This window comes from Schistocerca piceifrons, chromosome 5 (assembly GCF_021461385.2).
Source record: "Schistocerca piceifrons isolate TAMUIC-IGC-003096 chromosome 5, iqSchPice1.1, whole genome shotgun sequence".
Taxonomy (NCBI): domain Eukaryota; kingdom Metazoa; phylum Arthropoda; class Insecta; order Orthoptera; family Acrididae; genus Schistocerca; species Schistocerca piceifrons.
In genome coordinates, this window is record NC_060142.1 from 349,553,650 (window position 1) to 349,697,828 (window position 144,179).

General features: G+C 42.2%; 1 protein-coding gene and 1 non-coding gene across 2 annotated transcripts; both read left to right on the plus strand.

Moving 5' to 3' along the window:
• The first annotated feature begins 1,217 nt into the window (after nt 1-1,217).
• On the plus strand, nt 1,218-100,374 carry LOC124798981 (serine/arginine repetitive matrix protein 1-like). The gene is made up of 3 exons (XM_047262517.1): nt 1,218-1,486; nt 3,284-3,437; nt 100,162-100,374. Exons 1-3 carry the CDS (start codon nt 1,218-1,220, stop codon nt 100,372-100,374), a joined length of 636 nt encoding a protein of 211 aa, XP_047118473.1.
• Trnat-ugu lies at nt 79,701-79,775 on the plus strand. Its single transcript has one exon. It is a non-coding gene; the product is annotated as a tRNA-Thr (tRNA).
• Nucleotides 100,375-144,179: the final 43,805 nt, after the last annotated feature.

Here is a 144,179-nt window from a genome sequence, read left to right on the forward strand (position 1 = left end):
TCGGCAAAATCCCAAGATGGTTGGACGGTCCTGCCCACAACGTTTGAAGCAAATACATACCAGCAGCCGTGACTTTATTTAATAATTTTATTTAGCTACCAGTTTCGGCGCCTGCTTGGCACCATCTTCAGGCCCCTATACACGAAATTATGTAACTCATCTAGTCGTTTGTGCTGTTATAGGGACCTTTCTATCCAAATGGATTTTATAGACTTATAAAAACTTCTCGGTCGACGCGGACCCTTTAAACGTCTAATGAAAACTCACAATAGAGGTGTGAAGGATCCACGTCGTACGATAAGTTTTTATAAGTCTATAGAATCCATTTGGATATAGTGGTCCCCATAACAGCACAAACGACTAGATGAGTTACATAATTCCGTATTCATGGAGCTGAAGATGGTGCCAATGGGGCACCGAATCTGGTGGCTAAATAAAATTATTAAATAAAGACACGGCTGTTTATATCTATTTTCTTCAGGTCTTCAACCAGCCGCAGTCTCATTCCATTTACGCAAGATGGAATAATAGAAAGTGTCTATACTGCGCCAAACTTTCTGAACTGGGGAGAGATCCGGCGACTTTGTTGGGCAAGTTTGGGTTTGGTAAGCACGAAGAAAAGGAATAGAAACTCTCGCCGTGTGCAGGCAGGCATTATCTTGCTAAAATGTAAGCCTGGGATTGCTTGCCATGAAGGGCAACGAAACGACGCGTAGAATATCGTTTACGTACCGCTGTGCCGTGAGTGCGCCGCGGATGGCCTTGCTATGAAAAGAAATAGCACCCCAGACCATCATCATTCCTGGTTGTCGGGCAGCATGGCGGGTGACTGACAGTCACGTTGGTATCACATAACTGTCCGGGGCGTCTCCAGACACACCTACGCTGGTCATCGGGGCTCATTTCGAAACAGGAAGACTGTTCTACTCCAGTCAGTGTGAGTTCAGGCCGAAGACTGAAACTAAAGCCTATATTTCTTTTTAGTAGACATCTTTTAGAGAGGCGATATAAATGCAAGAAATCGACGTGTCGATGAATCGATATAAGAGCATGTCTATGTAGTTATTACTTTTCCCCCTTGTTTTTAAGTATTAAAAGAAAAATGACAACTGAATCGACAGCCATATTGGTAATTCGAACGGCAGAATCCCTCAAAGAGGAACATGTTAACTGTTATTCGAAAAAGCGCGACTAGAGATCGATTGTCGGCGATTTGCATGGCGGTCGGTCCGGAGCGACGCGGGGCAGCGAGTGCGCCGACGCCTGGGGCTGCTGTCGGGTGGTGGGAGGGGCGGCGTGCAACGGGGGCGGCGCGCGCCGACATCGATCGCCGCGGCGGCGACCGGGCGGCGGTGCGCGCCGCGCCGCCAGTCGGACCACGGCGCCGCTCCCCGACGCCACGGCGCCACCGCGCGCCAGGCCCGACGCCCGCTCCGCCGCCGCCGCCGCCGCCGCCGCCGCCGCCGCCGCTGCCGCCGCCGCACAGGTGAGAGACGCTAGCGAGTCTGGCCGGCGGGACGCCGCCGCTCGATGCCCCGCGACAAACTTCCGACATCCGGCCGTCACCTCGGGAGCCCAGCGGGCGTTGTGTGATTACTGGAGCTTCTACATCTGCCGCACACGAATTCTTGGCGAATAGCGAGTTGTAGAGCACATACGATGAGTGGCGCTCGTGTATGGATACCCGTTACTGTAACTGGTCAGTGGGAAGTAACGCCTTGCTTAGTTTGGAGATAGTCGGCAGTTGCCAGTGCGTTGTCGGAATCACGCGTGACGGTCGTTCATCACACGGAAGCCGAATTCTATGTTCTGCACAGGTGCTCCAAGCCTTCTGCTATTTTCTGTGTTTATCAGATGTGCCACCTGCAAGCACACTGCATCAAGCTGGAGCAACCCATCAACGCGGCATTACATTTCTGTTTGACATCACGATTTTTCACACGAGACTGTAATCACTCTGATTTTCAACACTGATAAATCTTACGTATGATATATTGTAATTTCTCATAATTCTCGAATTTAGTATAGCAATAGATGGTTTATATGGGGTTGACGACGGTAAAAGATAAATTGTTCCATGTCAAGTGAAAGAAAGTTGTTGAAATTGACTTCTGTGTAATGGCTACGAGGAGGAACTACACGTCGTTCAGTGAGCACATCGTTACAGATCATCTTCGTGAAAACAGAATTGCGATATCTTCAACGGCTCGGTGACTACATTTCTATACGATCTATACGATCCAGTCGTAGGTACGACATCTCCTGAACATCGCTGCCTGTTATTGACCCATATTACTTAATTATTAATTAATTCCCCTAATAAATCTCACGACCGGAAGTGCTAAAGATCTACAACTGCCTTCAATACTGCATAGCCGATAAATATCTAAAACTGTCTATATAGGAGGACAATAATCAGACTTCGATATTCATTTTCCCAACAAATGTCGATGAAGTGTTCTTTATTGCAGTTTTAACTGGCATTGGCTGTACTGAAAAGGAAAGGTTTCATTATAACACGAGAAATATGCGGTTATTGTTTTCCTTCATGAAAGCTTTCGTAGGTATGAAAACCTGTAGAAGTGTAAATCCATTATGGAGAGCTGAGTTTCTCCTCGTTACAAAGTAAACGTACTAATGGACAGTCATTCCACTAGCTGGCAATTTCAGGGTAGAATATTAAAAATTTCTTGTATTTCCTAGCATTATCAAGACGGCAGAAAACACTAACTGTTGCCTGAGAAAATGAAGTTCCACATACCGACGAGAAGTTTGCCACAGCAGCATTTCAATGTTAGGGGCTGGGGAACAGATTTTCAAGTACTGACGCGAAGAATTTCTCGAAAGCTTATAGTCAGGGGGACATCCGTTACGGTTGTAATTACACTTACGCTACCAATAGCATTTGATATTGGTTGTAAATACACTGTATACTCGTGTGTCACCTATGAAACAAACGACGTTACGTTAAGCGTCCATGAATTGCTTACGATTGCCACTCAAGGTAGCACAAAACCAGTGCGCTATAAGTGTATGGAGGAACAGAAACTAAGCTGGTTGTGACTAACGAATCAGTGCGCGGGCCATTTGTTTTGTCAGCTAACAATCCGAACGTAGTGTAGAAGAGAGATCTCCCGCAGCCGACTCTAAGGAGAGACGGAAAAATCAGCAGGACGACATGTGAGGTTACGTGAGACTCCGCACCAGTGGGAGGCAGTGACAGCGAGAAGAGCGCGCCGGGTCTGGCCGTCAGCGTAGCTAATCTGGCGGCCTCTCCCCTCAGCCAGCGGCGTGTGCGTGCGTGCGTGCGTGGAGCCTTTATCGGGCGCGCGGCCGGCCGCCTGCCGCAGCCAGATAAGGCGCAGTGCGTGCGCGCCACGCGTGGCTGCGTGCCGATCGATGCCCGGCGCTGCTGCTCACCTGACGAGCAGGCCAAGGTCGCCCCGAGCCCCGCAGGCGCCACTTATTACTACATTCGCGCTTCCTCGTCCTGCAAATCCATACTCTTTCGTCTGCACTGTGTACATCCCCCAACTGCTAGATGCGCGACTCAACTCTCACGACCGAGAGCTAAAAGTACTACACGCCAGGGGCAACCGTCAGCTCCCAAACGGCAAGGAGGTGAAACGAAGGACTTCAGTACGTGTACTATGCGTATACTTAGGGCTGGGTAAAGGACTGTTAGGGGGCATTGCCTCACCTGTCTTTTCCTGCAGCGGTAAAGGGAGATTGCGTGGAGAAAACTGCTAAGTAAAAGTTCCACTCCTTATTCAGGAGTGACGATGGAATAAAAGTGTTTTCTCCTGAGATATTCTGGTTCTTGTGTGATTTAATAGTGCTGCATTAATCGTAATAGATTTTTAAAAAAACTAAATTACTGAACAGACGAGCAGCCATCCTTGTACTGTCTGTAGAACCCTTATCAAGTAATCATAACAACAGACATCGAACAACTTCAGAGAGGCACTGCTAAGATCGGTTAGCTCATACGAAAATTTAATATAAACTCTCGGGGAATGTAAGTAGGAATTCTTGGAAGAGAGACGACGTAGTTCTTGTGAAACCCTGTTGGTTGAATTTAAGCAACTTGTATTCGAAGATGACTACAGTCCCTTACGGACAATGAGAGAAAGATAAGAGACATCAGGGTGTATACAGAGGTGTAAAGTCAGTCATTCTTCCTTCGCTCAATATGTGAATCGAATAGGAAAGAAAACTGGTAATTTTAGTACAATGTACCCACCAGCATGCACTGTGCAGTGCATTGTGAAATGATACTGAAGACGTAGATGTAGTTCCGTAACAACCTAATACTTGAGTGACCAGCCAATTTCCTTACGAGGGTCGTCTGAATTGTTCTTTACCAGTTTTTTAGTGCTTACTCTCCTATTCTGTACATTTACGAAAATATTAACTATCCTCCAATTACTATTTGAGCCTTTAGGGTTATTAGATCGTTAATCAGAATTTATTTACTGGTCCTTATGTCTAGTTTATCGTCCATCTCTGTCTTTAATTAAGACTCATTTACTACAAATAATAACTACCCTTATATCCAGGTAAGACACACGTTAGGTGCATGATTCAGCAAAGCGCCCACAGCTGAGTGTCTGTCAAGGATATTGAAGCGGCCGATTTTTGATAGCAACAGAAGTAGCCCTATACGGAGGACTTTAAAAATTGCTTATGAAAACTTGAGATGGTTTTCGTGACTTTAAGCAGAGCAAAATTTCCAAAAATCTAACTGTTCATTTCAAAGAAACTCCGTATAATGATCGTTACTATTTCTCTACATAACCATCGCCAGAGATTGCTCAAGTACATAAGGCATCGAGCCCTTTAATAGCTTCATGTAAATCAGCAACAGAGTTCTCTCCTCTACCACGCTTTGTGGTCTAAATCGCAGCGTAGTATTTTAAGACTTTGAAAAATAAAGAAAAAGAATGGAAGAAAGCAGCATACACAAAGCTAGTTTAATACCTACGGTGTACTGCTGACGAGAGCAATTACTTTATCATTTATAATTTGAGTATCACTTCTTTATTCTCCCGTTTTCTCTTTTCCATTCACGCCCCTTCCATACCTCGTCCCACCGACCCGCCCTTCCGCGCCCCACCCCACTTTCTCTCTCTCTCTCTCTCTCTCTCTCTCTCTCTCTCTCTCTCTCTCTCTCTCATGATATACTGATTAAAGTGGTTCACCTTCGTTTCTCCGAGTACCATTTGCCACAACTAAGTGGCAACATCAGTAGAGGAGAGAGTGTCCTACTAATCTTTCTGCGAGAAGGCTACAACAGACATTCTGACGCTATAGACCAATCGCTCTATCAATGTGAATCTGCCCAACCCCACTCATTTTAAAGAAAAAATCGTATCAGAACTTCGTATTATACTGCTCATATCTTTTCTTTGTTGTTGTAACTAAAGCTGCAAGTACATTACCTACCTGTGTAATCTTATTAACATAAATTACAAAACATGTAGAAAAAAACCCAAAGATTAGCCTACCACTTAAGGACAATGACAAACTTTAGCGGAATTTTGACAAATTCCACCAACGTTATTCCTTAAATAATATGACAGATCTACATAAATAAATGTCCAACATGATTCTAAAAGTATTTACGGGCACTGTCATACTCTAAACTAGCGACTCCCTCACGTGTATATTGAAGGTAAGCTAAATTTACTCAGAAATTCGTAGGTGTAAGACGCCAACAGAAAACGCGATATGGTCTCTCAACGCAGCTGGATGTAATCTTGTTTCAAAGAAAGAGTTAAGATACTGATGCAAAAAACATCATGTGCCGTTTTTTGATGGCACCAACAATCTTCAATATCTTATACTCACGAAAAGTAATATTTTGGCAACCATTTAATTTTTAGAACACCTAACAGACTACTCACTCGAATTTCATCTCTGAAAGTAAGAGGTCCTTTCATTTTTTAATACAACGAAAATGCAAAGGAGAAAATGAGAGTGAAATCGAAGACTGAATGTCATATTTAACTGGAAATAAGTGATCATCCAAAATGAAGGTCTTAGGAGCTTTTCAATTATTTTGTCATATTGTTAAAGAAGGACGCAGTTTCTGATTTTGGTTGCAAAAATTGGACGATATGTAAGGTGCAAAGAGTATTAATGCCACTGAAAACGCAGCATGAAATAGAACAAGTTAATGCAAATGTAAAGCTGTTTATTATTTCGATACAAAATAAACAGAACTGTAACTAAATAGATTTGTTTGTTGCACAATTCTGTCTTAATAGAAATCCTGTCTACCTATAAAGAAGTAGCCAAATTTAAACAATTAATGTATTTACTCGGTAGTAATTGCATACGTGGAAATATTTAAGATTATTCTTTTATAATGGAAAGAAAAAATAATCTAGAGATTGGCATGTTACAAATACCGAATGAAATATAATTTAAATAATGCAGTAAGTACTTTAGTTTCGGTCAATTTAAGCTACCGAGCGAGGACCGAACTTTTATTTGGAATAATCTCGGTTAAAATTGCCGTCCGACCACTCTCATTTAAGATTTTCTTGGTTTCCCATGACCTGTTCAGGCGAATGGCAGGATAATTTCTTAAGGCCATGTCGAAATTCCGTTACCTCCGTTCAGGGTACTGCGACTCTAACAACGTCGATGTTGGCGGAGCAGTAAACTCTGAACTAGCCTCATAGCCTCAACCTTACTTCCTTTCCCAACCAAGCTGTTTACGCTGTGATTTCCATATGTGGACTGTTTGATGAAAGACCTGATTACCTGATGTACGGCAGGCTTCGGCCATGTTACTTTTTCACCTACGCTCCAATGAGCGACACACAGTAGCCACCTGTTTTTGTGATCCTCTGTCCTTGTGGACAATGGAGTTGACGAGCTGCGGAATTTAAGCTCTGTGTAGTACGAGTGCTGCAGGCGCCGTGACCCCGGCTATCAAACACAGTAGCAATGTCTGATAATGATTCACAAGTAGGCTTTCCTTTCTGCTTTCTCTTAATAAACAATTCTCATTCAGAATCCCAACGAACTTCTAATGTTATAAAAAAACAGCCATTGTCCACCAGTGAGCTTCTAGATAACCATAACATGTTCAATGATAGAAATAACCGATTCAAGGGCATGTAAACCGCGAAACCAGCCATGTTGTTATTCAGCGAGATTATGTTTATTGGTGTTGTTGTGTTGTTATGAAATTTTCTGTGCAATTTCTTGCAGTACTTTGCCGAAAGCTTGGCGAGAAATAAGAGAGAGCGATGAAGGCCTTTTAGTATCTTCGGGTTTTTGTCTCAAACCAATTCAGTTAGCCTACTTTCTATACACGTTTACTGTAAATACATCCCAGAAGACTGAAAAAGACCTTGGGCTGCGCTTGGAGGTATCATGTATGGGCTGATATTAAACGCAGAAAAGAATTCTAGAGTCGGTCTACCATAATGCTTCGCATAAGCCGATAATGGTGAAATCATATGAATTTTTGCATTATCTTGAGTAAAAATACGTGCACTTACATAAGTATGTTACAAAATGTCCTTTTAAATCCTGCATGACAAGTTAGTAACATGTTACACACAGACATTCCCGAAAACATATTAAATACATTGCCGCTTCAACTCTGTCGGGCGGTTTGTAGGATATAATTGGACGAGTAAATCACCCATGCTCTGAGGTCGAGATAGAGAGCTTTTTAGTCACAGTAACTATCGATAATTTTAATGTGCATTATTCTTCGTTCAACGTTCACTTCCTTTGTTTAACTTCCTCTATTTGCTCCCACACCTAACTAGCAAGCAAGGATAGACACTTTTTTGTTAGCCCAAAAAATAAATGGCTCTGAGCACTATGGGACTTAACATCTGAGGTCATCAGTCCCCTAGAAATCAGAACTACTTAAACGTATCTTAATATAAGGACATCACACACATCCATGCCCGAGGCAGGATCCGAACCTGCGACCGTAGCGGTGCCGCGGTTTCAGACTGAAGCGTCTAGAACCGCTCGGCCACACCGGCCGGCCTTATTATCAGCTGTTTGTTTAATATATTAGGTGCATGAACTTCTAGTTGACAGGACTCATGTGAATGTCTTGGATATTTTATTTGTTAAAAAGAATTTCGTAGCTCGTATTGTAATACATTACCGTGAATTAAATAAATTCGTGATTTGCGATAGGTGCTATAATCAAAACTAAGTACTGAATTGACCACAGGAACCTACATGTAACTATACTACGTCTTGCTTAAAAAACAATTGAAGTTGTACGGTCAACTACATTTCGCTTTGTAGCACGTGTCCTTCCTTTGCCATGGATGAATATTCTGACACATGATTCAACAGTAGATTGTTATCAGGAAGCTAAGGTCTCCAATCGCCCATTACCGAGCAGTTTGTCGTTAGTGTGTTAGACATGTGAGTGCACTGGTAATTCAAGCTGTTGTAATGAACGTGTACAGAACATGTGACGAATCTCGCAGAACACATAGCGTAAATAAGACAAAACCTTTAGATATAACACGACCTTTTTTGTGAGTACTGTTCAAAATTTATTAAGACAATTTTACTTTTTATGAGCAGAACATGTCGTAGGTATTGTTAAAGGAAACGTTACAGAAACGTATTGTACACGTCTTCATTCGGGCTTCCCAGAAACGAGATTACCATGCGACGAGACAATAGAGAACACGTACACCACCAGTTTCTCCAAGTACGACACAAGAGCTCACGCCCTCTCTGCTTACAAGACTATATATGCGCTTGGTAGCAAATGGCTTCAAATGGCTCTGAGCACTATGGGACTTAACATCTGAGGTCATCAGTCCCCTAGAACTTAGAACTACTTAAACCTAACTAACCTAAGGACATCACACACAATCATGCCCGAGGCAGGATTCGAACCTGCGACCGTAGCAGTCGCGCGGTTCCGGACTGAAGCGCCTAGAACCGCTCGGCCACCGCGGCCGGTGCGCTTGGTAGCCCGCTCACTTGCGACAACTACACTGCTGAGAAATTTCCAAACCTTGGAGCACATATTCTTGGTATTAGTAAAAAGAACCTCGCCTATTGTTATGCTGCATTTGTTTACGCGAATCATCTACATAAATATTGTGCGGTATGGTAGTTAGTGATACGAAATTGAGGGGAAGGACGAATATTAAGGCACTAATGTCAACGATTAAACTACATAACAACTCTTTTCTAATGCAATAAACACACTTAAATAAGAAATGCGCACTGAAGAAAGGACACGCATTCGTTTCAAACGTGTTACAGGTCGCCATAAAGAAAGTGAACGTCCATGTCATCGGCAGCAGATGAGCGAAATACTGTCAGGATACTTTATACAACAATCCAATGATAGAATGAATTTTGGTCTGTGTCTTTCAGGGAGAAGACTCCATGAATAAATGTATCACCAAGTCACTGGATTCATATTGTTGGTAAAGTGTTGTCACACACAGTATTGAAGTAGGGTGACATGCTTGCCTACCACGCAAAGAAGCGCTACACAGCTTGTAAAAGATAACTGTTTACAGTGATGTAGGTCACGTCGAGACGAAAAAATTGATGTATGACACTTGTGTCCAAGGAAGGAAGATAAGGGTTTAACGTCCTATAGACGTCGAGGTCATTAGATACGAAGCACAAGCTCGGATTGATTCAAGGATAGAGAAGGAATCGGTCGTGCCCCTTCAAAGGAACTATCCCAGCATTTGCTTTGGGGAAAACACGGAAACCCTTAATCAGGATGGCCGGACGTGGGTTTGAACCGTCGTCATCTAGTCCAGTAAGCTGACCACTGTGCCACCTCTCTTGGCACTTGTGTTTTATTGAGCCGGAAACATCATGGAATTCGCCTAAAAAAAGGGGGGGGAGGTACAGCGCATTTGCACCGCGCATGATTTTGGCGAAAATAGTCCTTGAATATAAGCAGGCCTATGTTCTACGTACAAAATTTAAGATATTTTGTGTAAATTTTACCTGAAAATATTGTGCATTTTAACAGCGTAGAATCAACAATTAAATCGTTTTGCTTTCTGGCCTTCTTAATACGACAACAAAGGGATAAGTTTAGATCGAATTGTAAACGTAATTAGTTTGTGCATAACGTTCCCAAAATTTTTTTTTCACTATCCTCATGGGAAAATTTAAATTATTAATGTTAACGAAGTAGCCGATTAAACCAGTGGCGTAAGAGAGCGAGAGGATTTTGAAAAACTCGCTTGATGTACATGTGCTGTAGCTTAGAGAATTTCTACAGGCCAGTTTGAGGTTGTTTCCCGGACTGATAGACCGCAAATTTCCTTAATCAAACTATTTGTCTCGAATAGCAAGCAGTTATTGTTTACACCCTGTATAAGAAATATGATACGTTTGTATCAATTGCGCTGTCGTGCACCTCCCTAATTTTGATGTATCTGTCAGCTGTTTGTATCATTTCTGGCAATGGCAAGGATAGCGTTTCTGAAGATCGGAAATTTGTTAACATCGAGTACAGATTTAAATATGAGGAAGTCTTTTCTGAATGTATTTGTATGGCGTGTAGCCATGTATGGAAGTGAAACATGGACGATAAATAGTTTAGCCAGGAAGAGAATAGAAGTTTTCGAAATGTGGTGCTACAGAAAAATGCTAAAGATTAGACGGGTAGATCACGTAGCGAATGAGGAAGTACTGAAAAGAATTGGGGAGAAGAGGAATTTAAGGAATTGACTTGAAGAAGGGATCGGTTGATAAGACATGTTCTGAGGCATTAAGGGATCACCAATTTAGTAGTGGAGGGCAGCGTGGACAGTAAAAATCGTAAAGGGGGATCAAGAGATGAATACACTAAGCAGATTCAAAATGACGTAGAGGGCAATAGTTACTTGGAGATGAAGAAGCTTGCGCAGGATAGAATAGCGTAGATAGCGGCATCAAACCTGTCTCTGGACCGAAGACCACAACAACAACAACATACTGTCATATCTTCATATCCATTGTCAAGTACTTATTATTTTTTAATTGATAATCACAGAAGAGTGTATCTGACTGTACCCACAAGACCCACCGAGACAGCAAGATGATTAAAGTGAGACATTAATTACTAGCAGCACACTCCCGTTTCATTAAAATATTTCATTCAATACATCAGAGAGGAAAATGTATTACATTTGGGGTGCGTATCCAAGTACAGGGTAAAAGAAGGAAGATAATTATTTTTGTTTAGTTTGGTTTTGTATTTGCGCACAGGCATAAAATAGAAGATCTGATATTCTAGAAACTAAATAATATATATTTAAGGAATATATTTCAGTCACTCGTCGGAATTATTTGAATATTTGGTTGCAGGTTTTGCAAATCCCTGTTAACACTGTGGGGGAAAAATGGTCATAAATATTCGTCACAAAATACAGGTGATCAGGTCTTCATTAAAGTAATCTAAATTTTTTCAACACAGTTAAATTTGTTATAGGCGATGAATAGTACCTGATTATCGTAATTAGAAAAATTCTGGTTTTGGAAATGATTATGTTGTCTATTCATGAAGAAGGGAACTAATTATCACCCTTGTAAAGTGCAATCAGGGTACGGAATACGCTGTTATCTTTAGTGGAACTTACTGATTTAACCTGCAGAAAAAGTTCATCATAGCAGTATAAATGAAGAACTCTATATTTTCCTAATTCACAAACATACACATCCACACACACACACACACACACACACACACACACACACACACACACACACACACAACACTGTATTTTGTTCTTCGCTTTAGGTGTTTCTCCTTCGTGAACACGATTTGTGAACGAGTGACCCCTAAGTTTGTGTATCTATTCTTTTGGTCGCGCGCATTTTCTTTTATCTTCGTGCAACTACCTTAACAAGAAATGTAAATGGTTAGTGGATTACAAATTTCAAACTCCCATGAACCATTTGGGGTCAACGCTGGCAGCTGATTCTTAGCTAAATGCATGGCTTCAGTCGTGTCATTTCAAATATTGTTTTGGCATTTACGTGATTCTCTCCGAGGTATCGAACAAACTGGTGATGACGCCACTCTTTATTCGGGCGTCACATCTAGTCAATACCACCTGTTAGAGTTACTTTATAATAAGTGAGCAAATTCTATTTACGCCTAAACTGCCTATAATTAGCATTTGTCCTCTGGAACAATTCTTTCACACAATACCGTAAGCGTGTAGCTAACGCGATAAACTATGCAACAGATGTTAGTGGTAGTTCATTGATGCTACAAGCTAGAGAGACTATGTTTTTACAAACCGGACTGCATGTTTTATAAAAGGCATAACCGTAGAAATTCCTTATTTGTAACCATTGTTGTTAAGTGTTTTTCCTTTGTGAGACTGCTAAATATTCATCGTAACTTCTGATCATCTTTGGAGCACATAGAAGTAGCGTTTCATTAACACGTTATGAACGCCTTCTGATTAATTATTACGTGTCAGATGTGAGTGTCTGGTGTGTGCCTTGTATGTATGTGGTGTGAAGTTTGCTAGGCTGCACCTGCACATTTGTGATCTTGTGCTTTATCAGAAAAGACTTCATGATTCCTTAAATTTAAAATGAAGAGTTGCTCTGACGCTTTGATGGCTCAGCTAGTTAAGCCACCAAAAAGTCAACTACGTCTCATATTACGAGCCAGCGATTTTGGTACCGTTTGATTATTACAGCTAATTGCGAGGACAAAACATTATTCATTCGAGTGAATGCAGCAGTCTTTCTTAAATAAAGACTACAACCAATTAACTCCCCTCTTACTTCGAATCAACATACCCTCTCTAAAGAAGTCTAAAATATAATTTTATCGAATGTGGTAAGCCGAATAGTTATTTCCGTGGAATGAAATGTGCTGCATCAGTTACAAGACTTATTGCCACATCTATGTAAATAGCAGGAAACGACAGTGTTTTGAATGGCATGTAACTGAAAATGCACAAAGAAGGCAAGACTTCTTTAGCCTTCTGGCCTCACATTATGGATCCCTGCAAGGACAGTTATGCCCAGTGACGTCATCGAGATTAAGGGGAGGACGGTCGAGCGCCAAAATGGCTTGTTGACCTTGTCCTAAGTTCACCTCAGAGATCGTATGACACTGTATGTTGTAAGCATGGTCACAGCCCTGGAATATAACTGACGTATGCCAATACGTCTAATGTAGCTAATCTCGAGCTGTTATTACAGGTTTCAAAGTTTCTGTTGTGTGGTGTACAATACAAATACTTATTATCAGCCAATGCAGTTCTGTTCTACGATCAGGAGGTTAATGCCTTTCCGGATACGTTTTCTTTACATTTTCAATTTATTTTAATATATCTTTCAACCATTTGTGCTTGGGTATTCTACATATATATTTGCAGACTGCATCGCTAACTGCTTCCATTAAAAATGATTACATCTAGTCATTTAAAAATAATTAAGAGTAGAAAGAACCTTCGTGAACTCACCTGGCACTTTATGGATAGTTAAAGAGGCAAATGCTCGAGAGTCATTCTGAAAGAAAGGCTCTTGATCTGACGAGCCACGCAATTCTCACCACACCCGCCTCGGCGTCATAGGCCCTCCCATGTCCCACTGTCACGCAAACAGTGAGCAGGGACGGTCGTTTACGATTCATTTGTCGATTTTAAAATGTGTGATAAAATTGACATCCCCGCCTAGTGTGAAGTTTGCAGTTTAACACAGTTGCTGAACGCGAGAAGTTCGCCCTATCGAACTTTATAGAGAGAGAACCGAATTTTAAGGAACTGTGATTGTGATGACTGAAGTTTCAGTTCGAAAATGGTTCATCATGTTTAATGACGGATGAATGAATATTCACGGTGAAGAATGATCAGGTCGACCTTCACTTGTGACTGACGATCTCAAATCAAGGACTGAGTAAAGAATTCAACAGGGCAGAGTTTCACTGTTGATGATCTGGGCTTATGGTTTCCCGAAATTTCACGATTAGTTTATTATAAAATTGTTAATAGTGATTTGGATTATAGAAAAGTTTCTGCCAAGTGGGTTCCTCGATTTTTAACACATGAACATAAGAGACAACACAGAGCTGCACTGACTTTGGTCACTAGGTACAACAAGGATGGCAAGGAGCTTTTTTAACCTCGTTGCTACTGGTAACGAGTCTTGGGTTTCACATAGAAGTCCAGAAGCAAAGGGCCAGACAATGGAATGTCATCATTCACAGTTCCCTACCAAACCAAAAAACGCCAAACAAATTTTGAGCACGGAAGGATTATGGCCACTGTGGTTTGGGATCGAAAGGGCGTCCTACACGTCGCCTAAAGGAGAGACCATACACAAATGCTGCGCCTTACTGCCAGACCCACCGACGACTAAGTCGCGCCTTTGAAAATAAACTGTGTGGATTGTTGCGGAGCGGCGTTGTGCTTCTTCACGGTAACGCTCACCCATGTTTTGTTGCGTTAGCAAAGGATTATATTGGGGGAAGTTTTTGAATATCTGTCATATGGCCCAGTCTTGGCCCCGAGTGATTACCATCTTTATCAAATTGAAGAATTTTTTGGGTGGAAAGCGCTGTGGAAATGACAATAAACTGAGAGACCATGTTAACGACTGGTTCACCAATTTGGCAGCAACTGAGTATGCGAAAGTCGTAGGAAATCTTGTGGAGCGCTACGACAAATGTTTAAATTTGAACGGTGACTATGTATAAAAATAAAACAAAGATAAAATGGCTCTGAGCACTATGGGACTTAACATCTGTGGTCAGCAGTCCCCTAGAACTTAGAACTACTTAAACCTAACTAACCTAAGGACATCCCACACATCCATGCCTGAGGCAGGATTCGAACCTGCGACCGTAGCAGTCGCGCGATTCCGGACTGAGCGCCTAGAACCGCTAGACCACCGCTGCCTAAAACCAAGGTACAAAACTATGTTGTAAAACAAGTTTTCTTTCATTATCTTGCATAAAAATGACTGGATAAACAGGCTTTCTTTAATTTTAAAATGATTCTCGTACTAGATACTGAAGTGCAATGTTTGTCTTTCAATAGTGCTATCGTCCGCCCCGATAGCTGAGTGGTCAGCGTGACGTATTGCTGTCCTACGGGCCCGGGTTCGAATCCCGGCTGGGTCGTGGATTTTCTCCGCTCAGGGACTGGGTGTTGTGTTGTCTTCATCATCATTTCATCCCCATCCGGCGCGCAGGTCGCCCAGTGTGGCGTCGACTGTTAAGACCTGCACCAAGGTGGCCGGACCTGCGGCTTAAGGGGCCTCCCAGCCAATGACGCCAAACGCTCATTCCCATTTCAATAGTGCTATACACACACACACACACACAAACATGACCGATTTTGTGGCATATCAGCGGTATTTGTGTCAATATAACTATTTTCATTACGCACACAGTTACAGCTGCGCGTCATTCGCCTTCTCCCAGAAGACAGTAGTGTTAATGAATAGTCGCTCCAATTGTTTTTTTAAGAAGTTCACACGACCGGAGTCGGCCTGTGTACTATGCCATTATCAAGTGCGTATGAAAGTTATATAATGACGTTGCTTCCCTACAGTATAACTTTGAGATGCACTTCATAACGGCCTGGTATAAAAGCCGAATACACTCCTGTGAACTTAATAAAGTTCTATAAAAAGCAACTGGAATGGCTTTTCATTGATACTGAAATATCTTTAAACAAATGTTATAACAAACACCCTTACGGATAGTAGCGCGTGTTAAAGTGCCGCTTCCGTGACGGGGATGTACTCTGACTCGGATCGAATCCGCCCGGTGGATTAACGTCTAGGGTCGGTACGTCGCACACTCTACATGTAGTTTTAGACGATTCCTCACATTCCACTAGGTGAATACCAGGTTAGTTCCCAAATACCGGGTCAGCTACACGATTCGGACACATTTACGAAACTTTCAGTTACTTTACCATGAATTACACTTTCCGCAGGCAGTTAGGGGTTACATATTTCGTCATGGGAGGTAACGGGGTAGCGACAGGAAGGACATCAAGTCAACCCTTAAATTAACCATGCCAAATCCGTAAATAACGACGCCGATCTTACACCGATACGGGGCAAAGGCCCAAGAAAAAGGAAAACAAATATTTTACATTCTGTCCCCAGAACCTTAGTAAACCGACAACTCCGCGAAGTCGTGTTATAATTTCTTTCTAGTAAAAAAGGGTTTTCTAACAGTTTTAGTCCCAGAACGCCTGTTCTCAAGCATCAGCAGTAGATAAGAGAAACCAATGTATTACAATTCCTCTTACGTTTTATATGATAGCGTAAATAATTTGATTTTGGATAAGAAGACGATGAACTTTTTTCGTAGTTGCATCAGAGAGAATGGAAACACATTCTGTAATACAGTTTGGCAGCTGAAAAATTTGAATTTTGAAACAATATGTGTGCTTGTCATTGAATGATGATCATTTGAAAAGGGAGGCGACGCCGAATGCTTAGTTATTTATCTCCAAGACTTTCCACTAACGCACTCTTTAAACTTTACCAGCCCCAAGTTATAGGGTCAGTGAAGTATATCTATCGTAATGCCAGTACGCTGTTTCGTTGTTAAACGCTAAAGACACCGCGAGGAATTAATCGATCTACTTACTCCCTTCAAACGTGACTAGCGCGCGTTCTCCCGTTGCTCGGTGTAAGGCTTCGTGCCGCCTCTGTGGCCTTGTTGTGATACGAGGTGCCGCATTGCGCCTACATTTACTTACAGATTCGAGAACGTTTTGGCTTATTGCAACCCAGTAACACTATGACTACGTATAAGACGACGTTTAGAGAAGGAATCATGAAATAAAGTGATTGATCGTCTTCAGAGCATAAGGAATGAGCACAAGAAACGAAAGAGAACGCCTCACTAATGATATTACAGAACATTGCTTGGTACCTTGTATGAAATAATAAACTAATGATTTCATGCTATTCATTTGCTGTGTCACTCGGACCTTAAATAAATATTTGGTTTATTTAGGGTATACAAACATCACACAATTTTCTGCACCTCATTTTCTTTTTGCTTGTAAATGTGGCTTTTTGGAAATTTCCCGATTTTAGGTATTTGTTAAGCATTCACTTCAACACACGTCCTTTACCCGACGATAATCATCTAAGTCATAACAAATATGGGCTACATGAATCTTCTACATATGTACAAAGCAAGCCATTAAATTTAGTAGCTGTGGTGAATTTTTCATCGGTTGTCATATTAGGATTCCATCGAATCCTGCTCCATGTTCCTTTGAAATATCGACAAACGTGAGATTTATTTTATTTAAAAAAATAAGCTTTTTGTCCTACTCGATATAACGTCAAGAAAAACATCTATGATGTTTTTAGTTAGATAAATGTCACGTCAGTACTGATTCAAACGGCTTCAGTTGTAAGTAGGCTGTTTATGTTTTCTTATTGGCAACGTTACGTAGCGCTCTGTATGAGAGTCGCTGGCTGTGCTGTGTGCAATCTGTGGCTGGTTGGCATTGTTGTAATACTCGCCATTGTAGCGTTGGGCAGTTGGCTGTTAACAGCGCGTAGCGTTGCGCAGTTGGAGGTGAGCCGCCAGCAGTGGTGGATGTGGGGAGAGAGATGGCGACGTTTTGAAATTTGTAAGACTGGTTGTCATGAACTGCTATATATATTATGACTTTTGAACACTTGTAAGGTAAATACATTGTTTGTTCTCTATCAAAATCTTTCATTTGCTAACTATGCATATCAGTAGTTAGTGCCTTCGGTAGTTTGAATCTTTTATTTAGCTGGCAGTAGTGGCGCTCGCTGTATTGTAGTAGTTCGAGTAACCAAGATTTTTGTGAGGTAAGTGATCTGTGAAACGTATAGGTTAATGTTAGTCAGGGTCATTCTTTTGTAGGGATTTTTGAAAGTCAGATTGCGTTGCGCTAAAAACATTGTGTGTCAGTTTAAGCCCAATCACGTATATAAATTTTCTAAGGGGACGATTCACAGTACGTGATCGAAATCAAGCACAGTTCTGGCATATAAAAGACGGCGCGATAGAAGCCGAGAGAGTATTATTTTCGACAGTTATCTGCTAATTTTGAATTCTTGTATTCACATTAGGTTTGCTGTTCGCATGTAGACTATATGCAGACTATTTACCAGTCTCGTTCACTTTATGCAGTTAAACTAAACTCCTCCCGAACAGGCCATGAAGTCTCAACGGTACTGACCGGCCGTCGTGCCATCCTCAGCTCATAGGCGTCACTGGATGCGGGTATGGAGGGGCATGTGGGTCAGCACACCGCTCTCCCGGCCGTATGTCAGTTTCCGAGACCGGAGCCGCTACTAATCAATCAAGTAGCTCCTCAGTTTGCCTAATAAGGGCTGAGTGCACTCCGCTTGCCAACAGCGCTCGGACTATACGCAGTTACGAGATATATAGTTAAGACACGAACCTTGATTAATATTTATGTGTAAGATTAGAGATGGTTGGGGCCCCCCTTGCATTTTCACACACACCATGTCTCCTCTCGAGGTAATTTCAACTGTTTATCCTTCCCAGAGCATTAAATTATTCCTGAAATCCACCCATACCATCAACTATAACCTATCCGCTGTCTTCCATCGCAAATAAATGCTCCAAACCACGCTTCTGGTGCGTAGCTGCAATCGTGACCTCTGCTTGATCCTTCTCAGTACTTATCCCCCTCCAGTCTCTCACCCAGAAAATGTTAGCTGAATCTCAAATCACCAGCATCCTTATAGGTATTTAAAACCGCACACATTAAGCTCCCATCTTTTTATTCCTGCCCATGCATATTTTGTGTATTTCAGTAGTACTAATTAAAGGCTAAATATCGGCAATATGGCCATTACCAGCTCCCCTCCCCCTCTACTAATGGGTGAAGATAAAGGATGTCCAACAAAAAAGAAATGAATCACTTCTTATATCGCAAATACATCTTCACGCACTGTAGATAAAAGGACACAATATATTAAGCTTTCACTTCGGCAGACGTGGTTTGATACGAACCGTTGGGTTATAGTTCAAATGGCTCTAAGCACTATGGGACTTTACATCTGTGGTCATCAGTCCCCTAGACTTAGAACTACTTAAACCTACCTAACCCAAGGGCATCACACACATCCATGCCCGAGGTAGGATTCGAACCTGCGACTGTAGGAGCAGCGCGGTTCCCGACTAAAGCGCCTAGAACCGCTCGTCCACAGCGGCCGGCCGTTGGGTTATCTTTCACTCTCTTTATCAAGGTCATTTGCATTTCAGTGGAGTGTTTCCAATGACATTGAAAAACCAAGCACAAAAATAAGACAAAATGAACGAGAAATAGTTGTGACGCACACACATAATTTCCTACCTCAGAATTTGAACTGGAGATAGTTGGAATCGGGCTGTAAACATTGCACTTCATGAATCATAATCAGCCGTCAGAAAGCAGGATAAGACGAAAATGTCCATAAACGTCTGACACAACAAGAATAAACGGACACCGAGCAGCATCAAAACAGAAAAAAATGGTTCAAATGGCTCTGAGCACTATGGGACTTAACTGCTGTGGTCATCAGTCCCCTAGAACTTAGAACTACTTAAACCTAACTAACCTAAGGACATCACACACATCCGTGCCCGAGGCAGGATTCGAACCTGTGACTGTAGCAGTCACGCGGTTCCAGACTGTAGCGCCTAGAACCGCACGGCCACTCCGGCCGGCCATCAAAACAGAAGGAAGGAAGTAAAGAAAAGGACATCCGAAGGTGTGTGACTGGAAATGAATGAGGTTCAACATGCCCTAAATTTTGTTGAGAGACGTGAAACAAGTACAGAAAAACATTAATACCTGTCGTGTTTGTGATCTTAGACTCTTGGAAGTAAATTCTCTTCTGCGCTGTGTGATGAAAGCAGTCTTGTAAATTAGCGACTACTTCAGCAAGAGGAACGTCTGTCATGTGATGATATTAGCCGGGAGGGAAGCGGATGGTAAAAGAGTGGGAGGGGGGGGGGGGGGCGGCGGCGGCATCGCTGTCGGCTTGACTGCCTCGCGGCACGGCGCTCGCTCGCAATATTGATCGACGCTCGAAAATACACTGGCACGAGGGGCAGGAGCGCGCGGCTGCGGCATCAGCTCGCCAACAGCTTAGAGTAACAGTGGTGTGCCGTGCTGGGCCTCCTCAGGCAGCCGGGCTAGTTTGCCGTGCGCCTGCCGCCGCCATTCATTACAACAGCGGTACTTTTGTCCTCGCTACATGTACTGGTTGGTTGGTTGGTTGTTTGGGGAAGGAGACCAGACAGCGTGGTCATCGGTCTCATCGAATTAGGGAAGGATGGGGAAGGAAGTCGGCCGTGCCCTTTCAGAGGAACCATCCCGGCATTTGCCTGGAGTGATTTAGGGAAATCACGGAAAACCTAAATCAGGATGGCCGGACGCGGGATTGAACCGTCGTCCTCCCGAATGCGAGTACAGTGTCTAACCTACATGTGCTCTACGAAACAGTCACGAATGCGTACCTCTGAAAATCCAGATGCATGTGTGTAGTTAAGTTTCTGTGTGATGCTGCTAGCTAAACAGGCCTCACTCTATCGACGGCGTCAGTGTAGAGATAGGGATTAGTGACCACGATGTCATCATAGCGATTGTAGTTACCAAAGTTAATAAATCAATCAAGAGGGCTAGGAGCAGATAAGCAAATGTTAGCGTATCACCTGGACAATGAACTGGCATCGTTTAGCTCCAGTATGATGGAAGTAGAGAAATTTTGGGCAAAGTTTAAATAGATGATCTGAGGAAGTATGCGCAGAGTAAGTGGATTAAGAACAGCAAAGAGCAACCGCGGTTTAACAACGAAGTGCGGAAAATGCTGAGAAAGTAAAGGCTGTTGCACTCTCGGTTCAAAAGAGAACGCGCGAACGAAACAGGCAACAGTGAATAGAGATTCACGCGTCTGTAAAAACATCGATGCGCAAAGCATACAGTCACTTGACCATGGCACAGACTCCTGTATGGTGGACGTAGTAATAGGCATCCCTGGAGTAGAGAAGCAACTGAAACAGTAGAAAACAAAGAAGTCCCGTCCCTGGGTCGGGATGGAATCCCAATTCGATTTTACGAAGAGCATTCTACGGCACTGGCCCCTGTCTTAGCTTGCATTTATAGCGAATCTCTCACCCCGCGCCAAGCCCCAAATGACTGGGAAAAAGTACAGGAGACTGCTGTATATAAGAAGGGTAAAGGAATGGACCGGCGAAATTACAGAGCAATGTCCTTCCTTAACATCTGTTTCCTGCACTTTTCTTCCAAATATTCTCAGTTCGTATATAATACGAGAGTCACTCCATAGAAATGTACACTATTTTTGTAAAAATACAGTTTTCATTCTGCATGTGTGAAAATTTTACAGTGTGTAGATACACCCTTCCCGCGTGTTTTCAAACTTAGTCCAACCTGTTCCCGTAAAAGTGGCGCAGTCAAAGCAAGTCTATCAAGATAGCTGCTACACTTGACGTTCGTCAGAAGCAACGTGCTGTCATAGAATTCCTGTGCTGTGAAAACGAGACAGTGGGAAACATCAACAAGAGGTTGAGAAAGGTGTATGGAGATGCTGCTGTCGATCGCAGTACAGTTAGTCGGTGGGAAAGCAGGTTACGTGACGAAAGTGGGCACGGCAATATTGAGGATTGTCCTCGCAGCGTCAGGCCTCGTACTGCACACACATCAGACAATGTGCAGAGTGTTAACGAATTGGTGACAGCTGACAGACGCATCACAGTGAACGAATTGTCACGCTACGTTGGGATAGGGGGAGGGAGTGTTTGTAGAATACTGAAAGTGTTGGCTTTAAAAAAAGGTTTGTGCCAGGTGGGTTCTCAGGATGTTGACAGTGGATCACAAGGAAACAAGAAAAACGGTATGCAGCGAACTTTTGGAACAGTACGAGAATGGTGGAGATGAATTTCTTGGAAGAATTATGACAGATGATGAAACATGGCCCCATCATTTTTCACCAGAGACGAAGAGGCAATCAATGGAATGGCATCATGCAAATTCACCCAATAAAAAAAATCAAAACCACACCTTCTGCTGGAAAAGTTATGGCTACGGTGTTTTTCGATTCCGAAGGACTCTTGCTTGTGGACATCATGTCAAGTGCAACCACCATAAATTCTGATACATATGTGACGACACTGAAGAAACTTCAAGCTCGACTGAGTTGTGTTCGATCACATCGGCAAAAGCAGGATGTTTTGCTGTTGCACGACAATGCACGGGCACATGTCAGTCAAAAAACCATGGAAGCGATCACAAAACTCGGATGAACAACATTGAAACACCCGCCTTACAGTCCTGACCCGGCTCCATGTGAGTATCATCTCTTTGGAAAGCTGAAAGACTCTCTTCGTGGAACAAGGTTTGAAGATGATGACTCCCTTGTGCACGCTGCCAAACACTAGCTCCAACAGGTTGGTCCAGAATTTACCGTGCGGGTATACAGGTGCTGGTTCCAAGATGGCGTAAGGTAGTTGAGAGGGATGGAAACTTTGTGGAGAAATGAAAATATTATTCCTAAAGGATATATCTACACGCTGTAAAACTTTCAAACATGTAGAATAAAAGATGGATTAAAAAAATAGTGTGCATTTCTTTTGGAGTGAATCGAAAATTCCCTTGTAACGAAAAAGCATCTGTTCACGAATCAGAAAGGCTTTAGAACGCATCACTAGTACTAAACTCAGATTTCCCTTTCTCACATGTTATCCTGCGTTCGATGGGTAAGGCAACGAGCAGATTCCGTATGCCTACATTCCCGTAAAGCATTTGACACGGCGCCACACAACCTACTGTTAACGCAGGTACAAGCATACGGACTAGGTTTTCGAATATATGCGTGACTCGAAGACTTCTTAAGTAATAGAAGCCAGTATGTTGTCTTCGACGACGAGTGTTCGTCAGAGGCAACGGTATCGTCAAGAGTGCCTCAGGAAAGTGTGATAGGATAGCTTTAATTTCCTGCATACATCAATAAGCTGGCGGATAGAAGCAGTCAGCAATATGCGGCTGTTTACTGATGATGCCTTGGTGTATGGGAAGGTCTTGTAGTTGAGTGAATGTAGGAGGATACAAGTGACTTAGACAAAATTTCTAATTCGTGCGATGAATGGCAGCTAGCTCTAAATGTAGCAAAATGTAAGTTAACTGGAATAAGTAGGAAAAACCCATAATGTTCGAATACATCATTAGTAGTGCGCTGCTTGACACTGCCATATCGATTAAACACCTAGGCGTAGCGTTGCGAAGCGATATGAAATGGAACGACCACGTATGACTTGTAGCAAGGAAGGCAAATGGTCGACTTCGGTTTACTGGGAGCGTTTAAGGAAAAGTATGGTTCTTTTGTAAAGGAAATTGCATATAGGATATAAGCGGACCCTTTCTTGACTACTGATCGAGTCTTTGAGATCCGCACTAGCTCGGATTGAAGTAAGATATCGAAGTATTTGAGAGGCGGGCTGCTAGATTTGCTTATCGTGAAACTGGCTATCCTTTAAGGCACAGCTGCAGGTAGTGCAATAATATGTTTCATAGGCACGGAAAAAACAAACATTCAGAGGCTGAATTTGCCCAATGGTTGCAGGTGGTATGAATTGCAAATGGTTCAAATCGCTCTGAGCACTATGGGACTTAACATCTGAGGTCATCAGTCCCCTAGAACTTAGAACTACTTAAACCTAACTAACCTAAGGACATCACACACACCCATGCCCGAGGCAGGATTCGAACCTGCGACCGTAGCAGTCACGCGGTTCCGGACTGAAGCGCCTAGAACCGCACGGCCACCGCTATGAATTGCAATGTCACACACTTTTCAGGAGGGATAGATTGCCCTAAGGGAGTGTGACTTTTTATACTCAGACCAGTAATCAAGTAAAAGCAAGTTATTTTCTCCAGCTAATGGCCAAAAGCAGTGCTCACACCATAGTTGTAGTTGTCTTACATCCATTTTCCCTTTCTTACATGCTGTGACGTAAATATTCTCTCTGTCCTTGCAAAATCACGCACACGAGAAAGAATCGTTGGGAACAGAGCGTCTCTAGCTTTTCGCGGCACAATTAATAACTTTCCAGCCAATTTGCTACCCACACTAACAGTCTGGCATAGTTGTTTACGAATGTGTTAAGGCACTGATGTTAGTTGATCTTGATACGACCCTCTTGGTACCACTAATTTCCAGTCTTCCTTTCATACGCATTAAGTCTTCCGATCCCGACTGATCCGAGTTGAAAACAAATTCCTTGCTGGACGATGGGATAATTTTGTTTATCTCATCTACAAATTTTTGGGCCGATTCCGCACTTTGATGTGGATCGTCAAGTTGTCCACCACCGGTAGCTGAGTGATCAGCGTGACAGACTGTCAATCCTAAGGGCTCGGGTCCGATTACCGGCTGGGTCGGAGATTTTCTCCCTTCAGGGACTGAGTGTTGTGTTGTCCTCATCATCACCGTTTCATGCCCATCGACACGCAAGTCGCCGAAGTGGCGTCAAATTGAAAGATTTTCACCCGGCGAATGGTCTAACCGACGGGAGGCCCTAGTCTCACAACATTTACATTTTATCGTCAAATTGACGATTTGTTTGAAATTTCGTTGTCTTACATCTTCCAATTCTGCAGCACTATTTGAAGTTATGGAACCATCCACTGCTTCCCTCAATATCACGGTAATCTACGACGCGAGCAGTTTGATGTGTATAACGTAGTATGTTACTACCATGCACATCCCGTAAATTGTATAGAGCCAGTTTTTGTAACATGTGGGCATTGTCCTCCCTTGAATATCCCTAGTTTTTCTTATGCACTATACGGTCATATTACTGAGGACTTACTCGAAATCTGTTCACTATTCGATTTTTACCATGCTGCGCAGCCATGAACGTAATTATGTTTAGTACCCGCTCGTTGGACTATGATTGTCCTTTACTACGAGTCACCAGAGACAGGATTTGTGGTTTCCTGTCCGACTAGGATGATGAACTATACGGTTCGACACCGTTTCAGTAACACTTCCACTTGTTAAGCATGTACCGTTATCTTGTACTCCTCATGTACATTGTCCGCACAGTCGAGCGTATACTACACCACACATATCACTGACTGCGATAATATTTCATCTGCACTTCTTTCTCACTTTTCAAAGTGTCTTGGACTCGTTTCGGACGAAACGTCGCTTTCGCCAACTGTTGTTGTAGATATAATGCAATGTTTTCTTTGTTCATCGTTGCCATTGCTCTGCTTTGTATCAACATCACAAGGTTGTGAGGAACTCGTCGACTAAGCAGTTCAACAACGCTCCGTAGCCTCATGCTGTGTTCACCATTGGATACCTCCAGCCCCGCGCCCTTTTGCTATTAGCATCCCATGCTGTGGTTGCATGGTAGACAATACCTGAGGTGTCGAATGCTGCAATTATCATTGGCCTTTTGCGACCTCGCACTCATGGAGTTCCTTGTCAGCTTTAGTTCGATGATGAATGGTGTAAAAGTTCTGAACATAGGTCTGAATCTGACTCTGTAAACGGTGACTGACAGATCCAATACGCAAATAGTACCAGTCTGGCTTTGCTGTCAATTTTGTCTCTGTTCATAACGCACAAAGCGACACTCGGCGTATACTGCGACACTGTATGATGACTGCGGCAGCGTGATAGTTGTCCGATGACAACTGTTTAACTGATGGTAACCGCGACAAATGGCCGACTAGAGCTGTGCATCTGCTTTATCTGCGATTGGTGGATGAATATTCGTTTGGGAACTATCTGTCTGACTTCAGGCGGAAACAGGACACAGTACGTGTCTTGAGCGCGCTCTGTGGCGTCAGGGCATAACTGTGGCGGACGGCTAGGACCGTCTATATGACTTCTGGCAGAAGCATAAAATAGTCTCTGTTAGGTATGCCCTCTATCCCCACTAACCGTAATTACGTGGTGGCATTGCTGGATACTGGCCCTGCCATGTGCACACTGAGGTGACAAAAGTTATGGGATATTTCCCAATATCGTGTCGGCCTCCTTTTGCGCGGCTTAGTGCAGCAACACGACGTGGCATGGACTCAACAAGTCGTTGAAAGTGCCCTGCAGAAATATTGGGACATGCTGCCTCAATAGCCGAACATAATTGTTGAAGTGTTGACCGTGCAGGAGTTTTTGTACGAACTGAACTCTCGATTATGTCCCACAAATATTCTATGGGATTCATGTAGGGCGATCATGGTAGCCAAACCATTTGGTCGAATTGTCAGAATGTTCTTCAAACCAATCACGAACAACTGTGGCCTGGTGACATGGCATATTGTCATCCATAAAAATTCCATCATTTTTTGGGGACATGAAGTCCATGAATGGTTGCAAATGGTCCCAAGATAGCCGGACATAACCATTTCCAATTCATGACCGGTTGATTTGGACCAGAGGAGCTAGTTCATTCCATGTAAACATAGCCCACACCGCTACGATGCCACCACCAGCTTTAACAGTGCACTGTTGACAACTTTGGTCCATGGCTTCGTGAGGTCTATGTCACCCACGAGCCCTACCACCAGCTCTTACCAAGTGAAATCAGGGCTCATCTGACTGTGCCACAGTTTTCCAGTCGCCTAGGATCCAATCGATATGGTCATGAGGCCAGGATAGGAACTGCAGGCGATGTCATGCTGTTAGCAAAGGCAACCGCGTCGATCGTCTGCTGCCATAGACCAGTAACCCCACATTTTGCTGCAGTGTCCTAACGGATACGTTAAACGTACGTCCTACATTGATTTCTGCGGTTATTTTTTCGCAGCGTTGCTTGTCCGATAGCTCTGACAACCCTGTGCGAACGGCCTGCTCTCTGTCCTTAAGTGAAGGTCGTCGGTCCGCGGTGAGAGGTAATGCCTGAAATTTGGTATCCACGGCGCACTCTTGACACTGTGCATGTCTGAATGTTAAATCCTTAACGATTTCCGAAATGGGATGTCCTTTGCGTCTAGCTCCAACAACCATTCTGCGTTCAAAATCTCTTAATTCCCGTCGTGGGGCCGTAAACACGTCGGAAGCCTCTTCACGTGAATTACCTAAGTATAAACGACAGCTTCGCCAATGCACTGACTTTTATACCTTGCGTACGCGATTGTACCGCCATCTGTTTATCTGCATATCGCTACCCCCATGGCTTTTGTCGCCTAAGTGTATAGCCGCGTACCATATCTGACGGCGAACACAATAGTACGTGCGCACATGTGGGTACAACCGATCTGCTTACTGCACTGTTCCTGCTGAATACCGCAGGTAATGTCGCAGATACTCTCTTAAGAACAATAACTAATGTAATAAAAATAAATAGAAGAAACAAAAACATCCCTCTTTACGACGACTGTCACAGTGTCGAGGTCGTTATTAACGTGACAGGTGAATCTTTCTTTGAAAATATTTTCAGTAGAAACAACGGGTCTGAAATATAAACGAGACATGATCGAATGCTGCACCACATAACAGCTCCGTTTTCGCGACTTACTTATTTATAGTTTTATTTGCACAACTCGCCACCAGGAATTGACAACCTGATAGTTACTTTCCAGTGTCGGATATATCATTCAATGATGAATTAACGCAGTACAAATTACAGTTATATATATGAATGTAGCCGAGAGCCATGAGTTCACCACAGAACAAGAACTTAAAATGGAAGTAACAAATGAAAGAAAGGAGGAAACAAAAATCCTTAAGCAATTAATAAGCGGAAATAATACGATTATGTTCTTACTGCAGCACCACCGTAAGTCTGTATCTCGGAAGGAACGTCAAATCTAGGACTTCCCAAGATGTCTGCTGTTGTATACTTATTCTGCCTGCTACTGGAATCCCCGTCCGTCCGGTCCAAGGCTCAGACAACACTTGGGCCTGTTCTGTCAAGTCGGCTCCACCTTACTATCCTGCTTGTGCTACGAATTGTATGCTCACTTAATGGTGACTCCTAGCTAGCATCTTCTTTCAGGGAGAAGAAAGATGAATCTGACTGACGATGATGTTATAGGGATCTGACGCTTTTTCGATGATATGGCGAAATACCAGGTGTTGCTTGTGTTTTTGCAAGTGGTTAGTATGCTTGATCACGATAGACAAGGCGTTGGTGTCTTAAGGGAGATTTCAAATAGAAAATTATGTTTTCCATGGGCCATAAAGAGTCTATTACTTGTACAGGCTACAGTTTAACGTGCCCAGGATGATTTCCGAGGCCACCAGTTCGTCATAGCGGGGCCAACGGATGATCTCTTTATAAATGTAACTGTCTGTTCGTAGACAGGTCGTAACAGGAGTCAGGAAGAAAATGTGCCGCAGCCAGCTGGGTGCTGGTGAAGAGAGAGCTTGCGGCATGGCACGACGCTCTTCAGCGGCTATCAGCTGTCTACACGTGATCTTTCCCACGTGTTCTCTATTAGATATATCCAGCGGGTGCATACTTGGACCGATTTGTTGCCAGCAGTTCAGAGGAAACAATAAACTATGCTGAGGCGAGACTATAACTTCTCACATAGGGCACAATAAATTATAATTGATTAATTGAAGATAATATTTCTAAAGAAAAATTCGCGGAAATAAAGTGCCTGGGTGACATGTACGCGGGCGACACGTGTTGGGGGTGAGGGGCTCCATGGTGGTAGGCGATATGCTAATGGTCAGCAGCGCAGTTTTTGAACTGAGACACTGGTAGGAAACAGTAGCAATGCTTCCTTGTATTAAGAAACTCTGTCTCTCAAACTGTACACGATGCAAGCTCTTCAGCATCCACAGGCAGCTAATGCCATCCAAGGTGAACGTTATTACCAAGCTGTCAGGCTGTCGTGGTCTTCACTCTGGAAACCTGTTTGCTGCAGCTCTCCTCGTTAATTTGTTCTGTGCAACTCTCTTTATCTCTGCATAACTACTGTAGACTGCATCAACCTGATCCTGCTACTGCAGTCAAGACTTTGTCCCCCCGGTGCGAAATTAACTTTTCCTTCATGCCTCAGAGTGTGTTCAACAACCTGCCCGTAATTTTAGCCAAGTTGTGCCAAAGAGCTCCTTTCTCCCCTTTTCGATTCTATACACTTTCGTTTGTTATCCGATCTACTTGTTAATCTTCAGCATTCTTCTCTAGCGAAAGCTATACATCATCATGTACTTCATGATCTTTGTAACAATGAAAATATTGATTGATCTGTCAGTAAGATCGGTGGTTAAGTCACTACTGAGGTACTTAATCGTAGAGTGTATATTTTGTCGCCGTAATACGGGGAACTGACACGTTTTGCAACTATTCCACACTAGGTAAAATTGAATAGCTAAACGATTAAGTGTAGAGGTCTTTCCTCTACTGAGCATTTTAACTGATTTTCAATTCTAGCAACACTTTCTGCCATTTTCCTGTCATTGTTCGGTTCGCTACCAGCACGAGCAATGAGCTGCTGGACAGGTGACTATGACATGTTGACTGACAACATAGACCAAAATTTATTAAGATTTATTCATCAGTTCGCTGAATCATATATTTCTATCGATTTCCTCGGATGCTTATCACATGGTTCCCCTTACACTCTTTTAAATTCGATGAGGTCTTATTTGTCAACAAGGATATGGTTCTCTTTAAATCTGTGATGAAGTTTTCTTTATTTTTGTGGCAACTTTTTAACGCGACTATTAAATCACGACGGGTCTGTCTCACCCTTCAGAATCTTGCGAAGCAAATAATTCGCTAAAGCGTGTTGCGGAAAATGATTTTTGCAATTCATCCTCGATATCTTCAGCAACCAAGATGAATTTTTGGCGTTTGCTGCTTTGGTATCTACCATGTGTAATGTGTTGCGCTTTCTTTTAACACCTTTAAACACTGACACATCTACTTGGAGTTTTCTGGTTCTCACAGATGAGTCTGCTGCCCATCTGTTTATAAATTAAGTGACCAATTACAAGAAAATATCAATCACTGATATTATTTTTTACCGGTATCCTTGTTCATACACATTACTTAATTGCTCTGTATCAGAAATTTCGAGTCTGCACCACTATACTGATCTCGTCGTATCTCATTTCATGATTACATTTCAGGCAGTACTCGGAGGCAACCGATTTTCTTGACTGTTCCAGTCACGTGCGTGACTGATGTTCCTTGCAGATCTCTTCGAATGTTGTACTGCTCATGGTACATGGGTATGGAATGTTGTATTCACCCGATTTTTGTAGGCTTAGAACTTCTCCAACATACTAAAGCAGATATTTTATCTTTTTTGATGGGAGTGAGAAACTTGCTATTAATTATTGTTGGCATTTTGCTTTTCTTTCACGGTCCTGGTATCAATCATAGACATTCATAATCCGGGCCGCAAAGCTCGCTCGAATTTCTTTGGGAAGCTGCTTGTAAGTGTCTTTAAGTCTACAGCGATTAACGTCTTATCTGACAGCGTGGGAGCTCTCTGAAACAGCGTGCTCATCACAGAATTTCTTTGAAGGACGGTGCTAGCTCAGGGCATACAAATAGAATACCGTGTGTATGGACTTCCTGCACACACCGTTGTGGGCTGGATGAGAAATGTTACAGAGGATTAGAAATTAAAATAGTACGCAGACCAGAGTGTATTGTAGCTGCAATTAGAGAAGTCTTGTGGAATGTTGTTCTCTTATATCAGTATTAGTACGGATATCAACTGGACTATCTTCGTTTCCCTCTGTTCTGTGACTCGTCCTTAATCAGATGGTACTTTCGTTCATTTTTATGTCGTTCAGCATTCCAGGCCTAATTTCTCTTTTCCTTCTCTTTCCTGTAATATTTCCTTCAATACACTTAGTTGCGGGGAATTCTATTCACAATATAAGTCCCAGTCATCTTTTTCTTTAAATTCCTTGCGTTTCTGCTACTTTGATTTCTTTTCATACTCTTAGCAGTACTACTTCATTCCTCATTCTGTCAGTCTATTCTCCTTTTTCTGCACAACGGCATTTCAGAACTATCGAATCATTTTTTCTTTATTTTTCACTCCCTGTATTGGTTTTCATATAATACTACATTCCAGACAATACACTTGGCCAATTTCTTTGTAGTTCTATTGGAATTCTCCTTGCTGCAAGCAAATCTTTGACCATTACAAAAATGATTTACCTATAGATTACCTACTTTTTACCTTAACATGGTTTCCATTGTCTGTCACCATGTTTCCTAAGGACCTAAAAGATTTTAATTGTTCTAAGGTTCTTTCCTTCCAATGATATCATGACGTAACTTACACATTTGCTGTTTCTTACCGCTTATATCTGATCTACACTGATGGTTTGATACTGATTTCCGTCTTTTTATTAGTTCTTAAACAATAGGATCAAAACAGAAATTACTTATGCAATAACAAATACAGTACTTTATCCATCTTCAGCAACTGAATTTCTATTTGTTGAAAAATTGGTTGCACTAGAGAAATTTTATTTCTTTATCAGGTTCAAGCACCTAGTGTCCTTCTTCAGAAGATTATAACTATCGCATTTTTAGCGATATTAAAAAGTGCCCCATGACGTTTGCCACCTCAGTGTACATTTTCCGTTTTCAGCAAGAATCAGATAAGGAAGAGAGTTCGCTGCCAGGGAACATGTGCATACGAAGTGTGAGAAACTATTTACGATTAGACGTAGATGAAAAAAGTAAGCAGGCGTATGCAGCATATTACTGTAGCCAGAATAACACACACGACTACAGTAATATGGTGCATACATCGGCTAATTTTTTTTTTTTACGCTCGCTAATAATGAGATAATTATAATGTTCTGAAGAAGGGCACTGGGTGCCTGAAACCAACAAAGAAAATTTCTTTTCTGCAACTGATTGGTGATTTTTCAATAGAAACAATGACAAAGTGTAAGGTAGTGGAGTGAAGAGCTCGTAAGAGGAACGCAGACTAGCTGAACGATTGACTCGTGAATTTGAGTGGTAGTGACGAATCAGACAAATATAATTTCGTCAGAGTTGGCTCACAAACGCTGAAAAATGATATAATTTAGAGGGAGATTCTACTTTATTGCCATGCTCGGATACGTATGTTAAAGACGCTACAGCCAAATGCCATTCGTAAAGCACGAGGTAGTGGTACGGGGAGGGCAGGGCCCGAAGTAGTCGCAAATGAGCAGGTTGGCCGCAGGGCAGAGCGGCGGCATTGGGTCAGCTGAGGGCCGTATCGATTGCGGCGCTGAATGAGGGCGGCCGCCGCGGGCCATTGAGCCGCAGACATCGACCGCGGCCGCGGCCGCCGTGCCTGGCACGGCTCTCCTTCCCTGAGGGCCCGCGGCCTGCGCGCCAGACACGCGCCCTGCGACACCGGCCGCGCGGCAGCGGACGCTTCCCGACGCACGCTCCACACTATATACTATTTCACCTTCATCTACGTCTAATCGTAAATAGTTTCTCACACTTCGTATGCACATGTTCCCTGGCAGCGAACCCTCTTCCTTATCTGATTCTTGCTGAAAACGGAAAATGTACACTGAGGTGGCAAACTTCATGGGGCACTTTTTAATATCGTCTCGGACCTCCTTTTGCACGGCGTAGTGCGGCAACACGACGTGGCATGGACTCAACAAGTCGTTGGAAGTCCCCTGCAGAAATATTGAGCCACGCTGCCTCAATCGCCGTCCGTAATTGCGGAAGTGTTGCCAGCGCAGGATTTTGTGCACGAGCTGACCCCTCAATTATGTCCCATAAACGTTCGATAGGATTCATCTCGGGCGATACGGTTTGCCAAACCATTCGTTCAAACTGTCCACTATGTTCTTCAAACCAGTCACGAACACTTTTGGTCTGGTTACATGGCACTTTGTGATCCATAAAAATTCCATCGTGGTTTGGGAACATGACGTCCATGAATGGTTCAAATGGCTCTGAGCACTATGGGACTTAACATCTATGGTCATCAGTCCCCTAGAACTTAGAACAACTTAAACCTAACTAACCTAAGGACATCACACAACACCCAGTCATCACGAGGCAGAGAAAATCCCTACCCCGCCGGGAACCGAACCCGGGAACCCGGGCGTGGGAAGCTACCGCACGTCCATGAATGGTTGCAGATGTTCTCCAAGTAGACGAACATTACCATTTCCAGTCAATGGTCGGTTCAATTGAACCAGACGACGACCTACTCCATTGCATGTAAACATAGTCCACACCATAATGAAGTCACCACCAATTTGCGCAGTGTATTGTCGACAATTTGGGTCCATGGCTTCGTTGGGTCTTCACCACACTCGAACCCTGCTATCAGCTTTTACCAACTGAAATCGGGACTCATCTGATCAGACCACGGTTTTCTAGTCGTCCAATCGATACGGTCATGAGCGCAGGAGAGGCGTTGCAGGCGATGTCGTGCTCTTAGCAAAGGCACTCGCATCGTTCGTCTGCTGCCATAGACCATTTATGCCAAATTTCTTCAGCGTTCACCGCAATGTCCTAAAGGATACTTTCGTCGTACGTCCTACATTGCTTTCTGCGCCTTTATACTTTTACACTGCTGGCCATCAAAATTGCTACACCAAGAAGAAATGCAGACGATAAACGGGTATTCATTGAACAAATATAGTATACTAGAACTGACATGTGATTACATTTTCATGCATTTTGGGTGCATAGATCCTGATAAATCAGTACCCAAAACAACCACCTCTGGCCGTAATAGCGGCCTTGATACGCCTGGGCATTCAGTCAAACACAGCTTGGATGGCGTGTACAGGTACAGCTGTCCATGCAGCTTCAACATGATACCACAGTTCATCAAGAGTAGTGACTGGCGTATTGTGACGAGCCAGTTGCTCAGCCACCATTGACCAGACGTTTTCAGTTGGTGAGAGATCGGGAGAATGTGCTGGCAAGGGCAGCAATCGAACGTTTTCTGTATCCAGAAGGGCCCGTACAGGACCTGCAACATGCGGTCGTGCATTATCCTGCTGAAATGTAGGGTTTCGCAGGGATCGAATGAAGGGTAGAGCCACGGGTCGTAACACATCTGAAATGTAACGTCCACTGTTCAAAGTGCCGTCAATGCGAACAAGAGGTGACCGAGACGTGTAACCAATGGCATCCCATACCATCACGCCGGGTGATTCGCCAGTATGGCGATGACGAATACACGTTTCCAATGTGCGTTCACCGCGATGTCGCTAAACACGGATGCGACCATCATGCTGGTATAAACAGAACTTGGATTCATCCGAAAAAATGACGTTTTGCTATTCGTGGACCCAGGTTCGTCGTTGAGTACACCATCGCAGGCGCTCCTGTCTGTGATGCAGCGTCAAGGGTAACCGCAGCCATGGTCTCCGGGCTGATAGTCCATGCTGCTGCAAACGTCGTCGAACAGTTCGTGCAGATGGTTGTTGTCTTACAAACGACCCCATCTGTTGACTCAGGGATCGAGACGTGGCTGCACGATTCGTTGCAGCCATGCGGATAAGATGCCTGTCATCTCGACTGCTAGTGATACGAGACCGTTGGGATCCAACACGGCGTTCCGTATTACCCTCCTGAACCCACCGATTTCATATTCTGCTAACAGTCATTGAATCTCGACGAACGTGAGCTGTAATGTCACGATACGATAAACCGCAATCGCAATAGGCTACAATCCGACCCTTATCAAAGTCGGAAACGTGATGGTACGCATTCCTCCTCGTTACACGAGGCATCACAACACCCTTTCACCAGGCATGGCCGCTCAACTGCTGTTTGTGAATGAGGAATCGGTTGGAAACTTTCCTCATGTCAGCACGCTTTAGGTGTCGCCACCGGCGCTAACCTTGTGTGAATGCTCTGAAAACTAATCATTTGCATATCACAGCATCTTCTTCCTGTCGGTTAAATGTCGCGCCTGTAGCACGTCATCTTCGTGGTGTAGCAATTTTAATGGCCAGTAGTGTATGTTAGAACTTACAACTCTACCCAAACGCCGCTATTCTAGGTCTTTAAGTGAAGGCCGTCATCCACTGTATTGTCCGATGTGAGAAGTAATGCCTAAAATTTGGTATTCTCGACACACTCATGACATTGTGGATCTCTGAATACCGAATTCCCTAACGATTTTAGAAATTAAATGACCCATTCATCTAGCTCCAACTACCATTCCACGTTCCAAGTCTGTTACTTCCCACAGTGTGGCCATAATCACGTCGGGAAACTTTTCACATAAATAACCTGAGTACAAATCACGGCTCCGCCAATGCACTGTCTTTTTATACCTTGTGTACGCGATACTACCGCCTTCTGTATACTTGCATATCGCTATCCCATGACTTTTGTCACCTCAGTGTATACAATTCCCACTTACGTCCCCATTTCTATCGTGAGAAAAATCAAGAATACAGTGTCCTCACAGAATACACTGCGTCTCTCACTACACCTATGGTCTCCCGTTATCTGTTTAGACTAGTTTGTCAGCTCTGGATTACTACAACGCTGCCTTATTTTCATTACATCGGACGCAATTATACACGCATACCTTATGACACTAGTATTCACTCCGTTTATTCTCTATTAGTTAGTCTGACATTGTGGGGCAACAACGCTAGGGGCAATATCAATATTAAAGCTGAACATAAATTGACAAGGAGAAGGAATGCTTTCCTCTCATCACATTTAATCAAGTTGGTTCCATCGAACATCCAAATAAGTCAAGAATGATGACAGAAGTGTTGTAACTTCATGATCATACCCATTTATATTGGAATGGAGAATTGCCTTAATAATGTAAATTAATGTTTTACAGACCCCCAGAATGAATCTTCACTCTGAAGTGGAGTGTGCGCTGATCAAAAACTTGCTGGCAGATTAAAACTGTACTGGACTTGAACTCCAACCTGGAATCTTTGCTTTTCGCAGTGTTCTGCCGACCAAGCTATCCAAACATGGCTCCCGACCCGCTTCTCATTTCTGTGAAGTATGGAAGGTACGACATGAGGTACTCGCGGAAGTACAGCGGTGAGGCTGAGTCGTGAGTCGTGCTTGCATAGTTCAGTCGATAGAACACTTGCCCACAAAAAGCAAAAATCCCAGTTTCGAGTCGCAGTCCAGCACACAGTTTCGAAGTATCATTTAGAGACCTATTGCCAAAAAGTATAAGAATCTTTAGATGGATGTTGTGCAATTGCGAACCCACACTCTAGCATGTGTTCCAAAACTAAATTGTCGAAATAACATGACACGATTGTTTAACTATCACAACCACTGCCTAAAAGCATGGACAAGAAGTGTGAGAATTCACAAGTGAAACAAACGGACGTCATAGTTCACCAATTAGCATGTCATCACTTCTACATCTTCTTCCAAGTGGATTTTATCGAAATTGCTGCTATCATTTTTTTCCAATAAACTTGATATCGGTCACTATAAATTTATGTTTATGTTGACAATGATTTAAGTATATTATCTATCTGACGAAATTAAATAGATCTGGAAACTTTCTGTGGCATTAAAAACACTTAATAAATGTTTCGAAAAGAGTTGTTGCTTCATTTAGAAGATTTGTTTTGCACTTCACACAACCACTTGTTGAGAACAAAATAATGATTGATTTTCTAATTTACTACAGTCCAGAATAATAACAAAAAGAGAGAAAAACATCCAAGATACTCACCAAAAGGAAGAAAAAGACGGAAGATAACTGAACAGTAGCTTCTGCATTGAGTAAAGAGAAGACACTACCATTGGTCGTTATACTGTCTTTCCTTAGAAAAGTAGATGACAATAGATAGCAAGTTTATCTATTGACTATTACCTGGCATGTATGTTCCTAAGAGTATGACTCTACTAGAAAACTAGCTCTGTTGCTAGTTCGTTTGTAGATTATGTTAGGTATTCATAGACAATTAAATCCCCGGGTGTGTGAAACTTCTCTCCCCCACTCTCATAACATACAACTATACTGTAGAAGTTAGATTCGAGAACCACGCTGTCGATAATGATGAAGAAATATAGATTTTTTGTCCTCCGTATGAAACGAATCCCCCCCATGAACCATGGACCTTGCCGTTGGTGGGGAGGCTTGCGTGCCTCAGCGATACAGATAGCCGTACCGTAGGTGCAACCACAACGGAGGGGTATCTGTTGAGAGGCCAGACAAACGTGTGGTTCCTGAAGAGGGGCAGCAGCCTTTTCAGTAGTTGCAAGGGCAACAGTCTGGATGATTGACTGATCTGGCCTTGTAACAATAAACAAAACGGCCTTGCTGTGCTGGTACTGCGAACGGCTGAAAGCAAGGGGAAACTACAGCCGTAATTTTTCCCGAGGGCATGCAGCTTTACTGTATGATTACATGATGATGGCGTCCTCTTGGGTAAAATATTCCGGAGGTAAAATAGTCCCCCATTCGGATCTCCGGGCGGGGACTACTCAAGAGGATGTCGTTATCAGGAGAAAGAAAACTGGCGTTCTACGGATCGGAGCGTGGAATGTCAGATCCCTTAATCGGGCAGGTAGGTTAGAAAATTTAAAAAGGGAAATGGATAGGTTGAAGTTAGATATAGTGGGAATTAGTGAAGTTCGGTGGCAGGAGGAACAAGACTTCTGGTCAGGTGACTACAGGGTTATAAACACAAAATCAAATAGGGGTAATGCAGGAGTAGGTTTAATAATGAATAGGAAAATAGGAATGCGGGTAAGCTACTACAAACAGCATAGTGAACGCATTATTGTGGCCAAGATAGATACGAAGCCCACACCTACTACAGTAGTACAAGTTTATATGCCAACTAGCTCTGCAGATGACGAAGAAATTGAGGAAATGTATGATGAAATAAAAGAAATTATTCAGATTGTGAAGGGAGACGAAAATTTAATAGTCATGGGTGACTGGAATTCGAGTGTAGGAAAAGGGAGACAAGGAAACATAGTAGGTGAATATGGACTGGGGCTAAGAAATGAAAGAGGAAGCCGCCTGGTAGAATTTTGCACAGAGCCACAACATAATCATAACTAACACTTGGTTTAAGAATCATGAAAGAAGGTTGTATACATGGAAGAACCCTGGAGATACTAAAAGGTATCAGATAGATTATATAATGGTAAGACAGAGATTTAGGAACCAGGTTTTAAATTGTAAGACATTTCCAGGGGCAGATGTGGACTCTGACCACAATCTATTGGTTATGACCTGTAGATTAAAACTGAAGAAACGGCAAAAAGGTGGGAATTTAAGGAGATGGGACCTGGATAAACTAAAAGAACCAGAGGTTGTACAGAGATTCAGGGAGAGCATAACGGAGCAATTGACAGGAATGGGGGAAATAAATACAGTAGAAGAAGAATGGGTAGCTTTGAGGGATGAAGTAGTGAAGGCAGCAGAGGATCAAGTAGGTAAAAAGACGAGGGCTAGTAGAAATCGTTGGGTAACAGAAGAAATACTGAATTTAATTGATGAAAGGAGAAAATATAAAAATGCAGTAAGTGAAACAGGCAAAAAGGAATACAAACGTCTAAAAAATGAGATCGACAGGAAGTGCAAAATGGCTAAGCAGGGGTGGCTTGAGGACAAATGTAAGGATGTAGAGGCCTATCTCACTATGGGTAAGATCGATACCACCTACAGGAAAATTAAAGAGACCTTTGGAGATAAGAGAACGACTTGTATGAATATCAAGAGCTCAGATGGAAACCCAGTTCTAAGCAAAGAAGGGAAAGCAGAAAGGTGGAAGGAGTATATAGAGGGTCTATACAAGGGCGATGTACTTGAGGACAATATTATGGAAATGGAAGAGGATGTAGATGAAGATGAAATGGGAGATATGATACTGCGTGAAGAGTTTGACAGAGCACTGAAAGACCTGAGTCGAAACAAGGCCCCGGGAGTAGACAATATTCCATTGGAACTACTGACGGCCGTGGGAGAGCCAGTCCTGACAAAACTCTACCATCTGGTGAGCAAGATGTATGAAACAGGCGAAATACCCTCAGACTTCAAGAAGAATATAATAATTCCAATCCCAAAGAAAGCAGGTGTTGACAGATGTGAAAATTACCGAACTATCAGCTTAATAAGTCACAGCTGCAAAATACTAACACGAATTCTTTACAGACGACTGGAAAAACTAGTAGAAGCCAACCTCGGGGAAGATCAGTTTGGATTCCGTAGAAACATTGGAACACGCGAGGCAATACTGACCTTACGACTTATCTTAGAAGAAAGATTAAGGAAAGGCAAACCTACGTTTCTAGCAGTTGTAGACTTAGAGAAAGCTTTTGACAATGTTGACTGGAATACTCTCTTTCAAATTCTAAAGATGGCAGGGGTAAAATACAGGGAGCGAAAGGCTATTTACAATTTGTACAGAAACCAGACGAATGGAAAAACTAGTAGAAGCCAACCTCGGGGAAGATCAGTTTGGATTCCGTAGAAACACTGGAACACGTGAGGCAATACTGACCTTACGACTTATCTTAGAAGAAAGATTAAGGAAAGGCAAACCTACGTTTCTAGCATTTGTAGACTTAGAGAAAGCTTTTGACAATGCTGACTGGAATACTCTCTTTCAAATTCTAAAGGTGGCAGGGGTAAAATACAGGGAGCGAAAGGCTATTTACAATTTGTACAGAAACCAGATGGCAGTTATGAGTCGAGGGACATGAAAGGGAAGCAGTGGTTGGGAAGGGAGTAAGACAGGGTTGTAGCCTCTCCCCGGTGTTGTTCAATCTGTATATTGAGCAAGCAGTAAAGGAAACAAAAGAAAAATTAGGAGTAGGTATTAAAATTCATGGAGAAGAAATAAAAACTTTGAGGTTCGCCGATGACATTGTAATTCTGTCAGAGACAGCAAAGGACTTGGAAGAGCAGTTGAATGGAATGGACAGTGTCTTGAAAGAAGGATATAAGATGAACATCAACAAAAGCAAAACAAGGATAATGGAATGTAGTCTAATTAAGTCGGGTGATGCTGAGGGAATTAGATTAGGAAATGAGGCACTTAAAGTAGTAAAGGAGTTTTGCTATTTGGGGAGCAAAATAACTGATGATGGTCGAAGTAGAGAGGATATAAAATGTAGACTGGCAATGGCAAGGAAAGCGTTTCTGAAGAAGAGAAATTTGTTAACATCCAGTATTGATTTAAGTGTCAGGAAGTCGTTTCTGAAAGTATTCGTATGGAGTGTAGCCATGTATGGAAGTGAAACATGGACGATAAATAGTTTGGACAAGAAGGGAATAGAAGCTTTCGAAATGTGGTGCTACAGAAGAATGCTGAAGATTAGATGGGTAGATCACATAACTAATGACGAAGTATTGAATAGGATTGGGGAGAAGAGAAGTTTGTGGCACAACTTGACCAGAAGAAGGGATCGGTTGGTAGGACATGTTCTGAGGCATCAAGGGATCACCAATTTAGTATTGGAGGGCAGCGTGGAGGGTAAAAATCGTAGAGGGAGACCAAGAGATGAATACACTAAGCAGATTCAGAAGGATGTAGGTTGCAGTAGGTACTGGGAGATGAAGAGGCTTGCACAGGATAGAGTAGCATGGAGAGCTGCATCAAACCAGTCTCAGGACTGAAGACCACAACAACAAACAATGAAACGAATAGGAAAGAATTTTGAGAGTGATTCACACACACATACACACACACACACACACACACACACACACACACACACACACACACACACACACAACGATATAAGATTTTCTTATTTTATATGAGCGCACAACACTATTGTCAAATTATTCAAATTACGCTAATCATCCTGGATGTAAAAACCGCGAGAATTATGATTTCGTGGGTACATAGTTTTGATGTAAGCTTTTTCAATACGAAAATGCTGCTCACCTGCCGACTAAATACTGAATGAATACTGCGTCTTTAAAATGGAGGCTGACAAATACATATATCACTTATAAGGATCTTTACTGCTCTGTATAGTTCATCAAGCCTTTACTACTCTATATGGTTCAATAAGCAACTAAAGCAACCACCTGGCTTCATGTTGACATAACATCAATTTATCCTCCTTATGCAAAAGTCAGATATGTTGTGGTGGATACCAGATCGATGTAGTGGGACATACAGCCTTCGAGGCATTATTTCCTCTACAGCCCAACCGAGATTGGTCTTTCACACGAGTCAAGACTGAGACGATCTCTACTTCTCCCCTGTTACTGATGTTGTGAACACATTAATTACGATCTATGAGTGAAGATAAAACGAAAATCGGTTAATGTTACTCCCAGGTTCGCTAGTGAGTAAATGGTTTTGTCCGGTAACATACCATTAAGTTGACAGCATTAACCTGAAAATTTAAACAGTGATTAAAGAATGCTCGATGATTGTGAACATTGCGTTTAGCAGACAAAGCTAAATGATGGTGAAAAAACAATTGCATATAAGAAGAGCTACAAATGTACAGAAATATTCTATGATGCTAATATTCACAAAATAGAAAAGATTTCCTTTCAGGAACAATTCTAGATTCTGAAGTTACAGCTGGCCGGTGTGGTCGAGCGGTTCTAGGCGCTATAGTCTGGAACCGCGCGACCGCTACGATCGCAGGTTCGAATCCTGCCTCCGGAATGGATGTGTGTGATGTCGTTAGGTTAGTAAGGTTTAAGTAGTTCTAAGTTCTAGGGGACTGATGACTTCTGATGTTACCTCCCATATTGCTCAGAGCCATTTGAACCATTTTGAAGTGACACTGCCCGTTGTATGCCTAGTGAAACTCATTCACATTATATACTTATATGCATATGGCGTCTGTTGTTTCGGACATGTCCGAAAGAACAAACACCATATTCATATAAGTATATAGTTCTGGCAGTGACCTCCTCCTTCTGTGCAGATGCACAAATATTCCCCGAACTCTTACGGGACTTGGTAAGAATGTCTTCCACGAGTAATGAGTGTGTTGGGGTGGGACACTACGAATGTAGTGGGTGGACATACAAGGTGAGAATGTGGGTTTCGCGGGAGGCGTGCACGAGATAGTCCCTGCAGTCGCACTATCCTCCATGCCCTCGATGGCTCAGAGGGATTGCCGGCACGGTAGCTCAGCGTGTTCGGTCAGAGAGCCGGTTGGCTTCTGTAATAAAAAACTGAGTGGAAGAAACAACCACCGAACTTGAACAGGATGTCTTGCGACGTCCGCAACGACCAAACACAACGATCAATAACGAACAAAATGTTAATATATATCAACGCCCGTTAGCAGCTGACGTTACTTATAGAATTATAATTTCATTCACATTATTGTCGGCGAGCCGTTAGGAAGTTAGGAGACACTCGAACAGTGTTGCTGGCTGTTTGGAACTAAGAGTCAGTCAGTAAGGAATAAGTAGGAAAATTATTGTCTACAAATGGCAATAGTGAATTTTTTGCTTTTTACTGGTTTTCGGCACAGAAAAACGAATGTTGTACGGTACTGCTGTCTCGCATATTTCTCAGGAGGAAAAGTTTTCTTCATTCGCACCCATTGTACACAATTTTCATGCGAATATGGTGCCGTAACATTACCCATTTGTTTCGAATAGTACGAAGGAGAACTTCGAACGTCCGTTCTTATCTGACGGACGGATTGCATCAGTCTCACGACAGGAGACACCGCAGGGAGGTTTGAAATTTAATCCCGCGCAAGAGGTAAGTATAGTGACCAGGAGTCGTATAGGATCCTAGCTGGCAAAATACATACTGGTGATGCAAATTCGTTCCATCAGCAGGGTTCGAAACGGCAACAGTCGATCGTCACTGACAAGGGAGCGTTAGCTACTTCTGGTATGGAGGCGCGGTGAGTACTCTATTACAGGGCAGACGCCTCATTACATGTGCACATTATTTATGTTGTTCTTTCAAACATATGTAGTTTCTCACTACTCTAAAGTGGATGAAGCTAATTTTAGACAAAACTAAACAGTTTTGTTTTGATAAAATATATTCTGAAGGATTATTAAATTTTACCGCAGAAATTTTTTTTCACAAAAGAGAAACGCAGCAGAAGTGAAGGCTATGTCATCACGGCGCTTTACAGTGTATGGAACAGCTTAATGAATCGTAGCATATGCGTGGGTAGAATTAAATGTCATTCACGAGTGGGTTGCGTTGGTGCAATAGTTCGGCCACTTACATGTGGACTGCGTCCTTTCACCCGAGAAAGGGCCCTTGTCACCGCGCAGCCACCATCGATCGCCGCGTCTGTCGCAAGGCTTCCAGCAGCGCAGCCGCTAGACTAGCATACGCCGCGGGCCACAGGTACAACAAGTGAAAACACGCCAGCCTCTTGGCACCAAAGACCGCCTGGAGAACGGCGCCGGGCGTGCTCACGAGTACTCTGCACTAACAACACCGGAGTGCGTAAAAAATGTTCAAATGTGTGTGAAATCTTATGGAACTTGAGTGCAAAGGTCATCAGTCCCTAAGCTTACACACTACTTAACCTGAATTATCCTAAGGACAAACACACACACCCATGCCCGACGGAGGACTCGAACTTCCGCCGGGACCAGCCACATAGTCCAGGACTGCAGCGCCTGAGACCGCTCGGCTATCACGGCGGCGAAGTGTGTAAATGAACCACAGGAACCAACTAGAAATTCACCTTTATAATTGTATCATTGAATACAGTTGTCTTGAGTGGCAGTTATTACTACGACTATTGTCGAATGAACTGATAACTGCAATAATATTTTTAAAATCTGCACAATAATCTGTACTTCACGCGTAACAGTGCGGAAGGTGCGGCAGAAGTAATCTCACATTCTGGTATTCAATAATGATCAAATGGTGCAGAAACACGTACGTTGCAGTTATCTTACCCAAACAGTTATGGAAAAAGCACCGCTAACAGTGTTTTTTAGCAAGGAGGCGCAATTTACTTATATATCTCCTAAAAGGGAAGAGACTTCGGTTATGGAACTTTATATCGTTGTCTGCCTGCTGCGTTGTCGCTGATTACAGTTAGAAGATGATGCGAGGATTCAAGAGAGTTTAGTCGATAATTCTGAATTTTGAAAGAAATGTCGGTTGTCTGTCTTCAGTATAACGTCCTGATTTGTCTCCACAGGAATTCAACGAGTAATTGTGGGAGATATAACAACAATGAAATCTATGCACAACGATCTGTAATTAACAAACAGTAGAAGGGGGCAGTACGAGTTCAAGTAGCTACCACTGCGACCACTGTGACCTCAAATGTTACGAACAGATATCGTGAACTACTTTAACAAAATTTCGTTATTGCTTAAAGCCTCCTGACATATTAAGACCTTGAGACGGACCAGTACTTCACCGCAGAACTTTTGGCTGCCGCAGGTTATGGCCTTAACCGACTGAGCAGTCCGGGAACGAATCACTACCTTCAGAAACCTTAAGTCCCCCAATATTTCTCTCCTACATTCCTAAGTTCACAGAAGCTATCCTAATTATATGAAAGAACGAACATCACGGAGAAATAGGTTAGCCCCAACATAGTGGTGTTCTATCTCCAGAATTCATTCCATTTCCGCATTCGTTCTGAAACCAACAGTATTACCAGTTACTTGAATGAAGTTTCCTTGAGAATGTACTTGTTACGCTTCATTGAAGTTGCATTAAACGTGGATTTTTTACTCTTTATTTCTTATGATTTTATTCGTGTATTGTAATTCAAATTATCTGAGTTACTTCCGCCGCCGCATACATTATCAGTAATTCTATAGATCAAGTGTTGGTGGTTGGGGGAACTGGAAACAGCCTGGCTAGAACCGAAATCTTTAGTATTAAGGGCGACCTGGACGAAATAGGAGCAGTTACAGTGTACACAGGTGTGGGTTTTGTGAAGGTTCTGTGGCACCATGATCAGTCTTGGGTTATCTCTGCTGTAAAGCCATTAAACATGGAGCTGAGTGGGCTCCTTTAGATGGTTGCTGAATCTCATATTGGTGCTGTTCCAGTAGTTACTACATGAAGATGGGGATATACTGCACTTAAATAGGAGACATAACACCACGTTAGCAAATTTATCAGCAGGAAAAGGCAAATCCTTGAGGCTATAGGAGTCAACTGAGATACCGACACAGAATTCGAACAGGCAGCATTAAAGGAAATTACACCGACAGACACTCCCAGTTCATCTTATAACTGTAACGGGAAAAATGAATTCAACTTGGTTCGTCAGAATATTAGGGAGATAAAAAATAAAGTGAATAAGTTTGCTAATTTGTTTGCAGTGGCTTAGTATTTGGCAAGAAATTTATGGTGTCTGTCTGTCTGAACACCATCTAACCCCAAAGACACAAAATGTTAGCGTAAGTGGTTGTAAGTTAGCTGCATATTCATGCAGAAATTGTATAAATAAAAGAGGAGTCGACCCATACATAATAAACGGATATAAATACAAAAATGTGAAAATAAGTAAATTCTGTATAGATATGCATATAAAAGCATATGCTTATCAGTTGGCATTTGGACGTGTGCTACAGTATACAGATCTCCACTGGGTAACTGGAAATTATCACGAAATATTTTGATTAATTAATGTGGTCTGCGCTAGACACAAGGGAGGAATTAATAATCCGTGGTAACTTTAATGTAAATTTCTTGAAGGAGTCTGACAGTAAAAATGATTTAGAGCTGCTTTTAGCGACTTATAACTTGATATTAGACACAAATTTCCTACCAGAGTTGCTCGGAATAGTAATATCCTAAAAGATAATTTATCCACTCAGCAAGCAGAGACACATGGCTATCAAGTGGTAAACAGATTATCAGATCACAGTACACAGTTAGTCATAACACATAACTTAGCTCCATGTAGAGTTCGGTAATGCTCACAGAAAACAGAGAGGCTGATTAATGACAAAACTGCTGCAGATTTTAAAGAAAGCTTAAAACATGTTGACAGGTGTGAAGTACACAATAAGTCTCATGCTAATTTTAAATTGACCGTATTTTCATTGCGTTTGTATCCATTTTTGATAGTTGTTGTTGTTGTGGTCTTCAGTCCTGAGACTGGTTTGATGCAGCTCTCCATGCTACTCTATCCTGTGCAAGCTTCTTCATCTCCCAGTACCTACTGCAACCTACATCCTTCTGAATCTGCTTAGTGTATTCATCTCTTGGTCTCCCTCTACGATTTTTACCCTCCACGCTGCCCTCCAATGCTAAATTTGTGATCCCTTGATGCCTCAAAACATGTCCTACCAACCGATCCCTTCTTCTAGTCAAGTTGTGCCACAAACTTCTCTTCTCCCCAATCCTATTCAATACCTCCTCATTAGTTACGTGATCTACCCACCTTATCTTCAGCATTCTTCTGTAGCACCACATTTCGAAAGCTTCTATTCTCTTCTTGTCCAAACTGGTTATCGTCCATGTTTCACTTCCATACATGGCTACACTCCATACAAATACTTTCAGAAACGACTTCCTGACAATTAAATCTATACTCGATGTTAACAAATTTCTCTTCTTCAGAAACGATTTCCTTGCCATTGCTAGTCTACATTTTATATCCTCTCTACATCGACCATCATCAGTTATTTTACTCCCTAAATAGCAAAACTCCTTTACTACTTTAAGTGTCTCATTACCTAATCTAATCCCCTCAGCATCACCCGATTTAATTTGACTACATTCCATTATCCTCGTTTTGCTTTTGTTGATGTTCATCTTATATCCTCCTTTCAAGACACTGTCCATTCCATTCAACTGCTCTTCCAAGTCCTTTGCTGTCTCTGACAGAATTACAATGTCAATTTTTGATAGTAGTTTTCCTAAAAAGATAATTAAAACTTATTACAAACAGTAGTGTGACATATTGAGAAAAGCCGCAAAAATATTCCAGGAGTATGCACATCTTGTCTGAAATTGGCAGATCAGATAAGAAAATAAAGTCAGTAGGGAATTTTGTTAGAAGAGAGACAGAAAATTCATACAAGCTGACACTGTTTTTGTTAAAAAGAACGGGAGAGTTATAAGAGATATTTCATGTAAATCAGGTATTTTTAATAATTGCTTTTTTTAAAAATAGGATAGAAAACTAGTGCAAATAGTTCAGAAGAGAAAGTAAAACAGTACATTGAAGACGCAATACTAAGGACGTTTAAAGAAATAAATATTGATCTCACATCCCTATTCGAAATAAGGAAAGTTATCACGTCCCTAAAATGTTAAATTTCATATGAGGTGGACAATATCTTCAACAGGACACTAAGAAGTTGAAGACCTAGAATATGTGGAAAATGGAAATGAGCATTTGGCGTCATTGGCCGGGAGGCCCCTTACGGGGCAGGTCCGGCCGCCTTGGTGGGGGTCGTATTACATTCGACATCATATTGGGCGACCTGCCCGCCGGATGGAGATGAAATGATGATGAAGACAACACAACACCCAGTCCCTGAGCGGAGAAAATCCCCGTCCCAGCCGGGAATCGAACCCGGGCCCGTAGGGCGGCCATCCACCACGCTGACAACTCAGCTATCGGGGCGGACGCCTAGAATATGTAATGTTCTTAGTCACTAATGTAACGCTAATTTAGCGTGTTTTTTCCAGAAATCTAAATATGTCACAGTTAAGCTCTATATAAAAAGGGTAACTCCAAGGGTTTCATTAACTTCTGCCCTATATCATCTAAGATTTTTGAGAAGGTAATGTACTCCAGGGTTATATATCACAGTAACGGGATATTTAGCCAGTTGCAGTTTGAATTTAAAACCAGCAGTCAGCTATTTATACAGTAACGGAGCACATAATAAAATCCCTAAATGGCAAAATAGCAACTATTGGGATCGTTTGTGATTTGTCTTAGACATTCAACTGACACAGTCACAATATTCTATACATCGTCACAATATCCTATATATCGTTCAGCAAATAACTGGTTTAGTTACTATTTAAGAAACAGAATTCAGATAGTTAAGGTATGCTGCTCGAAAAGTACAAAGAGGGATGTCACACATCTGTATGATGAGAAATTAAAATGGCAGCTCCACAGAGTAGGATCTTTGGCCCACAACTATTCTTGCTTTAAGTTAACGATATTCCATTTTATTTAATTGAGGTGGGGGGAGTGGTAGGGGGAAAGAACTAGTCCTGTTGGCAGATGATACAAGTGTTATTGTGAAGCTGAACAAAGAAGTGTCAACAAGTAAAATAGTAAATAATGTTTTGTCAAAGCTATTCAACGGTTTTGCACAAATGGGCTAGCTTTTGGGATTTACAGTGTTCGTCACACTGATCAACAGTTATTTAACATATCGTGTGATATCAGTAGCACCTCTACAATTAATTGACAATTTCTTGGAAAGGCAATTCTGCCATTTGTCACAACAATAGAATAGTCTGACCGAGGCTCCTCAGGAACGCTATTTTGTTAACAACAATCCAATTCTTCGTGGATATGAGCACTCCCCCTCAGATTTTATGTCGCAGCTAACCGTTGATAATAAGAGATGTTGGTAAAAATGAATTTGTCGACATTCTTCGGAGTTTGCGAAGAAAAAGTAGAATATTGGGAAATATTTTAAAACATTTGAAGTAATATCAGTATAAATGCTATTTGATCCCCATTATGTGATTGAAAATAAGATTACAGTACAGAACCACACTTTATTGGATTTTCTTACAGAAATAATTGTCATATTTTATCTATAATATTTGTACAACATTTTTCCCAAGTTAGAGATGAGAACACGCAATAAACACGTTTCTATACGTAGAATCAGGTTAAATAGTGATACAATGTTCCAGATTTCTTATTCAACTTGAATATAGACTTATGGCAGACATTTGATAACCCTATGAGTCGCAGAAATCTGTGATGACAGTAGGTCCCACCTAACACCTGACTAATTTATGACTGTCAGAGATGTATGGTCAGATTGTCAGAGCGGTTGGCTAATAACTCAGTATGTAGTTATGATTACTAGTTACGATTATCGGCACAAAACTACAATAATTTATGAATAACCGTTATCTTTGTTAATTTTCTGCCTGCCACTGCCGTAATAAATCTCGTTCAAAAAAATATTCATCGTACCGAGTGTAGTCCAAACTATCAAGGTAAGTTCGGAAGTTGACTGGCAATGATTTGGATTATGACCTGATAGAGAACCTAGGAAGAAAAAACAATTTGCTTCGACAAGACAGAAGATGCAACGAAAAGTAAAAATCTTTTTCTATTTTTCCAAACATCGCAGAGTCCGAAAAATTTTATGAACAGAAAAATGACATGTGAGCACTTTTTTCTACGTTTACGGTCGGTTCTTGAAAGCTATAAATATGCACGGAATGCAAGAAATATGCACGAAACTAAACAATCGAGACAGACCGTAGGCATCCCCTCTGGATGCCATATTTCTTCTAACGTGTTTTTAATTTCTAAAATTAGGCAGATCTTGTGTATAAAAGAGTCACGAAAAGAAATTTCCATAAAAAGCCTTGATCACTTAAAATTAAAACACCGACTTTTCCGAATTTTTTGGGCATTTCTTTTTAGTTTTTTTGGAAGGAGACTAAAATTAATGCTATTTCTTGAAATCAGTAATTCGAGTTGGAACAACTGCAACTGTGTCCCTTGGGCACTATGAACCGGCAGTACACCCGTGGAAAATGTAAAATCGTTTGCATCTACATTTTAACAATATTTAAACCTCAGTAAGGAAATGTAAAACCGCAAATATCAAATTATTTTCGTCTGACTTTAGATAAGAATGTTAAAGAAAATAATATTACTTATCTGCTCTCACATTGAACAGTATCTTCGTTTCCTTAACAATACAAACTAACATCCAGCACGGTCAACACCTAATTCATTTAGAACTTTATAGTAGACATATTCTTTATCTTCATTCAAGTAGTTATTCCACTCATATGTGTTAATTTTTTGAATATTCATCTTCGGACTTACCTTCCCAATCGCACATCAAATAACCATCACGTATGTTTTCTACTGATGAATGCAGCTATAGCAGAGTCGGCGAAAAGAGATCCCTGGCAACTGCAGTGGGCTTGGCGCGGCTGCTTCGCGCCTATCTCAAACACTCACGCAACGCGATTTGTATACGTCGTTATGGTAACGTCTCAGTGCGGTCTCAACTCTATAGACAACTATTGTTTTCACCTGCTGCCATTTGTGCTTCTCAGTTGAAAGCTGGCAACTACTATGTCTTGTGTTGTAAAGCTTCACAGCAAAGAGAAAAGAATTTACTATCTCTTGCACTGAAAAATTTAATGATAGACTGAGTATTTGTACAGTAGAAAATTTAGTGGGATGGTGTACGTTAAGATTTTACCAGAAATTAATGAAATTGAACCGCAGACAAATCTAATGTTCGCTTCCGTTTTTATCGACCCTTAAAGAAATGTTCATGTTCAGCGAGTGTTACAATTATAGTAAAACTGTCGCATACTCTCGACTGCGTGATCCACGCTAGTTGAAAGAATAAGTAGCTAGCTACATCCAAATGTAAATACTATGCCTATAAACAACGTTCCTACGTTTTCTCTTATTTACTTTTAGAAGGGGGCTCACAGAGCTCATCGGCAATTACAATCTACCACAGGTGAAAAATTACAGTACTTTAAGAACGTCACTCCAGGTCATTCCTTTGTGACGTTAGGAGTACACTACTTGATCAAAGATATCTGGACATTAATATGGGGTCCTTTCACACCTTCGCTTTTATGACGGCTTGAACTCATGGCAATCCGTTCTTCCTCAAGAGCCTGAACCACAGAAGGTAGTGATGACAGATATTGTGCTCTGGAGTGAAGTCCACGCTCTGGAGCATTTCATAGGTGTTCCTTTGAGCTCACGTCGATACACTGGGCAGGTCACTCCATTTCAGGAATACTTTTGTCCACAAACCATTGCCTCGCAAATGCTGCGTTATGGGAGCTTACAGTATCATGCACAAGCAAAACATCATTGTCACGTTTCTTAAGAATATGCAGTACACACTGCTATAAGATGTATTCAGATCCTTCCGTATTTAGCGTTTTTTGAAGCACAATAGGGGGACAACATCCTATCCGCAAAAAACACGCTTCTTCCGTACACTACCTACTCCGTATTTCACTTGTGTTTGTGGCAATATATCTTCTTAATATTTTTATGAGCAATCTGATGGTGCAGTCAGATTTGATCAGAACTAATTTGGACTTCTATTGAACTAAAGTGTCTTTTATTGCTCTAGCGTTAGTAGGTAAGAGAGACATAAGAATCTGAAATACGGAATATTTCGACGGCAGCGCAAAATTAATAATGTCAACTCAAATAACAGAGAATTATCAGATTTATTGACACTGGGGTACTTATTAATCTGACTTCAACTAAAGAGCTGATTTTGGAATTATATATCTACAGGATGGTTATAATAAAACTTTCGCTGCTTGAACCAGTGTAGACGGAAGACTATTTTGCGGATGGCTAACCAACGTTATAACAAAGATGTTCAGACCATGCGTTGCAGGATTTGCGTTCTTAGTAGTGTTGGTGTCATGACTTGCTGTTTGGCGCCGGTATTGGTACTGCAACGTAGAGCTGAAACGCAGCATCAGTGTGCTTTACAGTTGTAGGCAGTCAAGTCGGTTGCGGTCAGTGTGAGCAGGGCATCACTCATAGAGCTGTTTTATCAAAACAGCAGCAATAGTGATGCTGCTCTTCGCGAGTTCGACGCATTAATAGAATACGGAGAGGTCCTCTTTACGCCCCGGAGTTGAAAAAAATGATTCGGAACTACTAATTAACTAGCGATTTGGATATTGCTCCTGGGAGAGGCTCATTGTCAATTGTAGAATTGTCACGGCAGCTGAACATTCCATGGCCGACCATTCGAAAAGTGCTGCGAGCAAGCCGGTCGGTGTGGCCGTGCGGTTCTAGGCGCTTCAGTCTGGAACAGCGTGACCGCTACGGTCGCAGGTTCGAATCCTACCTCGGGCATGGATGTGTGTGATGTCCTTAGGTTAGTTAGGTTTAATTAGTTCTAAGTTCTAGGCGACTGATGACCTCAGAAGTTAAGTTGCATAGTGCTCAGAGCCATTTGAACCATTTTTTTCAAACAGGATAACGCTCTCCCACACACCACTGTTGCAACCGAAAATGCTCTACAGAGTGTCGACATATTGCCTTGGCCTGATCGGCCACCATATCTGTCTCAAATCGAGCACATAATTACGGGACATCATCGGACGACAATTCCAGCGTCATCCACAACCAGCATTAGCCGCCCCTGTATTGATCGACCAAGTGCAACAGACATGGAACTCCATCCCACAAACTGACATCCGGTACCATTTGAACCACTGTTTTGCTGCGAGCAATTGCGAAATGGGATCTCCAGTGTGGTTCCAGGCTGTTTTGGGTGTAGATGGTCGTCATATTAACCCTCAGTTGGTAACATCCATCTCTTAGGCGGATATAAAAGCTCTCAATGTATTGTTGACAGAAGTGCATTGTTATTTGGATCTGATATTTCAGCTATCTTCATTCGTGAGTTGAACTTGCTACTGTGTGGACGTCATTGTCTCATTTCCACGATAGTACTGTCTTACTGGGACACAAACGTCAGTCACACCGTCTCTCAGTGGTAAGATTTTTACTCTGTCTGACATACTGATATTTCTCTAACCGAGTAAGTTTTTTTTCTGTTGTACCCTTTACTTTTCAAATATCTCATTACTTGTAGATGGCTACTAGTGGAGGGAAGCAAAAGAATGGTGCATTTCGCTTTAGAGCTGTTTGAAGAAAGCGATGATGATTATCATTCAGACGATTCTTATGTTCCTGAGGAAGATCACGTATCAGATTCAAACCATGACAGTGATTCTGAAATAGATGTGAATGATATTCTCTGCACGTCCGAGAATGAACAAGATTGTGTTGGCTCTCTTCAGAGTAGGAAAAATGATGACACCGAAACTGACACAATTTGTCATGGCAAGATGAACTATTTCTTTGCATGTATATCAAGATATTTGAGAAAACACACGTCAGGTTTAGAAACTATTTCATTTGAAACAGAAATATTAAATTTTGTGAGTTTTGCAAAAGAATAACATCCTTTATAAACTATTTTATGTAAAAACTAGTACTTAATTTTATAATTTTTTCGTATTGTATTGCAAAATGTGATAGAAAGACAATAAAATATTATTATTAGCTTTTCGTCAAACCTTTAAATTGTCATTTATTTTCGCTATTCACTACAGTGGAAATTTTTTGCAAAATTTGGTCATCTTAGTCTCCCAGACGGATGTTACCCTAAACGCCATTTTTTCACATGTTACCAACTAAGGGTTAAGCAACTTTTGTAACCTGGAACGAAAACATGGTGCGGAATTAAGAAATGCTACCCTCTCATGGGGAAATTACAGTGTATTTCTTTCAACGATTTATTTGTTTTTTCCTTTCTGTATGTCCTTACAAACGTTTCAATGAAGTTTCATTGTCCTACGATCAATCGTTTTTCATTAAGGCCCGCTGTCAAGTACTGAAAGTTTAATTATAACCACTCTGTCGTTGTGTTGCGAAGTTTGAACTATAACGCTTACAATTTGCAAGATGTCAGTAATGGTATGATTCTCCTACGCAGGGTCGATTCGAGAACGTCTTTCCAGACGGGTGACGAATCACATATCTTTTGGCAATGCCTCTCCCATTCCATTCTCAAATAGTAATATATCCGAATCTAGTGATCGTTAAAATGTTTTTCTTTCCTTGTAAAGCAAGTATTTTACAGAGAAATTCTCTGTTACAGAAATAAATTTCTCAATCTTATTCCAGTGCCAGATATTAAAATAAGAAAGAGATCATTACGAACTTTTAGAACTTTTACTGAAAATATAAACAGCTAGATTTACTGGACTGTTCTAGCTTAAATAGAGATATGCTATCTATTAAACTGAGTGCAAAGAAAGAAAAGAAATAATTTCTGTTTTTTTTTTCAGCTTAATAGTGGAACGTTGTAATTATATAAGCTACAAATTATTTCACTTTCCATCTGAAAAAGAGAGACAGTAACATGAAAAGTATCGTTTAATTTTATACTGACATGTTAAACATAAGTTACCTTAAAGTGTGGGACAGAAACATATCATTTAATTTTATACTGACATGTTAAACATAAGACTCCTTTTATCTGCGTAAGTGATATATTACATGTGAAAACAATACACCTGCAAGTATTTAAATTTCAGAAAATTTGCCGAGAAAGTAGTTGAAAATAGATAAACCCTGTCAAAATTTTTATGTTTTCAATTGAAAAGGTAAACACAAAATTATGTGTGATACGTAAGAGAAAATAGTTCTGTTAAGAAAATCATGTGACGACGGCGTGTGCAACACAATCTGTAAAACGTATTGTGCTGAAGTAGTAATTTATTTCTTTTTAAGCGTGAAATTTGAGCCCAATTAGATGGGAACTTAACCTAAAAATTTACATTTCGAATAATTTGTAATAACTAACTCAATATTTGGTACTGAAATCAGCGACTGCTCGTAGCGTCACATTTGCGATTATTTCGAAAACGGATTGTTTGCGGACCCACGATTACAGTAACGTTGTCGTATATTTTCAACCATGTCAGTTTTCGCTACTAATTATAACTATAACTTTTATAAAAAAATTTACACGTGGAAGCCTCCTTGCACCCCTCTCAGCTTCTCGCTCCAAGCGGCCTCTTGTATAGCTTGCGTCTTGGACCGGCCCTGCTCCTATGTGACTCTATAGTTCTCACAGGAATGGTACAGAATGAATAAACCGTTTCCGAGATTTTGAGCTAATGAGTGCCATAAACATTTCTGTTACAGATAACCTTTTGATTGAGGAAACTGTTTGCACTCAACAACAAGACGATGAGAATGTGCTGCATCGACCGTCCTCGTAAAATAGACTCAGTAAGAGAGAAAAAAATTAAGACTGAAAGTCTTATTAATCCAGAACTAAAGTAACTCACCTACGATGCATCCAATTGCTCTTACTAGTGGAAACACAACTTCTTCTCCATCGACTCACTGTTCGGGCGCGGTATCTGCCTCTTGACAATCGAATCTTGCGAGAGTCAATCTTTGTCATCCTGAGCAAAGACCTATTAAAAGTGACCTGCCATTCCCTTCTACACACTCCTAATGAAGCAAAGAATATACTAGTCGGTAAAATACAATTTTACTAATATGTGTGGGTCAAGTGCAAAGATCTGAGTGTGTTCGTATGGAAAATGCAATATCACTATATATTTGGAGTCATTCACCTCGAAATATTCGCAAATGGAATTCTTACAATAATCGCTCCTGTAAGTGAGCGCTAGTGTTTTATGTATTGTCTTCAACACTCGATAATGGGCTAGTTGACGGTCGGCAGTGAAAATTCGTGCAAGGAATCAGGCTTGGGGAGTGGTACATGTGGAAACTAGAGGATACTTAGGGCACGAAATATCAATTTTATTGTGTTGAGGGAGTGTTTAAGAGACGTAATAAAGCAGTCAGTTTGATACACGAAACAATGTTGTTGAGAGGAAAGTACGAGGATATAAAAAGTGCATAAAGAAAGAAAAGTGATGATGGCTAATATAAAGAAGTTAGGAAATTATACGGAACTCACAAAACAACAAAATTCTAATCTCAATTAATTTTTGACTTATCCCGTCATGAAATTTGTTTTGTGATGATAAATGATGCGAATGTGAACTAAGTAGCAACAGTGCCGTGAAAATGAGATGATACCAATGTACCCATCAATAATGTCTCTGCCCTCTAGTTAACAGAATTTTGTCTCAGACGTACGCTCTGAACGAAAGGAAACTGGATGAGGAGGTAGCGACTTCACCCTTTTAAATTATGCTTCGTCACTGGTTGTGCTATTTTTTATACCGACTTGCAATTTTCAAAGCTTCATCTTGATGTATAAAGTTTGTCGAGCTCACTTTTAAGTGAGGGTGATCTTCTCTGGGTTTCGTTTATCATTGTCGTCCAATAACTCGCTTAAATTTTTACATACACCAAAGCGCACATTTTGTGAACAGAACTGGTAACTGCGAACGAATAGCTGAAGGTGGATTGAGGGCTGACAGTAAATGAGGTGGAATCATCAGAACAGATTTTTGAACCCACTGGGCTCAGAAAATATGTAATGGTACTTCTAGTGTGAGTAATGCTAAATGGATCTCCTGTTAAATCTGTTCAATAAGTAACCATGAAGGAGTGTGAGAGTAGGTACCGAAGATTATTTCTGTTTCTTGCACAATCTGCGTTCCATGATCTGTCTCTTACACTAGTTCCTGGTCTGAGTCTTTTCCCATACACTTTGACACACGCAGCATTGTCATATTTTTCGAACGTGGCACATACTCAGAAAAATATTAATACAATTGTATACAATATTATAAACAAAAAATCACTAATTTCATGTGTAGTAAGTTCTTAGTTACGCAAATAATGATCATAAACATAGTGGAAATACGACAGTATTCACCAACAACCAGTGACGGACAAACTGTCGACTGAATCAGGAGAGCAGAGTACGAGATACGGTCTAACCGAGTTCTCAAGCTGCGGAGTATGCTCTGACATTTCAAAATTTGAAAAATCTATACTTTTGCCAGATTTCCGTTAAAGCTGGCATCTCTGTTATTGTTTCATCCACCGGATGAAGACAATCATTCTGATAAACTTGCTGCAGTTCTCCAGGAGTGCTCCGTCCCAGCAACAAATCACATCTTTATCATTCGCTAAGGCACTGGACTTGCATCTGATCGTCCAACTTTACGATTTTCGAAGATTTACCGAATCGCTTAAAGCGGATGCTACGATGTTCGTTTCAAAAGGATGCCACAAATTTCCTGCCCTATCATAGCACAGTCCAAGCCTGTGCTTGCTCGTGGTCCACGAGATTGACGAGATGTTAAACCATAATCATTCTCTTCATTTTCACCGTCCTTTCACACACATTTTATTCACAACGACGGTAACATAGCACAATTTTAAAATGGACTAATAACAGCTACGTACAATTTCTTAAACGCCTGTCACTTCACACAGTAGTATGAGGAATACAAGAAAGAGCACCAGCACATGGACTAAACTCAGAATTCAGTATGATATTCGGGCGTTTGCTCCGTAACGATAACAGAATTAATATGGTATCATAGACAACGTTGATCGTCATGGAAATGCTAAAAGTTCTATAATAGAACATAATTGCGTGAAGGAACTGAGGTCTTCGCTAAAGCACTAACATGAGTTGAGACAACTCTGAAAAGTCTACTGTTTGTGGCTCGCACGACGTAATTCCGATTCGTAACAACAGGTTTAACGCTCCGAAACCGTATTGTTACTGTATGGCTTCACAAGACCCGCCATCTAACACTCAGGGTAGTGACTTTGCGAGAACAATGATGAATGTCAAAAATCGTATATGTTTCGAATTTTGATGATGTGACATCCTGTTAGGCGATGCAAGTCTTTTCTTACTAATTCTCAACAACGCGTTGGAAGGGTTAGAGACAATTTTGACATACGTGGGAGAAAGAACTGCCGGTTTTGCTCAATGAAAAGAATCCCTGAACCATTATGCTATCGAATCATAGATGTCACGCACCTCCCACTGTGGAATTTGGAATATAGAGTTTTTATTTATATACTGAGTGGATAATCATCAATTCTTTGGGATACTTGTTGTTTCACCTATAAAAATTAGTTCCTACGCATGGCTTGTCTCGAAACTGAACAATTCATTTATACCAAAAATAACAAATTTCGAGCGCAAATATATCGCAGCAGCGTCTGACTTCCCACATAGTTACAAATCGGTGATAGGAATCTATTAAATTAAGCACTCCAAGTGATGAGAAAGAATCGACGATTTCTGTTCACTTAACTTTTAGTACGTGGTCGAACGTAATGATTGAAAAGAAAAACGCACTTTTGCCACTGTTTAATTGTATTATTTCCCTTAATTATTCCATTTTCTTGGAAGAATGAATTGAAATTGGTGAAAGTGAAGACGGTGGAATTCCTATTTTACATTGAATTCAATGCGGAGTCAAACTCTTTCCTAGTTTATTTTTTATCGAGAACCTTACGCACAACAGAAGTTCTCCAAGTACTGAAAAGAACCCAGCTCACACTCATTTATAAAAATGTTAAGAGAACGAATGCTTAGATTTACAGACGAATATCCCTAATGATCGTCTATTACAGTATCTTAGGGGATATCCTGTGCTCCGACATTATGACATTCCTGACGGAAAAGAAGCTTCTCATGTGGAATCATTACGAATTCATGAAAGACCAACTGTATTACAAACACCTTGATTTCTTAACAAAGAATATCTTGGAAATAGTAGACATACGTGAACAAGAATGTGTTGCCCTAGATATCCGTAAGGTGCTTCACGTGGTACCTCATGGCTAACTGATAATAAATATATAATTATTCGCAGTATAAAACTTCCTGGCAGATTAAAACTGTGTGCCGGACCGAGACTCGAACTCGAACTCGACTCGAACTCGGTACGGAACACAGTTTTAATCTGACAGGAAGTTTCATATCAGCGCACACTTCGCTGCAGAGTGAAAATTTCATTCTGGATTCGCAGTATACTTTGCCCAAGGTATGTAATTTGGCTGAAAAATTTTGTCTGATAGAACCTAGTATGCTATATTATATGTAGAATGTTCAATAGATGCGAAAGGAACACAAAATGTGCCCCAAGAAGGCAGAATAGGATTGGTAATGTTCTTAATGTACATAAATTATTTATCAAAGAACCAACAGCGGTTTCCGATTGTTTACCGACGATGCTGTTATCTATAGGAAAATGTACGCACGGAGTTAGCAGTAGGAACGGCGAATTTAAGACATAAAGTGGTTTGGAGGATTTTCATGAACTACGGCCTATATGTTAAGGAACCAGGATACAAGATACTCTTGCTATCTATAAATAGTGCTGCTCAATTGTTAGAATCCTTGTCAAGTAGGCTTAACAGAAGACGTCGAAAGAATTCAGTGTCACATTGTTGTAAAGATACCAACAGATTATTTAAATACGCATCAGGAATTGTGAGACACACTTGTTCCGTTGTGACAGGTCAGAAAACCACGAGAAAATGCAACAGAGGTGCGCGGGGAACTTTAATGGAAATCTCTGGAAGTAAGCCGAGGTGTTCGCGCAAAAACCTGTCGGGTAAATTCAGAGAACTAACATGCGAAGGACATTGTTCAACAGATATTCTTCTTGCATTGTATGTCTTCGGCGGTGGTAACTGAAAATAAGGTAAGAGATATTAGGGTATGTGGAGGCATTTGGATATTTTTCCCTCAATCCATTCAAAATACACTCTGCTGTGTACTACACAGTAGATTGAAAATTATATACGTAAAAATTATATACGAGATATTTAACTCGATTTATGAGGAAATTTTCGGGGTTGGAATTACACCATTATAATATAATCTACATCTACATCTACATTTATACTCCGCAAGCCACCCAACGGTGTGTGGCGGAGGGCACTTTACGTGCCACTGTCATTACCTCCCTTTCCTGTTTCAGTCGCGTATGGTTCGCGGGAAGAACGACTGTCTGAAAGCCTCCATGCGCGCTCTAATCTCTCTAATTTTACATTCGTGATCTCCTCGGGAGGTATAAGTAGGGGGAAGCAATATATTCGATACCTCATCCAGAAACGCACCCTCTCGAAACCTGGCGAGCAAGCTACACCGCGATGCAGAGCGCCTCTCTTGCAGAGTCTGCCACTTGTGTTTATTAAACATCTCCGTAACACTATCACGGTTACCAAACAACCCTGTGACGAAACGCGCCGCTCTTCTTTGGATCTTCTCTATCTCCTCCGTCAGACCGATCTGGTACGGATCCCACACTGATGAGCAATACTCAAGTATAGGTCGAACGAGTGTTTTGTAAGCCACCTCCTTTGTTGATGGACTACATTTTCTAAGCACTCTCCCAATGAATCTCAACCTGGTACCCGCCTTACCAACAATTAATTTTATATGATCATTCCACTTCAAATCGTTCCGCACGCATACTCCCAGATATTTTACAGAAGTAACTGCTACCAGTGTTTGTTCCGCTATCATATAATCATACAATAAAGGATCCTTCTTTCTATGTATTCGCAATACATTACATTTGTCTATGTTAAGGGTCAGTTGCCACTCCCTGCACCAAGTGCCTATCCGCTGCAGATCTTCCTGCATTTCGCTACAATTTTCTAATGCTGCAACTTCTCTGTATACTACAGCATCATCCGCGAAAAGCCGCATGAAACTTCCGACAGTATCTACTAGGTCATTTATATATATTGTGAAAAGCAATGGTCCCATAACACTCCCCTGTGGCACGCCAGAGGTTACTTTAACGTCTGTAGACGTCTCTCCATTGATAACAACATGCTGTGTTCTGTTTGCTAAAAACTCTTCAATCCAGCCACACGGCTGGTCTGATATTCCGTAGGCTCTTACTTTGTTTATCAGGCGACAGTGCGGAACTGTATCGAACGCCTTCCGGAAGTCAAGAAAAATAGCATCTACCTGGGAGCCTGTATCTAATATTTTCTGGGTCTCATGAACAAATAAAGCGAGTTGGGTCTCACACGATCGCTGTTTCCGGAATCCATGTTGATTCCTACATAGTAGATTCTGGGTTTCCAAAAACGACATGATACTCGAGCAAAAAACATGTTCTAAAATTCTACAACAGATCGACGTTAGAGATATAGGTCTATAGTTTTGCGCATCTGCTCGACGACCCTTCTTGAAGACTGGGACTATCCGTGCTCTTTTCCAATCATTTGGAACCCTCCGTTCCTCTAGAGACTTGCGGTACACGGCTGTTAGAAGGGGGGCAAGTTCTTTCGCGTACTCTGTGTAGAATCGAACTGGTATCCCGTCAGGTCCAGTGGACTTTCCTCTATTGAGTGATTCCAGTTGCTTTTCTATTCCTTGGACACTTATTTCGATGTCAGCCATTTTTTCGTTTGTGCGAGGATTTAGAGAAGGAACTGCAGTGCGGTCTTCCTCTGTGAAACAGCTTTGGAAAAAGGTGTTTAGTATTTCAGCTTTACGCGTGTCATCCTCTGTTTCAATGCCATCATCATCCCGTAGTGTCTGGATATGCTGTTTCGAGCCACTTACTGATTTAACGTAAGACCAGAACTTCCTAGGATTTTCTGTCAAGTCGGTACATAGAATTTTACTTTCGAATTCACTGAACGCTTCACGCATAGCCCTCCTTACGCTAAGTTTGACATCGTTTAGCTTCTGTTTGTCTGAGAGGTTTTGGCTGCGTTTAAACTTGGAGTGGAGCTCTCTTTGCTTTCGCAGTAGTTTCCTAACTTTGTTGTTGTACCACGGTGGGTTTTTCCCGTCCCTCACAGTTTTACTCGGCACGTACCTGTCTAAAACGCATTTTACGATTGCCTTGAACTTTCTCCATAAACACTCAACATTGTCAGTGTCGGAACAGAAATTTTCGTTTTGATCTGTTAGGTAGTCTGAAATCTGCCTTCTATTACTCTTGCTAAACAGATAAACCTTCCTCCCTTTTTTTATGTTCCTATTAACTTCCATATTCAGGGATGCTGCAACGGCCTTATGATCACTGATTCCCTGTTCTGTACATACAGAGTCGAAAAGTTCGGGTCTGTTTGTTATCAGTAGGTCCAAGATGTTATCTCCACGAGTCGGTTCTCTGTTTAATTGCTCGAGGTAATTTTCGGATAGTGCACCCAGTATAATGTCACTCGATGCTCTGTCCCTACCACCCGTCCTAAACATCTGAGTGTCCCAGTCTATATCTGGTAAATTGAAATCTCCACCTAAGACTATTACATGCTGAGAAAATTTATGTGAAATGTATTCCAAATTTTCTCTCAGTTGTTCTGCCACTAATGCTGCTGAGTCGGGAGGTCGGTAAAAGGAGCCAATTATTAACCTAGTTCGGTTGTTGAGTGTAACCTCCACCCATAATAATTCACAGGAACTATCCACTTCTACTTCACTACAGGATAAACTACTACTAACAGCGACGAACACTCCACCACCGGTTGCATGCAATCTATCCTTTCTAAACACCGTCTGTACCTTTGTAAAAATTTCAGCAGAATTTATCTCTGGCTTAAGTCAGCTTTCTGTGCCTATAACGATTTCAGCTTCGGTGCTTTCTATCAGCGCTTGAAGTTCTGGTACTTTACCAACGCAGCTTCGACAGTTGACAATTACAATACCGATTGCTGCTTGGTCCCCGCATGTCCTGACTTTGCCCCGCACCCGTTGAGGCTGTTGCCCTTTCTGTACTTGCCCAAGGCCATCTAACATAAAAAACCGCCCAGCCCACGCCACACAACCCCTGCTACCCGTGTAGCCGCTTGTTGCGTGTAGTGGACTCCTGACCTATCTAGCGGAACCCGAAACCCCACCACCCTATGGCGCAAGTCGAGGAATCTGCAGCCCACACGGTCGCAGAACCGTCTCAGCCTCTGATTCAGACCCTCCACTCGGCTCTGTACCAAAGGTCCGCAGTCAGTCCTGTCGACGATGCTGCAGATGGTGAGCTCTGCTTTCATCCCGCTAGCGAGACTGGCAGTTTTCACCAAATCATATAGCCGCCGGAAGCCAGAGAGGATTTCCTCCGATCCATAGCGACACACATCATTGGTGCCGACATGAGCGACCACCTGCAGATGGGTGCACCCTGTACCCTTCATTGCATCCGGAAGGACCCTTTCCACATCTGGAATGACTCCCCCCGGTATGCACACGGAGTGCGCATTGGTTTTCTTCCCCTCTCTTGCTGCCATTTCCCTAAGGGGCCCCATTACGCGCTGACGTTGGAGCTCCCAACTACCAGTAAGCCCACCCTCTGCGACTGCCCGGATCTTGCAGACTGAGGGGTAACCTCTGGAACAGGACAAGCAGCCATGTCAGGCTGAAGATCAGTATCAGCCTGAGACAGAGCCTGAAACCGGTTCGTCAGACAAACTGGAGAGGCTTTCCGTTCAGCCCTCCGGAATGTCTTTCGCCCCTGCCACACCTTGAGACGACCTCCCACTCTACCACAGGTGAGGGATCAGCCTCAATGCGGGCAGTATCCCGGGCAACCACAGTCGTAGTCCGATCAGGGGATGCGTGGGACGAGCTGGCCGTCCCCGACAAACCCCCATCCGGACCCCCACAGTGATGCCCATTGGCAACAGCCTCAAGCTGTGTGACCGAAGCCAACACTGCCTGAAGCTGGGAGCGAAGGGATGCCAACTCAGCCTGCATCCGAACACAGCAGTTGCAGTCCCTATCCATGCTAAAAACTGTTTTGCAAAGAACGTCTGAACTAATCTACAGAGAGCGCAAACAAATCAACAAAATTTAAACGGTTATTAAAATACAAGATTGCCTAGTAAATGCAGTAATGCTGCTACTTGCGCACTGCTGACACTGCTCGGCGGCGGAAGGAAACTACGCGAATTTACACTATTCAGGTACTAAAACGCGATGCTACACTCTCAAATACTATAATACGCCCGAAATTTATGAATTAAACAATGCAAGTACCAAAAACACGAAAAGAAATTAAGAATTAAACTATGTAACAAATGAGTGAGCTAGGAGTATACGACTTGCTGCTCAGCTGCTTATCCAACGGCGGCAGGCAGCACACTGACTGTGACCAACCGACACTGGCCGTTCAAAACAAAAACAGAAGACAAACGACTACGCGAATTTACACTATTCAGGTACTAAAACGCGATGCTACAACTCTCAAATACTATAATACGCCCGAAATTTATGAATTAAACAATGCAAGTACCAAAAACACGCAAAGAAATTAAGAATTAAACTATGTAACAAATGAGTGAGCTAGGAGTATACGACTTGCTGCTCAGCTGCTTATCCAACGGCGGCAGGGAGCACACTGAATGTTGCGAAGAAGTAATTTACAACTAATAATTGTGATTCACATACCTATGAGCAAGGTATATAATAAGAGCACCGACCGAAGTCATGTAAATGAGAGAGAAAGTATTAACACGGCCTTGCACAGCGGGCAAAGAACGTGACATACAGACACCTGTGTCAAGAGTGTTATATATGCACAGGTAAGTCTTTAATAAGCATCTCAGGAGAGAAAAACAATTTTACGATGGAGCTGATATATGTGAAAAGCTCTTTCAGCATCTGCTAGAAATAAGAAAATATAAAACATCGCGGGGTGTTGATCAGTCTGTTCAGCTACTTACCCTCTGTGCCAAAGGAATGAAGGAAGTACGTAACACCGCATAAGTATTATAGACTGGCGTTCCGTGTAAACCTCATACTGCAGAGGACGACGCTTGTAGGAACGCATCATACTGTCGCTGGGCACTACACACAATCTCATTAGGCTAGTGATAGGCGGATGTCCCAAGTTTTTGGGCGGTATCCCATAATTTGAGAGATACACTACTTTGAAAACACTTATTCAAATGGTTCAAATGGCTCTGAGCACTATGGGACTCAACTTCTGAGGTCATTAGTCCCCTAGAACTTAGAACTAGTTGAACTTAACTAACCTAAGGACATCACACACATCCATGCCCGAGGCAGGATTCGAACCTGCGACCGTAGCGGTCGCTCGGCTCCAGACTGTAGCGCCCAGAACCGCACAGCCACTCCGGCCGGCGAAAACACTTATTACAGTTGCCATGTACGTATGTGGCTCTGTAGATGACTTAAATTTTCCCCGCCAAGAGATGTCCAGTTCTTTTATGAGAGTTACAACAAGAGCTGGAACGAAGCTTCCCTGTGCAGCCAAGCACGATGCTGATGCTCCGAAAAACCTGTTAAACATCCATTCAATTCAGTCAGACTGTGAGAAGGCCAGTCCAAAAGAATGGCATTTTTGTAATTTTGATAATCAAAGTGATTATTGCGGTTCTCTTCTTCGAACACAGCTATAAAGTTAACGACTGGACCATCCTTTCTCGTGACACAACAAATAGATCTTCCCAAAAGAAAAAAAAGATATGCTCTTCACTGTAGATACTAAGCAGACGCGTAGAAGCCGTTCGCGAAATGTTCTATAAACTAGGACTCTTCAGTTACCAAGTAGGCTTATATGCCGAGTCATTATTGGTTTTGACGGTCCTGTAATGCTGTTCTATACGTAAAATGAGGCAGCCCCAGTTAAATGTGTGACTTACAGGCAGCCGTTCGACAAGAAAATCAAGTTTACGACTATCCTGCACAAAAGTCGCTATGTTAGAGACAGATATTGAGTGCGTATGCGCTGGTATAAAGATTTGCACATTCAGGATAGTGCCCCGGCAGTTGTCAAAAGCGTTCGGCTCCAGTATCTGTCGATAATAAATTGCGTGTCATACAACAATAGGATGAATGGCAGAATGAAGGGAAGAAATAGAATAACTACGTATATTCTTAAATTAGTTTTTGCATTCTGAAGGGAGCATTGAAACGGTTCTCCAGAAAGTACAAGAAGGCACAATTAAATTTTGATAAACAGCGCGAACCAGAACTCTGCCGACAAACGTTCAGAGGTAATAGTATGGACCAAAACAAGGAAAAAAAGTGTGTAAACATGGGCCCTAAAATGCGTACCTCAATAACTACGAATACTTCTTCAGTAGAAGACATGTGTCTCACATTTACGACGACGAACAAGTGCTCATAGCTCCTGAGGTATGCACTTTAGGACCCTTGTTTGCTCGACATTTTCTTCTTGTTCTGGTTCATACTACCTACCACCTCTGAAAGTTTGTCGCTGCAGTTCTGGTTCACCCTATGGATTTAGATTACTCCATTACTTGTTTCGGGTGTATGCTCATCAAAGGACGAATGTTGCTCGCTACACAAATGAAGCCGATTCGAAACTTGGATATAAATTATATTTCGATTTTCAACATTTGGCCACAAAAGAAGGGAAGAAGAGAGGGTGGTGAACAGTCCTTGAAGGCCAGACTGAGCACCACTGTTTTGGATTAAATCCTAAATCTTTCCGCTGCATTTCACGAAGGGAATGTATATTGTTCACAGTGTTTCCCTGTCCGGCAGGGACCGTACGCTTGTCGGCCCCTTTGCTGCCATTTGAGAAGAGCAAGCACTGTGCCGGCAGACAAGGAGAAACAGTAGTTTGTGGAGATGTCAATGTAGATTTCTTCTGATAACTGATTCATTCCACAGAATTTCGAAAGAAGAATCTCTAAGATGATCTATGAAATATGTAACTCACTAGCTACAAAAGTAAGCTACTTGTGCATAATGGAAATTGACAAATTCAATGAAATGGTACCGAGACTTACTATGACGAAATCCGCAACTCCAATAGCCACCGATATCAAATAACCATGTAAGTATGCTTCTGATTACTCATACAAAAACTGAACTAAAGGATGGCCAGACTTACCTCTATCTTCCTTGGTCGAGTCATGAGATAAAAGAAGATACAAAATAGTTTCAGTATGTTTTAGTACTGAAAGTTCAGAATATCTGATTTTCGTAGAACACTGGTGGTAGGGTAGTATCATAAAGATTAATGAATATTCAAAGTACGAGTATTCTGAGGTAAATTTTCTCCAAAGAAACCAGGTGAAACGCACAGTAAAAATATCGGGAGGGGACATGGCAGTCTCTCTGTGAAACTACACCAGTGTCGTTTGTAACGTAATCTACGAGCAATTGTATCCTTGTGCATGATGGAGATGGGGACTAATGCGCGAGTAATGCATTTGAAGGGCGAGATAGTGCAGTTGAAGGGCGAGATGCAATGGGCTGGAGTCGCTAGCTATCGATCAGCACTGACTCATGCTGGAAGCGGGACGGGGAGCCGTCAGTGGCCAGCCGCTCGTCTCCGCCGCAAAAAAGTAGACCGCCACGGACTCCTCCATCTTTAGCGTGGCAGTAATCCGTAAGACCAAGCAGGCACGAGCCACTTTGCCGTTGACATCCTCCCACTCCACAGTGGGACGTAAACTTTACAATTTAAAAGACTGAAACGATTTCATATATCGCCTCGTTATTGGAGATGGATACAAACAGACATTAAAGTGCGTCAAGCCCGGAGCTGGAACACTATCTGCTCTCTCGAAAATCTAACCTAGCTTCCACATCGGACGAGATCTCAACATCAGTACAATAAACACCCATATGCTACAACACACAGCTCAGAGGTTTGATACGTAACACAGCATACTGGGGGAAGACCTATATGCCACAACGTCTCCCTCGCTTTCCACTCACATTCTTCTACTCAAAGTAGGCTACTTGCCATTGCCTGCACTCGGACTAAAGTCCTACGGTACCATCTACTATCTTTTAGTGCGATTTAACGATTTCTTTTCTGTCGAGTGAAACCGCGAAGCGTATTTCGTAACTGTAAATGATTCTTATAAAAATATGGCGTCAAATTGATATCACTAATTGAATGGAAGTTAAGAATGTGTGGGTCTGAAGCCCGTAGAGTGTTATAGCAACGCATGAGAGGTATAATCGCTAAGCGAATGAATAATAATTCAAAATCGTCGGCGTAAGGTAATTTTCGTTTCAACTTTCGAACTAGTCACATACACTGAACAGCCAAAACATTATGACCATTGCTCAACGCGACGTTGGATGCTGCCTGGTGGCGTTTCGGGCACATGACACTCTAAGGAAAGTATGTAAGCAGAGCAGAAACAGATAGGGTATCACCGTAGCGAAGATATCGGCAGTAAATGAGGAAATCGATTGAGATAAGCGACTCTAACAAAGGGCAGATTATTATCACGCAGAGCCTGTGAACGAGTATCTCGGAAGCACCGAAGCTGGTCGAATGTTTACGGGCTACTGTCGTGAGCATCTTCAGAAAAAGGTAGAAGGACAGTGAAACCACCACCAGGCGTTAAGTGGTTAGACGTCGAAGGACCCTTCACATAACGTGGGGTTCGGAGGCTTGTCTGCTCTATAAAATAGGACAAATAGTGATCTGTGGTATCTCTGCCGAAAGAGCACAATTCTGTGGCAAGCAAAAGTACATTGTTGAACATGGAACTCTGCAGCAGACGACCCCGACGTGTTCACATGTTGTTCTAACGAGATCGACAATTACGACTGCAGTGGGCGTGGAACCATCGAATTCGACCGTGGATCATTGGATACGTGTCGACTCTTCGGATGAATCATGTTTCTTGGTACACTAGGTCAATGGTCGTCTACACATACGCCGTCATAGAGGCAAACGGCGGCTCCAAACATGCACCCCGCCACGGGCGCAGGCTGGTAGGAGCACTGTTAGGCTAAGGAATACATTCTCCTTGCATGGGACCTAAGGCACTAATCGAAGACATCATTTCAGCTGCGGACCACCCACATCCCTTCATGCTTGATGTCTTTCCTGACGTCGAAGTCATTTTTCAGCAGTATAATTGTCCGTGTCTCGAAGACAGAATCGTGCTACAGTGGTTTAAAGAGCATGGGGTGACATCACGTTGATGTCTTGGCCACCAGATTCGCTGATACGAATCCGATGGAACCCATCTGGGTCTCTTCAGGGCGCTATCACCACGTTCACGAATCAACGGCTCATTACTTACAGGAATAACATGACTTTTGTGTACACATCTGATGCTACATACATCCACAAACCCACCAACAAATTGTAGAATCGATGGTACGCAGAATCAGTACTGTTTTGCATTTGAAAGATAGACCAACAAGCTATTAATCAGGTGGTCATAATGTTTTGGCTCGTCAGTGAACAGAGCGAAAAAACAACTAGTACCGCGAACTTCCCAGCGTATTCGTATGTGGTCGCACAATAGTGATACACTGAATTTATCTAAGTGCTGATTCCCAGAATCTGTGAGAACCTAATACATAGCACCATTGTTATTCTGAATGGGTACTGCAGCCTTTTCAGTTCAGTAGCTTCCTCGATGGCGTTTAGTTTTACGTTATCTATGATCGCTGTTTTCCACTTTCTAATAACTGTATTCTCGGATTACAAGAAAATACAACGTAATCTGAAATTCGTATCTGTAAGGAAAGTTACAGAAATTTTAAAGATAAACACGATCTCCTGGAATTCACCTAGTTCATACGCGAAAGTTCAATTTTTCTTGTCTTTGTTATCTTAACCACAATAATTATAATTTTCTTCAGGATGTCTAGAAAACACACATCTTCCACTTGGTTGCATGACCGTCTTTGTAGTTATAATTAACGGGTTGTCGGCGAACCACAGATCGGATCCCGTGTATTCAGTAATTAAAAATAAGGCTATCTATGGAAATTATACTCTCTAAACTTGTGTGGGATGCTAGCCTTTAACTTATCAGCAACGGTCAGAATTTTGTTGTTACGCACATCAAGTGCAGAACTGCTATGTGTTGGATCTTTTCTATAATTAGGACTAAATACAGGAACCTCAGGAGTTTGTCAGTTCATTGTGACACAGGCTTAGAGGATGTTACAGGCAAGTATTAATGAATGACAGAAATTCCGGTGTTGTCTACAATAAAATCTCTTCTTTTCCTTCCACAAAAGTGCAACTTGCATTTCAAAACATTCGTCATAATGTAGGGCATACCGGTAGATAACTTCGAATAAGTTTTCAGGAACACCTTAACTTAAATAATCTCCGATCTCTCTTAACAGCGCACTTACGCGAAGAGGGGTACTGCATCACGAGCCCTCCAGAAAATTTAAAAACACTTTATTAAAAAATAAAAAAGTCACATTTGAATATATTAGAGAAAGTAGAAATGGTTAGATATAAAAAAGAAAATTCGCAGTTCACACTGAATAACCTATTAGATTGGATACATTTGATTATTTATACGATTAGATATGGAAATGAGCGTATGGCATCGTTGGCCGGGAGACCCCATCCGGGGAAGTTAGGCTGCCAAGTGCAAGTTTTATTTCAGTCGACGCCACATTGGGCGACTTGCACGCCGGTGATGAGGATGAACTAATGATGAGGACAACACTACACCCAGTCCCCGAGCGGAGAAAACGTCCAACCCAGTCGTGAATCGAACCCGGGGCTTCTTGCGTGGGAGGAGAGCACTTTTCCATCCAGTTAAGCAGGCGGACCTACGATTAGGTATTAGTTCGTATTAAAATTCTGTATTATTCTCGCTTCTAAAGGTAGCGACCCAACGGTCCTACTCATGAGTATATGACGTAACACTGTCTATATGGATACTTCCCGTTCTGCCAGCTAGCTAGTTATATTAGAGGTTCGTGCAGGCCACTTTTAATTTGCCCAACACCGGGTTGCCCTACCGTCGCACTGGTAAGCCACTACATCCTGATACGTTCCACACGGTAATTTGAGTAGTGCCGTGACTAACGATGGTAGCAGTGACATGTTTTATCGCCAATCCGGCCCTTTTTTATAATATTTTTAGCGTCCTCTCACTACAAAATATTTTTCTTGTTTCCATTTTAGATGCAGGCCTGTTTTAAATCATTACTCAATAACTGCAAGTTTCACTCATTATCAATTCGTCCCAACTGAATGGAGCATGTCCTTGTTACCTCTCGTTCGCCGTAGTATTGACAATATGCATTGAATAGTAAATTTTGACTAGGAGTTATGGTAATGCCTATGAGCTTTTAACGTTGTGAGTGTGTTTTAAATATTTCTTTATTCATTTTAAAATCGCCAAAGTGGTGACACTGAACATTGCTCTTTACCATGTCGGTTGCACCTGATAATGCAGCTTTAGGCCGCGGAACCGATTGTGTTTCTATAAACAACAATTTTACCAGCGTTAGAGAAATTCTTACTAACATCATCTCCCCTCACGATGACTCCATCACAGTAAATATCACTTCTAATCTCAGTCTTAGTACCCCAACAGCTCTTGTCATTCGATATCTTATCTGGTCGCTTCATTTTTATACTGCACCAGAACTCAAATTTTTCAAGGTTTTTAACTTTACGTTTCCTCTCTGTTCAAGTTTCTAAGACGTATTGGTTGTTTTTTTTTTTTTTTGTAATTTAGCATCCTGCAGGCTGCTTCTATTTACCTATCCGTAGCCAGCTCATCATCAGTCTCGCCCCACTGAGGAACGCAGCATTTGTGACGGTAACACCTTGTATAATTTGAATGTTTGTTTGTTATCAGATCCTATAAGTACTGTATGAAAGCACTCGGCATAATTTCACTGGTACTAAATATATAATTTGTCGCCAGGTTCTCTAAGAACTCAAAATGATGAACAGTTTCTGGTGTCTGGTTTTCATTGTGGTTTGAAGAGGTCTTTCATACTTATTTTACTCACTTCTGACCTTTTCCCCGATAGAGCTCCGCATCATAATATTATTGCCTGCTTCAGCCAGGCTGATGATTGTGTTTGCTTCCTCTCCATTAACAGTGCGCCTACAGCACACTTTATAGTTGTATTGAGTCTCTCCCCCCTCCCCCCCCCCCCCTGAAAAATCTGTTGCTCTTTCAAAGCCATCGTCACTCATACTACTCTAGATTCGTAGCCCAGACATATTTCTACTTCTTGTCCTAGAACGTATTGACGATGAGCCTGCGGGCGCTCCCATCAATCCCAGTTTCTTCGATGACGACTGTCAAAACTCCCTTAGAGGTGACAAATATTATTTTTTCCTTTCGTTTCCTTTCCTTCCCTAGCCTCGTTCTAAAACTAATTAATTATTATGAGCAGTCGTCTTTAGGCGTCGAATTTTGCACCAAATTACATCTAACATTAATCAATAGATTATCGCAAGAGATCTATAGATCAATTTAAAATTTCAGTAAACGAATCTAACAGCTTATCAAAATGCAAGAAACATCACAATGTTTTACCCCGGTTTTGTCTATACGTACCTGGTCCTTTCTTTCTGTTACCCTCTTTCAGGTTAGCATAGGACATGCATCTCTTTGCATTTATGGTAATTAGTTTGAAGAAAAAGAGATCAATTAGAAAATAAAAGCACAGAACAGCTTTGTGAGCTCTCTTCTATATACATACGTTTACTTTCTTTTACTAGGACGGAATACATTTAGGGGGGTAGACCAGGGTAAAAAAATTTTTAGTCTCATTTTCATTGGCTTAAAATGTTCCTTAGAGTGTCTCTTTTTAACATTCTTTCTTATAAAGTGTGCCACAAATGTTTAAATATGCTATAACCGAGAATTACTGCATGATGTTCTGGCGCATCTGAGCGCTCGAATGCAACCAATGTAATACTACTATCATACCAGGTGTAGAAGTAAGAAACTGGAATTTCCCTATAGACAGTGATAGCCGTCAGTGTAGGCCCCGTGAGACCGCGTCTGAGATGCCATCTGCTTCCTGTAACGGCTAACGACGAATGTCAACACACAGTAACCGCCGTTCCATACATCGGCATCTGTTCCAAACCCGTAGACATATCAAATTTTGTGCCTACGATCTACGCTTTGCGGACAGCATTGGTTTTCTGTTATCTTTTGAAGAAAGCTGCTGCAGCATCGCATCGAATGCTTGTCGAAGCTTTCGGCTAACATGCTCTTGGAAACACACAATGTTTCGAGTGGTTCAAAAAATTTAAAAGTGGTGATTTTGACGTAAGAAACGACGAGCGTGGCAAATCACGGAAAAAGCTCGAAGACAACGAACTGCAGGCCCCATTGAATGAAGATGATACTCAAACTCAACAGGAACTCGCGGAACAAATGAATGTGATACAGAAAGCCGTTTCTCTTCGGTTGAAAGCTATGGAAAAGGTGCAGAAAATGGGTTCCGCATGAACTGAATGGAAGATAGCAATCGAATAAAAAAAAAATTAAAAAAAATAAAAAAACAGTTGTGAAATGCTGCTCGTCAGACACCAAAGAAAGTCTTTTCTCCATCGATTAGTGATAGGTGATGAAAAATTGATATATTTTGAGGACCCTAAGCGCCGTATATCATGGATGAATCCAGGCAAGCCATCGACATCCACCGTAAGTCCAAATCGCTTTGGAAATGCTCTGTGTTTGGTTGGATCAGAAGGGTGTCATCTATTATGAGCTGCTAAAACCTGGTGAAACCGTTAACACTGATCGCTACCAACAGCAAATGATGGATTTAAATCGAACATTACATGAAAAATGACCGAGATATGAAAAACGCAACACAAAGTCATATTTATCCAGGATAACGTCCCATCACACACAGAAAAACGGGTCAGGGAAACGATCGAGGCTTTCCGTTGGGAATATCATGGCGTGGTATTCATAGCCTGTCGGAGTCGTGGGAAAAATGTATAAATAGGAACGGAGATTATTTTGAATAAAATATTGTTTTCAGTTTCAAACATCAGGCGTGCAATTATTGCAACCAAATTCCGGTTTCATACTTCTACACCTAGTAGTTACCGACGGAACAGGGATCTTATTAGTTTCGGAAAGTATCTCAGAGGGCACTACCATCAACTAAAATACTATGCTCAACAAGATTTTGTTCGTAACATGATTGGTTTATGGTAAACAGTCTGCAAGCGAGTGCGTGCTTCGCATCAGCTTAACTTGTCATTTCGCTTGTTTTTTATAAGAAGTAAAACGTGAGTGCTTGAAAATGACAAAGAAAGGTTCGGAAAGTAATCCTAATCGTGCAAAAAACGATTCGACCGGTAAGCGGAACCCAGTTAATCGATATAATTTCGCCAAAATGAGATTAAAGATTTGTTCAGATTCAATATTCGCAAATTGAAACTTTAAACACTTGTTTTTTCAAAACAACATTTTTCAAATTGGCGAGAGCTATAACTCATGAAACGTACATGCAATTACATTATACTTCTTTATAACTTGTTAATTGGAGTTTTTTATATCGTAGTACGTAGGATTTTTTCCATATATTTTGATCTCGATTTCTTGTGCATGTTTTTAAAAGGACTTTTTTTGTCGGAAAAATTGACTTTTGTTTCAGAGTGACGCCGTTTTGTTAGTAATAATTTTTTTTAATATCTCTATGTGCTATGTTAGACAATGTCATCAGTTTCACAGCAGTTTTCGAAATTTTGTTCTAGGTTGAAAATTGTGGCGTTCAGAGCTCCCACCAACCGACCCACCAACCGACCTCGCACTCAGCAAACGTCTTTCGTCGACGTTGTGTAGTGTCCTCTGCGTCCAAGTTTTTTACTTAAAAATACGTAATACCATCTTAAGAGTGTACAATAAAGGTCTACAGTCAGTTTTGTGATATGTTTGTTGTTTTATTGAAAAAAAATCATGAATAGCGGTTACAAAACTGAGCGTCACCCTTGTCTACGCCATCGAGGATAAATAAACATATTTGTTACAAACGTGGAACGCCTATACTCTGGAGGAAACGTGATTACTCTTATAACTGTAGCATTAATCACAATGTCAAACTAGCATAAAGACCCCTCTCCGGATACAAATCATTAAATGACACACGACAGAATGTAAGAAGCAAATAAACTTGTAATGCACTAGCGAGTAATAGCCTTACTTCAAATTTCTGTCACCAGTCACTCTCTGACAAAGCTGTTTATTTATGCCATGACCGGGTTCCGCTCTTTTGCTCATCGTTATAGGTATACCATGTATATCTGACATCCAGATGAATGATTATGACGTCGTTAGCGAAGGCATCCTTGGATAAAACAAAACAAAGATATAAAAAATGATCATACCATATTTCCAAATTTATAAGCCTGAAAAAGTTAGCGGGAATATCTATCATGGAGTGCCACAATTTTCTCTTTTTGGGTAGTTCAATTAAATTTAAAGTCGCTGAGGAACTAACTACTTAAGAGGAAGGACTCACACTTAACATATTGGTTAACAGTACTATAAGCGGCCTAGTAATACGAGTACTTCAAAAAAGCTAACTACGTTTATATGAGCGACGTAGATAATAACTGCAATGTACTCTAAAACAAAATGAAGTTGTAATTAACGGTCTATATACATAAAGAAAGCAACTATGAATCTTAATGTTGAAATGTGCTCCCAAGGGTAATGGATAAGGGCAGTTGATGAACAAGAACGTCCATAAACTACTGAGTCGAAAGTTACCAACCCAAATGTGTCGGAGAATAAATCTATCAGCAGAAGACGACAACAGAAAACCGTCGTTTCCGTGGTGTAATAAACTGATTTATGATGTACGCAATTGCTAACCCTGTAAGGTAGGAAAACCTGACTAACATGAAGGCAAAGATGGATAATAAATTCCAATAATACACTGGAGGTGGCTTACTGAGCTAATAAGTGTACTGCAACGTTCTTATCACCCCAGATCTGGAGTGGACTTGAGGGCGGGTTAATCTGCTGCCTTTCGGGCTTAGTTCACCACCGCACACTTTGCTTGCGAGAGACACTTCCCACATTATTGAAATATACGACAATTTATATTCTTGATCGTCTCTAGGTACAACATAGACTGTGTAACAACCTCGTGTATATTTTAATAGTTTGTTTTCATCAATAGTAGTGTTTGCTTGGAACCAGAGGAGTAAAAAGGGGTGCCAATTACATCCAAATACGTGTAGTGATATTGAATTTTACCGTGTCCGTGTACCGACCTACGCACTGTTTCCCATGCTTATAGGGATTTTACCGTGTCCGTGTACCGACCTACACACTGTTTCCCATGCTTATAGGGATCTACATTCACGTGGCTGCCTATTCCAATAACGCAATTCGATTTTGTAAACGTCTCGATGGGAAAGTCTCAGTGCTGTCACATCACTGTAGAGAACTATTGTTTTCGCCTGCCTGCAGCAGTTAGCGCTACACAATTGAAAACTGGGGACATACTCCGAGCTGTCAGGAATCTTCTTATGCAGTCTTGACTAACGTGTGTGTGTCTCACGCAGTCTAACAGCACTCATTCTGTCCATCCACAACGAAAAGATGCATCTTGCAAAATTATGCGCAAAAAGATTCAACTGTCTCTTTAGCTCATTCCATAGATAAATATAACTTGTCCCAGTATCCAATAAAGATAATGTTGAAACTCCCAAGTGGAATCAACGGCTGTCTTTTTCGTAATATTTTCTTTTTCACTTACAACTTCCGATACTTCATATGAAAATGCATAAAGTTTCTTCCTTGATTGCATATAGTCTTGCTCTATAATCACTGCACTTCTTTGAATATTTGGCATGCATATATTTCTTCAACAACGTAAGGTTTCTACGACACTGAGGCTCACCCCCACCTTCACCATCGGCCCTTCACCATCGACCACCCGTTCAACAATGTTTGCCACTCTCGCGTCTGCAGAAGCACGCACAGTATAATAGGGTACTCTCCTCCTGTTAATGCGTAACTGTTCCTTCTCGAACCTTAAAAGGCCAGCGTTATAGTATTCACGGAAGTAAGTAGTTGTGATCAATTATCGTATGGACACTGATAATGGCAACCTTACAAGTGCCATGTCTCTTCGTACATGTCGTTGGAAGTCAGCTGCATCATACGTTCACTGAAAGATGGACAGGGAAAAGCGATCATTTTTCGTGGGCAGATCGTTCCTCAGTCTGACCCTATTCGATTTATTTATTTATTTTTTTGTGTGTTCATGCGAGATTGCTCAACAGAAATTAGAAAAGGAATTGCAATGGTAAGAGAAGGATTCAAGAGGAAACAGAAATTACTTTGTGGACCACTAAACAAAGATCCGAGGAAAAGACTTGCCAAATGTTACATCTGGAGCGTTGCACTATATAGTGCGGAGACCTGGACATTGAGGAAGGAAGATGAAAGAAGATTGGATGCACTAGAGATGTGGATATGGAGAAGAATGGAAAAAGTGAAATGGGAAGACCGAGTAAGGAATGGAGAAGTATTAAGAAGAGTTGTAGAAGAAAGAAACATGCTGAAAGTCATCAGAAAGAGGAAACGGAACTGGATTGGACTTTGTTTGAAGAGGGACTGTTTATTGAAGGAAGGAATAGAAGGAATGGTGAAGGGAAAAAGGGGAAGAGGAAAAAGAAGATATCAAATGCTGGACAATATCAAAGGAGACATATGTTCAAAAATGAAAAGACTGGCTATGGACAGAGAAAAGTGGAAGAGGCTTATCCCATGACACGACCTGCCGTAAGGCAGAATACCTTACTACTACTACTTGTGTGAGAAGTCTTGGGCGATACTAATATATGATACATATACAGTACCCGAAGGAGAGCGCTACAACATGTATAGCATAATTAAATATTTAAGACACACACCTAAGGATTAAATACAGACGCCTAAAATGAATACTGAAACAAAACCATAGTGTCTCACGTTTTCCAATATATTACCAGGAAAAATTGGCCAAGGATTTCAGGGACAATCCATGTGTATCAGAGACTCAAAGGTTACGGTATGAGTTAGGAATCTGACATTCGGAGCACGGGATCCTTTCTGGGTAACAGCTTATTTTCTTTTCACACACACTATGTGGTCAAATTTCGTACTGGGGAAGTAACAATAGTATCAAAGAACTCTGTGACCTGCCCATGAAAGAGCTTACTTAAAGGTAGAAAATAGGCAGGCCAATCAATCTTAACGCATAGCATTTATAAATAGTAATTACTGTTGGATGCAACACCAAGCACAATTCAACGAGCCGTCTTACTATTATCACTGGTCTATGGTGACGAGTCTTGCCGTTATATGATTTACATTAACTCATTCTTAGTGGTGACTGGAGATTCTGTTATTGTTGAAGATCAAACGTGACTGTGATAGCAAAAACAAGGCATTGATTCCTGGTATGAACTAACTCGCTCTGGTTGTATGGTTTTTCATGACAGACAGCTTCAACGTTTGATGAGCCTCATCACTGAAATATTCATTTCAGTTCAATATTTCTCTCCAATAGAGACGTTTCACCAAACATTCATTGCCAAATGGATACTGTCGCTTTTGATAGATTTAATATATTGCAAGATGCAGTTGTTTAACTGACAGCTCTTCTACAAATTACTTTCGTTACGAATAAGAGATGTCTACCATTCTCTTTAGTCTAAGCCTGGCCAGCTGCAGAGACGAATACATTACACAGCACATGTCACTACTAACTTCCTCCGGTGCGACTACATACGCAGTCGACAAGGCATTCTTTATCTGTGTGTGCGTAGAGATGTCCATAGAAATACAATAACCCAAGACCTGTGACTCATCCGCGCAGCGGCACCACGCGAGCAGCGCTCGCTGCTCACCACTCGCTGCACACGCGTTGCGGAAGCACACGGCCAGCACCTCTCGCACTCAGTATCACCTGGCGTGCAGTCACTAAATGGCCCTGACACATGGCTAAGGAAACATGGACTCTATAAAGCTTCGTCACAGAGCAGCAGAACTAATGGATCCGGCAAGCGTTGGAATGCATTTCTAATTATAATTTCTTTTTAGCTGTCAATGTCTCATGATTTCTATGCTGAAAATGTACGCTGTATACCAGAGATTCACGAAGTATTACCACAGCGATTGAGCATGATATGTGTAACGAAAATTAAAATGATTATAGAATACTGAATGTTATTAAAGACCATTGATTTAGCTGCGGAACTGTAAATTTGCGTGAAAGAATAGCTGATGTAATAATGCTCCTAAAGTCGCACTGGAATCGAGACGTATTTTGGACAAAACAGATGAAAAAGATTGATATTGAGGAGTGTGACAACAGATTTTAATGTCAAATTTGTTTATAATCAACAAAAAAACTTCAGTCCAGCTAGAATGTGGGCTCTCGTGTGTAAGTCGAGCGAATGAACTAACAGGAAAAATTATGATGATAGTATTAACTGTACTGACCAGAAAGAGGAAGGAACTGAACGATTTAATGGTATGCAGAGATGAGCTTATTCGAATAAATGTCTACCTGGATAATTATTCGAATAAGTGGAGCATCAAACAAATTTATTAGTAACTTAAATAAGGAATAACATAATATGCTACTGTATTTTCTTTGTACCAAATTCCATTACTATAGCCGGCCGGTGTGGCCGAGCGGTTCTAGGCGCTTCAGTCTGGAGCTGCGCGATCGCTACGGTCGCAGGTTCGAATCCTGCCTCGGGCATGTATGTGTGTGATGTCCTTAGGTTAGTTAGGTTTAAGCAGTTCTAAGTTCTAGGGGACTGATGACCTCAGATGTTACGTCCCATAGTGCTCAGAGCCATCTGAACCATTACTATTGTTTGTTTCCTTTGCTCAGAGCAGTTTCTGATTCATAAATAACTTATTAATGGCGTGTTCAGAAACATGCCTCGGTGGCTCATGTTATGTTCCAGACTACAAAGCTGAAGGTTAGGGGTTTAATACCCTGTTGGTCCTCTGATCTTTTTCTGTTACTTATCGCACATTTCGGACACGTCCGAAAGAACAGACACCATATAGATATAATTATATAGTTCTGGCAACACCGGCTATTACCTTCTTCTTCTGTGCGGATGCACACATATTCCCCGAAATCTTACGGGAGGCCGAGCGGTTTTAGGCGCTACAGTCTGGAACTGCACGACCATTACGGTCGCATGTTCGAATCCTGCCTCGGGCAAGGTTGTGTGTGATGTCCTTAGGTTAGTTAGATTTAAGTAGTTCTAAGTTCTAGGGGACTGATGACCTTAGAAGTTAAGTCCCATAGTGCTCAGAGCCATTTGAGCCATCTCACGGGACTTGGTAACAATGTCTTCCTCGAGTAATGAGTGTGTTGGGGTGGGACACCACGAATGTAGTGTGTGGACATACAAGGTGAAAATGTGGGTCTCGCGGGAGGCGTGCGCGAGATAGTCCCTGCATTCGCGCTATCCTCTGTGCCCTTGGTGGCTCAGATGGATAGAGCGTCTGCCATGTAAGCAGGAGATACCGGGTTCGATTCCCGGTCGGGGCACACATTTTCACCTGTCGCCGTTGATACAGATCAACGCCCGGTAGCAGCTGAAGCTATTGATATAATTCTAACAGCTTCACTTCCTTTACAGTGTAACAGACGCAAAATAAAAATAAAAATCATTGGCTGGCAGCCTTAGCAGTAAAACTACCGATGCGACTCAGTGTCCCTGACCTTGCGCCTGGCAGTACTCCACCACACTCTGATAACATATAGAAGTACCCTACGTAAGTAATCAAAGACGAGAATGCAGCTAACAGAAACTAATAATATGCAACACTTTCCGCCATTGTACCAAGATTGCTAACACTATCGGATATAGATGTCTCACTGATATAATTATGCAATTCGTTCATATTTCTTGTGCTAAAATGAGAGAACAAAGTAAGAACTGAGTGGTTGCTAATCAATACACTTTAAATACAAAGTCCCCTAAAAAGGTTTGTGGTTGGCTGCTGGACTTGCAGAGTCATCTGAAAGAGTTCAGAGCTAAGTTTGAGTAAGCTTCCCGTTACAATATAGGACAGTTATTCGATCCGTTATTTGTCAGTGCAGCTACATAGAGTTTTCAGATTGAAAATCTACGGGAGACATTACGTTTGGGTACAAAATAGAATCCTTAATATTGGACCACATTAGTAACCATTTTATTGGGAAAGTGTCAAGAGACGATTGGAAGACTTTCTTCCGCTTTCTACACCAGTTGTAATTATTGCAGCAATGTCTTACAAACGAATTAAAACAAATAGTTCACCTGTAGTGCCGTCCATGAATAAGGGAGGCTTACAACAAATCATAACCTTGTAATAGTCAAAGAAACGTCAAAGAAAACGTAAAAAGAAAATTTATTTTGAAAGTGGTTTGTTAGTTGAAGCTAATGTGGAAACACATCGATGTTATTTGCTAGAGCTATAGCGGAATTGATGATTTCTCAGTTTTTGCCGAAGAAGGTTGTCATTTAAAAATCGTATGTCGTTAACCCTGAAATAAAGACGATTATAGGAGATATAACACGCCGATAATCCTCCTTGAACGCGTAGAACGTACTTTCTTTAGTGTATCACAATGTCAATTCATTGAAAATCAAATAAACGTTCTACAAGATGTTTCATAAAAGAGTTTCTCTGACCACTAATTTAAAAGCAACAAAACGTATATTTATTTAATAAGTGACGAAAAACCGGAGCCAAAAATATCATTGGATTTCAAACTTTATCTATTATTCGTTACGCATTTTATTCACTGAAAAGGAATAAATGTTTTTATTCATGTAAGGGAATAATGTGTCGAACAAACCTTTTTGTTTGTTATTCGCGAATAACGAATAATAATAATTTGTATCTCTATTCGTTATTCATCTTTCAAGTAAATTTTGCCTAACTCTGGTGATAAGTGAAGCGCATCGCGCATGCACACATTGCAAATTCGTAGCTTACGTGCAATTAAGTGCGAGCGCGTGATATTCGCATTGCTGTGTACAAGTACTCACTCGTTCAACTGCAGCATTGGTCAAATTCGGCACTTAGCCGACGTTTGCGAAGTGTATTCGCACTCTGTCACACACGGATGGGCCACACACTTGCAGGGCTCTAGCCTTCACCATTTGTTTTTGGTGCATCTACAGGGTGCTTCAAAAATGACCGGTATATTTGAAACGGCAATAAAAACTAAACGAGCAGCGATAGAAATACACCGTTTGTTGCAATATGCTTGGGACAACAGTACATTTTCAGGCGGACAAACTTTCGAAATTACAGTAGTTACAATTTTCAACAACAGATAGCGCTGCAAGTGATGTGAAAGATATAGAAGACAACGCAGCCTGTGGGTGCGCCATTCTGTACGTCGTCTTTCTGCTGTAAGCGTGTGCTGTTCACAACGTGCAAGTGTGCTGTAGACAACATGGTTTATTCTTTAGAACAGAGGATTTTTCTGGTGCTGGAATTCCACCGCCTAGAACACAGTGTTGTTGCAACAAGACGAAGTTTTCAACGGAGGTTTAATGTAACCAAAGGACCGAAAAGCGATACAATAAAGGATCTGTTTGAAAAATTTCAACGGACTGGGAACGTGACGGATGAACGTGCTGGAAAGGTAGGGCGACCGCGTACGGCAACCACAGAGGGCAACGCGCAGCTAGTGCAGCAGGTGATCCAACAGCGGCCTCGGGTTTCCGTTTGCCGTGTTGCAGCTGCGGTCCAAATACGCCAACGTCCACGTATCGTCTCATGCGCCAGAGTTTACACCTCTATCCATACAAAATTCAAACGCGGCAACCCCTCAGCGCCGCTACCATTGCTGCACGAGAGACATTCGCTAACGATATAGTGCACAGGATTGATGACGGCGATATGCATGTGGGCAGCATTTGGTTTACTGACGAAGCTTATTTTTACCTGGACGGCTTCGTCAATAAACAGAACTGGCGCATATGGGGAACCGAAAAGCCCCATGTTGCAGTCCCATCGTCCCTGCATCCTCAAAAAGTACTGGTCTGGGCCGCCATTTCTTCCAAAGGAATCATTGGCCCATTTTTCAGATCCGAAACGATTACTGCATCACGCTATCTGGACATTCTTCGTGAATTGGTGGTGGTACAAACTGCCTTAGACGACACTGCGAACACCTCGTGGTTTATGCAAGATGGTGCCCGGCCACATCGCACGGCCGACGTCTTTAATTTCCTGAATGAATATTTCGATGATCGTGTGATTGCTTTGGGCTATCCGAAACATACAGGAGGCGGCGTGGATTGGCCTCCCTATTCGCCAGACATGAACCCCTGTGACTTCTTTCTGTGGGGACACTTGAAAGACCAGGTGTACCGCCAGAATCCAGAAACAATTGAACAGCTGAAGCAGTACATCTCATCTGCATGTGAAGCCATTCCGCCAGACACGTTGTCAAAGGTTTCGGGTAATTTCATTCAGAGACTACGCCATATTATTGCTACGCATGGTGGATATGTGGAAAATATCGTACTATAGAGTTTCCCAGACCGCAGCGCCATCTGTTGTTGAAAATTGTAACTACTGTAATTTCGAAAGTTTGTCTGCCTGAAAATGTACTGTTGTCCCAAGCATATTGCAACAAACGGCGTATTTCTATCGCTGCTCGTTTAGTTTTTATTGCCGTTGCAAATATACCGGTCATTTTTGAAACACCCTGTATTAAACAGTTAGCATGAAGACGTACAGCAGTGGAATAAAGAAGGGAAGACAATAGTTCTGGCAGGCAAATCTCTATATACCTCTATCACATGTCCATGTTAATAGGAGCAACTTTAGTCTCGAGGACGCTTACCAGTTGCGTAACTAATCAGAATATCATTCCAATTAAGAAACTATTGGAAAAAACTGGTGGATCTATTTATTCGCACTATCTACTACCACTTTAAAGTTAGGAGGCTTTGTTTTTGTAAGTACAGTAAGTCCAGAAACAAGAGCAGACTGCACGCTGTGCCTGTGATACAAACAAATGCTCAAGATGTTTGAAGGTGACACATCCGGCTACGTGGATAGTGTTATTGCCGCTGAAAACACATGGATTTATCGGCAAAATGTTCCAAGCATGCCAAACGTGAGTTTTCTGAAATTGATGGTTCACTGACACAGTCCGAAATCGCTTCTCTGTCAAAAAGAGAATCTTCCACATTGTAATAACAAAACTGTAAAACAGTTGTGTCTGTGGGGCAACGCATAGGCTTTCTTTCATCAAAATCGAAATACAGAAAAAAAGGTATCGTAATTTAAAGTTTTATCTAAAATCATCTGCTCGGCTTAGTAGTTCGGGTGTTTATCTCAGTGACACGAAAGAATCAATAATGACGCTGTTAGTCTTGTATTGCAGTGCACTAAAGAACCAATAGATGGAGCTGTTAGTTTTTTTAAAGTACTGACATATGTATTTTCGGAAATTGTTATTAGTAATCAAATTAAGCGCCACAGTTTGACATTTAGGCATATAAATTAACAGACAATTTACTTCGCTAATATATAGGGATTTATTGATTTCGCTTTGCGTATTAAAAACAACAACATTACTTCGCTTCTTTCGATACGTTTTATTTATATTTGACTTCTTTCGTAGGTAAACTTTTTACCTCAGTGATTGAAGTATTTTCGTAAATTTACTTCAGTGACAGAATTAAGCGCCACAATCGTATCTTAACGAATGCGTGTCGTGAATCCAAATCAAAACTGATGGAACATACGTGAGAATTAACAATGAGGTTGCCCCACGTTGGGCGCCAAAAGGTAGTAAATCGAAATCAGAACTGCTGTAACATGAACGCAAATTACTAATGAGATCGGCCCACCACGGGAGACAAAAATTTACTAAATCCAACGATCATACAGTGAAACCAAATAGCATAAGCTTATAAGTTCAAGGGATTGCTACGAAAATGAAATTGGAGGGTTAAATATGAAATACCAGCATTTATTACAGTTTCTTTTGTACAGTTACAAATCTCGAGGCCAAATTGACTCGGCATGGACACGACTCAGTTATCAAGGAGCAGGAGCGAGGAAGAAATGAACGAACTTATCTTTCTTCGTAGTCATTGTTGTGATGTGGTGTCGGTGGCAGACGCTGGGTCGTTACGGCACGGCGTTACGGCTGTGCGTCGCGGCAGCGTGTTGGCAGTCCGCATCTGTGTTGCTGCAGCTTTGTATGAGGCCCGTGATGGATTCCGCATTGACTGGCCGTGGAGGGTCGCGTGGCAGAGGCAGCGTTACTGCAATGTTGAGAGGTGGATGTCAGGCAAGGATATTGAAATGTGAAGGTGAATGCTTAATTCCCAAGCATTCGATAGTTCGGGTTCGTTCACTGAACATTCCTTCCGCACTGTCTCATCCACTGTCCTCTCTCCCCTCTCATGGCTTTTTAGCTTCCATACTTCTCGAATTGTTCCTCCTTTAAGCGCTATTATTGACAGACAAAGTTTGCAATACCACCCAATGACTGATCGCCGTTTCGTCACCACGCCTTCCAGAGGAGAGAAGAGATTTCATATGTTGTGTGAGATGGTGTGTGACTCGGAAACTGGCGTTTTTCTCATGTGTTCTCGGTGTAAGCCGTTTCCAGTGTCGACCGCAATCAGCCCGGCATATTGTTCTGATATTTTTCCTTTTTTTTCGCATTCCCTAGACGTCGTGAAAACAGCCACAACATACTTTTTTATAATTGCTCTTTCTGGGTGAGGCCTGGATAGTGTTATGGTTGTGCTTCGTCCAAGAATCTTCTGGTGTTCGTTATTTATAAGCATCCTTGTTACTGTATAGCAAACTTTTCTAGGGAGGTACATTCTTCTTCAGCAGTTCCATAATTTCACCTACCTTCCTGTGCTGTGTGTATTCTTGATGGTTTTGTGTCTACGCTCCGTCTCAGCGCTTGCAGGGATGAATGAATTATCGACACATTTCTCACTTTATAAGGCAAGCCAATTCTTCTGTAGTAAGCCACAAGTTTCTCACGCCCCCCTGTGAGCATTATTGGCGCTTTCGTGTTTAGCCTCCATCTCAGTGACTGTAGGGGCCCATGAATTATTGGCACATTTCCCATTTTTTAGGGGAGGCCGAATTCTTCTGCGTCAACCCAGGCTGCCTATTCTTGAGAATCTCCCGACATCCAATAGCATTCCCCCGTGACGGGTGCAGAACGCCCCGATGTCCGCATCTCCCAGTTCCAGTCACGGCCAGCAGTTCAAGGCGCTCCTCTCGTTCTGTGCCACTGATCCTGGGAGGCGGCGAAAGTGCCTGGCGATGAATGTATTTTAAGCATTTGTTCGGTGGAACGGACTTGGTTAGATATGACTAACGCGACTTTAAGACAAGTCCTTTCTGTAAAAACTAACACGTTTGTATTTGTGTAATGAGAACTCTTCTTTGTCTCGCGATTATTTTGGGTAGTCATGCTAACTGACTGATGATTTGAATCAGTCGATTCAATGGAGGTACCAAATGGAATTCAACTTCAGGGTCAGTAGTCTGTTAAAGGTTTTCAGACAGCAATTATGCAGCAACAACGTTCAGAACTATGGTACAGTAGTGAAAAGTAAAAACTCTGTCTCACGGATTAAAGTGAGGTTAACGACGCTTATTAAAACAGTTATATGTTATAGTGGGGAACTGCATCTTGCGGGATATTTACGTCACATAGCTGAGTTGCATCAAACATGTTCGAGAGCACGAGAAAGAACAGCAGGTAGCTCCCGCTGTCGACCATGTTGTGACAGCAATATTACAAATTTCTGTGAACCAATAGCTTTTGTAGAAATAGTAAAAATGTCGTGTCCAGCTGAAAATTTGTTTTATGAGTGAAACTGAAAGATGTAAAGGAGCACGAGAAATAATTCTGGAATGCTTAAATAAGTAGGACTAAATTGAAAGTGTTTCATACCCTGTATGTTAAAAGTCCCCCATGAACCATTGGCATTGGCGACGAGGGGTGGCTGACGTGCCACAACAATGCAGATAGCTGTACAGTAGGTGCAATCACAACAGAGGCTTGAAGATAGGACAAAATAAACTGTGGTTACTGTACAGTAGTAGCAGCCTTTAGAGTAGTCGCAAGGGCAACAGTCTGAACGACTGATCTGGTATTTTAACATCAGTCAACATGGCCTTGTTTTTCAAGTACTGTGAACGTCTGAAAGCCGTAATTGCTTACATCTCTGCTGTATAGCTTAATTATAATGCCATCGTATTGGGTAAACTATTCCGGAGGTAAAATGATCTCCCATTCGGGTCTCCGGACGGCGACTACACGGGAGACTGCACATCAGAAGAAAACAAGAATGGCAATTTATGGGTCGGAGGATGGAATCATCCATCCATTAATCGGGTACGTATTCTAGGGATTTTAAAAGGGAAATGAATGGACTAAAGTTAGATAGTACTATAATGGAAATTAGTGAAGAAGCGTGGTGGTGAGAAGAACAGGACTCCTGGTCGGATCAGTACAGGGTTGTCAACATAAAATAAAATAGGGATAATACACTTGTGGACCTAATAATGGAGACGAAAAAAGGAAAGCGGGCTAGCCGCTATGAACAGCATAGTGACCACATTATCGTAGCCGAGATAGACGCGAATCCAGTACTCATCACAATAGTACAAGTTTATATGGCTGTTAGCTTCGCAGATGATGAACAGATTGAAAGGATGTATTATTAGATAAAGGAAATTATACAGGTAGTTAAGGAGATGAAAATCTGATAGTGATGGCTGACTGGAATTCGGCTGTTGAAAAAAAAATACCAAAAAAAAACAGAAACAAAAAATTTAAAAAAAAACACGAAAACTTGGACTCGTAGAAATTAATGTAACAGGAGTCGTGAGTCGTCTGGTAAAATTTTGCACGGATCATCGTGGAAGACGATTGTGTACGATCTCAGATCCATAGAATAATGGTAAGACTGAGATTACGAAACCAGGTTTCAAACTTTCAATTTCCAGGAACAGATGTGGACTCTGATCATAATTTATTGGTTGTGAACTGCGGACTGAAACTGAATAAATTGCAAAAATATAGGAAATTAAGCGGAAGGGATGAGGGTAAACCGAAGGAATCAGAGGTTGTTGAACGTTTCCGGGGAAGTTTTAGCCAACATTGGACTGACCCAGAATAGGAACACAATAGAAGACGGACGGGTAGGTTTGAGAGACGAAATAGGGAAGGCAGCAGAGGATCGCATAACTAAAAAGACAAGCCTCGTAGAAATCTCTGGATATATTATTGATACTGATATAGTGTTGAATTTAATTTACAATACGAGAAAATGTAAATATGGAGAAAATGAAGCATGCGAAAAGGAATACAGACGTCTATGGAATGAGACTGACAGAAAGTTCAAAATAGTTAAGCAGGAATAGCTGCAGAATAAATGCAACGCTGTAGAAGCGTTATAGCTAGGGGAAAGATATATGCCACTTATAGGAAAATTAAACAAGCGTTTGGAGAAAAGAAAAGCAACTATATGAATTTCAAGAGCTCACATGGCATCGCAGTAGTAATCAAAGAAAGAAAGCTGAAAGGTTGAGGGAGGCTCTGTAACACCGGAACAAACTTGAGGACAATGTTGCGGAAAAAGAGAAGATAGCAGGTGAAAATTAGAAAGGAGATATGTTAATGCACGAAGGTTTTGATAGCACATTGGAAGATCTAAGTCGAAACAAAGCCCCTGGAGTTGACGACACTCCCTCAGAATTATTGAAATCTTTTACAGAGCCATGACAAAATTATACCACCTGATGTGCTATGTGCTAGATGTATAAGACACGTGAAATACCTACAGACTTAAGGAAAAACATAATAATTCAAATTCCAAAGACAGTAGGTGCTGAGAGGTATTAATAACACCGGACCACCGGTTTAGTAAGTCACAGTAGCAAAATATTTACACGAATTCAAAAAAATGTTCGAATGTGTGTGAATCCTTAAGGGACCAAACTGCTGAGGTCATCGGTCCCTAGACTTACACACTACTTACACTAACTTAAACCAGCTTATACTAAGAACAACATACACACCCATGCCCGAGGGCGGAATCGAACCTCCGTTGGGAGGGGCCGCATAGTCTGTGACATGACGCCTCAAACAGCGCGGCCACTCCGCGCGGCTACACGACTTATTTACAAAGGAATGGAAAAACAAGAACTGGTAAAGCCGACATTGGGGAAGATCAGTTTTGGTTCTGGGGGAATATAGGATCACTTGAGGCAATACTGACCTACGGCTTATTTTAGAATATAGGTTAAACAAAGTCAATCCTACGTTTATAGCATTTGTATACAAGAGCTACTCGGAAAGTAAGGAACGATAGGTCGCGAAATGGAAACCACAGTGAAAATCAAAACTGTTTTATTTGCAACAGTTAGTTACAACTTCCAGCTACTTATCTCCACAGTCGCCGATCCGACTTAGACGTCTGTCGTAGCGTTGTACCAACTTTCCAATACCCTCGTTATAGAAGGGTGCCGCCAGTGCTTTCCGCCAATCCTCTACGCTGGCCTACAACTCGTTGTCTGTGCCAAAACGTTGTCTTGCCCCTGTATAATGCGGCTGAGAATTGTCTTGAAGAAGAAAACGCACGACAGTTATGTAATGTTGGCTGCAAAGCTTCAGGCGAAATTTCTCACCAGACCCTCGTACTTGGCGGAAGAAACTATTGTTCTAGGTATCTTTATGTGCTCCCTGTGTGCTCAGAACTAAAAAGAACGACGTAACGCTATCGACGGGCATACTAGAGACACTGACCCGCACACCTGTGCACAACTTCATCAGATTTTCGCTGTGGTTTCCATTTCACAACCGATCGTTCCTTACTTTCCGAATAACCCTCGTATTTAGAGAAAATTGGTGACAAAATTAACCGGACTGCTCTCTTAGAAATTTTGAAGGTAGCAGAGATAAAATATAGTGACCGAAAGGTTATTTACAAACTTCCAGTGTCTGTGTGCGCTGTAACTGTTCCTGTGCATATTTTTGACGTGGTTTTTGCATCTTCATAAATACAATTTGGACTATATGTTACAATGATTTCAAAATGGGTCCCGAAACTAGTCATCGAGTGAGTAAAAAACATGAAATTTGGAACTTTGGCTGGTTTTATTTACAACTTGTACAGAAACCAGACTACAGTTACAAGAGTCGGACACGAAAGGGAAGTAGTGTCTGAGAATGGCGTGAGCGCTAAATAAGCTGTGAAGGAAACGAAGGAAAAGCTTCGAAAGAGAAATTAAGTTCAGGAAGAATAAATAGAAACTTTGCAGTTTTTCCGATGACATTGCAGCTTTGTCAAGGACTTCTAAGGACTTGGGAGAGGAGTTCAGCGGAATGGATAATGGCTTGTAAATACATAATATAATGAACAACAACAGAAGTAAAACAAAGGTAATGGAATGTAGCTGAATTAAATCAGGTAGGTTAGGAATTACACTGAGAATTTTCTTAGGAAATGACATGTTAAGATTAGTAGCTGAGTTTTGCTATCTGAACAGCCAAATAATTGATGATGGCCAGTAGAGGGAAGGAACAACATGCAGAAAGGCAATAGGAAAAAAGGCATTTCTGAAAAAGGGGAATTTTTAAAAATCTAAAATAAATTTAAGTCTGTTCTGATGGTAGGATCTTTTCGTCTAGAGTGTAGCCTTGTATGGAAATGAAACGCAAGGAAAAGATAATTAACAAAAGTCCAGAATAGAAGCTTTTGAAATGTACGTCTGTTCAAGAATGCTGAAGATTAAATGGGTAGATAGAATGAGAAATGGGTACATACTGAATTGACTAGGCGGAAAAAGAAATTCATGGCACAAGTTGACTAAAAGAAGGTTTGGGTTGATACGACACATCCTAAGGCATCAAGGAGTAGTGAGATTAATGATAAAATGACGAATAAAAGCTGTACAGGTCGACCACGGCTTGAATACCGTAAGCAGGTTAAAACTGAAATAGGCTACGGTAATTATGCAGAGATAAAGAAGCTGGCACAGAATAGACTAGCAAGGGAGCCGCAGCAAAACAGTCTTCGAACTGATGGCAACAACAACAATGCGTTGCTTTGTCCATATGCTGCCATGTCTAAAAAATAAAATTCCACTGCACAAACACTGAGACCACAAGGAATATGCAATCATTTCAGAAATTACGTCGAGGTTCTCACATGATACTTGGGAAAAGGTGCACTTGACGCGCTTGTTGCCCCATAGCGACAAGCAGTGATGGCAAATATCCTTTTCGAAGCGAATGGACTGCCAGTGGCAACATATGTGACAGAAGCAAAATGTATTTTTTTAAAACGTTATCAGCAATCTTATATTAATATGATAATTAAAAACCAGTCTTGATCGCAAATTTCTTTAAACGGAGTGACCAGTTTCAATCCTTAAGAATCATCTTCAGAGTCCAGAACGGCAGGTGGACTTTCATGGAGCAAGCTGCGCCGACCCACGACGCTGGACTGAGTGCTTCAGCGTCGTGGGTCGGCGCAGCTTGCTCCATGGAAGTCCACCTGCCGTTCTGGAGTCTGAAGATGAGCCTTAAGGATTGAAACCGGTCACTTCGGTTAAAGAAATTTGCGATCAAGACTGTTTTTTAATTATCAGAAGCATAATGTTTGATGAATAATTTTCCCTCTTTAGCAAAGCTTTCTCAAATCCCACTAGTTCACTGAGGACACACAACATTTGTCTAGAATGGCTTCATAAAGTTCCTTCACCTTACTGAAAATTCCAAACGTGTACTGACTGGCTAGTTATTTCTGTCAAACAGGTTACCCCACAGATCGCAATTGCTATCTGGTTCGTCTTCGTTGTTCTCTCCCTTCCTCTCTGTCCCTATCAGCAGCACACTTGAACATTTTGTAGCATCTGAAACGTGCTCATCCCTGCACGTGCCCTCTTCTTCTTCTGGAGCATTTAACAGTGCACATAAAAATCTTCTTAAGTAAAAAATATCGAATGTCAGACAACAATCTTCCATTGCACTGCATCCTAAATATTCTGTCTTTTTCTCTTTCGATTTGCTGGTCTACATATCGTCCCATTCTTCGTCATCTTCGTCATGCTCTACATCCGAAGCTAGAGTCACATCTACCGCCAAATCATCTGTTTAAAACTCCTCACAATCTCTTGTTGGTTTTCGGCTAACTTCACCTACAGCTTCTCGCCCTTGATCCCCTAACGCCATTCCCTCTTCTTTTACAGTGACAACCATGCTCACAGAATAACTTCCTTCTACCGACGTTTCAGCACTATCTATGGGTTTTAGTTTGATCCTTTCTTCTTTCGAACTCACCAGTGTAAACATCTCCTTCGAGTGTAGCGCAACATGGCTATATTTCAGAAAATCAAGTACTAATATCTTTCACTGTCAAATTCTTCGCACTGAATAATTCTACACTATATGCATGTGACTGACACTCAAAATCTGCTGTCACTTGCTCCTTAACCTCTGCACAATTTCTGTTCACTAAACCTCGTATTCTTAAACTCTGCGTTTTAAATAACATTCATTTCTCTTTATCACATGTCACATAAACTTCCAACACCGACATTCTGCTTCCAGAATCGAGTATACACTGTACTACATTTTCCCCACATGTGCACACTTATTACTGGATATGTAGTGTCCTCTGTTCTACAGTGAAAGTTTTTGATTCCTGCTGCTAACGTTTCCTTCAGTTTGTCGCATTTTGTAAATAGGGCTCCCGTCAGACTTAACGTTACTAACTGCAATATTGGAGCCTCCACTGCTAGTCAGCTTCTTTCTTTAGGCCTATTCCTCTCTTCGTATCTTGGGTTAGGACCACATACTTCCATTAGTTGGGCTCTTCCTTCTCGCTGATCTTTAAGTCTCCCACTGTTTCTCCTATAATCGTGCTTTTAACGAATATGGTGTGACTGTTAGCAGAAAAGTTAGAATTTGGACGGCAGCAAGTTAGTCGATATTTTGGTCCCATCATCTGTGATCAGTCTGGCTATCCTCTCCATTTCCTTTTCTTCATGGCGGGCGTCTCGTTCTCCAGTTTTGGCTATTCTTTTGCCGGCTTTCAGGAGGGAAATGCGTTTGTATATAGTGCACGCGTTCCCTTTCTGTTGTACTACGAATGTATCGTAACTATTGCAATAAATGTTGGAATCCTAACACATCTTGTAAGTTCCTTCTGGCTACTACAATTTCTCTCTGTATATACTGCAGGAGTATCGCCAAATAAATTCGGATTAGTTCTGCTGGCTCATAGGGCACGTCTAAGATTTGATTTCTGACGACCATCCCCTGCAAATATAGGCTTGGGTGCTGCCATTTCGAATTTGCTTATTGTTCCATCATCACTATACCCAGTTTAACTTGATCCTCTTTTGCTTTTGACCACTATTCATCAATAACAGCGCACTTAAACTCTTCGTATGTCTTACACTTTCTTGCAATCTACCACATTCTTGCTGCTGACTCTTCCCATGAAAAGTGTGTGCAGCAGAGTTAATATTCAAAACATGTGGCCACTATCTAAGTAATGCCTCTTGGAATTGCTCAGTCCATATCTTTAGGTGTAAGCAGTTCGATACACCCAAAAACAATGAATATTTCTGCACTGATACAAACTGGTTTCTGATCTCTTCTTCATCTACATCACACGATGTTTCAACGGTTGTGATGGTAATTACCGGTGAGGTTGAATGTTTCGGTACTCCTCTGATGCGACATAGCCTGTCTGTAAATTATCTAAATTCCTCTCCTTCCATATTTTTCCCTTCTTTGCCTTGGTTCATCAAATTTTCTTTTCCGTTACTGCTTGCGTTTCTGCTGCCCGCCTTTTCTCTCTTTAGTATATCTGATGTTTTCCTATTCCTTTTTTTATGTGAGTCTACATCTCCTTGACCCGTAGAAAGTCCTTAATTTCTTTATGCTCACGTAGACTTACTGATACTGCCCTGTCAGAAGGGGTGTCACTGTGTGTCGATAACTGTTCAGCAGTGGTAATTAACACTTTCACTTGTTCTATTACTCTGCCTAACGTATTCGTCTGTGAGTTCTCATATTCCTCCTACCATGATTTTATTGCTTCATTGTTCTGTGTGTTGGTATCAGTGTTCTGTGGGTTGGCGTCTCTTTAAAATGTCCACAGTCCGTTTTGTATTTTGTGCCAACGTATCTACTTTAGTATTAAAATCTTGTGCCTTTTCATCTATCATCTTATGAGCTGTGTTTATATTTCTGTAATCTGGCCAATAATCTTTTTTTCTAATAATTTAACCCGTGTCTCTCCATTTCTTTACATGATCGTCGAGTTTTTTTATTTATTGGCACAATCTGTTCTTGTATCTTTTTTAGATTTTCACTAGTCTTGAGTCATTCTTCCAGTTTTTCGAAATGTATGTCCCTTTTTTCTTGTATCGTTCATCATTTAATTTTTTGCCTCAGTTAACTTTTCACTACTCTTAAATCGTTCAGTCAGTAAACACTGCAGGTTGAATGCTGGAGGTTGTTGAGGAATGAGCTACATCACTCTGTGCTGATTTCGTGGCCTATTACCTTGAGATTCTCTGTTAGACGCGAAATTTCTCTATCACTGTTATATCGTCAGCTTATGACATTTCCTCGTTAATCTGTGCCTGACTTTATTCGTTCCCTACATTCGTTTCATTTCGCGATCTTTCGCCCTACAACTTACTGAAATTTACATTTGAACATTCTCCTCCTCACATTCCATACAAACACTACACCTCCTAAAGCAAAAGACGCTAAGTACATAAAAAATGTAAAAAGAAATAAAATCCCTTTCAATTCCAGCAATGACCCTAAGGTGGACAACAGTGGACACATACTAACATCCTCTTTTTCTGTAATAAAACACATGAAATGATTATGCAGTTGCAACTTAAAATTAATTTATTTTAGCTAATTTAATGATTAGTGAGATGTCAGCTGGAAATCCTTCTTCAAAAGTAAGTTTTAATTGGGAAAATTTTCGCGGATCTAACTGCAGTGTCACGAGTTCGCAAGTAAACGTATCCAAAGCAGAGTCACTAATTTCTAAGTTTACTATGTCTCACGTGGCAAGTGGGTAGAATACCTTAATTGGAATCTTTGATTAAATATCTGAATTTGATCCAGTATATCTGACATAAGTAGCTCATCACTCAACAAAACAACGATAAAAGAATTCATCTGACTACGAAATCAGATAAAGGTATCAATGAACTCATTTTATTATAATTATTTAGTTCAGTTCATTAGAAATGGTTTGACAATCATTGAAAGTATAAAGCCAATGCCTTTGAAAATCTGGACAGGGGATCTGGAATGTGGTTCAAATAAATGCATATCTCGATGAAGCATTTACATTCTCGTAAGTTGTACCATGATTGCTAAATGTTAGTGCATATAGACAGAAAATACTACAGGAGGATATGTGTGTGCTTCTATTTCTGAATTTGAAAGCATGTTGAACCCATAATTGCAAACGGGTCTTCAGAATGTAGACTGAAATTACTAAACTTCGTTACAAGTCACTCCTCTTTCCCTGTAGTTCGTTTTGCTGTTGTTGCTGGGTCTCATCATACACATAATCTGCAGGTAGCAGCTGACATGTTTGCAAAATTCAATCATTGGATCTGCACCAACAACTCCTCCTTCTGTGAGTTCAACTAAGCTGGAGAGAAGTCATCCAAAAGTGAAATTTGCCATTGGAGAAGCCTGTGAAGACACCAGCCTGAGAAGACGCCTATCGTGGAAGTAACTCTCTGCTGAGCGATTCCGACAAGGGAAACTCTGTGTTTTTCGGCGGCGCGTGATTTGTGATTGGCTGATAACTAACTCTTGTGAGTGCCAACCAGTGAGAAGTTATCTTACAAGAAGCTGGTGTCCCTCTCTTAATCTTGTTTCAGCTGGTTAACCAGTTAAAAAAGTTGTTAGTCTTGGGACTCCAAAATGTGCCCCACTTACTTCCTCTCTCTGCCTATTTTCGTGTGCTGGCCAACACGAAAGCACCTCTGTAAGTACAGTTGCACTCCTTACTCTCACTTCTAAATTACTTGCATGAGCCAACAGTAGTCATTTTTACATTTCTTTGAACGTTTAGTTTGGAGGCACCTCGGCTAGGAGTAAGCATCTCATGATCCTCAAACGAGACCTAAACCTTTCATTTTCGTTCCACTTTCTAAGATATTGTCTTAACAGCCCGTGGTTTTCGGTGAAAGTTGACGGCCAAATAGTAGTTCTTCCAGGTCTCTGCTGTTTAGTGGCACGCATCGTGTGACCAAACAGTTCAGGAACAACAGACTCTGTCGTCCCACACATCCTGTGCATTCTGACAATGGGGATGAGGGACTGACTCCCTGCAGTTTACGGCCCTCATTCTCCGCAGAGCCGAGCCTGTTTTTACAGCGGCTTCTCATTTAGCTATGCATGCAGTTTAACGTAGGAAACCGTAATTTAAGTAGTTGAGCACTGACAGTCACTGGTACAGATTCACATTTCATTTTCCATTGGGGATTCATTTATTCCAATTTGATTTGACTCTACAACAGGTTTTACAAAAGTTAGAGGACAGTTTGGAAAAAACAGTCGCATAACACTATCAACAGGACCTTAAAATGTAGTCATCCTTCCTTCGTTTTCGTGGTTAGAATAACCAGAGATGTAATGACAACTCCGTAGGGCAAGTGGGGGCAGGATTTGGCTGTCGTCTTATTAAAGGAAACAATGTGGCATTTATCTGTATGGTTTTCCGAAAGCACAAGAAATCTAAATAATAACGACCATACGGGGAATAGAATATTATTTATGCCAGTTACGAAGTCACTGTGTTATCTCTCCTGGTCGAAGACATATAGGCCTAAATGAAGAAGTAGATATTCCTGTTTTGCAAACCATTCCCGCAACTCTTATCGATAACTCTTCAGATCGTACGACGCTGCATGGAGTTAGACTTACCCATAAGATCAGGGTTGCAGCTGAGTAGAGCACTTTCCCGCGAAAGGCAAACGTCCCGAGTTCGAGTCTCGGTCCGGCACACAGTTTTAATCTGCCAGGAAGTTTCATTATGTATTTTGACTGTTTAGCGGAATATATGCTGCAATGAACAGGAAAAGAAGCCGAGGCAAACTGAGGTTTTCAGTCGATCTCACACATACGCTCAGATAGTGTGTGTTAAATTCCTGGAGGCACACGTTGCGGACAGGAAACATGTCGAGGGTTCCATTTAACACAAAGTGATGCGTGCGCTTCTTCGAAGCTTTAGAGGAGCCACCAGCGAGCAGTATATCTCATTCATTGATTATAGTTGACAAACAGGTGAAAAGAAACAGGTGGTATTTGCAGCAGCAATAACAAATACCGATAGGCCCTACTCGATCCATCAAGAGACGACAAAATTGATGACGACCGGGAATATATTCAGCTCAGGAAGACGCTGTGACAGAAAAATAGGGGAAAATAAGTTGAAGACCTGTGCAGTAAAGAAAGCCAGGCACCTGTAATTATTGCAAAATTTTGTTCTTGATGTGAAATCATGGAATCATGAAACATATACCAAAGAAATGAAAAACAAAGTTATAAGTGTTACAATGGCTGGCCTTCATAGGGTCTGTCCAAATTAATTTATTGTTAATTACAGAATTAACAAGTCACTGATCATGTGCGTTATTGAAGGTAAGAAGTTCCGGTTGTATATTCTCGAGGATGAAATATAGAATTTCCAATACGATATGCAATCTATAGATATATCTGCTTTTGATAAAATTTAATTGACATTCACAAGACCACTATTTTGTTTACAAAATATTGAAGGAAAATTATTCTTGCCACAAGAACTGCGCATTATTAGCATAGCTGACCTCGGAAAATTATTGCGTTAGAGTCTCGATTCAGTACACAGTTTTAAATTGTTGCTAACTTTCTCTAGTGGATACGGCTTTTTAAGTCGTAGCATGAACGATCGGACGACTTCTCTGAAGTAGCGGTAATAGACGATATACACAAATCTTCTTCATGAATAAGTCTATTAGCAAAAACCATACCAAAATTCCTGCAGAAGTTCCTGAGATTAGCCTTCACATACAGACAGTAAAACCCGGCAGGGGCCTTTAGTTTAGTGATGTGAATAGATCTGACAGGGGTGGCCAGAACATGCTTCACGCGGCTCTTGTCTCAGTCTAGTGCGGCTCTTGCAACTTGCCAGTGCTGTACAGGACCAGCCGTTTTGTCGCCTTTGCACGTTGTACACAGCAGGCATTTTCAGTATACACGGTGTAAGCACGTAATTCTAAAGTAGTCAGCTTATTCCCTCAAATCCAAAACAGGCCATCAGTTCAAATTCTTAACAGAAGTACCTGGTGGTGCAGCTACTCACGGAAGTGTAGGTCGTGGTTATAGTATGGCAGTGAAACTTGGTAGACCGATTTACGCTGAAAAAATATTTGCACTTTTAGCCACTGGGCGCAAATCTGGTTCTGTTCCCCTTATTGCGTCAAGGCACGGCATCCACGCTGTCATTTGACAAACCATAACGTGAGGAAAACATATAGCTATCGCCAAGAGAGACCTTGCGCTGTTCGTGAAACTTTTATGCGAACGGTAGCAGTTACAATGATGCATTGAGAGAGTACTGCCGACTGAAAGGTCTGAGGAGAGATCCAATGACATTAAATTGTTTAAACAAGATGATAATGAAATTCGGAAACAGTGGTGAGTTTTGTATGACACCTGGAAGAGGAAGGCGTCCTATCCCGGTAGAAGTTACTAACAAGGTTGCTGTTGTAACTGACCAAGCAGCAAGCCCCCGGGTACTGCTAGGGCTCATGCAGTGTCACGTGAATTTTCCGTCTCATAGTCTACAGTACGGAAAGTTTTGTGGTCTATCTTACACTAGTAACCGTAGAAGATCCAGATAGTGCAGCAACTGAAATCTCACGATACTCAGCAACGTTCCGAATTCGCTCTTCGGTTCCTGGCGCGCATCGAAGTTGATGACATGTGGCCGGGCAATATTTTACGATGTGACAAGGCACTTTGCCATTACAGAGTGCAGTGAAAACGCAGAACTGCTGAATTTGGGATACTGTTAAGCCGCGTGTTGTGCACGAAGAGCCATTGCACTCGCCATATTTGACTGTGTGGTGTAAATTCACAAAACCATTATTCTCGGTACGTTCTTCTGTGGAGAGAATACACCCGGAGGGCTCGTCAGGTGTACCGTGACGTCCGCATGTTATCGAGACCTCCTTGTACAGCATTTGACTCCTGCTTTGCCAGAGCGCAACTGTATGGAAATGTCGTGTCGCTCGCCCTTTGGAAGGTCTGCTTAATGCAACCTTGCATGACGTCCTATCTCCAGAACTTTTCCAGATGCATCGCCTGCTAGATCATGTGACCTGAATGCATGTGACACGACTCTGGGGATATCTAAAAGAACGCGTTTACCAGGGACACGTTCGGTATCTATCTAATCTGAAGACCAGTGTACAGGAAGACGTTGCTCAGATTCCACCGAAACTGCTGCGAGGAACTGCTGATCACGTAGTTTTACGGATGCAGCATCTCGTCGACCTCTCTGGATAACAATAAAATCAATATTATATCTTTCTCGCATGTCTGACCTTCTCTGCCCACGTCCCATTCTTAAGCCATTACATATGGAAATATTTCTATATGTATTTCTTACATTCTCAGCGACAGATTTTCACCTGGTGGACAAATTTGGAACAAATTATTGTCCAACGTAAATAGACTGCGCATTAACACATTAGTGTATCTACCAAGTTTCGCTGCCATATGATACGAGGGTTGGAACTTAAATAGTGGCAACTATTTATTCGCAACTGATACAAAAGAGTTACACATTTGCACCTGTTACTGTCCTTCAAAATAGTCACCAGCGTTGTGTAGAACCCGTTGCCAGCGATGTGGAAGGCCTAGTATACCGTTATCAGAGCCTGTTCTGTTGATGGTGCGAATGGAGCTGTCTACTGCCTGTCAAATCTCTGGAACAATTCTGAAGCGAATGCCACGAAGTGGTTCCTTCATCTTCGGAATCAAATCAGAGTCACAAGGACTTAAGTCCGGGGAGTATGGTGGAAGGTACAGTACTTCCCAGTCCCATCGAGCGAACAGAGCAATCACAGCTTGCGCTGTATGCGCGCTCGCATTGTCGTGCAAAATGATGGGTGGGTTGCACAGAAAGTGTCGCCGCTTCTTTCGCAAAGCTGGTCGCAGATGATACTCCAAAAACGAACAGTAATACGACTTAAGTTCTTGTGACTTCCATTTGATTCCGAAGATGAAGGAACCACTTCGTGGCATTCGCTTCAGAACTGTTACAGAGATTCGAAAGGCAGTATACCGCTCCATTCGCACCATCAACAGAACAGGCTCTGCTAACGATATACTACTCCTTCCACATCGCTGGCAACGGGTTCTACACAACGCTGGTGGCAACATTGAAGGACAGTAACAGGTGAAAACATGTAACTCTTTTGTACTGGCTGTGAATAAATAGTTGCCAATATTTAAGTTCCAACCCTCGTAATTACAGCCCACACTGGACCTATGCGCGTAGCTGCACTTCAATTACAATCAGCCGTACAATGACGAGTTTCCTGGTGTATCTAGTTATTGATTTAAGATAACTGTCGGTCTGCATTGTCCAGTGCAATAAGTTTGCGGATCCGAAAGGTAAGGTCAAATAACATCGAGGTATCAGAACTTGAGGGCAGGCTGCGCCGCATTGTGTTGGAAACAAGTGTCTTTAAAAAATAATTAAAGATATTTCTATTCCTAATAAATAATGTTTCGTGGCACGAACAAAACGAGCCGTAAAAAGGCCGCAGCTATGTTTCACCTGCGAGTATGTGAGGTGACGGAATGGAGTGGCGCTGCGCAGTGGTTGAGAGCTTCTGGTGCTGTCAGCGCGCGCCGCCTGGGGAGGGGTGCGGGCACGAGGAGGGAGCAGTGCGGCTGCGCCGCCGACGGCGGGGTAGGGCCAAAGGCCTCCCAAGCCGCAGCAGCCAATGGGAGGCTGCGTCTGGACCCGCCCAGCGCCAGCATGGCGCCGGCTCGGCCCATCCCGGGGCCTCTGCAACAGGGGCGGGGTTGACAGCCACCGCCCTCCATCGGAATCCTAGAAACGTCACCCTCATCGACGGGAAGGGGAACGCAGCCAGCCAATCGGCGCACCGGTCTGTAATTGCGACGCTCACCGACGGTTGGAATCCGTCGATGAGCCGTCCTTTTGTGAAGAGTGGCTTCTGGGAACGGTACGAGATGCACAATATTTACAGCTGCTACCAAGTCGTATAGAAGGCAGGGGTCTCTATAGTAGTATAATTGTACACCCACATACCCTGCCCATCGCTCACATCTACAGAGAAGAAACACATCGAAAACACGTTATCAGGTAGCTAATTACGTCTAAATGTTTTACAGAATCTTACTAAACAGACCAGACAAAATCCATACGATGTTCTTTTCTGGCAGGTATGTAAACAGTGTACAGCAAAAGTTTATCGTTTTACTACATTCTATCGTAAGAAAATCCGACATTGTGTAAGTAGTTGAATCACTCATGATTACTGTATTTGTAAATGTATATTTTCTTTTCACAGCAGCACTATCAAGATACTTTGAAATAACTGGAAAATATTTTCAAGAGACTTGTTAACTAGCAGGCTTCTTCAGGAACTTTACTGGGGAGCAATGCAGCTTATTCCTTTCAGAACAACTCATTCAGCAAAACGGGCGACGGAGTACACTGTTCATTTTAGGTTTTTCGCTTTCTCTTGCAAGAATGTTGGCGCACGTCGCCTTTGAAATATATCTCAAATAAAGTACATTTTTCACCAGCACACAAAGAATGAGTAAGTTCACATTTTTCCCATTGTTACATTCTGTCGGCAGGGAAAGTCTTCCCTAGAGATTCCTATAGCTTTACAATAAACATTTTTAAATGGCGTCGTTTTCGCAGCAAGGTAGACTAGCGTACAGAAGAAAGAGCAAGTGACGTCGTACAAATGTCGATGTGTCTCGTATGAACGGCCCCTTCGAGAAGAATGGTATCTCAATACCCTGCCCCGCTTTCCTGATTTTATTCTCTCCGCTTTCCTTAAATAACTTTAAACGGCTGCTAGGATGGTTTCTTCCATGCAGTCAAGACAGATTCTTCTCTCTGTCCTACGACTGAGCAAATGCTCGCAATGACTTCACTTTCCACGAAACGTCCATTATCACTGAAACGTAATGCGAGTATTTTACTGTAACAGGAGCCACCTCATCAGAGACAACTCGCAAACGACTCTGCATGGAAATATCGCTCTTTAGGAGAGTTATATGACCAATAGCCGTGCAGTTACCCATATAGCAGACGCTGAAGAGAGTTATCAGTGGTCTGCCAGTTATAAACGAGCAGTAATTAAATTAGCAGAGCCATCATCGCATGCAGAAAGCTTTACATCCGACAAAAGTGCCCCAATGAAGAATAACAACAGACTCGTAAGGTAAGCTATTGTCCGACACATTTCAGTGGCTGTATACCATTGCCTTAGCGTGTCGTCGTGGAGTTCTTGTAACTGATGCGGATTCGAACCGCAGGGAATGCTATAAAGCTCACAGATGGCAGTGTGCCAACGAGGGTAATGCACTTACAAAGTGAGATACCTCAAGCGCCATCGTTCGTCCCGTAGTCCCAACCAACACTTTTTACATCGACTATTGCATGAATCTTAGGTGGCAAGTGACATATAAAAAGACAAAATAGATTAATAAAAAAATTGGCAAATAGTGATTGATTCAGTGAACATCTGTCTCTCACACGTCAGCCCCTTACACAGCGTTGGTCCACTTCGTTCATTTTAGTTCTCGCGTGATTAGCGTAGACGAAATGCGATGCGTAGATTTTAAGTATTATCTCAACAAATTTTCTGAAATCGCTTCACATTTGACAGATTGTTGATTCCGAAGAAAGGTAATGCAGACTTCTCGTATATTATTGCAGAAATTCGTCCAGAGTCCTTGTCGTTGTTTCTTAAAGAAAAATATACAAAGTTCTAGCTGCATAAAGACGCGTTCTTTAGGGGGCTACGTCGATCCGCCTTTACTGAATTATATTTTTATGGTTCACGAAGTTACAATTACCTGTGGCGTTCAGCCTTGTGGCGCATTGGATAAAACACTAGGTTCGCGTATTGGATGACTGACGCCGCCCGATTTCTCCATGACTTCCCTAAACAGCTTCTGATGATTGCTTTAGTAGTTCCTTCAAAACGACAATGTCTTATTTCTTGGCCTAGCCTAGCATGGATGTATGTGATGTCCTTAGGTTAATTAGGTTTAAGTAGTTCTAAGTTCTAGGGGACTGATGACCTCAGAAGTTAAGTCCCATAGTGCTCAGAGCCATTTGAACCATTTGCATTTGTGGAAAGGCTTTCTGTTTCTTATTCGAGAATACTCCGTGAAGTTGCACGTGCGATTTACAAAGATAACAAATAATGAAGGCGATGGCTGTTGGATCCAATCAGACGAATTTTTAGCTTGTCGCTTGACCGTTGGGCAGCTCCTTCGAAATCAAAAGTATATTTCTGCGAAGTATTAGTGTGAACATACAGTACATAACGCTGTAGGCTATCGTGTTGTCGCTTTATGACCTTAAGGTCAGCATTTAGACCTGGTATAGTAAAAGGTCCAGTGGTGTCAAACGTACACAGCAGGCAATAAAGTTTAGGATTTTTGTATCTTATTACGTGATGCAAACACTATTTGCTTGAGTTGAAGCTACACCATTCGTCATGGAACACGGTCTCTGTATAATTCGTTCCATAGATCAGAACGTGTTCAACAGTGAAGAGTAGTAAAGGGACCCTATTGAGACAGTCGCCTCGTCCATTTATAACACGCGAAACAATTACGAGTATAATCAACGTCAGTTGTCAACAAGTCGATCATCAGAGACCCTGCATTAAACAATCCAACTCCATTTTGAGTTACTGAGAGCATGGTGTACGTATAGTTACAGCTTTGGTGGCATTTCGGTAAAGTCATATTCAAGACCGTATTTGGGATCTGTAGAGACCTAGGCTGAACCTCTGGTGCGACACCTACCAGGCGAGATTTCTTGACAACTAAGCAGCAAAAATTTAATTTCAGAACAATAACAGTAAACCATCACCTCTGATTCTTTAAAGAACCGAAGTCCCATTTATCAATGAGCTTCAAATGTCTGATTACTTCAAAAATAAGTTAATCTATTAAACACTTAAAGTTAAGTATATAAAGAATGGTTAGAAATAGTCTGAAAAGCTTGTAAGGATGTTGCAGGATAGGTTATGCCGAGAAATAATTGTTAATAAATAAAATTGGATACGTTGCACCGTTTCCGAGTTATTTAGTATTGAAGTTAGCAAGTCAGGCCGTTCGCGCAAATTCGAGTGGCCTGCCAGAAACAGTGTCGCCAAACGTTTCCTTCGTTTGGTTTCCTAAAACCGAACTAGAGATCGATACAAATATTGGGCGTGGGACGGTAGTTATCATCGAACCGGAGTCAGGGGCTGAGCAGTCTCGTGCGCTATGATCTATGCTACGAGCAGCCCGCCCGGTTAGCCGTCGGTCTAACGCACTCGTTTCCGGGCGGGAAGTATGCTACGAGCAGCCCGCCCGGTTAGCCGTCGGTCTAACGCACTCGTTTCCGGGCGGGAAGGCGTGCCGGTTCCCGGCACGAATCCGCCCGGCGGATTTGTGTCGAGGTCCGCTGTGCCGGCCAGTCTGTGTATGGTTTTTAAGGAGGTTTTCCATCTGCCTCGGCGAATGCGAGATAGTTCCCCTTCCTCCGCCTCAGTTACACTGCTGCTCAAACACTATTTCCACGTACGCGTACACCATAATTACTCTACCACGCAAACATTGGGGTTACACTCGTGTGGTGTAAGACGTTCCCGGGGGTTCCACTGGGGGTCGAACCGCACTATAAGCCTCGGTTCGGTGTGGGGCGGCGGTGGGGTGAGTGGACTGCTGTAGCCTGAATGAGATTTTCACTCTGCAGCGGAGTGTGCGCTGATATGAAACTTCCTGGCAGATTAAAACTGCGTGCCCGAACGAGACTCGAACTCGGGACCTTTGCCATTCGCGGGCAAGTACTCTACATTCAGAGCTACCGAAGCACGACTCACGCCCGGTACTCACAGCTTTACTTCTGCCAGTATCTCGTCTCCTACCTTCCAAAATTTTTGGAAGGTAGGAGACGAGATACTGGCAGAAGTAAAGCTGTGAGTACCGGGCGTGAGTCGTGCTTCGGTAGCTCTGAATGTAGAGTACTTGCCCGCGAATGGCAAAGGTCCCGAGTTCGAGTCTCGGTCGGGCACGCAGTTTTAATCTGCTGTAGCCTGTTGTGCGGGGACGAAGCCTCTCCGTCGTTTCTAGATCCCCAGTTCCATAACATTCAATACAATACAATACTACGAGCACAGCTGACACTAACTAATCTGGCGGTCTGCTAGGATTTGCGCAGCCTGGTTGGCTAACTTCAATGCTAATCTACTCTGAAAAGGTGCAACCTATCGAAATTTTTGTTAATAATTGTTTCTGAGCACAGTTTACCCTGCTCTCATTCTCAAATATTGGTTGAATATAGTCTGGGTAATTTGGGCGCTGAGAGTTAGGCTGCCTTTACACGTATAGCGCCACACAATTTCCAACTTTAACATTTATATTCTTGTGTTAAACCTTTAACTTAATATTACACCTGTTAATGAACTAATAATAACAAGATTTTAAATTTTTTAGTTCGGTCACTAATTAGACTACAAGGAGTACTGAAAATCAAATTTTTGTTGTCCCTGGAAGAAATTAGATAGCAACTGGCATCGTGCACCATGCACCAGGATAGCCATTTAGTAACATAATTCTAATTAAAAGTGTGTACCATACCATGTAAAGTTTAATATTTTCATCTAACAAGCAAAGTTAAAATTAATGTTTTAAATAATGTTATTGCCTAATTGGTTTGCACACACACTTCATAGTAGCGTAGCTACTTATAATATCTTCATAGCTTAGTTGTCCTAAATATCACTTTCAGTACAGATTGAAACCAAAATGTTGAGTCTGTCGTCTAAGACAGAGGTTCGAAATCTATTTTTGATCAATTTCAGCTTTGTAAGACTACCTTCTTCACTGCTGTTTGTGATCACAAATAAGAGTCACGTTCTTAGACCGAACTCGATAATAGGAAAACACCTTTGAGGTTTCAAGGGCTCTGATTTGGATGAAACGAGGAATGTAGGAAATTACTTTTTCGCGAAATCTGTCTCACTTCAAACTGTCAAAGTTCCGTTAACTGTTCTTATAAAAGTCTTAAAGGTTTTTCCAAATGCAGTTTTACGCGTTTGACCGGATGCCAATGGGAAATTTACGCGAGAGTGGGCGGGGTTTGAGAGGGGAATGTTTATTTAATTCTTATCACCTGTCAATTGAAGAACTCAACCGAATACGCCCATATGATTAACTACCTCTACATCTTTTACGATTGTGAGGGGCCCGAACCACAATATTAAAAGTAAGACGCAATGATATCCATGGCCAGCAGTTTCCTTTCTTTACGGGTAGTTACTAGCAGAACGGACTACGTTTACCACTAAACCATCTGTCTCTGTGAACAGAGGAGTGAGAGAGAAACTGTCCATCTGACTACAGTTAGAATGAGTTCAACTGTGACGTAGTAATGCCTTGTTGTATCCGAACCTAGGTGTGGCTGAAAACGTGCCACTGTACAGAGACATTGAATAGTTACGACAGTTTAGTAGCTAAACGCCTCATTTAGAACACATGTTTGCCGGTAGACAGTGACGGTGTTCGTACTGCAAGAAGAAGCAGGAAGTAACTATTCGTGGTGACTTTCCCAGGAAGTTCAATACTTTAGAAACATTACTGACAAAGAGAAACGTTGAAGCAGCAAGCGTACAGCTTCTAAAGTTACCTTAGAATAATTTCACATAAAACTGGTGCGAAAGGAAGCAGCTGAGCTTTTGATGCCGTAAGACAACACTCTACGAAATTATCCACCCAGGCAATTCACAACTTTTAAGAGTAAGTGAAATGCGCATCATACGAGGGCTATTCGGGAAGAAAGGTCCGATCTGTCGCGGAGTGGAAACCACTGTAAAAATCAAAAACGTTTTATTTGCAACAGTTAGCGACACCTTCCAGCTACTTCACTACCTATTCGCCGCTCCGACTTAGACATTTGTCGTAGCGTTGTACCAACTCTCCAATACCCACGTTATAGAAGGCCGCCGCCTTTCTATGCACCAGTTTTCTACGTTCGTCCACAGTTCATTGCCCGAGCCAAAATGTAGTCTTCATAGCCAGCGGTTCATGTGAGCAGAAATGCCAATTACGGGCTGTATTGTGGTAGATCAAACACTTCCCATCCAAAACGCTGCAAGAGTATCTACATTGCCCCTTGCAGAGTGTGGCCGAGTATTGCCACGGAAAAGCAAACGCATGACACTTACGTTACGTGGGCTGCGCGAAATCAGGCGGAATTTTTCATCAGACACTCATACTAGCCCGGAGACACAATTTTCTTGGCATCTTTGGGCGCTCACTCTGCGCTCATAAGCGAGAGCGACATCACGCGATCGACGGCATACTAAGAGACACTGTCCAACACGTCTGTGCAAAGCTTCATTGGATTGTCACTGTGGATTCCATTTCGCACCCGATCGGACATAACTTTCCGAGTAGCCCTCGTACATGGAGGTGCGGCTGCGCAGTAATAATAATAATAATAATAAGCCAAGTAAATGTAGAACCTACTTGCCCCATATGTGTATCAGTTTCCTTCCCTCGTGCACATTGGCACCTTCCTTTCGCAAAGTTTGTCTTAAGTGTAAATTGCTGTGACGAGTGGATGTAGTGTATCACTAATAACGATGAGAGAACAGAGGAAAAATTTGAAACCTAGTCCTGCTATAGTATGAAGCAGTGTGTCTTATGGGAACGTTACCAATTTTGTTACATACGCTCATGGCTTTAGACAAAGCGGAGACTCTGGAACTTAATCCAGCACATCGGTGCAGCGTTTGATTACGAAGAAGATAGCACTATCACTTCTCTTCTTCCCCTACTATGAAAATATATCAACTTCAAATATTCAAGCTGGTTACCTTAAGGAAATGGCACGAAAGCGCGTAAGCGACGGAAGACATGTATATGGAAATAGTCTGGTAAAACTGCACATTGATATGAGGAGCGATCTTTTCTTTGCAGTTCAGAAACACGGTCACATAGCATCTTTGTTAAGTTCAAGATTTCCTGTGGCTCTTTCTGCTAGAAACGGTTGTTAGGTTTTCTAGACTCCATGTGACCTTTGATATGCCGACGGTGATTTGTTGACATCGGAAATTACATCTCAGTAACATTAAGACACTGATAATGGTGTATAATAAAGAGACTCTCTTTTTGTAAGATGGTACCAGCAATCGCAGCGTGAAATGGCTAGGTAGAAAACGTTTCCAACTATCCTCTCGATTCTCGCACAGAATCACGAGTGACTCACCCCCTGACTCAAGCACAGTCCTGGGGCCACACCCACTTTCCAGAATGTTGAGCTGCGTGGGAGCATCTGTAAGGAGTCACATAGCGGCAGTAATGAAGGTTTGTTACGCAAGATTTTGCAGCTATACTGTGTTGCAACAATATGAGGCACCTAAGTAAATTAAAAAATCTATTCACACTTTACCAGCACAGATTCAGAAAATACCGCCAATGGGATGCACAAAATCTTTATTTACAGGAAGTAATGACTACCATCAACAGGGAATCTCAAGTTGATTCCATATTTCTAGATTTCCAGAAGAGTTTTTACACCGTTCCCTACAAGAAGCTTCTGATTAAGTTACGTCCCTAAAGAGTATCGTCTCAGCTGTGCGATTGGATTCGTGATTTCCTGTCAGGAAGATCACAGTTCGTAGTAACTGACTGGTAGTCATCTGTTGAAACCGAAGTAGCCTCAGGGGCTTCCTTGTTCTTCTTGATCTATATAAACGATTTAGGACACAATCCGAACACCCTCTTAGGTTCAATATGATTCTGTCTTTTACCATCGAATAAAATCATCATAAAATCTAAATAAAAAGTTTTGTCCCCTCCGTTTAATTTCGATTATACGAAAAATCACAAACGTCATCATCATCATCATCAACAACAATAATAATAATAATACCTTAAAACAGTTATTATAATGGCTGTCTGTGCACAATCAAAAACCTTGGAAACACACAAATATTTCTGAAAATGCCAGCACCCAAAGGAATGCCCCGAATGAATTCAAACGTACGGACGTGCAGAACATTGCCTTAGGAGTAGGGTCTAAGTTATTTCAGTTACTTCAACTTTACTCTGCGAAGGACTGTAAAACATTGTGAAAACCTGCAAGCAAGTTCGGGTATGCCTCATCGTCGTCAGTGAGTGCAATTACCAATCAGTATGTTCAGTTAAATAAAATTATTATGAAAGTGGGTCTAATGGTATTTCTATTATTGTCGGTGGATCAACGGTTAATTTGAAATTTTCTCATTTTCGCTTATGACATTCGGATGAACAATTTCCAGATCATTGTTCCTTACTCCATACTGATACATTTGACCTTCTTCATAACTTACAATACTACGTATTGTCTTCAAAGGAACAACTAGTATACGTCTGGGTTCAGAATGCACCGCTGATAATGAGCAATATTCATTTTGATCTCTTATGTGTTTTATCAACAGGTTGGAAGGAAATGGTTTTCTAATACGTGACACAAAAATATACTTATTCGATAGCAGAACTAGAGCTATTCACTTATGTTGACAGTTCACAGATCCTCCGTCGTGAGTAGATGTATACTGACGGAAAAAGTAGCTGTCGCAAGATGGAGCTATGCGACTTAAACAAAAGTTGGTAGGCGTGATTCTGCATCTGAAAGATGATGTCGATTCAAATTTCGCACCAGTCGCATAAGAGTGGCGCTACTATTACCACTATGAAGATGCAAATTCCCTTGGTTTAAGTACACGCTTTAAGGGTCGTGGGCGTTAGTTGCCTTTGAGACCGGACGTGGTGAGTTGATGTTAGTCAAGGCTGATTTTAAGGTGACAAAGGCGCCTTTATCGACACCTCGCTAAGTTTGAACGGGGGCTACGAGAAGCTGGATGTTCCTTCTGTGACACTGCAGAAAGACTTGGCATGAATGTAGCCACTGTACGTGATTGCTGGTAGCGGTGGTCACGAGAATGTGCGGCCGCAAGAAGACCGAGCTCCGGGCGGCCACGTGGCACTACCGAGAGCGAATGCTATCGCGATCTGCATATGACCCATAAATCGTTAATTTTAAGGTTTTCGTTTCTTAATTACTTTTAAGTCTGTAAGTATTCAAAGCTGCAATGTTAGTAATCCTTATAAAAACAAGGAATAACAAATAAGTTTCACATTCTGTACTTGTACAATTTCGTATTGTGCAGGTACGAACTGTCTTAGTGACAAGGTGGCAGGTAATTTGTAAATGGCAGCGTATAAATAAGTAAACTTCAAGGATAGCTCCGAACCGGGCGCTCTGTAGCGTGCATTCCACTAACCCCAGACCACCACCATTTGCGACTTCAGTGGTATCGAGCGACAGCTGATTGGACGGCAGGGTGGAAGTCTGTTGTGTTTTCTGATAAAAGCTGGTTCTGCCTTGGTGCCAGTGACGAACGTGTGCTGGTTAGAAGGAGACCAGTTGAGAGGCTGCAACCAGTTTTCCTGCGTACTGGATACGCTGTACCTACACCTGGAGTTATGGTTTGGAGTGCGATTTCGTATGACAACAGCAGGTACACTCTCGTGGTTATCCCACGCACCCTGACTGCAAATATCTACGTCGATCTGGTGATGCGATCTGTTCTGCTACCATTCATGAACAAGTTTCAGGGGTGTTTTCCAACAGAATAATGCTCGCCCACATACCGCTGTTGTAACCCAACGTGCTCTACCGTGTGTCAACACGTTGCCTTGGCCTGCACGATCACTAGATCTCTCTCCCATCGTGTACATATGAGACATCATCGGACGACAACTCTAGTGTCATCCACAAACAGCGTTAACCGTCCCTGTACTGACCGACCAAGAGGAACATCCTAAAAACTGACATCCGGCACCTGTAAAACATAATGCCTGCACGTCTGCATGCTTGCACTAAACATTCTGGCAGTTATATCGGCTTTTAATGCACCAGCATTCCACAAATCTCGCGCTTACATTAACCTGTGATAGTGCAACGTTAAGTACTTAAATATGTTACCTAGACAAATGTATTCCCCATATTTCATTACTTTACATTAATTATTTTTTGGTGTTGTGATTTTTTTCCGTCAGAGTATGCCACGAAACACATTGCCGAGGTACAACCGCTCTTATGCTAACAATTTACTGCGCTATATACGTATACAATACAGTAAACTAAAAGCTAAATTCAGACATTACGAGGACTCGCAGAATAGACGAACGTAAGAAATGTCAACACCAAGTCCGAACGCTAACCTGGAAATATTTTTTTGCAACTTAGTGTCTGAGAACTGTTGCGATCTTTCAAAAAGTGACTAATGGTTCCGTGGTTTCGTATAGTTACTTCGCCTGCCTTATACACAGCTGTTACTAAGTTCAGATGTTCTGTTGTACCTAGTCTGTATCTTAAGTGTTTATTTTGAAATCTGTAACATATTGTGTAACACCATCGTTCTTCCAAATGTGGAGAGAAGGATGTTATTGAGGTAAAATGCAAGAGTGTTTGTTACTTGTGAGAAACAGCTCAGAAAATCCGGAGTCGCTTGCATTTATGCAAAGGATACCCGTTCTCTTATAGCACAGGAGCCTGCTGACGACTGATGATTCCAAGGATCTACGAGACAAGGGCGCGGCGCACATGTGGCGTTGGCGCTTGTGTCTTGCTCCTCGTGTTCACTGTTGGCCTTGATGTGTCGTGTTGAGGATCATAAGGCACGCGGTGAATGCCAAGAGCGGACTGAAACTCAACGGCTGGCGGACGCTTCGGCGAAGCGTAGGTCTAGTGCCGACGGAGGTGACATCGTACTAACTCCGAACACTGCCACTCTTAGTTCTATGTGTTACAGATCCTGCTGCATCAGATTTGTCGGCAGTTCAACGACCGTGCGGATGGCGATCACCAATAACATCGGTGAGATAACCTGCGTGTTCAATACAAGACGACCATAAAGTTGCGAAAGGCGACAATTGTCGCTACAAATATGGTGAAGTGTTTTCTATTTTAAATTTCCGTCGAGGTATCCCCAACCTCAGAACGTACATTAACAGCAAAGTATTAAAAGTCGATCTAGCCAATCTTCAATAAAAATTTATTATGTTTTCAGAACCATAAACCAAATATTTGAGATAAAAACTTAGGCAGACAGGAAGGAAACGGGACACTATTTCATTTATTGCAATTATTCTTCCGACAGTTTCCGTTAATTGCAATATTTCTCTTATGCCTCGATAGTTTCTACGCTAGTGACGTGATTGTTATATTTATACGTACACTATCTGATCAAAAGTATCCGGACACCCAATGTGAAATGGAATATGCCACGAACCAGTAACAGCAGAATGGGTCTGTCAGGAAAGCTCAGTGACTTAGAACGTGAACGCTCGCTGGATTCCACCTGAGTGATACACCCACACATGACCTTTCAGCCCTTCTAAATCTGCCCGGTTATTGGAGATGTGATTGTGACGTGGAATAGCGAACGAACAACCATAGCGAAAACAATGTCTGGGATACCTCAGGTACTGACGGACAGGAGCCATCGACTATTGCTGAAGGTGGTTGTAAAAAAAAAAGCCCATGAAATCAGCAGAATGAGTTCCAAAGTGCCACCAGCAGTCCATGGAGCACAACGACTGAGAGCAGGAGTTAAAAAGAACGGGATACAATGGTCGAGAAGCTCCTCATAAGCCATAAATTTCTGTAGTCAACGCTAAGCGACGTCTGAAGTGGCGTAAAGAAAAACGCCTTTGGATAGTGGGGACTGGAAACGAGTGATTTCGGGTGATGAATCACGCTACACCCTATGGCAATGCGACGGAAGGGTTTGGGATTGCCGAATGACTGGAGAATGTTACATGCCATCAAGTGTAGTGCCAACAGTTAAGTACCGAGCAGATGGTATTGCGGTATGGGGTTTTTTTTACGTTAGGGGTGTGGTCCCCTTATTGCGCTTAAGAAAACGTTAACTGTGGAAGAATATGAACAAATTTTACAGCATTGTGTGCTGCATGCAGTAGACGGACAGCTTCAAGACGACGACTGTTTCAGTCAGCGTGAAATTGCAGCCGGTCATGAGGCAACATCTGTGAGTCAAGGGTTTGTGTTTAGTAGCATTCATGAAATGTACTGACCTGTCCAGAGCCCCGACAATTCAGTACCTTTGGGATGAGTTAGATCGTCGATTTCGCTCCAGATTCCAGCGTGCAACATCACTATCTTCTCTGGATGCAGCTGTTGAGGAAGAATGGGCTGCCATTCTTCCACAGGCATTCAAACACCTCATTGAAAGAATTCAAGCCGCCATAAAACGGGAAAGGTGGACACATCCCACACTGATGTCAACTAACTGGTGTCGAGATGCTTTTGATCAGACAGTGTATAAAGTCAGATAAGAAATCTAGGTACTGAACTGTTCCTATAACAATTTCTCTAATGAAGTCGAATGTTTCAGGGATTTGAGATGACGAAAATTGGCAGGTAGCTCACTATAAAGTACATTCTTCATCTACAGTTAAATTTCGCTACTTACCAAACTTGACGGGAGGTAAGTAATGTAGCCTACCACTAGACAAGAGCTTTAATTCTTTTTCAAGCGTTACCATCCGAAATGTCATACGCTGAGCATGTGCTGAACGACAATAAGGGACGATTCAAACTGATGTACTTAACTTGAAACATTTATACTCCCTATCAGAATGATGCAGTCTCATCCAACCTTGTTGGCAGTCGTAGAAGTGACACACAATTGGGGGCTATTACGAGCCTCAACAAGGAAGAAAATAACATTGGGACTGATATCAATATATCCTGAGGGAGCAGGATAGAAACACCAGGCCTGCTTTACCAACTCATTCTGTCCATCTTTGAGGTGGAGATTACCTGAGAAATAGTCGAATGTCTTATTTTATTTTATTCCGTATTCGGTTTCAACTCTTAGGTCTTTCTGAGCTTCTCTAATAACTAAAAAGGAAAGGTACGACAGCAGAAAGACAGACTGTAATCTATGGCTATGGTCGGAACCTACTATATTGCCTTTAAAGGCGAGTTCTTTTCCGTTAATGGCCGGTGTTTTCCAAGTCGTTGCAGAAAAAGTTCTTAAACTTCTGCCAAGAGGCAACACCTTACAGGAGTTCTATTTCATGGAACGGTGAATGACTAAATAAACTAAGTGAAAGCCTGATTGGCTCAAAGGACTGAACGTTAAATAAGTTCGTGGAGCTGTTTGGAGCTCAGGGAATCGAGTAGTCGGCCGGTGGTTCTCATGGAGTGTAGAACTCTTGTGCTCCCTGCGGCGAAAGTGGTGTTTTCGTTGTGTATTCCTGAAGCAGAGAGTAGGTGCCACTTTGTGATCAAGCACGTGACTGAGCGCAGTACGAAAGACTGAGGCTCCGAAGTGAGTTCCCGAGCATAGGCGTGGTATCCTGCACAGGTGCCTTTCTGATTTTCTCGCAGAGTATTGCTTACTACACTGAAAAGACAAAGAAACTGGTACACCTGCCTAATATCGTGTAGGGCCCCCGCGAACACGCAGGACTGCCGCAGCACGACGTGGCACGGACTCGGCTAATGTCCGAGTAGTTCTGAATCCTGCACGGCTGTCCATAAATCCGTAAGAGTACAAGGGAGTGGAGATCTCTTCTGAACAGCACGTTGCAAGGCATCCCTGATATGCTCAATAATGTTCATGTCTGGGAAGTTTGGTGGCCAGCGGAAGTGCTTAAACTCAGAAGACTGTTCCTGGAGCCATTCGGTAGCAATTCTGGACATGTTGGGAGTAGCACCGTCCTGCTGGAATTGCCCAAGTCCGTCGAAAAGCACAATGGACATGAATGGATGCAGGTGTCACCTATCAGGGTCGGATCTAGAGGAGTATCAGGAATCCCATATCACTCTAACTGCACACGCCCCACACCATTACAGACACTCCACCAGCTTGAACAGCCCCTTACTGACATGCAGGATCCATGTGTTTATGAGGTTGTCTCCATACCCATGCATGTCCATCCACTCGATACAATTTGAAACGAGACTCGTCCAACCACGCAACAAGTTTCCAGTCATCAACAGTCCAATGTTGCTGTTGACGGGCCCAGGCGAGGCGTAAAGCTTTGTGTCGTGCAGTCATCAAGGATAAACGAGTGGGCCTTCGGCCCCGAAAGCCCATATCAATGATGATTCATTGAATGGTTCGCACGCTGACACTTGTTGATAGCCCAGCACTGAAATCTGCAGCAATTTGCGGAAAGACACTTCTGTCACGATGAACGATTCTCTTCAGTCGCCTTTGGTCCCATTCTTGGAGAATCTTATTCCGGCCGCAGCGATGATGTCGGAGATTTGATGTTTTACCGGATTCTTAATATTCACGGTACACCCGTGAAATGGTCGTAAGGGAAAATCCCCACTTCATCGCTACCTCGGAGATGCTTTGTCCTAACGCTCGTGCGCCGACTACAACACCACGTTCAAACTCACTTAAATCTTAGTAACCTGCCATTGTAGCAGCAGTAACCGATCTAACAGTTGCGCCAGACACTTTGTTGTCTTATGTATGCGTTTCCGACCGTAGTGCCGTATTCTGCCTGTTTAAATACCTCTCTATTTGAATGCGCATGCCTATACCAGTTTCTTTGGTGCTGCAATGTAGTACGCGTTGGATTAATTTGGTAAAGTCAGAGACCTCAGAGAGTAGAGTGGAGCGAATAGGTAGCGGGACGACAGTGTTGTAGTGAACGTGAGGGAAACTGTCTAGGGTTAATCCGTATCAATATATGTTACTGATTTCCGTGCAAATTTGACAGTGTTGCTTTTTGTGCGACTCTTTCCCTATTGACTCTGAACTGAGTTACTGTTTTGTTGTAGTGGTAATTACCAACAGGAATGGCTAACAGCCCTTTGAAGGTGCTGTACTGAACAGTGATGAACATCTTCCAGTCACACACAACTCTGCTGTTGTGCCCGTGTCGTTCAAAAGTACAATGCAATGTTCCTGCGGACATGCATGCACTGTCTCCCCTGTACAGAAGTATACGTAAAGGATGTAATGGTGCAGGATGTAGACACATGATTGAAGGCCTATGGGAGTGTGTGTCTGGCTGGGCAGCATGCTCGGATAGCCTAGTAGTAAGACGACCGCTCGCAGTAAGTGGAAAATCCGGGCTTGAGTCCCAGTCCAGCCCAAATTTTAATGATCGTCATTCCATTATACAAATGATGGTAGTCCATATTTGTAACTGTAAAGCATTTCATATACTTTATTCCAGTCAAGCGGTTGGACCTCAAAATATTTCTTGGAAATATTGTAATCCTGAAAATAGTGTAATAGTTACAGGGTCTTTCCATATTGACTTTTGAGTTGTGAGGTTTAACGCTGTCTTGCGGGTTAAAGCGAAACTGGCGACCCTTGTTTATACTGGCGTGGTAATGTAACAGTGCAGACAAATAATGCAGGTCCGCCAATGAACGTGTCCGATTAAAACCGCGGAGTGGTACATGCGGTAACTTGTCTCACGCGCTGAACATTGCCGAGAGTGAGTGGGTTCTAGCTGCGGCTGCGAGAGGGACTTCGCACGAAGCTCCAGAAGCTTCGAGGCAAGGACGAAAGGGACGTTTCAGGTCGAAACGTACAGTGGCAGTACGCAAAATAAAAATAAAACAACATGCAGCAAATCATACCCACTACTGCGAAGAGCACGTTGTCAGCTGACGAAGATTCAGTTGAAACTACTCAAATTATAGAAACTGAACTGCAGAGAAAGTTAAGCATATACTGTCACGTGACTGACAACATACTTCAGCACCCTCATATAATAAAAACGACCTCATAGCAAATTAAAATTTTAAAGCAATTAGTGGCTCTCAGAATGGCTTAGAAAGGGACATAACAAGTTACCCAGTCAAACAGAAAGTGACCTAGATGCTGTTCGTCTTTCTATGCTATACATCAATACTCGTAAAATGATGCTAAGAGAGTTTTGAGAGCAGTCTTCGTCATAGACAGGTTCCGTTTTCCAAGAAGTCCAACAAATATTACTCTGACATTTTCTTTCCCAACGACAAGATGCATGTTGCCGTTCCAAAATAAGGCTACAGAGAAGATCAATTCCGTCCCTGCCTTTTGCGATTGATCCTAAGGATTTGTTGAATTTACTATGCACATACGCCGGTGGATCTATTCGATTCTTAAATTTGCTTACATTGAGAGACAGTTGCGCCAAGCACTTCCGGTAACAATTTGATACCGATATCAGAGCTCTAGACACGCGTTACGAAACTCAGAGCTAACTGAGTTTTACAAGGTTCAGGTTTGCGGGATCCGTATTAACTATTACAATAAAGTCTCCATGTCTCTGTTTGCCACCGCAAACCGTGTTGTATGATTCAACAATAAATCTATTTCAGCCATGTGAATCTACGCAGGGAAAGTACAAATTATTGAAACGGTTTCACAAATGTAAAGTAGCTTAATTTTTGGCAGGTCGTTGTAGTCATAGCGAGGAACTGAAGACATTTTGTAATGTTGATAGTAACGGTCATTATCCTTAATTGCAACTTAAATATTATTTATCTTGTAGATAATAAACGTTATTCCTCTTCCATTCCAAATCTTTGGATAAGAAACAAAGTAAAATGCAGTTTGCTAATCACAGGTAATACCTATTCCTGTTTACAATATAGACAGCATCAAAAAGTGTTCTGCTGTGTTCCAGGATAATGCGGAAGTTAACGATTATTAAAGATGGCGTCAAGCGCTAGAAAGGGAATGGTGTCCTTGATGTTAGCCACATCATTCTGTTACAAAAATGCAACGTCGCCCCAGGTCAAGGATTCATAACGATGCGCAGAGTCCCAATTCCATCGGCAAATAATATTCACAGTTTACAGTCACAAGGGGCTTCTATAAGAGTAAATCGGCAGATAGACCGACAGCGGCTGAATACGCAGTTGAGCTCGTGCTCGCTAGTTTGTCACCCAGTCCACAGAAGTAAACCAAAAGATCAGACACGGATGTGAACATTTCGCAACCGACTGATTTTGCAGAAAGAACTGAAGAAAAAACATTATTGTCTACAAGTGTCACAAGTTCTGGTGGCCGAGGACAACGTTAGTTCCTTACAGTTGCTGCACAAATACAACAGCACACTAAAGTAGTTGTTAGTTATAAAAATCCCTTTATTGTAAAAAAAATTCGTGTATTCTTTAGGATAGTGAAGTACCAAATGACTGTACAAAGTGTTTGACATAATTATTCCGCCCTAAAAAAACCTAGTGTGCACCGAGATCCTTCATACCTCACTGTAAAAGTAGAAGTAAACTATTTTTGGACTGAATAGGACAGTAGTATTACTTAGATATCGAAGCAGGGTGTCGAAACCCGAAAACATTACAGTATGAGAGACATGCACTAATTTATTTTTTAAAGTATTACTGAGATCCCCTTGCGGCCATTCAGATTTAGGTGCTCTGTGGCTTGCCTAAATCGCTGGAAGGCAAATGGTGCTATGGCTTCTTTTTAAAAGAAACGTCAGATGCCCTTCCCCTCCTATGCCCACTCCCAGCTTTTGTTCTGACTCTAAGGACCTCGGCAGCGGCGGAATGCAAAACTCTGATCACCCTTCTTTCTTTTCTAGATCGCCCTATATTCTTGACACATATTTCCGGTAAATATGTACGGTACTCCAGAAATTTGGACCTAGAGTTGCTTCAGTGACTCCAGTTCTTGTGCGAGTAGCAGTCCTTATTGATGCTGTTGATGTCCGCCTCCAAATGCAAACTCCCAACATGCAGTGAAAAGTTATGCTTATTATAAGGTTGGTGGCGTTCTTTGGATCACGGATCCACGGTATTTATGAGTACAACAATTCGATCGATAGCTTTTCTGGGCAACTCATTGTAGCTGGATTAGTATTTAAATGTCGTGAAAGGCAGAAGGAGATAATCGATCAGGCAGCCAGTGTAGTTATGGAACTAAAGGAAGAGATAAGATTAGCATTTATTCTTCCGCCGACGTTAACGTCGACAAACAGGATAGAAACACAAACTCAATGGGGCAAGAATGGGGAAGATAAAAAGGCGGAAACACGGAAAGAAGGTTAAGGTTCCATTCCCGCAGATGATGAGGTCGTTAAAGACGGAGCTCAGACTTGGAATGGATACGAATGAAGAAGGAAATCGGCCGTGTCCTAGTTTAAGGAATCATCCCGACATTAGTTTGCTGAAGAAGTGGTACTGCGAGAATATAACCGCTGTATCAGTTACTCTGCTATTAAGAGTAGACTGTTTCAGAGGTATATACTCTAAACGCCTTTAAATGGTACAATTTTTTAAAAAGGACGACGTATCGTTGCACTCCATGAGAGACACTCAATGCTTCATTTTCAGTTTGTAATTCCTTTGGTCCGACGTTCAACCATAACCGTTTTTAGGGTGTTGACTGCTGTTATTCCATTTTGTGATGTTTCTGTGGACGATGCTGTTCATTTCTTTAAGAAGAGAGTTGACGATACAAACTTGAGTACTTCCAAAATCGCCACTGTATTCGCTGTAACAAATGAAGCGCTTTTCAGATAGTTTCTAGGCTTTACCGACTAGCATATGAGGGCATGGGGAAACACATCGAATGGACCCATGTGTGCATCCAAACATTTTATAAAAATGTGTGTGTGTGTGTTCCACGACTTCTCCTAAACCATTGGAACTATTTCAACCAAACTTGGTACAAATATCTTTTACTGACAGGCAACAATCGATGAGGGGGTAAGAACCATCTACCTAACGTACTTCAGGAGATATGACGTCATAAAGAATAAGAGGCACGAAAAACTGCCGCATCATGTACGACATTTAAATACATTACTTCTGTGCTACTATCTGTATTCGCGATAAATTTCGCAGACAGTGTCCACATATATGAATGCGTTGAGAATGTTCCTTCGAACATGTCCGAAAGAACAGACAACACGCACTCGTGCAACAGACTCACCTCGATGGGCAATGAATCCACCATCTTCAGTGCGGATGCACACTTCGTTCGACCTCCAGCAGGAATCTAAAATCAACGACATTGAGGACACGGACGGGGACTACGGACTGTTGGCACTGGGTAGAAATGTGAGTCGGCCCGGGAGAGTGCCAAGACAGTCCGCGCATTTGTGACAAACACTGTGTGCGGATGAGACAGTGGTTAAAGCAACTGCCTAGTAATCATGAAATCCCGGTCCGATCGTCCACACAAAGTCCCGATGCAGTTGATATCATCAGCTCCTTCCCTTTCCTTTCCTTTTTTCCCCTCCGCGTTCAGCATAGTAAGTATCCACATATACCCCAAATGCATCTACAAAAGTATATCATTGTACCACATATAGTTCAGGACATATGACGACACAAACGTTGAGTTATGTGAAAAACTGCCGCATTGTGCTTGACGTATAAACTTATTACTTCTTTTCTGTTAACTCTAATCTCAACACCTTTTGAGACAGCATCAACATATGCTGCTGAATGTAGCTACTGTTGCGGGTTCGATTGGGGTCGGACCCAGGACTCCAGATGGCTGAGCTGAAGCCGGGACCCAACGCGTCATATTTCGTCAGGAGGCCGAACAAGTTCAAGAGCGTCAAGGGCCAGAGCAGTGTGATACAGTGGTATTCGGTAGCATTTCTTTATTCAGCTAATTTACTGTATGCGATAGGTGCTGTGTAGTGTCGGCGTGCCGCTCGCAACGTTGTCCCACGAGTCCAGCCGGCTCAGCAACTCCTGGTATGCCGACGCTGCTGCTGCCGTCATCAAGGCCGCTCTGCTAGAAGTCGGCCGCGCTCTCCCCGGTCGCCACCCCCCGATGCGTAGCGTCTTGAGACGCACTGCTGCCCGCGATTCCGGAGACTGCTACAGTCCCTGGTCCTCGCCGCTCTCCACCCCGTTTGGCCTGCTCTGTCCGACCATGGGACAAAGGTGGATGTACTGGTCACCCGAAGCCCATGGCCCGCCGCTGTTCCTACGACAGGACAGGACTCTAACCCGCGACCTCCTGGACGCTGGGCCGCAACTTGCCGCTACTCGTGCTGGCCGGATGGCAACATCCGCCACCGTCTCTGGCGCTGTCACAGCGCTGCTGCGCCTCCCGCAGCGTACGCCTCGCCTGGACCTGATGTAGACCGCTGTCACTGCCCTCTTTCAGGCAGACCGTCCGATCTCCAAGTTCCAAGCTGCCGTTCCGTCCCGCCCCGGTGTTGTGTCCCCGGAGGCAGAATATAGCCCGAACAAGTACATAGAAATAAAATACAAATTTATGCCGAATACTTATAACAGTGCTGCCAGGCTGCCCCCTACAAGCGTAGACCAGCACAGGTCCGTCCCGACGCTCGACTGACCTGGCACACTTCCTGTCAAGCTAAAATTGCCCATCTATTTACATTGGTTTCTTCCGCGCCTCTGACGTAGTGTCAGAGAGAGACAGAAACTATGGCATGGATAAATTCCCACAAGTCAGCCATTTACAGATAGCCACTCCTGGCTCTGGCCTAGCGCCCCGCCTCATACATCGCAATAACTTAAAGCAACGCTGCGGTTTCCAGCCTCGTTGTTGCTCCACTCAAAACAAATCGTTCGTGCAATACCGCCATCGCTGCTCCGTGCCCACGAGTGCCATGTTTACCTTGCCTGGCCTGCTGGCTGTCGTCTGTTGCTACACTCTGCCAGCAGCCCCAGATTTCATCGTCCAACCGCGCCTTCATTGAATTTTGATAAAATTTCCCTTTTCCTCGACTAGGACCGACACTAGCACAGCACTACAAAATTACACCATTGTACGGCACATAGTACAAGAGATGTTGTTGTGGTCTTCAGTTCGAAGACTGGTTTGATGCAGCTTTCCATGCTACTCTATCCTGTGCAAGTCTCTTCATCACCGAGTAACTACTGCAACCTTCATCCCTCTGAATCTGTTTACTGGATTCATCTCTTGGTCTCCCTCTACGATTTTTACCCCACGCTCTTCCCTCCAGTACTAAATTGGAGATCCCTTTATGTCTCAGAATGTGTGCCACCAACCGATCCCTACTTTTGATCAGGTTGTACCACAAGTTTATCATCTCCCCAATTCTATTCAGTACCTCCTCATTAGTTACGTGATCTACCCATCTAATCTTCAGTATTCTCCTGTAGCACTATGTTTCAAAAGTTTCTGTTCTCTTCCTGTCTAAACTATTTATCGTCCATGATTCTCTTCCGTACATGCCACACTCCATACAAATACTTTCAGTAATGACTTCCAGACACTTTAAATCTATACTCTACGATAACAAATTTCTCTTCTTCAGAAACACTTTCATTGTCATCGCCAGTCAGCAGTTTGTATCCTCCCTACTTCGACCAGCATCAGTTATTTTGCTTCCCAAATAGAAAAAATCATTTATTACTTTGAGTGTCTCGTTTCCTAATGTAATTGCCTCAGCATCGCCTGATTTAATTCGACTACATTCCGCTATCCTATTTTTGCTTATGTTGATGTTCATCTTATATCCTTCTTTCAAGATACAGTCCATTCCGTTCAACTGCTCTTCCAAATCCTTTGCTGTCTCTGCCAAAATTGCAATGTGATCGGCAAACTTCAAAGTTTTTATTTATTCTCCCTGGATTTTAATTCATACTCCAAATTTTTCTTTTGTTGCCTTTACTGCTTGCTCCATATACAGATTAAATAACATTGGGGATAGTCTACAACCCGGTCTCACTCTCTTCTCAACCACTGCTTCACTTTCATGCCCCTTGACTATTAAAACTGCCCTCTGGTTTCTGTGCAAACTGTAAATATCCTTTCACTCCCTGTATTATACCCCTGCCATCTTTAGAATTTGAAAGAGAGTATTCCAATAAACACTGTCAAAATCTTTCTCTGAGCCTGCAAATGCTATAAACGTAAGTTTGTCTTTCCTTACCTCACCTTCTATGAGAAGTGGTAGGGTCAGTATTGCCTCTCGTGTTCCTACATTTCTCCGGAATCCAAACTGATCTTTCACGAGGTCGGCTTCTACGAGTTTTTCCATTCTTCTGTAAATGATTCGTGTTAGTATTTTGCAGCTGTGGCTTATTAAACAGATAGTTCGATAATTTTCACATCTGTCAGCACCTCCTTTCTTTGCAACTGGAATTATTACATTCTTCTTGAAGTCTGACGATATATCGTCTGTCTCGTACATCTTGCTCACCAGATGGAACAGCTTTGTCTTGGCTGGCTCTCCCAAGGCTATCAGCAGCTCTGAGGGAATGTTGTCTACTCCCGGGGCCTTGTTTCGACGTAGGTCTTTCAGTGCTTTGTCAAATTCTTCACGCAGTATCATATCTCCCTTCTCATCTTCATCTACGCCCTCTTCCATTTATATAATATTGGTCTCATATACATCTCCCTCGTATAGACCCTCTACATACTCCTTCCACCTTTCTGCTTTCCATTCTTTGCTTGGGACTCGTTTTCCATCTGAGCTCTTGATATTCATAGAGGTGGTCCTCTTTTCTCCAAAGGTCTCTTTAATTTTCCTGTAGGAAGTATGTATCTCCCCCCTAGTGATATACGCTTCTACATCCTTACATTTGCCCTGTAGCCATTCCTGCTTAGCCATTTTGCACTTCCTGTCAATCTAATTTTTTAGACTTTTGCATTCCGTTTCGCCTGCTTCATTTATTGCATTTTTATATTTTCTCCTTCCATCAATTAAATTCAGTCTCTCTTCCGTTACCCAAGGATTTCTACTAACCCTCGTTTTTTTGCCTACTTGATCCTGTGCTGCCTCCACTACTTCATCTCTCAAAGCTATCGTTTCTTCTTCTATATTCGTTTCCCTATTCTTGTCAGTCGTTCCCTAGTGCTCCCGCCGAAACCTTCTACAACTTGTGGTTCTTTCAGTTTACTCTGGTCTCATCTCCTAAAAGTTCTGTCTTTTTGCAGTTCATTCAGTTTTAATCTGCAGTTCGTAACCAATAAATTGTGGTCAGAGTCCACATCTGTCCCTGGAAGTGTCTCACAATTTTAAATCTGGCTCCTAAATCTCTATCTAAGGGTTATGTAATCAATCCATGTCTCTTCTGCGTATACAATATTCTCTCATGACTCCTAAACCAAGTGTTAGCTCTGATTAAATTATGATCTGTGTAAAATTCTACCAGCTGGCTTCCTCTTTCATTCATTTCCCCAGTCCATATTCACCTACTACTTTTCCTTCTCTTCCTTTTCCTACTACCGAATTCCAGACTATTAAATGTTCGGCTCTCTTAACTATCTGAATAATTTTTCTTCTCTCATCATACATTTGCTCAGTCTCCTTCTCACCTGCGGAGCTAGTTGGCATATAAACTTGTATTTCTGTGGTGATTGTGGGCTTCGCGTCAATCTTCGCTACAATAATGCGTTCACTATGTTGTTCGTAGTAGCTCATCCGCGTTTCTACTTTTTTACTCATTAATAAACTTACTCTTGCATTACCCCTATATGATTTTGTATTTATAGCCCTTTATTCACCTGACCAGACGTCCTGTTCCTCCTGCCACCGAACTTCACTAATTCCCACTGTATCTAAGTTTAACCTTTCCATTTCCATTTTTAAATTTTCTAACTTACGTGCCCGATTAAGGGATCTGACATTCCACGCTCCGATCCACAGAACGCCAGTTTTCTTTCTCCTGATAACGACGTCCTCCTGAGTAGTCCCCGCCTGGAGATCCGAATGGGGGACTATTTTATCTCCGGAATATTTTACCCATAGGATGCCATCATCATTTAACCATACAGTAGAACTGTATGCTCTCGGGAAAAATTTCGGCTATAGTTTTCCCTTACTTTCAGCCGTTCGCAGTACCACCACAGCAAGGCCGTTTTGATTGATGTTACAAGGCCAGATGAGTCAATCATCCTGACTGCTGCCACTATAACTACTGAAAAGGTTGCTGCACCTCTTCAGGAACCACACGTTGGTCTGGCCTCTCAGAGATAGGATGTAAACATTGAGATGTGTGAAAAATTGCGGCTTCATGCATCATGTTTTAATGCATTTATTCTGTACTACTAAGACACTCGTATAGTCGAGTCAAATTAAGGAAATTCCTAACAACTGGTAGCGCTTTTGACGGCTCTCAAATATGAAGCGCAAACGGCTGTACCCGAATACAGCTGTCTATATAGCTAAGAAGAGGCGTTGTCGTAGAGGCCTTCACAAAATCGCCTCGCACATTGCATGAAGCGGCTGTGCCCAGCGTACAGAAACTCCGGTATCTCATTTCTTAGTAATATTTTTATACCTCTCTACATTATGCATATTTCTTTGTTCGCCTGTTTCATAACGCCAACTATATTTTCACGAATACATGGAAATGAAATGTATCCGATACTTCATTCAAACACAGTTAATTTTTTGTTTTCGTTTCTAATAGAAAATTGGAAAAATGAATACCCGGGCAATGTAGGGCTTGTCAGTTACTGTACATTTATAACCAGGCCACTTAGCTTCTACGAGTCGATTAAACCAGCAAATTACATTTACGTTTTTCGTGCTAGTCGTATTAAAATAATGGACTCCAATATGACAGCTGAGTGTGTCAATAGCATATTCAACTTTTAGATTAGCAAGTCAATGTAGACTGAGTTAAGTTAGGCAAGTGTTCATCGCTTTTACATCAGTGCCCTCAAGCATTCTCATCAAATGAAGTTGAATATTTATTCGTGTACATATTATTTTAATAAATTGTTATTAATTATTTCTCATAGTGTTGCCCACATTATGTGTGTTAGAGTTAAGTAATGTCCTGTTGCCAGACAGTCTCTACGTTATGGGGTTTCCTTTCTGCTGTCTTTATGTTGGGCGCCAACTTATTTACGAGAACAGAAAGTAAACTGGTGACGAGGGTATAAGAGATAGATACACTTCAAATTCCGCAAAAAATTAATGAAGAGAAGGACGGGGTTTAAGGATTCATGCCAACATAAAACCGGTGATTAGATTTCACAAAGGTTAATTATCAACGCCAAACATAAACTGGCTACAAGGATTTACAACGTGGAAAGCGCAAGCAACTATTTTTGGCAAAACATTGATATAGAGCTCGGCATTTAATATTTGAACTGTTCATACTGTGGACTGCTAACCCCGTTTCCTTTTCAGGTGGATTTCTAAGAACTTAGTATACTCTGCCGCCTTTTATTTTTCAGAAACGGCTCAGCCCGAAGTTTTGCAGCCCATTGGAATTTTATTGTAATAGCTATCTGCCACTCAAGAGTTTTTGGTTGCACGACTACTGAAGCTGAAGCAGAGAAAGAAACTATCCAAGGAGATTTTAAGATGCCGTCGCCATCATTTCCCGCTTTAGATCGGAAAACAGAAACTTTGCGAAATTACATTTCCTTGCTGAAGCAACATTTCTACAGACATCATTTATCAAGTGATGTCAAACATGAAGCTTTTCTTATTAAGAACGCAGCTACGGAAGTATTTATAATCATTCAAAATTTATGTACTGAAACATATCTGGTGACGATTTCATATTCATAAATTAAATATGAGAATCATATTTTAAGTACAAGTGCACATTGCAGCAGTCAAGCATAAATACACTGACGGAAAAAAAATCGCAACGCCGAGAAATAGTTCTCCGACATAAACGAAAGTTAGCAGGAGTGTTTCTATATTTTGAAGATGATGTCTATTCAGATTTCGCGCCAGCTGGGTAAGAGTGACGCTAGAGAGATTAGAGCGCGCACGGAGGCTTTCAGACAGTCGTTGTTCCCGCGAACCATACGCGACTGGAACAGGAAAGGGAGGTAATGACAGTGGCACGTAAAGTGCCCTCCGCCACACACCGTTGGGTGGCTTGCGGAGTATCAATGTAGATGTAGATGTAGATGTACAAGAGCCACTCTGAGAATGCCAATCAGGTTTGTTTCAAATACAAGATGTAACGGTCGTGAGCTTCAGTTACCTTTGAGACTGGACGTGATTAGATGATGTTACTCAAGAAAGCCTTTAAGGCGAGAACGACGACATTATCAACACCTCACTTAGTTCGAACTGACGCCCACGTGCCACTACCGAGACAGATCATTGTGTTCGGCGTATGACTCTGGCGTATCTTACTGAATCTGCAACAGCAATCGGAGCAGCAGTTGGAACCACTGTGACACAACGAACTGTTACAAACCTGTTACTTCAAGTATAGCTCCGAGCCAGCCGGTCTGTAGTTAAACTGATTCTAAACCACCGCGGTGTCAGCGAGAGCTCATTGAAGGGCTGCAAGGAGGCTTGTTGTGTTTTCCGCTATAACCTGGTTCTGGCTTGGTGCCAGTGTTGGCCGTGCGATGGTTACAAGGAGGCCACCCCAGGACCTGCACCCAACCTGTGAGCTAGACACACTGGACCTGCATCTGGAGTTATGGTCTGGGGTGTGGTTTCGTATGACAACAGAAACACTCTCGTAGTTATCCCACGCAGCCTGACTGCAAAACTGTACGTCGATCTGGTGTTTCGACCTGTTGTGCTGCCATTCATGAACAGCATTACAGTGGGTGATTTCCATCAGGATGACGCTTGCCAACACACCGCTGTTGTAACCCAACATGTTCTACAGAAGGTCGACATGTTGCCTTCGCCTGCTCGATCATCAGGTTTTTCTCCAATCGAGCACATAAGAGACATCATCGGACGAAAACTCCAGCGTCATCCACAAACAGCATTAACCGTCCCTGTATTGACCGACCAAGTGCCACAGGTATGGATCCTTAACCCGTAATCTCGCAATGTTAATCACTTAAATATGTTACCTATACAAATGTATTCCCGAAATTTCATTACTCTACAGTAATTATTTTTTGGTGTTGCGATTTCCTATCAGTGTATTTTTGGTGCTTTCAGAAATCAAAACGATTTCAGGGCTTAACTAGAGACTTCAAATTTCTGTACGAAAATGGCAAGTGTAAACTTACGCTGTTCCTTTCATTTGTGACATGCTTATCATACGCTCACCCGATAGTAAATTAAGAGAAGATCTGTTTAGTTTGAAAATTCTTTCATTTGTTTGCTTTTAATCTGGGCACATGAAAAACGCCAGTATCAACAGATACGCTTCAATAGGAAGACACTGGTGTGTTACATTGCAAAAACAGCCTGTACGGCCAAGTCACGAGTGCGACTATCGCGGAGGAGAGAAAACACGAAAACACCACCGGACCAACTGATCGTAAAGAGATTACTCCTGGAAAATTACGATCTCGTCCACGCTCTGGTATTAATCGCAATCAAGAAGAATGTTTCTTTCGAAATGCATAGCGCACTTACTGTAAAAATGTAGGTAAAAAATCTAAAGTGTGCACACGAAACAAATGAGGCTACGCAGTAAGACAATGATGCAGATAAAAGCGAGTCATATTAAATATTAAATTAATGTTCACAATGAACATTATCAAATCAATAAAGTTTTACGGGCAAAAAGTAACGTGATTTTTTTTTTCAGAAAATGAGCAAGGTTTTAACTGTGACGTTCAGAGTAAATATTGTGCCAATGAAATTTCAAACTGACACAGGCTCTTCAGTTTCTTTAATTAATTCATAGGCATACAAGAAATTAGGACTGCCAAAATTAAATGGAGTAAAGAGTTCCCTCTTTAGCTATAGCTACCGACAAATATCAGTCAAAGATCAGTGTATAAAGGAAATTGCACACAAGCAATTCATCAAACACCAGATTTATAGCTGTAAGTCACAAAAAGCAACATATTTGCTGGGTCTTTATTTATTCAATGCATTAGGTTTCACAGTTCGTGAAGGAGTGAACCAGATTCACACTTACGTTCCTGTTGAAAAATTTCAAAAACTGTTGCAGAAATATGATACAATTTTTTCAGAAGCAACAATTGGCATTAAAATTAGCATTAAAATTACAATGCACAAATCACGTTTAAAATAAGTGCAGTGCCAAAATACGTTAAAGGACAAAATGAAACTGGAACTTGATCGCCTAGGACACAGTGGCATTGCAGAATCCCTTACCAACAGCCAATGGCCAAAGTCAGTATTGCGGCAGTACAGAGAAAAGGCACATTTTGGATCTGTGGGGATTTCAAAAACCGTCAATGCTCAAATATATCATACGTTATTATCCAATTACAACATAAAAAACTAATGTCTGCATTTTCTGGTAGTTCATAGATTGTTTCATTTGGACCTTAACTACACAAGCGGCTGCTGCTTGGGTTTACCTGTGCACCGAGTTTGTTCCATAGACTCGTGGAATAGTTAATTAGGAAAGCTCCAAAGGCAGTGAACTACATGGATGACTTCACTATATTAGGGAAAACTCCAGAACTTATAACCAAACCCGTCGCTTCTACACGTGAAACCTATCTGAAGGATCTCTAAATATTGTTCACATAATAACAAACCATTAATTATTCCGCATCTGGGAATGTAAAGTTAACTACAACAGATTAAGCGTAAACATCTTTGTATTTGTTGCTGTTGCTTCAGTCAACGTTTGAACCAGTACAGAACTGAAAATTAGCGACCGGAAATCATCGCTTAGGTGCGGTCTATGAACGCAATAACGGCCGCTATCCTGCCCGTTTCTTCATGTTAACGTCATCTCACCACAAAAACATCCGTCATCTACGCACACTGCTTGCCATGAGTTACTGTTTCTCGCCATTGGCATCACATTCTGCACAAAACAAACCTGATATTATTTGCCCAATAAATATCCTTTACACTTTTGAATTAACCTTTTTACCTGTGCATCCTAACAGAATTTATGTTTCACGTAAGGCAATCAGAGTTAAATGAACTCCTATTTAAATCACGATGATGATAGGAGTGTCCGGTTTCTAATGGCGGTAGAGACAAAAAAAATCATTTGTATATTACACTGCCTGCCAAACTCATAGTCTTTACAACTGGTTCCATCATCATCGTAACAATATGTAGACTCAAGGAGAACTGGCTTTAAATTCACCTTCTGACAATCCCTCTGAAATCGCACTACATATACGAAGATTTGGTCGCCAAGTCTGAAGGAGCAAATTTCAGAAATGAATCTGAACTTACTTTAAACTGAATAATAATTTTGTTTAGTCTGAAGGACTTCCATTTAGAAAATCTACATCTACATCTACATTTATACTCCGCAAGCCACCCAACGGTGTGTGGTGGAGGGCACTTTACGTGCCACTGTCATTACCTCCCTTTTCTGTTCCAGTCACGTATGGCTCGCGGGAAGAACGACTGTCTGAAAGCCTCCGTGCGCGCTCGAATCCATCTAATTTTACATTCGTGATCTCCTCGGCAGGTATAAGTAGGGGGAAGCAATATATTCGATACCTCATCCAGAAACGCACCCTCTGGAAACCTGGCGAGCAAGCTACACCGCGATGCAGAGCGCCTCTCTTGCAGAGTCTGCCACTTGAGTTTGCTAAACATCTCCGTAACGCTATCACGGTTACCAAATAACCCTGTGACGAAACGCGCCGCTCTTCTTTGGATCTTCTCTATCTCTTCCGTCAACCCTATCTGGTACGGATCCCACACTGATGAGCAATACTCAAGTATAGGTCGAACGAGTGTTTTGTAAGCCACCTCCTTTGTTGATGGACTACATTTTCTAAGGACTCTCCCAATGAATCTCAACCTGGTACCCGCCTTACCAACAATTAATTTTATATGATCATTCCACTTCAAATCGTTCCGCACGCATACTCCCAAATATTTTACAGAAGTAACTGCTACCAGTGTTTGTTCTGCTATCATTTAATCATACAATAAAGGATCCTTCTTTCTATGTATTCGCAATACATTGCATTTATCTATGTTAAGGGTCAGTTACCACTCCCTGCACCAAGTGCCTATCCGCTGCAGATCTTCCTGCATTTCGCTACAATTTTCTAATGCTGCAACTTCTCTGTATACTACAGCATCATCCGCGAAAAGCCGCATGGAACTTCCGACACTATCTACTAGGTCATTTATATATATTGTGAAAAGTAATGGTCCCATAACACTCCCCTGTGGCACGCCAGAGGTTACTTTAACATCTGTAGACGTCTCTCTATTGATAACAACATGCTGTGTTCTGTTTGCTAAAAATTCTTCAATCCAGCCACACAGCTGGTCTGATATTCCGTAGGTTCTTACTTTGTTTATCACGCGACAGTGCGGAACTGTATCGAACGCCTTCCAGAAGTCAAGGAAAATAGCATCTACCTGGGAGCCTGTATCTAATATTTTCTGGGTCTCATGAACAAATAAAGCGAGTTGGGTCTCACACGATCGCTGTTTCCGGAATCCATGTTGATTCCTACAGAGTAGGTTCTGGGTTTCCAAAAACGACATGATACTCGAGCAAAAAACATGTTCTAAAATTCTACAACAGATCGATGTCAGAGATATAGGTCTATAGTTTTGCGCATCTGCTCGACGACCCTTCCTGAAGACTGGGACTACCTGTGCTCTTTTCCGATCATTTGGAACCTCCCGCTCCTCTAGAGACTTGCGGTACACGGCTGTTAGAAGGGGGGCAAGTTCTTTCGCGTACTCTGTGTAGAATCGAATTGGTATCCCGTCAGGTCCAGTGGACTTTCCTCTGTTGAGTGATTCCAGTTGCTTTTCTATTCCTTGGACACTTATTTCGATGTCAGCCATTTTTTCGTTTGTGCGAGGATTTAGAGAAGGAACTGCAGTGCGGTCTTCCTCTGTGAAGCAGTTTTGGAAAAAGGTCAATGCTTCTGAATGTTTATGTAGCACTGTAGCTATCAACTCAAAGTTGAAGTTACGCAACATGTGAAATTCTTAATTATTGAAATTGACTGACTCAAATTCTCAGATGAAATCACTCAGTAGCAAAACTGCAGGGTAACAATGTGAGCGTATATACAAATAAAACAGAGTATCTCTGAATAAGCAATTGATTTATGACTGAAAACTGAGCAGACGGCAAATAATCATTGTTGTGGCAATTTCAGCTCTAAAATCACTTACAAAATATTTATAAAGCATTATGGTCGGTGGACAGGACATGTATTGACTTAAGGTAATTAACTTCAGAAATAACTTACGTAAAGTGCATCTCTTAAGATTGCACCACGTGAATCGAAGTGAGTGAGTGTACTTCTCAGCAGTTCTAAGTTTCCTAAAATCACGCAGAAATTCTTGCCTTATGTCCAGGTGGTGTTGTAGCACTACCAATGTACGAGGGCCGTCAGCATAATCTCCGTTCAAGGCGACGATCTTACGCCACGTTACTTGGGAGGGCCTGTATGCCCGCATGGTACCACTCTACTGGTCGACGTCGGATCCAAAGTCTTGCTGCATCAAGAACTTCCCCATCACCCACATACTGCTTTCTGTGAAGTGCATCCTTCATTGGGCCAAAGATATGGGAGACGGAGAGTACGAGATCAGGACTGTAGGGTGGTTGAGGAAGAAAATTCCAGTGAAGTTTTGTGAGATCCTCTCGGATGCGCAGACTTGTGTGATGCCTTGTGTTATCCTGGAGAAGATAAGTTCGTTTGTTTTTTTGTGACGACGAACAAGCTGAAGTCGTTTCTTCAATTTCCTGAGGGTAGCACAATACACTTCAGAGTTGATCGTTTGGACCATGATGGAGTACATCAAACAGAATAACCCCTTCAAAGTCCCAGTAGACCGTCGCCATGACTTTACCGGCTGAGGGTTCGAAGTGATTAACCCATATTTCATCGCCAGCGACGACATTCAACAAAAAATTTTCACGATCATCCTCGTAACGCCCAAGCAATTCCGCACAGATAGCTCTTCGTTGCTCCTTATGGTATTGTCTTTGGCGGCGAGAAACCCATCAGACACACACCTTTGAGTACCTCAACTGGTGGACGATTGTGTCAGAACTACGATCGGAGGCGTCCAGTTGTGCAGTAAAGTGTGATTGCGATCCGTCGATCACTCCGAATGAGATTGTCCGCAAGTTACAACATTGCAGGAGTCACAGCTGTGTGCGGCCGGCCGGCATGCGGAGATCGGACAGGTTTCTTGAATACATTTACAGCTGTCGATTCATTCTCCCTTTGGGCTATAAGCCTTCAGTGTCTATCTTTGGACCAAATAATGTTGTTACTTCCAGGATAGCTTATCGTTTGCAGCGTTGGTCACTGCTGTTGTAGTACTATGAGTATGAAATAGTTTTCAGATCCACAGCTAGTCAATGTACACTGAGTTAGGTTAGACCATTGTTTTCAAAACTTTCACATCAGTGTCACCACGCCTGCTCAATAGACTGAAGTTGAGGATTTATTTGTGAACATATTATTTTCAAAATTATTATTATTTGCTTCTCACAGTGTTTCTCACATTAATTATGTTATAGACGCACAGTGTCCGCTGAACAGACAGTTTCAGAGAGCAAGTACGCCACCTAAACACAACGACTGATTTTTATTGTAGAGAGTTTGCTTCCTGCTACCTTTATATTGGACACCAAGCGCATTTGGTGAATACAACAGCTGATATAAATGGTCTGAATTTTATTTCTATTGTTGGAGGCAGTCCTTACTTCATAAGTGCAGTTTCTATTCTATAGGCAGGATTTTCAATGAATACTTTCTCCTGAATGAAAAAAAAAGTCTGACAGTAATTGACGTATAATGCTCAAGGGAATCTCTTCTGCCTCTACTAAAAGGGTGTTTGTAAACGTCGAACGCTTGGCTGCAAGACAGATACAATTGTGTCTGTACTGAAGGGTATCTAATTTCGTGAGATAAATCTTAGGCATATTGTGATACAGTGTATAGCCACAGTACAGTCTAAATATAATCCACGACGAGCAGAATACGTAGAGACTTCAGAAGTAAGTTACACATATTGTCCCACGCTAAGATCACTGAGCAGCAAGAGTGGCACATGGTCAGGTGAGAGTACATGTTCCGCGCTTCCTGCAGGCACAGTTCTGCTGCGATTACGGATAACAGATGCATCACAGAATGCAAGTGAAATGACGCAGTAACTGCAAACGTACTCTAAAGTTGAAGTATGCGGACAGTACGATTTTTGTGAAAAAAACGTCTAAATTTCACATACGTTCACCGTAAATTTCTAGCGGTGTGTATGGACTAAATGCAATGTCGCATCCAGCAATAGTGAAACGGTACTAACAATTTGACCGAGACCGTACAGACATGGGCGATGCTGATCGGGAAGGAGGCCATTAATATCGACCAAAAGCGACAACGTCCCGGTAGTCGAGGAAGAAAATCTTGTGGGAAGAGACTTTCCAATGATCAGAACAGCAACATACCGGTTCTCGAACGGCTCCGTGACCAAGCAGCGGATTTCTATAGACGAAGAACAGAACGATTAATACAAAGTTCCGACCGTTGTTTACAGAGAGTTGGTAACTATGTTGAAAAATATTGTTATGTATCTCAGTCAGTTTGAAGTGTAGAGCAGCATTCAGTAAAAGTCACTTGGCCTAACCACACGTGGTGAGAGAGCTTATTAAATTTCATTCTTCTTCACACTTGTTCACAGTAGATCGTGTACGGCGTGCCCAGCTTAGCTGTGAACTCAAATAAATCCGAGGACCCGAACAAGAGATTTTATCTGGAAAGTATACTTCCCACATGCGGCGTGGCCCTTAATGCGAGCAGCATCTGATTTCAAAAAAGTATGATCGCCCATTTCTCAACCGAAATCTACAGGCCACTGGCAGACAGCCATTCGTTCAAATGACTCTGAGCACTATGGGACTTAACAGCTGCGGTCATCAGTCCCCTAGAACTTAGAACTACTTAAACCTAACTAACCTAAGGACATCACACACATCCATGCCCGAGGCAGGATTCGAACCTGCGACCGTAGCAGTCGCGCGGTTCCGGACTGCGCCCCTAGAACCGCGAGACCACCGCGGCCGGCGACAGCCATTCGTGGATGTGTCCTTTGGTAGAGAGTGATTGCGTTTTGCTCTGAAGATACGAGTCTGCAGTTGAATAAACATATACATCGTGTGTATACTGTAATACTGTTTAATAATAAACAGAGAATACAAGAGGGGGCTTCGAACTGCGCACAGCGGTAAGACCTGGGAGACAAGAAAAAGCCCGAGCATTTTTCCTTTTAATCTGATATAGATTGTTCTACTGACAGCACCTATCACCATCGAAGGAAATTCTGTAAGCCCGTCCACGAGAACCGGTATGTGAACATAAGCATAAGACCCCTTTTTGTGTCTGGAAAGTTGAAGTGATATCCACAGCAAGAGAATACAGATTGCCCAGAGTCTCTTTGTCTTTTGTGTCTCTTCAAGCTTTCCCGGCGGATATGTTGTAAACAGTCTTCACGTGTTTGCCGCCTGATCACGTTGTGCAAATTCACAACATTTCCTCGCACCAACTGTCCGACATCTTCAGGTGGTTCAACCTTGCTGGTGGCTAGTTACAACTGAACTTTGTTGAATCCGGTTTACTCCGAGACATCAACTTATTATTTGCAAGCCACAATGACATGTGCGTACATAGCTATTATTTTAAAATTGACGTGCCGACTTCCAGTATAGCTCACGATACTAACATGGACATACATTGTACAGCACCACTTACTGTACTGAAGGAGCAGAGGGTGTAGTGATGTAAATATAGGTCGGAAGATGGCAACAGAGAATTGCCGAAACAGGTAATCTATATGAATAAATGATTTTAGCTATCTTGCAAGTTGAAAATTTGCTTAATGTCACTCGATGATTTAATAGCATTAATTAGTTCTTCTTTAGAGAAGGGAAGAAGCAGGATATGGTGATTGTCAACCTCAACAAGAGATGGATGATTCTGGAATGGGATAGTGGGGGGAGAGAGCCTTTCGATAAATTGTCTATGCGTGCAGTGGAAGTAGAAGAGGTGATATCGATTGGCTGTTTCTAAAAGTCTTCGTTTTATACCAAATGCTTGTCGTTCTGGTTGCTTTATTGCGTGTAGAACAAAGTTTAATCCAATTTTCCATTTTTTTCAGGAATTCGTAAACTTGAGCATTTACTTTTCTCACCTCCAAGAAGGTGCCCAAGTTAGAATTCTAGTGATATGTTTTCGGGGCAAGTCTGTGTTTTCAATTTTTCTAGAGCATTCAGGATTTTAACAAGGAGGGGAATGTTTATTCATAATAATAAACCCTTGTTTCTTTGGAATGCTGAAATCCGCTGTGAGTTCCATAGTGACTGTTAAAACGGGCTATGCGCCTTTTTCCTATACGTCATGCTCATAATTTCTAGTTTGCTTCGAACTTTCCCTCATATCTGTCCCAGTTGGCTTCTGCAATTTTCCACTAACTACTAGCGTAATCTGTTTGTTCAGTATCGACGTTTACGTTATTCTAGAACTCTACTGGGAGATGCTCCTATTCCGTTGTATCTGTTTTAACGTGTCAGTTAGAAAGTTCAGTAAAGAAGGGGGTGCAAAGTGTTACATCTATTGCGCAGCAGAACTTCTACTGAAAAGTGAATATACAATAGTAAAAGTTCCATAGTTGACTGGCACTAACTTATTGTTTGCGATACAATTCACCAAAGCCCTGCCGTTCCTATCTGTCATGTATCCTCCCTACGCTACGTGAAGGAAACTCAGGTTACAATCTGTTAAAAATGGAGGCCGAAGGTGGCTTATGAGATGTCTCCCCTCTTCTTCCACGATCCTACCGTGGAGAGTTTCACACACTGAGGCAACTACAAAGTTTTCTGAGAGTAGATTTTGTTTACACGAAGATGAATTCGATTTCATCGTTTCTTACACTCAGCGGATATTTTTTTATGTGCAAGCAAATTTGTACAAATATAGCAAAGCCATCTTTCTCATCCGGACCGTCCTCCGTTATTACAAGATAATTTTTAAGTCTGCTAATACGTGAACCATGGTCCATATAACAGTATTGTATCAGGCTCATATACGAATATTTTTCTTTGTAAGACTTTATGTTGGATTTAACTGATCTTGCGTTCCACAGCAATAATTCTATAGGATTCATAATTTAGGCTGAAAGAGAATTAAATGTGCCTGATATCGTTATTGTTTGTAACACTGTCTTGCCGCATTCCTGAATGACAATGTCAGTAACATTTATTATGGTTCAAATGGCTCTGAGCACTATGGGACTCAACTGCTGAGGTCATTAGTCCCCTAGAACTTAGAACTAGTTAAACCTAACTAACCTAAGGACATCACAAACATCCATGCCCGAGGCAGGATTCGAACCTGCGACCGTAGCGGTCTTGCGCTTCCAGACTGCAGCGCCTTTAACCGCACGGCCACTTCGGCCGGCTAACATTTATTATCTTATAGATCAGCTCAGCGTGAACTAAAGGCTGTCGTTGATTTGGTACTTGCGAAGTGGCCAACCGTTGGCACTAGACTGATTGAGACTGTGACTTACAGGTATCGCTACATGTTGCGTGGAGTATAGCAGGTTTCAGTGCAAAAACTAGTCATGAACGTTACGGTGTTTGCCAGCGGTAAGAACAGTGAGCGATGTTTGCTTGCAGTGGCACATCCACATATTGAGTTTCGTCCCTGTTTATGTGCTATTTACCCTTACGTTCGTCGCGGGGAAAGTTGATTACTTTGGAAATCTGGAGCACTGAGTTTTGCTTGAGCGATAATGATCGGCGCAGGCAAGAAAGGTTTTACCCTCGACGAAGGACGCGTAGGCTGGTACACAAATAATGTTGTCAAACGTACCTGGTTCTTGCGATCTTCACCGTCTATAATATTCACGGCATGACCGAGCCTTGCATGGGTTTTATACCCCATAGTGAGCACAAATAGCAATAGCTGAGGCACAGGATTCAACAGAATGAGGCCCACTACATTTCATGTGCCTCATTTGGGGCCGACATTGTTTGCCGATGTGCTTGTGTATGCACTTCATGACAAGTGCGATATAACGATCTACAGGACATCTACTACTTCCATGAATAGACATAGCTCACGGTAAAGTTTGAGGGCTGAGCATCGAAAAGCATATTTGCAGTTTGACGATTTCTCCTTAGAAGGTTTACTAAACAATATGTTGCCCATGTAACATATTGTTTAGTAAACCTTCTAATACCTATTGCGGGAAATACAGATTGCACAATATCCAAAATCTCCGGTTGCCCATGTTTTGTATCAACTTTTCTTATTACTCCCTGTTTGTGGACAATGCGAAGGAATATAGGGTTCTACATTTTTAGATTTTAATACTTCGCTGTTTACTAGGAAATTGAACTATTCTGGAGTTTTTACTTCGATCGTCACTTTGGTTTTTCGGACGGAAGATACAGTAATTACAGCCTTCTTGAGCTCTGGTAAGAAAAAGTGCAAGGTTTTCCCTAACATAAGGTGAGTTTTTATCCAGACATTCGCTATAACTACCTACAGACCAATCGTACAAGTTAGTACACTGCTGAGTAGCTACAGTTTCCACGGGAGAAACATTTTGCTGTCAGGGATCAGAAGCAGAAGCTTCATTTAGAATGTATCAGTTAAAAATGAAACATTAGTACCAGATGACATTTGGTTAGCTTCTGCAAAGTAAGTTGCTGAATTCCTTAATTCGAGATTAACATCTCTTCGCCACTTATTTCTCGTGTTGGGGAGGCTGGAGGGCTCACTGTTCTCTTCAGGGTGTATTCTACATTCACCCCTACCGACCGTTAATGAGCGACTGACAGCATCCATCGAATTGTCCAAAGTGGTTCCACCGAAAACCTGGCAGTGAACTGTATCTTCTAACAGCCGGCCCGCAGCCGGCTGTTGTCGCTGTTAACCAGCAGGGACGAAGAAATCACCACTCCCTTCGCCATTTATCAGCTTACCGTCACCAAGAAGAAATTCAAATAATGTACTTGTTACAGATAAACGTAAGACCAGTATTCCAGCACTATTAGGAAAACTCAGGTGTCCCACGGAAGAGGGCTATCGCAACACGTCTAAACGCGGCCGCGTGAGCGAGCTTACTGGGCGTTGGTTTTGATCCACTGCAGCAATGTGACCAAGTTCACCGTATCTAAAACAGATTACACGTCGCTTAGGATAGTTACTGCGGTTTTTCTTCTTGAATTAACGCAAAAATTATTCCTACTTGAGTGCCATCAGCTAAAATTATGGTTTGCATAGGTCAATGCAGAGGGTGCCTCGAAGCTTTTACGTATTTATTGAACGTCATACTGAGAACCAAAGCTTTTCTGACAAATACTTTATTTGCAACCATTTTTGCACTCCAAACATGACCTCAAAAGCCGTGCAGATATTCATGTTTCGCTAAACATCTTGTAACCTAATTAATAAATATCAATAGGTCGAATCCGAAAGAGTGAACACGGACATCAGTTACAGTTACAGTGTCGTTAAATGATGATGGTATGCACTACTCATTTTTTTCTTCAAACTTGAGTACAAAGTTTATTACTTCGCAGCAGAACAACAAGTAAATTACAGACTTCTCCACAGGTCCCATAGATGCTAAATTTATACTATACAAGAGTGTCGACTCATTTTCTGATAGTACCTAGTGGTATTTAAAATACATATACACTGAAGTGACAGAAGCCACTGGATAGCGATATGCACATGTACAGATGGCGGTAGTATCGCGTAAACAAGGTATAAAAGGGAAGTACATTGGCAGAGCTGTCACTTGTACTCAGGTGATTCACGTGAAAAGGTCTCCGACGTTATTACGCCGCGGAATGGTAGTTGGAGCTAGACGCATGGTACATTCCATTTCGGAAATCGTTAAGGAGATCAATATTGCGAGATCCCTAGTGCCTAGAATGTGCTGAGAATACCAAATTTCAGGGATTACCTCTCACCACAGACAACGCAGTGGCCGAAGGCCTTCACTTAACGACCGAGAGCAGCGGCGTTTGCGGAGAGTTGTTAGTGCTAACACACAAGCAAACACTGCGTGAAACAACCGCAAAAATCAATGTAGGACGTACGGCGAAAATATCCATTAGTGCAGTGCGGCGAAATCTGGTGTTAATGGGCTATGGCATCAGACAACATACGCGAGTGCCTTTACTAACAGCACCACGTCCCCTGCAACACCCTTCCTGGGCTCGTGACCGTATCGGTTGGACCCTAGACGACTGGAAAACCGTTGCTTTGTCAGTTGAGTCCCCATTTCAATTGGTTCGAGCCTTGCGCAGACCCCACGAAGCCCTGTACCCAAGTTGTCAACAAGGCTCTGTGCTATCTGGTGGTGGCTTCATAATAGTGTTTGCTCTGTTTGCATTTAATGGACTGGGTCTCTGGTGCAACTGAACCAACCATTGACTGGAAATGGTCATCCAGGACTAAGTACACAGCCGACCCACACTCTTCTGCTGGGCACCATTTTGGCGCTCCCCATAAATATTTTCCTTTGAGTTGTAGGCAAGCAGTGCATGCAGCATGAGTCCGATAAAACACTAGGATAATGAACCGTGAGGAGAGACATGCTTAGCAAATAAATGAAAGTTTTACGATGAGGCCCAGGTCGGTCAAAGCACACTTAAGGTGGGGTATTAGACTCAGCCCAGTGACTTTTCGGAAGGCAGATGGAATGGGGAACAGCTTGAAGAGATCCCTGCCTCTTCCCCTCCCGAAAGAAGCGACGCTATTCAGCTCATTGGGCGTACTAAAAAATACCACGGGGTCGGAAGCTTGGAGTTGGCATTCTGGAAAATTTTGTGCGCAAGAAGATCCCGCTATGGCGCGCTAAAACGGAAATCGATGATGCAGAAAAGCAACATAGAGCGCTCTAGAAATGACCTCGATTGGAAACCGACTAATTGTAAAACACCTTTCATAGATTCTTTGGTGGGAGAGCATACAGTGCCTTTAAAATTACATCACTGGCCAGAGTATGATGTACCTTTGTCATTGGAGGATTATGTTTTGTGGCACGGACTTTGCTTTGAGCAGTACACACGTTCAGTATTAAGACTTGAGACTTCGGTGTCAGGATGCAGCAGCGAGCAGAACCTCTGATCTGAGAGGCAACCTGTGGCTGCCACCTGCACCACATGCTGCTCATTAATTTTAATTGAAGATATTTAAGTTATATGCTGCTCACTTTTCTACACACCGATGATGTTGAGATTATTTGGCGACATTGGCCAGCTGTGTAGGGTACAAATAAGGCATTTTCCGATACTTCATTAAATTCATGATGGCTCATCCAAGTCCAGGCGAGGACGGAATGTTGCATGTTGTTTTTCATTTTACCTTTTGGTATGATCCTACAATCACTGTGTAGCCATACGTGGCTATTTTTCACACGATTAATTTGTCAGGAAGATAATTATGTCTATTCCCTGACTCTTTTTCCGAAACTTTGCCAAGTTAATCGAAGTAGTTGTATCCCATTTGTCTGTTATAATTAGATATTGCTGTTACCGTGTGCTTAAGTAAGATCCATGTTAACATTATCTGAACTGTGGTCACTAACACTGTAATGAACTTCGATTCACTTGGGCCATGATTTTAATTCAGCTGTTAGTGAATCCCTTTTCCATGCAGTATTCTATTAATGATTTATGTGAGGACCAACACACAGAACTCATTTACCAGGGGCACCCCTTTGATATCGTTAAATCTGTTGGGCATCAGTTCTAAATTCAGTATCTGAGTTCATCGGGGAGCCATCTTACTCTCAGCAACCCAACTGATGCAGATCCTTTAGCACCCGTAAGGCTTCGTAAACTATTTTCTCCTTGATTATCATAAGATAAACACAGGTATCGCTCTATATACCTCAGGCGTTAGCAACTGACAGATTACCTAATACACCGAATGTGATCAAGATCTTGTTCAGTCTTCGAACTGAAAACTCAAGTTGATGGCCTCTGCCTCACCGCTAAACGCTAGCATATTCTGTGGTTGTAAATATGTCCACTACTGTTCTACTTGGAGCTCAGGACCAATAATGTAACCACTGGATAATGGCTTCGAGGTCGTAACCAGATGTGGTGTTTGAAATAAAATAAAAGCGCAGCCGAGTTTTTCCAAATCTGCTACTTCCCACCTCTCAGTGAAGATTTTCATCGACCTGGTGACTACATTTGCATGATATTCTTGAATATGTTAATGTTTCACTTTTGAAGAGCAGGTGGATGTGCTCGAACTAATTTGCTGCGAAAAATTTTACAAGGGCTAGTTTGCCTGATGAAGTGGGTAGTAAGGAAACGTTTCTTGTTGAATTGTGATTACTATTCAGCAGCAAGTTTTTGTTTCAAGAAAGAAACGATGATTGGATGATGACACTCTTGTAAAAGGAGTAATGACAAAGTTCTATCACCCTAAAACCCAAGCTGCGGATAACGAAATGTGATGGTGTTTGAGACGTGGTACTTAGGGAAGGCAGGAAAAGGTGTGGACGGGGCCTAATCAGTTACCGTTGGTTGCACAGTAAACACGTACACTTTATTTACAGAAATAATTTTTTTTAAACAATCATTTAAAAAAATTGACTGTAACACAAGCTACACTGACGGCTGAAGGCCTTATTAAGAAAGATTTCAAATTATTTGTCAGCTAAAGGCCACAAGCAATAGGAATAATTTAAACAAAATATTATTTTTAAACAATTTACACAATCAGACCAAATAAAGAAGAGAGTGATCCACAGACAGTGCTCCAAAGATCGACCTGAGAAAAGTCCCTACAGCTGCGTAAGCGGTGAGACAGGCAGCCAAGAGTTATGCTCACTTAACGGGATGGCAGCTCAAACTAGGGACAGCTTAAACGTCGACCAACACACTCGCAAAATCCACCTAAGAGGCGATAACCAATACCACGATAGAATAGCAGTTAGCACCGTCAGATGACAAGCATTTAATTACACAAGTTGGCTCCACCAAATCCTAGTACGCAGACAGGGTTAAGACCAAACTGCCTATTCAAAATCTGACTAGATGCACATGAAACCGCAAAAGACAATTCAACAAACAACTTAAACAATGCTAAAACAGTCACTGTACGGCAACAAGACGAATTGCACGTAGACATGAACGCTAAGAACACAGAAACAGTCGAAAGACCAGATACACATAGTCCACTGAGACGACCGACCGAATGACCAACCGTCGGTCGTTGTCAATCAAGTCAGGCAAGGGAAACGTCGGAGTATAAAACCGCCAACTGACAGCTTGATGGCATGAGATTACTTCGACGGACGGACACCCACACAATGGTGGAGGTTTCGCTACTCGGATTTAACGATCCATTCAACTTGATCTATATGAATCGGGTCCCCGACGTGGTCGTCCTTTATGGCGACCACATCCTTCGATCGAGCAGTGCACTTGTGTCGTCAGCGGTGGCGCCAAGTACCAGCGTTGTGCGGACCTCATTGCTGCCCGTCCTATCCAACTGCTTAATCCAGCACGCAGACAGCTCATTCAAACCACACAAGATACACACGGATCCCCGAAAACAATTCCACAAACAACTCAAACAATATTAAAACCAGTCACTGTCTAGCAACAGGACGAATTAAAAGTCGACACAAACACAGAGGAGCCACAAGAGGTCAGAAAAACAAATACCCGTCGTCCGCTGAGACGACCGACCGAACGACTAACCAACGGTCGTTCCCGCTCAAGTCAGGCACCGAAAGGTCCCAGTATGAATCGTCGACTGACAACTTATTGCCATATGGTCACTCCGACGGACGAAGACACACACATCAGTGAAGGTTGCACTACTGGAATATAACGATCCATTCAAGTTAAACTCATTGAATCCGGTCCTTGACGTGGTGGTGCACTTTCACGACCACGTCCTTCCGTCGGGCAGTGCATGTATGGCACCAGTGGTCGGGCGAGTACTGGCTGTGCGGACATCACTGCTGCTCCGTCACCCCAACCGAACTCCGATACACGACGACCAGGAAACACTTGAGGTCGCTCCAAAGATAGTACCACAGTACTCACTATCGATAAACGACGCTGCTGCCACTCACGGACAGACGAAGCGAGACCCGGAAACACTTGAGGTCGCTCCAAAGATAGTACCACAGTACTCACTATCGATAAACGCCGCTGCTGCCACTCACGGACAGACAAAGCGAGCAGACGTAGTGGCGCCAGTGAACGCACTAAGAAAACGAGTCACGGACAGACAAAGCGAGCAAACGTAGTGGCGCCAGTGAACGCACTAAGAAAACGAGAGGTCCCAATCCGAATACACGACGCCAACCTGTCAACGGCACGAACACGAGCCGGAGCACGGCTCAGTGTTAATGCTTCTGTATAAATTCATTCTGCAGTGCGATACACTTAACCAAACCATGGATGATGGTCTGTTCAGGAAAAGTTCCACCTCAAAAATCACTTCTTCCTCAATCGAAAATGTTGCCACGCAATGAGTCGCAGGCTGCGAAGTCATGACAATGTGGGGGGAAGGGGGGGGGGATGAGAAAGAGGGAGGGGGGAAGAGAAATTTGATGCCCCAAGAAGCAGCTTGTGTGACTATGCTCCGTGCAGAACGAGCTGGAGCGTTGTCGGAGAGCAAAAACTCGCTTTTGGACAACTTCTCACGATGCTTCGTCTTGATAGCCATCCGTAAGCTCAGCAGAACATTTCCTTAGTACACTTCTCTGACGGGTGGC

Bases quoted from the DNA above. Each gene is read 5' to 3' on its own strand.
- LOC124798981 (XM_047262517.1), top strand. From the start codon at position 1,218: ATGGCGGTCGGTCCGGAGCGACGCGGGGCAGCGAGTGCGCCGACGCCT. The intron at 1,487-3,283 runs GTGAGAGACGCT...CTCTCCCCTCAG, and splicing joins CCGCTGCCGCCGCCGCACAG to CCAGCGGCGTGTGCGTGCGT. The intron at 3,438-100,161 runs GTCGCCCCGAGC...GGCGCTGCGCAG, and splicing joins CACCTGACGAGCAGGCCAAG to TGGTTGAGAGCTTCTGGTGC.